Below are 144,179 nucleotides of genomic sequence, written 5' to 3' on the forward strand. Positions count from 1 at the left end.
AAGTTGAAAAATCATGGACCGTCCATTTTTTAAAAACTATTTTTGATGGGGTTAGAAGTTTTGGAATGGGCTGATTTTTGGTGATGATGATCTCCTCACCGTAGAAATCATCCTCACCAAAAATCAGCCCATTCCAAAACTTTTAACTCATGTGTTTGAAAAATGTTTTGCCAAAAAGTTAGCCATTGAACTCTACCCACATATATATATATATATATATATATATATATATATATATATATATATATATATATATATATATATAGGGTCGGGTTCCTGCGACACACATACAGACAACGTGTTGGTCTTATATGGGCAAAAATGTTTGGAATGGGCTGATTTTTTGTGAGGATGATCTCTGTGTTGAGGGGATCATCCTGGCAAAAAATCATCCCATTCCAAAACTTGTAACCCCATCAAAATTGATTTACAAAAATTGGACGGTCTAGAAGTTCCCTAATGAGCTGATTTTTGGCAAGGATGATCTCCTCACCACAGAGATCATCCTCACAAAAAATCAGCCCATTCCAAACATTTTTGCCCATATAAGACAAAACATGTTGTCTATATGTGTGTTGAAATGGTTGTCATTTGAACCTGACCCATATATATATATATATATATATTTGGAATGGGCTGATTTTTTGTGAGGATGATCTCTATGATGAGGGGATCATCCTGGCAAAAAATCATCACATTCCAAAACTTATAACCCCATCAAAATTGATTTACAAAAATTGGACGATCTATAAATTTTTAACAAAAATTGGACGGTCTAAAAGTTTCATAATGAGCTGATTTTTGGCAAGGATGATCTTCTCACCATAGAGATCATCCTCACAAAAAATCAGCCCATTCCAAACATTTTTTCCCATATAAGACAAAACACATTGTCTATATGTGTGTTGAAATGGTTGTCGTTTGAACCTAACCCATATATATATATATGGGTCCCGTTTGGCACAAAACATTTTGACAAATATTTTGGCAAATATTTTTCGTGCATTGGATAATAAAGAAATGGGCGGTCGAGATTCAAACGGGTGATCGAGTTTAAGTGAGGGATTTTACAGCGCCATCCCTCAAAAATTTGTATATTAGTGCGTCCTCCTGTCGATTTAAAATCCAACCTACAAAAAAAAAAATAATAATAATAGAGAGTGAGAACTCCCTCATTTCCTCTCTCGACAAAACCAAATTTTATGATTATTTTAATCTCTCTCGATTTGTGCTCGTTAACTCTAATTTCCTAATTGTAGGGAATAGGTGTTAGTTTCTTTGGATAATTTAACTAAACACTTTCTCAAATTCCTAAAATTGAAATCATCAAAACCCTATTTAACTGATACGTAACAAAGATAATGACATGAAGATCTCTTAATTTCTTTTATTTTGAAATGTTTTCAGTGACAGATCTATTCCGACTTCAAATATTGACTTGCATTATGCTCACTGCTCTCAAAATCTAGAAAAATGTAGAGTTTGTGGAGAACTGGTTCCTAGAAAGCAGACCGAGGAACATTATCTAAACACACATGCTCCTGTACGTCAATTTGTAATTGTATCCTATTTTGATAACCTTTTCATCTACGAGTCTGTGATGTTTAGGAAGTGAGATCTATTGTGGTATTCATGTTGGAAACACTTTTACAATTGTATGTGATTTGCATGTCTGGTTACAATGTTGTGATATTTATAACCTAATACATACATTTCCCTAGCCATTATAACAAATCAGTCGGATTGTCTATTTGGAGTGCGAGGGGGAGTATTTAATATGAAGCTATGTGAGTCATGAGTTACGAATCATGCTAAATATGCCATATGTGTGATAGGAGAGCATACATCGTTGTATTATTAGGATTTTTTTTTACTGAGTTCATGTTGAAGAAATTGATAGTTGTTAGTCAGTGTGAAATTAAATGTACTCCACTTTTTTTTTTTTTTTTCATTTCAACATATTATGATACCAGAGTTTGCCCGTGCGTATGGCACAAACATCCTCTTTGGGATTAAGGGGGTAAAAGGGGAAAGTTAATAAAGTTGGAGAGGTATCATTGAAAACAGGGTAGTCGAGGAAAGACAATAAAGTTAGAGGGGTATTGATGCAAAGGGAGGAAGAAGAGGAAAGAAAATAAAGTTGGAAGGTCATTCTTGGTAAAAAGAGAGAAGGAGAGAATAAAAATAAAGTTATCCTCGAGAATCGTAAAGAGATTAAATCCCAATCCCTCTCTATGTTAGAGATAGAGGGAGTAGGGTCCACCGTTGTGTTTTATTATATAGTTTATTGTAGCACTAAATCAGAATCCATGCATCATCTATACGTAGTCCCATGGTGTTCATGAGGAGAATTCCCTCTACTTGATGTAAATATTTTTCATTGGTTGGTCTGTATTCATTCTGGAATTGCATTGTGAAGAACAATTTGTTGAAAAGAATATATAAAGGTCTATGTCAATGCGTACCACAAGAACTGTGGGATTCCATAGTAAGAGACCTACTTTTCCAGGTGGACATGTAATAACGTGTATATGGTTTTGATAATGATGTTATAGAATTTTGTATAATTGTATATATGATGGTGAATTGAGGATTGAGTACGTATGAGATCAGGTTGTCGCTCACCATGCAGTGAGACAGTTGAGCAAGAAATTTTAGCTCTCTTCAAAGGCAAAAACTGCCCCCAAAGGATTGTCACATTTGAATATTGCGAGTTTCCTTTACCTGCGGTTAATCTCTTCAAGCATCAGGTAATAATTGTTGGTGATTCTGAATTGAACTGCGAATAGTCTCTATGTTGCTTTCTAATATCAATGAGGTTTGCAGGAACCGGATAGAAAATTGTCATTTGTGTAGCAGATATATTAGACTCCGTGAACAAAAGGATCATGAAACCAGGTTTAATGGTAGATCAGATAGTACTGCAGGACCTTCCAGGTAGACAAACAACAATTTCTTCATGTTTAATTTTGAAACTCGTATTAATTTCTCGTTCTTTAAACTTCTGATGGGAGTCCCTTTCAAGTAGGTTTCTATATGCGTTTACTTTCTATTTCTTGGTTTAATCTTTAATGTGTCTACCTATAGTAACTTAAAGGGGCATATGGTTAGACCTTATGTTGGTCCAATTGCTCTGATATAATTACAATATCATAAGTTTCTGTTGCATTCATGATTTCCTGGTTTGCTGGCTTGACATGTAGCGATCCAATAGGACAAATGATTATAAATTCTTGATTGAAACTTATGCATCACAAAGTACGCTGAAGATCTGCTAATCATTGAATGTAATAAATTTATGATGGCATATATGTGTGACCATAGCTCTTTTCTAATAATATTGTAATGCTGTATTAAAATATAAGGGAAGCAATCCCTATATACAAAATGTTTCTATCTACAACTACTTTACCTGAGGAGTCAGTAGCTGCATCACCCTTCAGTGTATGTGAGAATAATCAAACCTCAAACTAATTTTTGACACGGTCGATGACATGAGCCAGTCTCCAGGGACAATCCTTTAACCCTTCCCTAGTCAAAATTAATTAGAGCCTCTTTCCACCTCGATAGGTCTACAAAATAAATCTTTAGATAGTAAGGTCTTGAAGCAATATTTTAATCCCATCTTCATTAGAGATCACCACTCCTCTTGGTTAACACCCTAATCAATTCGGCACAATCATTTGGAAGCACAAGCCCAATGTCAACCAGATGAGGAGATCAAATAACACTTCCTTCATAGTTGAATTTGTTCTAACCTTCATATGATCATCAGCTCTACCTACTATTCTCCACCATTTGGGTAATGTTATTTGTCCTTCTATCTGGTCATACTACCAATCATTAATCTCCTGGTGACATTTCCCACTTCTAGCTTTGGTTGGCTTTTATTGTCTAAGATCCTTCTATGCCACTCTTCCCAAAGTCCTTAGCAAAGAAGCAACTAATATTAAGAAAAATGGAAACCGCATTCTCTTGCAAATCACAAATATTTCACGAATAAAGTTCTCCCAAAATATCATCCAATACTAGAGTCTAAGAGAAAACCTCCACTCTGGGAGGAACAAACTTACCTGAAACCTTCTCAATATGAGACTGCTCTTGGAGAAGTTTTGCAAGATATCATAGAAGGGAACTACCAATGTGTTCTCCACATGGTTGCCTACTCAACCTGAAACAGGCCCTTTTTAGTTGAAGTGGAAGGGGCTTTCTTGATGTCAATTTTTTTTTTTAAGGTGAACTTAATCTATTTTTGGGGGCAACTTGATGATGTGGGCATGTATTGGGATCATCAATGGTGTCTCGGGGGTGGCTTCACTGTCATACGATGCTCTTTTGGAAGGAAAGTAGTCTCAAGGGTAACTAGGAAAATGAAAAGATTGGGGAAATTCATCGATCATAATATGTTGATGGACATTCCTTTGGCTGGGTGGGGGGGGAGGGAGATCTATACCTGGTCCAATGGATGGGAAAGTCTTATCGTATTGTATCTTGGTTGGATAGATTCCTAATAGGCCACTTGTGGGAGGAGCATTTTAGCTCGGCCATCTAGTTTAATATTCCTAATCCAACATCAGATTACTTTTTATTATATCTTGAGTTGGATTGAAGATTGATAGATCTACTTTTTTTTTTTTTAGAGAATATGTGGCTGCTTCACCAAAATCTTAATGAATTGGTGTATGAAAATATTATTATATGAAGACCATACGGGCAACTTAAGAACTAGGAGGCTAGAGGAAACTAAAGAGCACACATAGTATGGCAACAACTCAAAATTCAATCGATGTGACATTTTAAATCTTGCATGGAACAACTCAAAATTCATTGGCAAACAAATGGTCCCTTTATGTATATTGCTTGCTTAGGATGTAGTATTAATTGATAAGGTTAGTGAGGGAGTCAACACAATATATGAGTGTAGCATAGATGAGGACCCTGAGGCAAATGAGTGGAAAGAAAGATACATCAGAGATGGAGGCACTTGTGAAAATGTAGTAGTAGCCACAATATGCAATAAACTAATAGAAAGTCGATTGAGATGGTTTGATCATACCTGTTCCAATGGATGGGAAAGTCTTATCATATTGTATCTTGGTTGGATAGATTCCTCATAGGCCACTTGTGGGAGGAGCATTTTAGCTCGGCCATCTAGTTTAATATTCCTAATCCAACATCGGATTACTTTTTATTATATCTTGATTTGGATTGAAGATTGATAGATCTACTTTTTTTTATAGAGAATATGTGGCTGCTTCACCAAAATTTTAATGAATTGGTGTATGAAAATATTATTATATGAAGACCATATGGGCAACTTAAGAACAAGGAGGCTAGAGGAAACTAAAGAGCACACATAGTATGGCAACAACTCAAAATTCAATCGATGTGACATTTTAAATCTTGCATGGAACAACTCAAAATTCATTGGCAAACAAATGATCCCTTTATGTATATTGTTTGCTTAGGATGTAGTATTAATTGATAAGCTTAGTGAGGGAGTCAACACAATATATGAGTGTAGCATAGATGAGGATCCTGAGATAAATGAGTGGAAAGAAAGATAAATCAGAGATGGAGGCACTTGTGAAAATGTAGTAGTAGCCACAATATGCAATAAACTAATAGAAAGTCGATTGAGATGGTTTGATCATGAATAACAAACACTGATTACATCCCAATTAGATCGAACATGCAAGTTAGAGATTCCAAAAGAACAGAGGAAGAAACAAAAGGACATGGATTGACATAACAAGAGTGAATATGAATGCAGAATTGAATAGAGGAAAAATGCTTGTTTAGCGGTCTCCAAATTTTTGGGATAAGGTTTTGGTGGTGGTGATGATAAATTGTAAATAAGATTATGATTAGATAATTATAATTTATTTATGTTAATGAATTAGTAGTTTGTAATTTGAGTCCTACCTACAGCCTGTCTACCCCTGATATTTTGGGATTAGGTTTTGATGACGACGATGGTAAGTCTGATATCAATGCCAGTACCTGTGTGGCATTTTTATTTTTCTGGAAAATCTGATCTGATCAAGCTGTCTGTCACCTGAAGCTGTACACCTAATTCACTCATGCACGACTGTTGAGATTTAGGATAAAGTAAGAAATCAAAGTTTTTCCCAATTTTTGGAAATTCTTTCCTTTTTTTGTTGAGATTGTGAAAAACCCATATTTTTATTTTAATCCTCTGTATTGGCCAATGTAACAAATTTTTCCAACAAATATGTATTAGATCTCTGTTTTGTCTGACTTAGCGGGGTATTTTAACGTAGTTGAAAGCTTTTACAAACTGAAGCAATCTGGTTCGTTTTATGGTGTTCATGTATAATGTTAGGATCTTAAACTACTCATTATCATTTACATGAAATAAATAATTTAGATTCTCTTACCTTGTTTTTTAACATCTTAAGGATTTTGATATGTGGACTGTGAAGTGAACCACCCAGTGCCTGAAAGAGAGCAAGATGCTGAAAGAAGGCAACCACCAAATGGCTTATCGCAGAGACGTGTAATGTTCACAATTGCAATAACGGGCATTGCTGTTCTACTTGGATCAATCTTCTTCCAGAAAAAAGCTGATCGCAATAATCTGCAGTAGCAAACTTGAATTTTGTGGGGAATATTTAGTCCTTGATTCAAGTAATATGTATTCTATTTCTATGTATGTGGATGCGAGATTATCTGAAGCCATAAGTTTGACCATATTAAATTCATTAAGGTCATGTAAAATGGAAGCAATAAACTTGTAGGTCCCTCCAAACCCCCTAGAAAGAAAACCTGATGAGCTTCCGTCCCTTATTTTTACCCTATAGATAATTTAGTTTATTTCTATGCATTCAAAATTGACATATTTTACACTAACTAGATTTCTCGAAGTACCATGTTAATTATAAGAAGAAAACTTGCATCCAAATCTAAATTAGATAGGATAGATGGATAAATCTATCTTTCTATGAATATTGTTGAGTTTAGTCCCACATCGGACACAAATTGCCTTGTCTCTCTCCTTATAAACTCCTAAGCCTCTCCACTCATAGCCAATTGATTTTGAGTTGGACCCCCAAATTTATCAAATATGTCTTTAAAAATATGAATATACAAGGAATGATGAACAAAACTTGAAATAAGGGGAAAAAAAATGATCGAAGATACATGGGTGACTCTTCTATATCCAACATGCAACTCCTACTCCACCTCTAGCTCCTGCCTTTTTGGTCAAAAATAGTTTAATTTCAAATTTTTGATGACGCTCCTGATCTCAACATAAAACCGCTTCTTGGGGCTTTTCATTACTAATGACTAATATAATTAATAGGATAAATCTTTCATTAAAAGGAAGTTTTATTACATCAACATTTCAATCAAATAACTTACCCTAAACATTGTACTAATCATCATCTAGGCGCCGAGTGCAGAAGAGCTGAAGAATCAGAAAAATGAGGGGAAATACTTATTTGTGATGAATTGGTGGTGCAACTGCTATGCGAATATTGACTTTGATATGTCTGAGAGTCAGTACCAGTGCTGGATGATGCTTGAGAGAATCCACACACATTCATTGAAGACCTGAAATGTGTGGGAATCGTCATCTTATAGGGAAGATCGGGCAATGGAGCTTCAAATTTAAGAACACTAATCGCTTGCCTTATAGAAGGCCTTAAATTAAGATCCATATTAGCACACCACAACCCAACGATCATCAATTGCACTATTTGTTGCTCATCGAAATCCATACTCAGTCTAGCATCTACCGCTTCAAGAAGTCTTCCACTTCCATAGAGTTCCCATACCCAAGCTACCAATCCTACCTTATTTTCTTCCTCCTTAGGTTCAACAGCTCTTCTTCCACATGCTATTTCCAATGCAACAACTCCGAAGCTATAAACATCTGATTCTTTACCAGCTTTTCCGGTCATGGCACACTCGGGGGCCAAGTAACCCGTGGTCCCAGCCAACATGGTTGTTTTCATTCCCAATTCATGATCAACAAACCTTGCTAGTCCAAAATCTCCGAGTTTAGCATTAAAACTTGAATCCAACATCAAATTGCTTGATTTAATATCCCTATGCACCACGCATTGTTCCCATTCTTCATGCAAATAGAGCAACGCCGAGGCCAAGCCAAGGGCTATCTTGTATCTGAGTGCCCATGTTAACGTGATTTTCCCTTGGAAGAGATGAGCATCAAGACTACCATTAGGCATTAACTCGTAAACAAGAAGTAATTCGGCTCGTTGATGGCACCAACCGATGAGTTGTACCAAATTTCTGTGTCTCAATCTACTGATGATCTTCACTTCTGAGACGAATTCCTTTTTTCCTTGTCTAGATCCTTGGGAGACCCTCTTAACAGCTACATCCAATTTTGAATCAGTCAAGAGACCTCTGTAAACCCCTCCAAACCCTCCCTCTCCAAGCTTCCTTTCCTCTGAAAAGTTATTTGTCGCGCTGGCCAGTTCACTATAAGTGAACCTCTTAGGCCCCGTTCCCTTCTCAAAATCATCGTCGGTGGACATGTCGCTCATTGTATCGTCTTCTTCTTCTTTCACTTTAGATCTCTTCTTCCACCAAACAAACAAAATCAAACCCAACCCACCAACCAAAACCAATCCACCAACAACCAAACCAATCACCAACCCAATATTATTCTTTCCTCCACCTCCACCTCCACCTATACCTCCATCTCCACCTCTGCTAGTATTCCCTGAACATGAAGCAAGTTCTGTCGAATTAAACCCCCACGAATAAACTTTATGTAACTCGAAAGCCGACCCTGTAGCCGCTGAGAAACCGACATCAACACATTCAGGTAGAACATTACTCAAATTCACAATATGAGAAACTATAGGACTACTAAAAACAGGATTTTGAGCATAACTCAAGTACACACTCAAGTTTTGGCTTCTTGAATTATAACTAACCCAAGCATGACCAATAGAACCATTCTTTAAAGCAGTCGTATTGGTAGTATTCCACGTCGCCACTGATACAATCGAGTTAACATTGATACCCACATGATCATATCTAGGATCCCACTTGTTCGGAAAGGTGTCGAATTCAACAGCAACAATTGGGTTTTGTGATGAATTGAACTTAAAATTGGAAGCAAATAAGCCGAGGGGACCACCTGTCGAATTAGGTGGGATGTTGGAGTTGTTGGGTGCAAGGAAGAAGGCTAGTCCATCACCACCACTTTGTGGATGCAGCATTTTGATTTCGAAAGTGAAACGTGTGTCGAAGCTGGCTAATTCTTGAGTGGTAGAGTCCCAAAGGCGTACGGGTTCAGCGTAAACAGCTCGACCGACACTGTTGCTAACGAGCTCATCACGTTGGTTTAATGTAAGTTGGATGAATCCAGGTACGTGGGAGGCATTGCTTTGAAAATTTATCTTTGTTGGGTATGCTTGAAAGTCTGGGTAGTTGAAGGTAGTTGCATTTGAAGATGATATAAGAAATAAGAACAACATCAACAAAAACAATCCGAAGAAGGAGAAGAGGGTTTTTGGAGATTGAATTGGAGAGGTTTTTGAGTTTTGCAGAGCCATTGCCTTGTACTAAGATAGCTACGGAAAATTTGAGGTTGAAGAGGTTAAGGACGGACTTCATATATGAAAGTTCATGTAGTTGGAAAATATTTTAAGGTGTTTTGATATCACCCCCATAAAATACCTTGAATTAGTAAAAACATTCTAATTTTAATTTTTTGGTCACCCTTTTTCACATTTTTAATTATATTGGTTGTTTGGATAATTTTGGCTTAAAATAGGCATTTTTTTTTTTTCTAAAAAGATTAAAATAAAGTAATGTGTTGATGCTATGATGACGTTTCTACTAACGTAAAAGAGGACTTATTTTGTAATTTTAACTTCACAGGATAACTCAAAAACTCACTAACTTGGTAAGTGGAAGAATCATATACTTTTTCCCTCGAGATACACAATTGTGTATGTTTTATGAAGATGTGCAACTGGGTATCCTAAGGGAAAAATCTAATATTTTTGTAGGATACACAACACTTGAGTTTTTGAGTCACCTGACATGTTGAGTTACAAAATCATTATTTTACATAAAATATTTTTAATTTCAAAAATTGTAAGTTATCATTTTTTTTTATTTTTTTTTTATTTTTTGGAATTTTCAACTTTTTCTCTACCCATTGGATAATTCTCCGTAAACATTAAATAGAAATTAGAAAGTCCAAAAATAAAAATTCAAAAGAGTTAGATTGAAACAGCAAAAATCTAAAGAGATTTAACATATTTAAAGTTTTGGAAGGAGGTGATACTACAAATCCCCACTTTTTTCTATTCACGTGATGGAAATTGCTTGTTGGTTTCTTGTTGGCTAAAAATTAAATTAAATGTCTCTGGCGTTCTTTAGATGAATTATTTAGGAAAGTCAAGTCTTCTCTCCCTCTTTATTTTTATTTTAATACTCTATGCACGCGCTTTAATCAAATAAATAGTTAGGAATCACCCACCACTATGATTTCTAGTGTGCCTAACACACATGTGAACGATTACTGAAAAATTGGATGAGACTTTGGTGTCATGTAGGCTTTGGTTGGCCAAGCCGTGTGGACTAACACATTTTTTGACAAATACCCCTATTTTTTTATATCATAGAATAATGATAAATCGACTACAAACAGACTCAAATATAATTGAATAATAATTATAAAGTCTGGTTAAGACTCACCGACGCATGAGGGACATAGAATCATAGATCTGTTTCCTTAGGATGTACAGATACAAATTCTCATAAAAAATATGAATTTTTGTATCTTGAGAAAACAGATCTATGATTTTATATCCATAACAGGTCAGCCGAATATTTACTGAGTAAAGATTTTCTAGTTAGAATATAGCACTCATACTTAATTGATGTGGAATGCGTACTAAGTGATAAGGTCCCAATTATTCGATTTTGAGATTGTAATTATATTAAGATTATCATCGTTTAAATGTTAGTTCCTTTAAATAACAATGAATTATATTAAAATCCCAAATAATGAAAATGTGTTACTAATTTCAGGTGAAAATGGTATATTTGAAAACTAACAAAATATGTAACAACTACTGTTACAACATGCGAGCAAAAAGGAAGTAACCAACCAAAGCGGAGCTGAAAAGGGTGTCACATAGCCGTGTGACGATTAGGCATTGGTGCTCCGCGGTAATTTCGAGGAATTTTTCATCGAGATTTATACAAGATCTTCTAGACACTTCGGTGGTTGTAACAGAATAGTTCTTTTGAAGCAAATCATTCGGAAAATCAACCTAATAACCCGATTATGAATGCTATAAATTGGAGAGTTGATTTCAGAGAAGGGGTCCCACTTGACCATTTTCTTCTCCCTAATTTCTCTGTATTTTTTCTAGTTTTTCTTTTAAAGAGAGTGTTTTGTAGTAGTGAGAAGATCAAGAGTTGATTGTGTTAGTTTTTCCCCCATTAGTTCTTATTGTAATTCTTTGGAGAAGCCATCAAAAAAGGAATCAAGTTGCATCTCTGTTTTACATTCTTTTCTTCATCTACTATCTTTTTTTATTTTCTTATTGCTGTAATATGATCCTTGCAATGATCGGCTAGATCCTCTCTAGAGAGATCAAGGATGCAGGAGCAAATTCATTTTATTAATGTTGTTTCAATTCTATATTTCTGTGTTATATGTTAAATCTGTGAATCTCTCTATGATAAGATCATCTAACTCATACTTCTAATTCAAGCTTTGATGAGTATTACTTAGATAAGTTCAAGAACACTCATGCTCTGTAATGAATGGAAGCATAAGTCGGATAATCTTGTCTAAATCAGATATCTTCATGGATACTCTTGGATTACAATTAATGGTTACATCGAATCATCTTCCGATCCACGAGCAATGACTTGCTACGTGGATTGAGTCATTTTTAGAACGATTCAGCATTTTGGATGACTTGTAATAGTAGACTTGAACTCTCTAAACCCTTTTTCTTCTAGTTTTAATCTCTATTTTCTATTATTGATTTTCATTATCTGTGTTTAACAAATCTATTTTGTTTTTAAAACAAATCTATTTTCAAATTTTGTTTTAGTTTTTAATCCGAATGAACACTTGAATCACAATTGCCCCTGTGAAACAAATTCGACTTACCCAAAATCTATATTTTAATCTCTATTTTACACAGCAAGTTTTTACAACCGATTACTGAGTCATAGATTTTTTTTTCCTTATGTATTTCGAAGAAAAAAATTTATGATTTTGTGCACATGTCATGTCAATAGAAAATGTTATTTTGCCACACCAACTTGCAATTATAACATGACTGCCTCTATTGGTAGCTCAATAGAAAGTTTCAAGGGCAGAGCCAAGATTTTGTCAATGGATGGGGTTGAGGTGGGGGAACTAAAATTTCTTGTAAAAGCAATAGTGGTGAATCATTTTATTTTTTTGTTACCACTATTATTAGTGCAATTGCTTAAAATTCTTATATTTTTTTAAATTTTATTTTGGGGGCAAATGTCTACACTGTAAATCCGCTTGAGAAGTTCAAAAATCATTCATGAAGAAAAGCCAAAGATAAACAAAAAATCATAGAAATGAAATGAAATGAAATTGTATGCTTATAAAAACTTACCTATCGCAACTTAAATTCATCCGATGATGTATCATAATAAAAGTTTGGGGTGTCAGTATAAAAGTCTGTTCTCTAAGATTCAAATATAAAATTATGAGTCCGGTTCGTATGCACCTGGTGTGGAGTGTATAGACTAGTCTCACCTAAAGTGGGGATCAACCAATATATATATTATATATATATATATGGGTCGGGTTCAAACGACACACATTGCGACAACATATTTTGTCTTATATGGGCAAAAATGTTTGGAATGGGCTGATTTTTTGTGAGGATGATCTCTATGGTGAGGAGATCATCCTTGCCAAAAATCAGCTCATTATGAAACTTCTAGACCGTCCAATTTCTGTTGAAAAATTATAGACCGTCCAATTTTTGTAAATCAATTTTGATGGGGTTAGAAGTTTTGGAATGGGATGATTTTTTTCCAGGATGATCCCCTCATCACAGAGATCATCCTCACAAAAATCAGCCCATTCCAAACATTTTGCCTATATAAGACAAACATGTTGTCGCAATGTGTGTTGCAATGTGTCATTTGAACCCCACCTATACATATATATATATATATAGAGAGAGAGAGAGAGAGAGAGAGAGAGAGAGAGAGGGTCAGGTTCAAAGGACAACCATTTCAACACACATATAGACAACGTGTTTTGTCTTATATAGGCAAAAATGTTTGGAATGGACTGATTTTTTGTGAGGATGATCTCTGTGATGAGGAGATCATCCTTGCCAAAAATCAGCTCATTATGAAACTTCTAGACCGTCCAATTTTGTAAATCAATTTTGATGGGGTTAGAAGTTTTGGAATGGGATGATTTTTTGCCAGGATGATCCCCTCATCACAGAGATCATCCTCACAAAAAATCAGTCCATTCCAAACATTTTTGCCCATATAAGACAAAACACGTTGTCTATATGTGTGTTGAAATGGTTGTCCTTTGAACCTGACCCTATATATATATATATATAAGGGACGGTTCAACAGCCCTAAAGTTTGTCAAGTTTGGTGCTAAACATTTTTCAAAATATGGGCTAGAAGCTTTGGAATGAGCTAATTTTTTGTGAGGATAATCTCCATGAGGAGATCATCCTCACCAAAAATCAGCCTATTCCAAAACTTCTAACCCCATCAAAAGTGATTTACAAAAATTGGACGGTCCACGATTCTTCAACTTGTAAACTAGGGTTAGAAGTTTCAAAATGAGCTGATTTTTTTTAAAGATAATCTCTTCATCTCTTCACCGTAGAGATCATTCTCACAAAAAATCAGCCTATTCCAAAACTTCTAACCCCATCAAAAGTGATTTACAAAAAAAATTTTGATACAAACTTAGCAAACTTTAGGGCTGCCGAACCGCTCCCATATATGTATATATATTTATATATATATATATATATATAATCAATTTTAGTGTTTTGTTCTACAAGGAGAATCTTTCTAATTTTATGCTTTGGAGGGTCCTAATTGGCAATGTTTGAGGTGTGGGAGGAGGATATACCCTCCACACTAGTTGCATACGATTTGAACTCCAAAATTATATATTGCACACCAATATGATTCATACATACCATTGAATAAAAAAAAGTTTGACAACATTGACCCCTTGGATGAAATACAGACAATTAAATGGGAGCATCATCTTTTTACAAGGTAAATAACCTTCTCGTGGGTTGAATATGACAAAATTCCAATTCCAACTCACTGTTTTTTTAAAAAGAATTTCAAAACATGAAATGCAACATCGTAGATTTTTCAAAGTGCCGATCACATTGATATTAAGTAGTGAGACCGTTGATATATATATATATATATATTTGTATCAATGTGACAATCTCAATGGTTTATATTCAACCACTTGGGTAAGATGATGATGAGGTGATGACAAGGTGTACACGATGAAGATAATGATAAGTGCGTTGAAGTCATCTTTGGAAAGGAATCAAGGGGGGCATGTCCGCGAGGTTTCTCAAATATAAAATAATAATAAAAATAAATAAATAAACCTTTTATCCGAGTCTTTCCCCATGGGATGACTCATTCTCATCATGATCACTATCAATTTATTTTATTTTTTTAGCCTAACCTGATTTAAAATATCTATAGAGAAAGTATCGATGATACAATCAACCTCTCATCTGGATCATTTATAAATAATAAATATATTTTCCGCTATAATTTAGTAAAATATATTCTAAAAATTTTCACTCTATAAATTAAAACAATATTTATTTTCCTACTTGTGTAAAATATTTTAATTTCAAAAGTGGTAAATTATCATTTTCAGAATTAAAATGAAGTCTACCATTTTAGGAACTTTCAACTTTTTCTCTTCTGATTTGATAATTTCCCCTAACATTAAATAAGAATTTCAAAAGGGTTATATTGAAATAGTTAGGATCCAATGAGATTTTATATATTTAAAGTTAAGTCTTCTCTCCCTCTTTTTCTTTCTTCCTTCTTTTTATTTTAAAATTCTTTTTTTTTTTGTTGACAACGAAGGGTACCCAGGCCAACTTGTGCACACGAGACTAATCCCTATGTCCCGCACCCAAGATTTACTACTTACGTGAAACAGTGCATGGCCACCAAGATTTTTTATTCATAGTGGGATTTGAACTTGAGACCAAAGAAGGAGCAGACTCTTTGACCCTATGTCAGTACCATTCAGCCGCCCCTTTGGCGGTTCTTTCTTCCCTCTCATTATTTAGACACGTGCTCTATTTCTTTTTTAATACTTTATGTGATTATTATTAATTATATTTTTATTTTTTGTGTCTCCACAATGGCTTTTGATGTGTACACAAATCCTTTTCTACTTTTTGGGCACAACTTTAAAATTTTAATAGCATGGTTTTTTAGAAGTACTTAAAAATTCAAAAAAATATTATTTTAATTTAACTTTTATAATAATTATTATAAAATTATTTTTTTGGGAAAGATTTGAATTATTACACCCCAATTTCTTAAATTATTTATCACTCCCCAATTAAAGATTAAAACACATTCTTCAAACATTATAAAGATTTGACTCAAATTATAATCTCAACATTATAACACTCGTTTAAACAATTTTAGTAGTTATTTTCAATTATGCTTAAGTTCAGATAAAGTCCTAAAAAAAAAAAAAAGATTAAATGTAGCAAATAATGAGATAGTTTTTTTTGGAACCCCAACTTTTACTTATTATTTTCTTTTTCTTTTTTCAATTGGAGTGCCAATAGAAGCTCTTTAACTTTATTTATAAAATAAATATTGATATAATTTAAAATTAATTATTCAATCACAAATTTACACACACACACAAAAAAAAGATTGATTTAAATAATCTTAAATTTTTTTGATAAAAATAATTAATAATTAATATTTAATTATTTAAATATTTATTTTATAAATAAAATTATGATTTTGTTTGATTTCATTTTTTTTAATGTGTTTTTTGATAAAATGCTAAAGTAACATTGAAATTGACATTGTTTCAGACATTGCTGACATGGATGAGTCTATAGAATCATAGATGTTTCTCATCGAGATACTAGTGAGAAACATCTATGATTTTGTCCACACCGATGTCTCAAACGATGTCAATTTCAATGCTACTCCAGCACGAGTCAATTTTTTATTGGATCACATTTTTAGGATTTGATGAAGACCCGATGCAATAATAAATTATATCTTATTGAATTTATTTTGGATTCACAATTATTAAAAGATCCATTGGCAATAGGGTGCAATTTTGTCTGGTTCAAACCGAGAATCGAACCAAACCGATAGTTTTAGAGTGGTTGGGTTTGATTTGGAACAAATTACAATTCGATTCCTAGTTACGAAAATGGAGAACTGATCAATTTGATTTGATTTTCGAATCAAGCTTGTATAGAATTGAACCAAATCCTTATGCAAAATATATATAATAATTATTATGAATTATTTTAGGAGTTAAGATATAGAATAACAATATTTTATGGATAAACTAATGATTTTTTATGAATAGATTAGTGATTTATTGTATGAAAATTTATGTTTATTATATATTTATTTTTCATTAAGAAATATTACTTATAATTTATAGAATATTGGCAACTCATAGAATTAACCAGAACCAAACCGACTTTAGTTCGATTTGAGTTGATTTGATTCCAATGGAATTTGGTTCGGTTCTGATTTTTATTTAGTGGAATCGATCTATGTCAGTTCGATTCTAATTTGACTTCAAACCGAACCAAGTTATACCCCTAATTGAGGCTCCTAGGCTATTGTGTGTCTCCCAAGCAAATAAATGCTTCTTTATTGCTTCTTTTTTTTTTTCATAAAATTTATAAATTAAGAGAGATACTATTGCCACAGCAACATTTACTAATGCCACACCAATTCCCGCATAAATCACCAAAGAAATGCACTGTTAGTGAGCATTAGTAAAAATCGGTGCGGCAATAGAAATTCTCTAACTTAATGTTTCATGAAGATTTTAATACAGCTAGGAAGCAATCATGAACCTATTTCTGGTGTGCCTAAAACAAATTTGAATAATTATTTAAAAGTTGGTCTCGTACGCTTTAAGAAATTCCATTACTTCTTTTGACTCATGAGATAGTGAGATGTGGAAAGAGACAGGGGACCTGCCTAGGGTTTTCTTTTGAAGCTTGTGAGCTTCTTTGGGTTATGGATCAAAAGGGGTTCTCTCCCAATCCATTTACTTACACTGCTTTGGGTGGTGGGCTCTTAAAAGCTGGCAGAATCAGTGTTTGCCGATGAGCTCTTGCTCAATGATCCGAAGTGTCTTGTACTGCATGGAATTTGAAAATGTTAAGCTTAATGTAGTTGGTACAACTCGTTTGATTCAGTATTTCTGTACAGTTGGGAAGCTCTCAGAATGTTTTAAGGTCTTGGAATCTAAGATTAGCAATGAGCCCAATCCCATTGTAGTAAGTTTTAACGTGCTTATGGACAACTTATGCAAGAAAGGGTTACTTGGAGTTGCGTACCAAATTTTTAGGAATTTTAAGGACACAAGATTTTCCCTTGACCAACCTCATACATGCTTCCATAAGGGAGGGGAATCGTGGGACCAGATATTGGAATGTGGACTTGTCCCAAGTATTGGTATTTTAAATGCCATGCTTCAAAGAAGTAAGTTGTGGGAAGTCATCTTGATATTGAAAGAGATGTACATAATTGGATGTAAGCCCAACATGGTTTCTTTTGCTATTCTAAAACATGCAAGGTCAGTAGGCAAGATGAAGAGATTCCCTGTTGCCACGAAGGCTCTAGAGTTTGTGCTGAGCGACAATTGTGTAAGGGAGACACATCCAGGAGATATGATGGACTAAAAGACAAAGAGAATTTTGGCCATATTACTCAGGCTATAATAAATTGTCAAATCCTGTTATATTGGACTGCGTTTGGTCTCTGTAAAGCTGTGAAGAAGATGTGTGACCCATAAAACTGGTATGAAGTATAGATTTTAAACTATTTTATTAACTTTTTTATTTTTAGGATATTTATGATAAATATATAAATTCTGTGCAACTTCTCCAGTTAGTCTCACTCTTCATATTATTGTTTTTCCATTTTAGGACACTTGTAAGTTGTGGTCTAGTTTCTTCAATTCCTTCCTCATGTTACATCATATTGTGGTCATTGATTCAATGATGGATGTACTCTATGAGGATATAAGGCCCTTGAATCCCTTCCCTAGTTGGGGTTGGGATTTTTCTATTTTTCTAAAATTTCTAATAAATAGATTTTCTTTTTTGCTTCATTTTTTTCTTCCATAATTGGTTATAAAGGAACAAGAGGAATAGCAAGAAGCACTGCACTGAGGTAGTGAGTGTGGTTATGAGCACACTTATATTTACTAGAAACATTGACATAGATAGATTGAATGAGCGAGTGAGATCTGTCTAGCCGACCCCGAAATTTTGGGATAAAGCTTTGGTGATGTTTATCTTCCATGATTTGTTTTAGTTCTTCCCTACCACTGATATGACTTTTGGATGATTTCTTCTTCTTTCCATAATGGACTTCTATAAGAACGTTAGTTGACCACATACTTTTGGGATAAGGCTTTGATGATGATGACTTTTCTTACATAAAATTACTGAGTAAACTAGACTTTTGTCTTTTGATAGAGTTGAGTATTGAGAGAGCAATCCTAATCTAGTTCTTGAATCAGGTCGGGCAAAGAGCACCGGTTTGGATATAGAAGATCTTGCTGATCAGTTGTGTTTAAGATCAAACTTGTATGTAATGGAATTTCATGGAAGGACAGGCAATTAGGACTTGCCTCTAGTAAATCACTCAACAATATGGTGCAGGTGAGTTTTTTCTCACCATAATTTGTATCTCTATCAAGCTCCTATATGTGAAAATAGTCAGAAAGAGAGAAAAAGATATATTCATGATAATAATAGGAATTTGTAGTTTATGGATGGCATTTTTATAATCATCCCTTAAGTTGCCTAATTTACAATAGTGACAAGCTACTTTATAATAATCAACCATATCTATCCATGCATATCTTCATTCATCTCTCTCAAAAAGCAAGTTCTGTTTTTTTGTCAGGATATTTAAAATGTCCTAAATTCCAATCCATATGTTGATTTACGATAAAAGTAGTATCTATTCGCTTACCCAAAACAAAACAAAAAAATTGTATCCATTAAAAAGTTCTTGCCACAATATCTTTAGAAGGGTGACCATATTAAATTTGCATCTAAATAAAGTTCTTATTTTAAGCAATATGAAAAGTTCCTATAATACCCTTAGAAACTTGATGTTTTACAACGTAGAATGGTATACGCAAAACTAGAATAGTAATTCTACCTATCCATTTACCTTCTACTACAATTTTTATATTACCTGTGTATAAAAATCTCTTATTATTCAGAAAACCTCTATTAATAAAAAAATAAAAATAAAAGTGAACAAACAAACTAAGAACTCCATGACTTAAGAAACACATGCATCGCTTGTGCATTCCCGCTTAGCAATTTTGTAGTCGTTTTTCTATCGTAAGAAAAGTACATCATACAAATAAAGTTTTTGATTAAGGTTTATGGAGATGGTAGGTTAATTTTCGTGTTATAAGAATCAATGTCTATCTATGTGTTTACTTCCATTCATGGTTTTCTTTTCTATTTTCTAACCGTCTCAAGTGGGAATTTTGGAATACTAGCAGGCTGGTGGAGCAACTCTGATCGCTCCAGTTGTCAAATGCCGGTGACGCAGATTTTCATCTAATTTATCTAAAGAAGCACCAACTTCACAGGATCAATGGGCACTATGGGTGTGTCTTCACATCCATGGCTTACCTATTGGTGAAACACTTGGAAACAGTTTCCTGCTTCAAGTATTATAAACCTAAAAATTTTTCTTGCAAGATAAAGAGCTCGTCCCCAGTTTAAAGCAAGAAAAGTTATTTGGTAATTTACTTATCCCTAGCATCTTCACTATGTGTTTGCCTTCCTTATGGAATATACTATGCGGAATGAGAAATATAAAACCAACCTTACCGATACATATCGGCAGCTGAATTCGTGCAGTCCTTCACATCTTTCAACATTGGTCAACAACTTTTAGAAGATCTTAGAATTCCTTACGATAAATCCAGAGCCCATCCAGCTACCTTAGAAAGAGACAAGTATGGCATCTCCAACAAGGAACTCTTCAAGGCATGTTTCTCTCGGGAGTGGATGTTAATGAAGCGGGACTCTTTCGTACACATATTCAAAACTATCCAGATAACAATCATGTCAATATTTGCCATGGTGGTGTTCTTAAGAACAGAGATGAAACATGGTCAAGTAGCTGACGGAGGAAGATATTATGGAGCATTGTTTTTTAGTCTGATTAATGTGATGTTTAATGGAATGGCGGAGCTTGCAATGACTGTTTTAAGGCTTCCTGTGTTTTATAAACAGAGAGATTTGTTGTTTTACCGTGCATGGGCTTTTGGGTTACCAATTTGGCTCCTCAGGATCCCCTTCTCAGTTATGGAAGCTGGGATATGGGTCATTCTTATGTATTACACGATTGGGTTTGCTTCCGCCTCCAACAGGTAAATGTTATGGTCCTTTGTATGACATACCATACAAGTGAATTCTTTTCATTCAATTATGTTTTTGTGGAGTCAACAATCATTGAAATCTGATGATGGCATATGATCCAAAGTATTATGTTTTGACATTTCTCAACACATTCAGGTTTTTCCGGCAGTTCTAGACATTTGTTGGTGTACACCAGGTGGCACTCTCTCTCTTTCGGTTCATTGCAGTAGTAGGAAGAACAGACGTTGTTGCAAACACACTTGGTATGTTCACCCTATTACTGGTTTTTTGTGTTTGGAGGCGTCGTTGTTGCAAAAGGTTTGCAGTTTTTTCTTCACTTCAAATATTTTGGTTGAAATAAGCTGGTGTTTGTACCAATGTGACACAAGAGAGTGGTTGGTCCTGTTTGATATTAGGTAAATAAGGGATTCTTTCATGTGATTCTAAGCAGCTTGTTTTTTTCTGTTCTTGAAGATGATATTGTTCCATGGATGATATGGGGATATTATGCTTCTCCTATGATGTATGGACAGAACGCCATAGCCATCAATGAATTTCTTGATAAATGATGGATCACTATAAGATCTCCTTATAGTTTGACAGTTATTTTCTCATTTTTTTCATTTGAATAAACCATCATTTTATCATTTGTACATACAACTTTTAAGCTTTTGCAGACCAAGAATTTTTCGTTCTTTTGAGAGAAGTCATTATCCACGGTTAACTGTGGTTTTGTTTATCTGATACAGCCCATCATTGACCCCAACATTCCTGAATCCACAGTTGGAAAGATGCTTTTGAGGGCCAGAGGCATGCTCGTGCAGGAGTATTGGTATTGGATATGTATTGGAGCACTCTTTGGATTTTCTCTTCTTTTTAATGTGTCTTATTGTAGCTTTACCTTATTTGAGTTGTAAGTCAGTACCCTGATTAACTAAATTTGGTTTCTGCCATGAAATAAGATACCTATGCTAAATATTTTCCTGCAACTGAATTGCAGCTTTTAGTAGCTCTAAAGCTATAATCGTGGATGAGTATGATGGCACGAAGAGAATGGTGAAGTCATCCACCAATGGACAACATAGTTCAAAGACTACAGAAATCAGTTCAGCATCCACTACTCCAATGTCTGAAGGTTTGAGATTCACCATCCATCCTTAGTTGTTTGAAGGTTTGAGTATAATTTGAAGTTTTATCTGACATTTGATCACAAGATTATCAAAAACCGGTGGTAAAATCAAAGTTGGAGTCCATCCTAAATCCCAACAACAATAATAGATTTGAAGGAAATATTTATCCGTTTCGTCCATTGCCCGGCTTACACTGCACAATCGTTACTGTTTATAATTTTATCATAAAATCAGTAGTCATCAGAAAATGGGCTGTCTAATATATCGTCAAGGAAGAGAAGGCCCCTTAATCAAGTCTAATCTGTAACGAACTGCACATTAAAGACTTCCTGATCAATGGCAACATGGGTAGATGAAAAAGGGATTTTCAATTTTCTAGGGTTTCATGGCGATTCCTTCTGAACAAACCACAAGCATCTGCAGTCACTGGTAATAGATTGTTCTTGTTCTTGTTTGATTCCATTTCTCTGTTTAATTTTCCTTTAAAGTTTCTTTATTGATCGCTGTCATAATGCGTAGATTTTCTAATTTTGGGGTTTCTATCGTAATTCTAATTTCCTTGTAGGATCACAAATTTTATGATTATTTTAATCTTCCTCGATTTGTGCTCGTTAACTCTAATTTCCTAATTGTAGGGAATAGGAGTTAGTTTCTTTGGATAATTTAACCAAACACTTTCTCAAATTCCTAAAATTGAAATCATCAAAACCCTATTTAACTGATACGTAACAAAAATTATGACATGAAGATCTCTTAATTTCTTTTATTTTGAAATGTTTTCAGTGACAGATCTATTCCGACTTCAAATATTGACTTGCATTATGCTCACTGCTCTCAAAATCTAGAAAAATGTAAAGTTTGTGGAAATATGGTTCCTAGAAAGCATACCGAGGAACATTATCTAAACACACATGCTTCTGTACGGCAATTTGTAATTGTATCCTATTTTGATAACCTTTTCATCTACGAATCTGTGGTGTTTAGGAAGTGAGATCTATTGTGGTATTTATGTTGGAAACACTTTTACAATTGTATGTGATTTGCATGTCTGGTTACAATTTTGTGATATTTATAACCTAATACATACATTTCCCTAGCCATTATAACAAATCAGTCAGATTGTCTATTTGGAGTGCGAGGGGGGGTATTTAATACAAAGCTATGTGAGTCATGAGTTACGAATTATGCTAAATATGCCATATTTGTGATAGGAGAGCATACATCGTTGTATTATTATTATTTTTTTACTGAGTTCATGTTGAAGGAATTGATAGTTGTTAGTCAGTGTGAAATTAAATTTACTCCACTTTTCTTTTTTTCTTTTCAACATATTATGATACCAGAGTTTGCCCGTGCCTATGGCACAAACATCCTCTTTGGGATTAAGGGGGTAGAAGAGGAAAGGTAATAAAGTTGGAGAGGTATCATTGAAAACAGGGTAGTTGAGGAAAGATAATAAAGTTAGAGGGGTATTCGTGCAAAGGGAGGTAGAAGAGGAAAGAAAATAAAGTTGGAAGGTCATTCTTGGTAAGAAGAGAGAAGGAGAGAATAATATTAAAGTTATCCTCGAGAATCGTAAAGAGATTAAATCCCAACCCCTCTCTATGTTAGAGATAGAGGGAGTGGGGTCCACCGTTGTGTTTTATTATATAGTTTATTGTAGCACTAAATCAGAATCCGTGACATCATCTATATGTAGTCCCATGGTGTTCGTGAGGAGAATTTCCTCTACTTGATGTAAATATTTTTCATTGGTTGGTCTGTATTCATTCTGGAATTGCATTGTGAAGAACAATTTTTTGAAAAGAATATATAAAGGTCTATGTCAATGCGTACCACAAGAACTGTGGGATTCCATAGTAAGAGACCTACTTTTCCAGGTGGACATGTAATAATGTGTATATGGTTTTGATAATGATGTTATAGAATTTTGTATAATTGTATATATGATGGTGAATTGATGATTGAGTATGCATGAGATCAGGTTGTCGCTCACTATGCAGTGAGACAGTTCAGCAAGAAATTTTAGCTCTCCACAAAGGCAAAAACTGCCCCCAAAGGATTGTTACATTTGAATATTGCGAGTTTCCATTAGCTGCGGTTAATCTCTTCAAGCATCAGGTAATAATTGTTGGTGATTCTGAATTGAACTGCGAATAGTCTCTAGGCTAGGGTATTTTGGTACCATTTGCTGGTGTAATTTGTTTTGCTTTCTAATATCAATGAGGTTTGCAGGAACCGGACAGAAAATTGTCATTTATGTAGCAGATATATTAAACTCCGTGAACAAAAGGATCATGAAACTAGGTTTAATGGTAGATCAGATAGTACTGCAGGACCTTCCAGGTAGACAAACAACAATTTCTTCATGTTTAATTTTGAAACTCGTATTAATTTCTCGTTCTTTAAACTTCTGATGGGAGTCCCTTTTTTACTTTCTATTTCTTGGTTTAATCTTTAATGTGTCTTCCTATAGTAATTTAAAGGGGCATATGGTTAGAGCTTATGTTGGTCCAATTGCTCTGATATAATTACAATATCATAAGTTTCTGTTGCATTCATGATTTCCTGGTTTGCTGGCTTGATATGTAGTGATCCAATAGGACTAATGATTATAAATTCTTGATTGAAACTTATGCATCACAAAGTACACTGAAGATCTGCTAATCATTGAATTTAATAAATTTATGATGGCATATATGTGTGACCATAGCTCTTTTCTAATAATATTGTAATGCTGTATTAAAATATAAGGGAAGCAATCCCTATATACAAAAAGTTTCTATCTACAACTACTTTACCTGAGGACTCAGTAGCTGCATCACCCTTCAGTGTATGTGAGAATAATCAAACCTCAAACTAATTTTTGACACGGTCGATGACATGAGCCAGTCTCCAGGGACAATCCTTTAACCCTTCCCTAGTCAAAATTACTTAGAGCCTCTTTCCACCTCGATAGGTCTACAAAATAAATCTTTAGATAGTAAGGTCTTGAAGCAATATTTTAGACCCATCTTCATTAGAGATCACCACTCCTCTTGGTTAACACCCTAATCAATTCGGCACAATCATTTGGAAGCACAAGCCCAATGTCAACCAGATGAGGAGATCAAATAACACTTCCTTCATAGTTGAATTTGTTCTAATCTTCATATGATCATCAGCTCTACCAACCATTCTCCACCATTTGGGTAATGTTATTTGTCCTTCTATCTGGTCATACTACCAATCATTAATCTCCTTGTGACATTTCCCACTTCTAGCTTTGGTTGGCTTCTATTGTCTAAGATCCTTCTATGCCACTCTTCCCAAAGTCCTTAGCAAAGATTAAATGGATGGATCTTACCTCCAGGGTGAACATGCCACTGGAACAACTAAAAACAGACCCCACTATCTCAAGGAAAGAAGCAACTAATATTAAGAAAAATGGAAACCGCATTCTCTTGCAAATCACAAATATTTAACGAATAAAGTTCTCCCAAAATATCATCCAATACTAGAGTCTAAGAGAAAACCTCCACTCTGGGAGGAACAAACTTACCTGAAACCTTCTCAATATGAGACTGCTCTTGGAGAAGTCTTGCAAGATATCATAGAAGGGAACTACCAATGTGTTCTCCATATGGTTGCCTACTCAACCTGAAACAAGCCCTTTTTTGTTGAAGTGGAAGGGGCTTTCTTGATGTCAATTTTTTTTTAAAGATGAACTTAATCTATTTTTGGGGGCAACTTGATGATGTGGGCATGTATTGGGATCATCAATGGTGTCTAGGGGGTGGCTTCACTGTCATATGATGCTCTTTTGGAAGGAAAGTAGTCTCAAGGGTAACTAGGAAAATGAAAAGATTGGGGAAATTCATCAATCATAATATGTTGATGGACATTCCTTTGCCTGGGGGGGGGGGGGGGGGGGGGAGAGGGAGATCTATACCTGGTCCAATGGACGGGAAAGTCTTATCGTATTGTATCTTGGTTGGATAGATTCCTAATAGGCCACTTGTGGGAGGAGCATTTTAGCTCGGCCATCTAGTTTAATATTCCTAATCCAACATCGGATTACTTTTTATTATATCTTGAGTTGGATTGAAGATTGATAGATCTACTTTTTTTTTTTTTTAGAGAATATGTGGCTGCTTCACCAAAATTTTAATGAATTGGTGTATGAAAATATTATTATATGAAGACCATACGGGCAACTTAAGAACTAGGAGGCTAGAGGAAACTAAAGAGCACACATAGTATGGCAACAACTCAAAATTCAATTGATGTGACATTTTAAATCTTGCATGGCACAACTCAAAATTCAATTGATGTGACATTTTAAATCTTGCATGGCACAACTCAAAATTCATTGGCAAACTAATGGTCACTTTATGTATATTGTTTGCTTAGGATGTAGTATTAATTGATAAGGTTAGTGAGGGAGTCAACACAATATATGAGTGTAGCATAGATGAGGATCCTGAGATAAATGACTGGATAGGAAGATAAATCAGAGATGGAGGCACTTGTGAAAATGTAGTAGTAGCCACAATATGCAATAAACTAATAGAAAGTCGATTGAGATGGTTTGATCATGAATAACAAACACTGATTACATCCCCAATTAGAACGAACATGCAAGTTAGAGGTTCTAAAAGAACGAGAGGAAGAAACAAAAGGACATGGATTGACATAACAAGAGTGAATATGAATGCAGAATTGAATAGAGGAAAAATGCTTGTTTAGCGGTCTCCAAATTTTTGGGATAAGGTTTTGGTGGTGGTGATGATAAATTGTAAATAAGATTATGATTAGATAATTATAATTTATTTATGTTAATGAATTAGTAGTTTGTAATTTGAGTCCTACCTACAGTCTGTCTACCCCTGATATTTTGGGATTAGGTTTTGATGACGACGATGGTAAGTCTGATATCAATGCCAGTACCTGTGTGGCATTTTTATTTTTCTGGAAAATCTGATCTGATCAAGCTGTCTGCCACCTGAAGCTGTACACCTAATTCACTCATGCACGACTGTTGAGATTTAGGATAAAGTAAGAAATCAAAGTTTTTCCCAATTTTTGGAAATTCTTACCTTTTTTTGTTGAGATTGTGAAAAACCCCATATTTTTATTTTAATCCTCTGTATTATAGAAGATGTAAAGTTACAGGTGTATGTTTATCTGATAGAGCAGTTCAAACTGCATTTGATTTTTGAATGTAATTCTGTTTAGTCTTCCTTAAAATTAGGCCAGCTTGATTCTTCCTGAAATATAGGAGTTAGTTTTTATTTTGTTACATTCATTGTATTATTTAAACAATTCATTCTAATGAAAGAGCATTCAGCTCCTCAAATCTTGATTCCTTCATGGTATTAGAGCAGCTCCTCTTTCTCTCCTATTAATTTTTTTTTTCTCTCTTTTCCTCTTCACATACAGTGATGACTACTCCAGACAGCACACCCACTCTCCCCAACACCAATGAATCCCAACTACTCACAATCAACACAGCTGCTCAAGCTCCTCTCAAACTTACCTCTTCCAACTATCTCTCATGGAAAATCCAATTTGAAACACTCTTCATTGGTTATGATCTTCTTGGGTACATTGATGGATCCAAACTATGTCCACCCAAAACTCTAACTACAAACAATATTGCCACATGGATCCAAACTATGTCCACCCAATTCTAGCCTTCTCTCATGTCAAAACTACATCATCAAATTGGCATCATCGTTTAGGCCATCCAGCTTTTCCCATTTTAAAACACATTATTTCTAGTTATCAATTAGATTTCTCTTCACCTTTGCCAAAAGAATTCTCATGTAATGCATGTCTTAGTAATAAAAGTCATAAGTTACCTGTCTCTATTTCGTCTCTTCACTCAACACAACCTCTTGAAATAATTTTTCTGATTTGTGGACTTCTCCTATTGTATCGCAAGATGGTTTCAAATATTATGTCATTTTCGTTGATCATTTCACAAAATACATATGGTTTTACCCCCTCAAAAGAAAATCTGAAGTTCAAGAAGTCTTTAAACGTTACAAAGCCATTGTGGAAAATTATTTCTCTCACAAAATTATCACTCTCTATTCTGATAATGGGGGTGAATATATGGGACTCAAAGATTATCTTTCTCTCCATGGCATCTCCCACTTAACCTCTCCACCACATACACCTGAACACAATGGCTACTCTGAAAGAAGACATCGCCATATTGTTGAAACTGGTCTCACCTTACTTTCTCATGCTTCTCTTCCAACCACCTTCTGGCCTCATGCCCTTGCTACTGCTGTCTATCTAATTAATAGACTACCAACCACTACACTAAATTTGTTCTCTCCTTATGAATTAATTTTCCACAAAAGTCCCAATTACACTAAACTTAAAGTTTTCGGATGTTTGTGTTACCCTTGGCTTCGCCCATATACCTCTCACAAACTCAATCCAAGATCTAAACCGTGTGTGTTTCTTGGGTACTCTTTATCTCAAAGTGCTTATCTCTGCTTTGAGCCATCTACCTCAAAAATCTATGTTTCTCGTCATGTTCAATTTGTTGAATCAGTTTTTCCATACACCTCACTGCACAACAGTCTCCCACGTCCCACTTCAACTACCATAACCACTTGGATTCCTCCTGTCCTCACTGTTTCTATTCCCACATCATCCCAACAGGCAACCAGCACTCCATCTGCAGCAAGCACTCAAGAATTGCCTCTGTTCGAGGCCACTCCACAACCAACTGCACCATTGCCACAGCAAGCTTCACCTGAGTGTCAACCACCTCCAAATCCTTCCCATCAACCCACCAAACCACACATCACAATCCCACCTCCCACCCAACATCGCATGACTACCCGAGCCAAGAACAACATCACCAAACCAATTCAGAAGCTCAACCTTCATACTCACAAAACCACTTTCCAAAGTACTCCACCTACATCCATTTCACAAGCTCTCCAAGATCATAATTGGCGGCAAGCTATGTCCGAGGAGTATGATGCACTTGTTCGTAATGGAACTTGGGAACTAGTTCCTCCTGATGGCATTTCTAATTTGGTTGGTTGCAAATGGATTTACCGTATTAAACGACATTTTGATGGTTCTATTGATAGGTTCAAAGCTCGCCTTGTAGCCCAAGGCTTTCATCAAAGACCGGGTGTGGACTACCATGAAACCTTCAGTCCAGTTGTTAAGCCCACCACAGTGAGACTTGTGCTTAGTATTGCAGTAAGTAATGGCTGGTCTCTCCGCCAATTGGATGTCAACAATGCCTTTCTCCAAGGCAGGCTCTCTGAAAATGTATTTATGGCTCAACCACCAGGTTTTGTGGACTCTGATCATCCCTCACATGTCTGTAAACTCCATAAAGCCATCTATGGTCTCAAGCAAGCTCCTCGAGCTTGGTACCACGAATTGCGTCAGTTTCTATTAGAGTCTGGATTCAAGAATTCACACTCAGATACCTCTCTCTTTGTTTTTCACAGCAGCCATCATATCTTGTATCTTCTCGTGTATGTTGATGACATTATCTTAACTGGTAACAATGATGCTCTTGTTTCACAATTTGTTGAATGTCTTGCTCTCCGTTTCTCTCTCAAAGATCTTGGTTCACTTTCTTATTTTCTTGGAGTTGAAGTTGTACCACATCGTCTTGGCATCTTGCTCTCACAAAGAAGATACATTCAGGACTTACTTAAACGGACCAATATGGAAGATGCAAAATCTGTTCTTACTCCCTTACCAACAAATTCAGCAGAAATCTCCTTAAACTCGGGCACACCTCTCTCAGATCCCACTCCATATCGTGCAACAGTTGGTAGCCTGCAATACCTCTCTTTAACTCGACCAGACATCTCTTTTGCAGTCAATAAAATGGCCCAATTTATGCACAAGCCAACCAACGAGCATTGGGTTCTTGTTAAACGTATTTTACGCTATTTGTGTGGGACACTAGACAAGGGGCTTCTTCTCTATCGTGATTCCCCTTTAAGTCTTCATGGCTACTCTGATTCTCTTCATGCTTTCTCAGATGCAGATTGGGCTGGTAATAAAGACGATTATTCTTCAACCAGCGCCTATCTGGTTTACCTTGGACGAAATCTTGTATCTTGGAGCTCGAAGAAGCAACAAACTGTTGCTCGCTCCTCCACAGAAGCAGAGTATCGTTCTGTGGCTGCCACCGCTGCTGAACTTCGTTGGGTTTGTTCTCTCCTTTCAGAACTTGGTGTTGGCTTAACGAATTCTCCAGTTGTCTATTGTGATAATGTTGGTGCCACACAATTAAGTTCCAATCCTATCTTCCATTCTCGTATGAAACATGTCGCTGTTGATTATCATTTTATCAGAGATCAGGTCCAAACTGGTTTACTTCGAGTGGCTCATGTGTCTTCTGCTGACCAACTTGCCGATCTTCTCACTAAGCCATTGCCTACTTCTAAGTACCTGCTGTTACGGGACAAGATTGGCCTCTCTAATCGCGGCCTATCTTGAGGGGGCATATAGAAGATGTAAAGTTACAGGTGTATGTTTATCTGATAGAGCAGTTCAAACTGCATTTGATTTTTGAATGTAATTCTGTTTAGTCTTCCTTAAAATTAGGCCAGCTTGATTCTTCCTGAAATATAGGAGTTAGTTTTTATTTTGTTACATTCATTGTATTATTTAAACAATTCATTCTAATGAAAGAGCATTCAGCTCCTCAAATCTTGATTCCTTCATGTATTGGCCAATGTAACAAATTTTTCCAACAAATATGTATTAGATCTCTGTTTTGTCTGACTTAGCGGGGTATTTTAACGTAGTTGAAAGCTTTTACAAACTGAAGCAATCTGGTTCGTTTTTTGGTGTTCATGTATAATGTTAAGATCTTAAACTACTCATTACCATTTACATGAAATAAATAATTTAGATTCTCTTACCTTGTTTTTTAACGTCTTAAGGATTTTGATATGTGGACTGTGAAGTGAACCACCCAGTAAAGAAGCAAGATGCTGAAAGAAGGCAACCACCAAATGGCTTATCGCAGAGACGTGTAATGTTCACAATTGCAATAACGGGCATTGCTGTTCTACTTGGATCAATCTTCTTCCAGAAAAAAGCTGATCGCAATAATCTGCAGTAGCAAACTTGAATTTTGTGGGGAATATTTAGTCCTTGATTCAAGTAATATGTATTCTATTTCTATGTATCTGGATGCGAGATTATCTGAAGCCATAAGTTTGACCATATTAAATTCATTAAGGTCATGTAAAATGGAAACAATAAACTTATAGGTCCCTCCAAACCCCCTAGAAAGAAAACCTGATGAGCTTCGGTCCCTTATTTTTACCCTATAGATAATGTAGTTTATTTCTTCAGTGTTGGCTCATGGCTGGTTGGGGCTGTTTTGGATGAGATCATGGACTCAAAGGTGCAAATGGGCTTGAGCGGAAGATATTTCATTCAACAATACAGTCTCGAGCAAACTTAGGTTGGCGACAGTCTAGAGTAGTGATCACACGGTGGGCTCACATGTTAGTATGCCATGGACGCACACTTATTGTTAGGGCATTATATATATATAGAGAGAGAGAGAGAGAGAGAGCCACGATCAAGATCCAATGTTTTATCCCATGTGTTATGTAAACATAGATATTACGTCACCAAAAATCAGCCAATTCCGAAACTTTTAACCCTAGTTTACAAAACACGTTGGATCCCCATGAATATAAAAGAAAAATGTTGGCCTAACTCCTTACCACATGGCACTTGAGTGTGCACAGAACCATTGATTTTTTTTTCCTCTTGTATCTTGAGGAAAAAAGTCTATGGTTTTATGGACATGGAAAAACACAGAAAGGATCATTTCTGTTGAGTGTGTACATGACACTCTTCACTTCTCGAACTCATTCATCCCTTCTCTTTCTCTGCATCAAGAAAAGTCAGGATCATGTCCTACAGCTTTCCAACTCCATTCCCATCTAAAAACACCCATGTCCTCTTTCTTTTCTTCTTTCTTGTTTCTTCTGCTCACGCACTTTTCTTCAAAATATCTCAATTTGATCCCAATACCACCGACATTCTCTATGAGGGCAATGATGTGCCTTCTGTAGGAGCTACCGAATTCAATAAAGTCAATTTATTATCTAGATTTGGTTGAGCTACCTGCGCTGAAAGTGTGCACCTTTGGTACGCTGCCAGTGGAAAGCAATCAGACTTTACCCCACATTTCTCGTTCATTATTGACACCCATGGTGCTTCCTCTTACGATCATGGGCTCGCATTCAATGTCCTTTCACTCATGGGGTTTGGTTTCATTTCATTCTCCTATTCAATCTACGTTGGTACTTTCCTCGTTATATAACTTCCTTGTTTCATTGTTTATAAACAGATGGGTAGTACCATGTGTTGGGGAATTTGGGAGGAGTGGAATAGCTCGGTTTTTTAAGGAAAGGAATATCCCATTCCAAGTCATCATTTCCATTTGAGGGTTTTTTTTTTTAAAGCTTTTAAGGATTTTGAAGGTCCTTTTTTTTATCTTTTCCCTTTCTATGAAGATTTTCTCTTTAGGTGTGAGCTTGACTGAGTTTTCACTTGGTCTCCCTTCTGGAGTCATTGAGTGTTTGTTTTCATTTTTCCTCTTTAGGCTAGTCTGCTTGACCTCCAATCTTTTTCTCCTCATTTGAACTTCTAATAAAAATTTTCTAAATCTATGAAAAGAGAAGAAAAAGATATAGAGTATATGGAAAATTGAAAGATCACATTCACATGATGCCATGGTACCGATTATAATAATCCCATACGAACGACTCTTATTGCTGGGAATGGACATCCACATTAGACATATGAGGGCCTCTTAATACATAAAGCATATGCTTAAATAATGCATGCTAGTCACAATGCATTCAAATATCTGCCACTATTGCCCCCACAAATATTATTTTTCACTCGTAGTTGTCCTCAAAAAAAATTTTCTACTCTTGGTTGTTCCCACATGGGCAAAATCCTAGCTCCGCCCATTTGTATTAGAGGTAAAATCATAAATGACTGGAAAGAAATATACATTAGAGGTGGACCAATCTTCTTCCAGAAAAAACTGATAGCAATCAACTGCACTAGCAAACCTTGAATTATGTGGTTAAGTGATACGTATTCCACTTGAGACTATTTGAAGCCATAAGTTAGATCGTTCCTATTAAATTCGTCGAGGTCATGTAAAATAGAAACAATAAACAAAGGGCTCTCCCCTCAAGAAAGAAAACCTTGTGAGTTTCGGACCATATTTTTTTTTCCATTAGACAATGTGATTTATTTCTTCAGCTTTGGCTGGACGAGGCTGTATTATCAGGGACTCAAAGGTGAAAGTTTGTTTGAGCCAAAGACAAGCATCACTTAACAATACTGTCCCTGGTAATAGCTCATAAATCTGCCGCTGCTATCTATCACAATAGCTCATAAATCCTTTAATTTTGAAAATTCTTGTGCCCCCACTGTAAATCCACCTGTGATCGGTGCAGTGCTGGATTAGAACGGCTCTTTTTTATTTTTGATAAACAGCATTGTATTCATGAATCAAAATCAAATCGGTCGAGATGACCAATATGGGAGAACCTTACAAGACAAAACTACTCACGAACAGAACAACAAATCCCATCCCACCTAAACACAAAATCTTCAAAAAACAAACCCCTAAGCTCCTTAAAAACTTTAGACCAACAAAAGATAAGACCTAAGATAGACATAATTGTTTGTGGACGATCTTTCTGCTTCCCCTCGAAAATGCACCAATTCCTTTCAATCCACACCCCCCAACAAATTGCGGAGGGCATAAGGTTCCACAACGTCCTCTTTGTGCCACCAAATGGGTGTTCAATTGACGACCAACCAATGAAGATATTCTTAACTGATCTCGATAAGCATGTTGAAACCCCAAATAACTTAAAAAAATGAGCCCAAATGTCATGTGAAAATTTGCAATGGATTAGAAGATGGTCCGATGATTTTCCACTTTCCATACATAACACACAGCAACTCGCCCCACACCAACCACGCCGCATCAACAAATCTATCGTTTGAATCCTTCCTAGGGCCGCCGTTCTCATGAAGAAAGCTCTTTTTTATTTTGTTTTGAAAGGTATAAGAGGTATTGTATATTAATAATTGGAAAGCAGATGGTAGAGTTGACCCTTGAAAAGCAAATGCTACTAAATTATTGTGCCTCATTCTATCTAAATAATCTACATTCGAAGAAAACTCTTTAAATGCATTGAACATGATGCATCACCCAATTCTCTATCTAAGGCTGTTGACTTTTTATTTTAGACTAACGATAAACTGATGTGGTTGCCGTGGCATGTGTGCACAAAACCATAGATCTTTTTCCTTGTGTATCCCGAAGAAAAAGATCTATGATTTTTTGCACATGCCACGTCAACTGCGTCGGTTTATCACGACTCTTTATTTTATGTTGAGTCATGATAATCTGTCGCTCTTTTTTCAGATCCTTTGCATCGGGGGTACACAAGAGAAGAGTAATGATTTTCTGACTCCCCCACGTTGCATACTCAAAATACTCTCCTGATGTGGCATGTGCTAGAACCATAGATCTTTTTTGCCTCAGGATACACAACTACAAATATTTATGGGGATGTGCAGATGTGTATCCCAAGGCAAAAATCTATGATTCTAGCACATGCCATGTCAGGAGAGTATTTTGAGTATGCCATGTGGGGGGAGTCAGATTATCACGACTCCACAAGAAAAAGATCTATGATTCTGTAACGAGCAGGTCAGGGAGCACATGGGGCATCTGAAAAAAGAGTGTCAGATTGTCATTAGTCTTTTATGTTAATCCCTCGAGTTTAAAGTTATATGATTGTTATCTTGTGGATCTGATTTCTCAGCTACTCCTCTTTTGAAAGATCACTCAACTCACTATGAAATTTCTGTTGATACCTATTCAATATTACACAATATGAGAACCTGTTTCAGAGTTATGGCAAACTCATGGAAAAAAAGATTCAAATCAGTGAACCTTATGAAGCTGAATTCAGCTGCGTGAATCCTGTCTGTGTTATTTTATCTCTTAATAAGTCATAGTAAGTGGTGAATTGTGATTGAAACCCAAAAATAAAAAGATTTGAGTGATTCTAACTAACTATATATCTTCCAAAACATAAGAAACAAATTTAATATATTTTAACGTGCCAGACACTAAGATTTCTTCTCCTTGACTTACTCTAGAAAAACATATCTCACCAGATCAATGGTCCAGATTGATTTTTTAGGTACTACATCAAATTTAGTACACGTGCCAGGTCAATGGAAGAAGCTTGGCATGGTAAAAATCAATTTATTATGTTCCCATGAACATTATTGTTCAAGTATGAACATTATGTTGAAGTGTTTCTTCCTAATCTTATATTAGGTCTTTCTTTATAATTTGAGGTGGTGACAGTGTTAGCTTCCAAAGTCCAAACAGCCCTCTAATTATAAAATAATAGTAGTAGTTGATACTTGAGCATCAAGACATGGAAAAAAAAGAGAGGAGCAATTTATGATAAATGTCGAGTTGCAGTATGAACACTCTTCATTTCTTGATCTCATTCATCCCTCCTCTTTCTCTACCTCAAGAAAAGTCATCATGATCATGTCATTCTACAAATTTCCATCTAAAAACACCCATGTCCTTCTCTTCCTATTTCTTTCCTTCTTTCTTGTTCCCTCTACTCTCTCACTTTTCTTCAAAATATCTCGGTTTGATCCCAATACCGCTGACATTCTCTACGAGGGTGATGCTGTGCCTTCTGTAGGAGCTATAGAATTCAATAAAGTCAATTACTTAAGCCATGTTGCTCGAGCTACCCATTCTGAAAGGGTGCACCTTTGGGACGCTTCCAGTGGAAAGCAATCAGATTTCACTACACATTTCTCATTCATTATCGACACCCGGGGTGCTCCCTCATATGGTCATGGGTTAGCATTCTTTCTAGCTCGTGTTGGCTTTCAGATCCCTCCAAACTCTGTTGGTGGATTTCTAGGCTTGTTTAACACCACAACTAGTGATGCTACAGCCCAAAATCGGATTGTTTCTGTCGAGTTCGACTCTTTTCCAAACCCTGAATGGGATCCTCCTTACGAACATGTGGGGATCAACAACAACTCGATTGCTTCGGCTAAGTATGTCAAATGGAATACTAGCTTACATAGTGGTGATGCCGCTAATGTTTGGATTACTTACAATGCTACTACGAAGAACCTGAGTGTGTTTTGGACTTACGAATTAAATCCTATTTTTAATGGAGATTCTCTTCTTACTTACACTATTGATTTGATGCAAGTTCTACCAGAGTGGGTTACAATTGGGTTCTCAGCAGCTACGGGTCAGTTTGTTGAGCGACATATTCTTCGATCATGGGAATTTAATTCGAATTTGGTCATAAAGGAGACAGAAGGAAATAATGAGAGAAGGATTAGATTGGTGGTGGGATTGGTTGTTTCAGTATCTGGTTTGATAGGTGGTGTTGGTATAGCATGGATAATTCTGTCGAGGAGAAGCAAAGCAAGGAAAGAAAAAGAGAGGGCCAACCTCACATCGATAAATGGTGATTTCGAAAGGGGAGCTGGGCCTAAGAGGTTTTCTTTTAAAGAATTAGCCTTAGCAACCAACAATTTCTCAGATGAAAGGAAATTGGGGGAAGGAGGATTTTGGAGGTGTTTATCGTGGGTACTTGAGTGATTTAGATTTAGCTGTGGCCGTAAAGAAAATCTCCAGGGGTTCCAACAGGGGAGAAAAGAATATGTAACTGAGGTGAAGGTCATCACTTGGTTGAGGCACCGAAATCTTGTGCAACTCATCTGTTGGTGCCATGACAAAGGTGAATTCCTACTCGTCTATGAGCTCATGCCCAATGGGAGCCTCAATTCTCATCTCTTTGGAAAGAGGAGTCCTCTCACTTGGGCTATAAGATACAAGATAGCACTTGGTTTGGCCTCTGGATTGCTCTACCTTCACAAAGAATGGGAGCAATGTGTAGTACACCGTGATATCAAATCAAGCAATGGAATGTTGGATTCAAGTTTCAATGTGAAGCTTGGTGACTTTGGACTAGCTCGGCTCATGGACCATGAACTAGGCCCTCAGACTACTGGCTGGGCCGGGACTTTAGGCTACTTAGCACTAGAGTTCATTAGCACGGGCAAGGCTAGTAAAGAATCCGATGTATTTCACTTCGGAGTGGTGGCCTTGGAAATAGCTTGTGGGAGAAAATCAGTCAATCCCATGGAAGAGGAATCGCAAATGGGGTTGGTGGAGTGGGTGTGGGACCTCTATGGGAAGGGAAGCCTTCTAACTGCAATCGATGAACGATTGTTTAAGGAGTTTGATGTGAAACAAGTGGCATGTTTGATGATTGTAGGATTGTGGTGCGCGTACCCTGATCACAGTTTGAGGCCTTCTATAAGGCAGGCAATTCATGTTCTTCAATTTGAGGCAAAGACGCCAAATCTTCCACCAAAGATGCCCGTTCCTTCTTTTCATGTCCCTGTTCCAATGGCTAGTTCTAGTGAAGCTTCAATGATAACTTCTAGCCTTGAAGTGGGTCGTTAAATTTGTATGGTATGGAAAATATGTATGTATGCATGTTTGTATTGCATTTATGTATGTTTGTGTACATTCATCCATTGGCAATATTTTGGTCATTTTTGTGTTTTCTCTTGAGGTGACTCCAACACAACTCTTTTAGCTATACTATTATAATAAGAAAATAATGAAATTGTCTTGACAAGCAACAAAATGTGTAATGGCATGAGCCCAAAGTTTTGAGGAGCCTTTAACCTAGTAGAACGTGTCGCTTACCTTGTCAAATTAAATCAACAATCTAGTTCAACTCCAACTCTTAAAACAAATTCTATTGAAATCCTAAGCTTATCAAAATGTGGCGTTCCTTCCCCCCCCCCCCCCCCCCCAATCTCCAATGTGAGAGAGGATTCCAACCACCATCATGAGAGTGGGTGATGATTATTAACAGCTCTCTCTGGTCTCCCTCCTAAGCTCTGCCCTGCCATGTGAAAAAATGCAATCTTTGTCGATATTAATCTATGGAATACCCGGCCAAGTACAAAGCTGATTCTCTAGAACCTATGCATTCAAAATTGACATATTTTACACTACCTAGATTTCTCAAAGTACTATGTTAATTAAGAAGAAAACTTGCATCCAAATCTAAATCAGATAGGATAGATGGATAAATCTATCTTTCTATGAATATTATTGAGTTTAGTCCCACGTCGGACACAGCCTTGTCTCTCTCCTTATAAACTCCTAAGCCTCTCCACTCATCGCCTATTGATTTTGAGCTGGACCCCCAAATTTATCAAATATGTCTTTAAAAAAAATGAATATACCAGGAATGATGAACAAAACTCGAAATAAAGGGAAAAACAAAATGATCGAAGATACATGGGTGACTCTTCTATATCCAACATGCAACTCCTACTCCACCTCTGGCTCCTGCTTTTTTGGTAAAAAATAGTTTAATTTCAAATTTTTGATAACACTCCTGATCTCAACATAAATCCGCTTCTTGGGGCTTTTCATAACTAATGACTAATATAATTAGTAGGATAAATCTTTCATTAAAAGGAAGTTTTATTACATCAAGATTTCAATCAAACAACTTACCCTAAACATTGTACAAATCATCATCTAGGTGCCGAGTGCAGAAGAGCTGAAGAATCAGAAAAATGAGGGGAAATACTTACTTGTAATGAGTTGGTGGTGCAACTGCTATGCGAATATTGACTTTGATATGTCTGATAGTCAGTACCTGTGCTGGATGATGCTTGAGAGAATCCACACACATTCATTGAAGACCTGAAATGTGTAGGAATCGTCATCTTATAGGGAAGATCGGGCAATGGAGCTTCAAATTTAAGAACACTAATCGCTTGCCTTATAGAAGAAATTAAGATCCATATTAGCACACCACAACCCAACGATCATCAATTGCACTATTTGTTGCTCTTCGAATCCATACTTAGTCTCGCATCTACCGCTTCAAGAAGTCTTCCACTTCCATAGAGTTCCCATACCCAAGCTACCAATCCTACCTTATTTTCTTCCTCCTTAGGTTCAACAGCTCTTCTTCCACACGCTATTTCCAATGCAACAACTCCGAAGCTATAAACATCCGATTCTTTACCAGCTTTTCCGGTCATAGCACACTCGGGGGCCAAGTAGCCCATGGTCCCAGCCAACATGGTTGTTTTCATTCCCAATTCATGATCGGCAAACCTTGCTAGTCCAAAATCTCCGATTTTAGCATTAAAACTTGAATCCAACATCAAATTGCTTGATTTAATATCCCTATGCACCACGCATTGTTCCCATTCTTCGTGCAAATAAAGCAATGCTGAGGCCAAGCCAAGGGCTATCTTGTATCTGAGTGCCCATGTTAACGTGATTTTCCCTTGGAAGAGATGAGCATCAAGACTACCATTAGGCATTAACTCGTAAACAAGAAGTAATTCGGCTCGTTGATGGCACCAACCGATGAGTTGCACCAAATTTCCGTGTCTCAATCTACTGATGATCTTCACTTCTGAGACGAATTCCTTTTTTCCTTGTCTAGATCCTTGGGAGACCCTCTTAACAGCTACATCCAATTTTGAATCAGTCAAGAGACCTCTGTAAACCCCTCCAAACCCTCCCTCTCCAAGCTTCCTTTCCTCTGAAAAGTTATTTGTCGCGCTGGCCAATTCGCTATAAGTGAACCTCTTAGGCCCCGTTCCCTTCTCAAAATCATCGTCGGTGGACATGTCGCTCATTGTATCATCTTCTTCTTCTTTCGCTTTAGATCTCTTCTTCCACCAAACAAACAAAATCAGACCCAACCCACCAACCAAAACCGATCCACCAACAACCGAACCAATCACCATCCCAATATTATTCTTTCCTCCACCTCCGCTAGTATTAGAACATGAAGCAAGTTCTGTCGAATTAAAGCCCCACGAATAAACTTTATGTAACTCGAAAGACGACCCTGTAGCCGCTGAGAAACCGACATCAACACATTCAGGTAGAACATTACTCAAATTCACAATATGAGAAACTATAGGACTACTAAAAACAGGATTTTTAGCATAACTCAAATACACACTCAAGTTTTGGCTTCTTGAATTATAACTAACCCAAGCATGACCAATAGAACCATTCTTTAAAGCAGTCGGATTCGTAGTATTCCATGTCGCCACCGAAACAATCGAGTTAACATCGATACCCACATGATCATATCTAGGATCCCACTCATTCGGAAAGGTGTCGAATTCCACAGCAAAAATCACTATGGTTAGAAGATCATCCTTACCAAAAATCAGTTCATTCTAAAACTTCTAACCCCATGTTTACAAGTTGAAAAATCGTGGATCGTCCATTTTTTGTAAACCATTTTTGATGGGGTTAGAAGTTTTGGAATGGGCTGATTTTTGGTGATGATGATCTCCTCACCGTAGAGATCATCCTCACCAAAAATTAGTCAATTCCGAAACTTCTAACCCATGTAGGACAAAAATGGTTGGGCAAAATGTTTGGTGCCCAACATTTCCATATATATATATACATAACAAAACATGCTAGGCAAACTGTTGGGTGCCGAAGGGGACCCATATATATATAAAATATATAATCAATTTTAGTGTTTTGTTCTACAAGGAGAATCTTTCTAATTTTATGTTTTGGAGGGTACTAATTGGCAACGTTTGGAGTGTGGGAGGAGGATATGTACCCTCCATGCTTGTTGCAAACCCCAAAAATACATATTGCACACCAATATGTTTCATACATACCATTGAATAAAAAAAGTTTGACAACTTTGATTCCCTAGGATGAAATACAGACAATTAAGTGGAAGCATCATTTTTTTACAAGGTAAATAACCTTTTGTGAGTTGAATATGACAACATTCCAATTCCAACTCACTCTTTTTTTTAAAAGATTTTCAAAACATGAAGTGCAACATCGCAGATATTTTTCAAAGTGACAATCATGTTGATATTAAGTGGTGAGACCGTTGATATTTTATTTATTTATCAAGGTGACAATCTCGATGGTTTATATTCAACCACTTGGGTAAGATGATGATGATGAGGTGAGGATAAGGTGTTCACGACGAAGATAATGATAAGTGCATTGAAGTCATCTTTGAAAAGGAATCAAGAGGGGCTTGTCATCATTTTGAAAATTTGTCGAGGTTTCTCAAATATAAAATAATAATAAAAAAGCCTTTTATCCAAGTCTTTCCCCATGGGTTGAAAAAATAATAAATTTGACATAAATTAACAATAATAAATTTGTTGTTTTATTTCTTATAAAATTTATAAATTAAGAGAGCTACTATTGCCACACCAACTTTTACTAATGCCACACCAATTCCCATATAAATCACCAAAGAATTGCATTGTTGGTTAGGCATTAGTAAAAATTGGTGCGGCAATAGAAACTCTCTAAATTAATGATTCACGAAGATTTTAATACAACTAGGAAGCTCTCATGAACCTGATTTCTAGTGTGCCTAAAACAAATTTGAATAATTATTTAAAAGTTGGTCTCGTACGCTTTAATAAATTCCATTACTTTTTTTGACTCATGAGATAGTGAGATGTGGTAAGAGACAGGGGACCTGCCTAGGGTGGTTTTCTTTTGAAGCTTGTGAGCTTCTTTGGGTTATGGATCAAAAGGAGTTCTCTCCCGATCCATTTACTTACACTGCTTTGGGTCCTGGGCTCCTAAAAGCTGGCAGAATCAGTATAGCCAATGAGCTCTTGTTCAATGTTCTATGTAGTGCCCCTTCAGTGGATATTTTTGTTTAGAATATCTATTTTCATAGTTTATGTTGCAATAATAGATCAAGTGAAGCATTTTTCTTGATGAAGAATATGATGGAAAAGGGTTTCACGCCAAATAATATGGCGTATAACACAATTTTGAAGGGGTTTTGCAGAGAAAAAAATATGGACAAAGCATTGGAGCTATTCGGTCGTTTTCAATGGGTCGCAAGTGGGCCTGATTTGGTCTCTTTTAATACCATTTTGTCTACAGTATACTAGTTGGGAGACTATTCAATGATCCGAAGGGGGGTCTTGTACTGCATGGAATTTGAAAATGTTAAGCTTAATGTAGTTGGTACAACTCGTTTGATTCAGTATTTCTGTACAGTTGGGAAGCTCTCAGAATGTTTTAAGCTCTCGGAATCTATGATTAGCAATGAGCACAAGCCCATTGTAGTCAGTTTTAACGTGCTTAGGGACAACTTATGCAAGAAAGGGTTACTTGGAGTTGTGTACCAAATTTTTAGGAATTTTAAGGACACAAGATTTTCCCTTGACACAACCTCATACATGCTTCCATGAGGGAGGGGAATCGTTTCTTGATGAAGCATTTGTTAATGGATATGCATAGCAGGGGATTGACGCCAGATGTTGTTACGTGTGCGTCCTTTATCTACGACCTTTGCAAGGTAGGAAAGTTATCTGCGGCCCTTCATCTGTGGGACCAGATATTGGAATGTGGACTTGTCCCAAGTATTGGTATATACATCCCATTTTAAATGCCATGCTTCAAAGAAGTAAGTTGTGGGAAGTCATCTTGATATTGATGTACGCCCAATATGGTTTCTTTTGCTATTCTAAACCATGCAAAGTCAGTAGGCAAGATGAAGAGATTCCCTGTTGCCACGAAGGCTCTTGAGTTTGCGCTGAGTGACAATTGTGTAAGGGAGACACATCTAGGAGATATGATGGACTAAAAGACAAAGAGAATTTTGGCCATATTACTCAGGCTATAATAAATTGCCAAATCCTGTTATATTGGACTGCGTTTGGTCTCTGTAAAGCTGTGAAGAAGATGTGTGACCGATAAAACTGGTATGAAGTATAGATTTTAAACTATTTTATTAACTTTTTTATTTTTAGGATATTTATGATAAATATATAAATTCTGTGCAACTTCTCCAGTTAGTCTCACTCTTCATATTATTGTTTTTCCATTTTAGGACACTTGGAAGTTGTGGTCCAGTTTCTTCAATTCCTTCCTCATGTTACATCATATTGTGGTCATTGATTCAATGATGGATGTACTCTATGAGGATATAAGGCCCTTGAATCCCTTCTCTAGTTGGGGTTGGGATTTTTCTATTTTTCTAAAATTTCTAATAAATAGATTTTCTTTTTTGCTTCATTTTTTTCTTCCATAATTGGTTATAAAGGAACGAGAGGAATAGCAAGAAGCACTGCACTGAGGTAGTGAGTGTGGTTATGAGCACACTTATATTTACTAGAAACATTGACATAGATAGATTGAATGAGCCAGTGAGATCTGTCTAGCCGACCCTGAAATTTTGGTATAAAGCTTTGGTGATGTTTATCTTCCATGATTTGTTTTAGTTCTTCCCTACCACTGATATGGCTTTTGGATGATTTCTTCTTCTTTCCATAATGGACTTCTATAAGAACGTTAGTTGACCTCATACTTTGGGGATAAGGCTTTGATGATGATGACTTTTCTTACATAAACTTACTGAGTAAACTAGACTTTTGTCTTTTGATAGAGTTGAGTATTGAGAGAGCAATCCTAATCTAGTTCTTGAATCAGGTCGGGCAAAGAGCACCGGTTTGGATATAGAAGATCTTGCTGATCAGCTGTGTTTAAGATCGAACCTGTATGTAATGGAATTTCATGGAAGGACAGGCAATTAGGACTTGCCTCTAGTAAATCACTCAACAATATGGTGCAGGTGAGTTTTTCTCACCATAATTTGTATCTCTATCAAGCTCCTATATGCGAAAATAGTCAGAAAGAGAGAAAAAGATATATTCATGATAATAATAGGAATTTGTAGTTTATGGATGACATTTTTATAATCATCCCTTAAGTTGCCTAATTTACAATAGTGACAAGCTACTTTACGGTTAAGTTTTCTGAAATCTTGACCAACATTGACAGGCGATCTGGCAAGGAGATTGAGAAGGAGCCCAAGTTCTTGAAGAATGGTGACGCTGGATTTGTGACGATGATTCCAACCAAGCCCATGGTGGTGGAGATCTTCTTCGAGTACCCTCCATTGGGTCGTTTTGCAGTGATGGACATGCGCTAGACTGTCACTGTTGGAGTCATCAAGAGCGTGGAGAAGAAGGACCCCAGAGGAGCCAGGGTGACCAAGTTCGCAGCTAAGAAGAAGTAATTGAACCATGCATTTTTTAACAGGAGAGGTATGGTCGATTTTGTTTTGGTCTCCATGAGTTCTGTTTTTTAATGATTTTGATTTGTGTTATTAAGGTAGATCTAGAAAGAAATTTTGTTAGGATTCCGAACTTCTTATTTTAATTTTCAGTTTATGAGTTTGATTTTGAATTAGAAAATGCGGAAATGACAAAAAGTATTTACTGCGATTCTCACAAGTCTGACGTGGGATGTGCACATAACTATAGATGTGTTTTCTCATGATATGAGTAAAACCATCTATGGTTATGCATGCATGTCCACTTCAGAATTGTGAGAATCACAGTAATCTTGTGTCACTCCAGCACGATTCTTTTGAATTTAATCAATGTCAGATTTGTCCAAATATTTTGATTAAATTGTGTTCTGATCTTAAATGCATGTTGTTACTGTTCATCTGTCTCACATATAATTTTGCTTGATTTAGAGAGCTTGACCACCTGACCATCAGTCTTGGATCTTTATGTGGAAACTTGATAAAATGATGGGGCTTCTTGTTAAGGATGAGAAAACCCTAGTCATGTTTTCCTGCTGATCTTCAATCAGATATTTTTGGTATGGTCTATCTTATCCTCAGTACACTACGTGAAAATTGGAAAAATCGACATAAAAATTTGACAGGCCAAGGCCCCCGAATTTTAGAAATTGAATTTTGACGATCTAGGACCGTCGAAATTCTTAATGTTCCTAGATTTGATGGCTTAGAGCTGTTGAATTTCTCTCATCTTTCATTAATTTGATAGTTTCCGCCTATCGAAAAAAAAAATTAACAATGAAAAATTCGACGTCAATTGGACCTATTGGTCCGTCGGATTTTATAAAATTTGACGGCCCACAAGACCTTCAAATTTGGGCCTTTTGCACATTGTGGTAGCTCAGTGGTAGAGCGGTCGGCTGTTAATCGACTAGTCGTAGGTTCAAATCCTACTTGGGGATGCATTATAATTATCGCTTTTTTGATCCAGCTACACCTTTATCTTTAGTTTTTGAACTAGCAAAATCGTGGGGCATAAAAAAGGGCTGAGGGAAAAGGATCCTTAATTTGTTAAGCCCTAAGGCCCTATTTTAGTATATCTTACCTTGTTCATGTAAATTCCACCATCTTCAAGCCTAGAAAATCTTATCTTGATATTTAAATATTGAAGAAACAAAATTTCACAAAAATTTGAGGTTGAAGGCTAAGTTTTTTGTTATAAGTCAGGGCTGGTGTAGTAGCCTTGTCATTGAGTTCAACTTTTTGCATTCAAAAGCGTATGATCCAATTTGTTTTTTAAAATCATAATTAATTTTTAATTTTGATATTCGGAGCTAACGTGGAAGTTATATTTATCTGAGTTTTTCCATGAAATGAAATGTACTGTTGGAATGAGAATGTAGTAATCCATTTGAGTTTTACATCTTCAACCTTACTATTCTATCTACTTTTAACCTTCAAATTCAAATCTTAAGGCAAGGTAGATTTTTGAGAAGTATAAAATAATATAATTTTAATTAAAAAAATAAAAAATCTAGGATTTCTCCAAAAGGCTGAGATTAGGCCAAATGAGAGGAGATTAAAAATAATTTATCATTGAGATTAAAAAGCTCAATGGTGGAGTTTTTTTATTTTTTTTATATGAGAGCTATTAGGCCATTTTATCAGTTTGAAGATTGTGATCAAGTGGCTTTGTCATCAATGTGAAAATACACAGCGATGGTATTTAAAATACTCACCAAAACATGTAAGGGGAGGGGTTAGCTAAAATATCCCAAGAAAATGTATCCCTAGGAGTAAGTGTGCCAATCCCTAAAAGATCAGTATTGATCTCTAGGAAATCTGTCATTTTCTTCTTATCCTAACCATCTATTTGATAGAAGCAGATCCTCCATGGCACACGGTTTTTGTAGCACCCAATAGCACAAATCCAATGAATGAGAGATAACTATCTTGGAAAAACCAAATTAACGTCTCAGCCTCTTGTGATCGTGATTTAGATCTGATTATATAAAAACAAAAACAAAAAATAGATTTTTTTTTCCCTTCAGATCCATGTCTTTGAAAATGAACGGCTATTGAACATCCAATATTTTAAGTCTGGGATTTAAATGTATAGCTGATGTGCTGCTCTTTCAACCCTTGGATCTGTGCTACAAGGTGCTACATGAACCGTGTGCTACAAAGGACCTGCTTCCCTTTTGATGGAGAGACTCAACCGTCGATTGAGGCTAAAAAAGCCTAGTAGGAAAGATAATGCTTCATTGTGGCACTCTAAACACTAATTTCGATCTTCGAAATAATTGAATTAATTGAACTCAAAATGAAAAATTCTCCAAACAATTTTCCTAAATGCATATCCTTCAATTACAATTGAGATCGTGAGCAATGAAGAAATGACTCATCAAACCTACCTTTGTTGTTACTTGTTCCTCTTTCTTCTCTTCAATCTATGCTTCAGCTTCAGCTTGATCGTCTCTACACTCAATATTTCATCTTCAACCACATAATTTTAAAAGAAATGTGAGATCAATCGAAACTTTGAGTATTAATTACAAATGGAAACTATTGGGTCATTTTTCAAAAAGATATACAACTAGAGATGTTGAGGATTTGGACTATTTAACTTGTTCCAACCAAAAGAAAATTAAAGTTCCTGATTCGTTCTTAATTCGATTTTTGAGAAAAATGGGGCTTTGGTTGATTGATAACACTTTGTTTGAGATTTGTTTTTGAGGTGAGTTTTGGAAACATTCAATAAAATCATCTTATTTACTAGAATAGTACACATCACTAGGGTTGCAACTTGGGCAGTTTGACTCGAACTCAACCCAATTAATGGGTAAGCTTAGGCCAAGTTATATAGAATAGTAGTCAAGCTTGGGTTAGAATAGATCAACCTGACCTTAAGTAGGGTTGTACTTGGATCGAGGGTTCAAGTAACCCAACTCAACCCAAACTGGAGTTTATATAATAATATATAAATATTTTTATATTGATTATGTGTTTTAATTTATTTTTAAAGTATTTTTTAAAATTTTTTATTATAAGTATAAAATTTATTTGTTAATCAAAACAAAATTAGGCTTGTTCAACAAGCTTGACTTGTCCAAAATACTTAATTTGGGTTAACCACCCGAGTTTAGGAGTTCAATGCTTGAGTTGAGTTGAGTTCGGATTAAAGTCTCTACCTCTTGAGTTGGGCTTGGGTCAACCTTCAACCCCGCCCAAGTTGCAGCCCTACACATTGCAAATATAGAGATGTCAATCAGACCTTAAAAAATTTCTCAGATCCGACTCCTATTAATTTCGATTCTAGGTATGAGATCCTTAGAATCAGAATTGATCCGACAAATACGTGATACATACATAGTACCCACTACTACTAAGATGGATTTATATATTTTTTGAAATGAGAACAAAAATGAATATCCAATAAAATAGACAATTATTTATAAATGTAAAAATTTATCTTGTAAACCCTCAATTGAAAGTTAAGATCAATAATAAATTCTTCGAACAAATCAAACTTTTGAAAATAAAATCATAGAAAATTATATTATAAAATATTCATTTGTCGTTGAAATTGTATATAAAAAAATGAAAACAAATGTCAGTAGATGTAGAGAGAATGTAAAAATTGAAGACTTCACATTTTCTTTATATATTTTAATTTTACTTTAACTAAATTTATTTTAATTCGTCTCCTTGTAAGTATTTAATTAGATACTGATTTTAGAATAATGTTATAAAAGGGAACGGTTCAGCAGTCCCATTGTGGTGCCCCATGTGGTGCCATGCACTTTTCAAAACATGGGTTACAGGCTTTGGAATGAGCTGATTTTTTGTGAGGATGATCTCTATGATGAGGAGATCATCCTCACCAAAAATCAGCTCATTCCAAAACTTCTAACCTCGTCAAAAGTGAATTATAAAAATTGGACGATCCATGATTCTTCAACTTGTAAACTAGGGTTAGAAGTTTCAAAATGAGCTGATTTTTTGTGAGGATGATCTCTTCACCGTAGAGATCATCCTCACAAAACATCAGCCTATTCCAAAACTTGTAACCCCATCAAAAGTGATTTACAAAAAATGCATGGCACCATAAGGGGCTGTTGAACCGCTCCCATTATAAAATTAGTACTTGAAGTAGACCAGATTCTTATCGGGTCTTTGAGATAGCTATCTAGAATCAGACCCAAAAATGATCGGTCCATATTGATAGACCCAAAACTGACTAAGCAATTTTGAGCACATTGGGCACCCATTGACACCCTTATTACACACTATTTACTTGACAAAAAACATATTTTTAGTAAATGATTTGTTTTTAAAACTATTAAAAGGTTCTTTTCTTGTATTAATTTGATGAAATATCGATTTACCCTTGCAATTGTTAGCATTTTAAAAAGTTAAATAATTTCTAAAACAGGTAAAAAATATATGTTTTGGTAAATATTTTGGAATATGTACTCTCATGGTAACGTAAATATTTTGGAATGTGTACAATGTCACGACCATGTCAAGATCCCTTGTCCATGAGTTGGTATTTTTTGTTTTGTTTTTGAATCATGGTTTTAAAATTTGGTATTTCGTCTTGTCATATATATTGAGTTGACTGGTGGGAGTAACTCATTCCCAACTATATAAATCACTTAACTCGATTAAGAATTCTTTATTAATATGCATTTTATTTATAACTTTTTTCTTGAAAATAAGATGGATTAGAAAATGTTTAGTAGCAAGATCATACTTACATTTAGATAATAAATAAATGTTTAAATTATCCATTAATTATTTTTATCAAAAAATACAAAAAATCAGTTTACTTCGCCAATATTTTAAAAAGAATTGTGATAAAATGACTACCCACATGACATATTCAATCAACACCCCTGACATGACATGTTCAAGAATCATAGATCTGCACTCCTCGGGAAACAAAATTGTAGATCTACGATTCCCAAACATGTCATGTGAGGGGTGTCGATTGAGTGTGCCATGTGGGGTAGTCAGATTATCACGACTCTTTTTAAAATTACTGAATGAGTTGTGTTTGACTTGAGACAACTCAATGTGAAGGACGATTCACATTTAAAATCCTTCTCGGACGAGTCATCTCGATCTCGAACGATTTTTAAAAATATGGTCCGTTTGACAAGGGAAAGGAGTGAGACATCATTCTCCAATTGTGTAAAGGGCACTTTCGTCTTTCCATCGTTCAATGGAAAGCATGGCTGCACGTCATCATGTGAGATCAAATCCAGTCCAAAGTCAAAAAAAAGTATATTTGTTTGGACCACTATCTCGAGAAGAATCCAATGGAACGAGGCTTTCAGATCACTATTTAAATCCATTAGGTCTTTATTTCCTCTCCTCTTCCTTCGATACAGTATCGACGAGGCGATTTCTATAGTTCTGCGGTTCAAGGTCAGATCTTCGGTTCTCTCTCTCTTTCTTTTAGGGTTTGAGTTATAATCTTCTTGGTTTTTTTATTTCTCCAAAACCTTGATAGTTTTCTTCGTATGTATCAGCTGAATTTGTTCTTAATTTGATATGCTAGGGTTCGAGTTTTATCTGAACGATTGGATTCAACTTTGTTTGACACGCTAGTTGTGTTTTTGTGATTTGTTGCTGTTTGTTGATTTTGTGTTCTTAGATGTGAAAATGTTTATTACTGTTTTTTAATTTTTAATTTTTTAATTAGTTTATTGAGTTTAGTTCCGGATCTGATGTTCTTCATCCATGCAGTTATCTAACATTTTTGCAGGATCTTCTCCTCTGTTTATTTTATTTACTTGTGAACTATTTTCTATTTTGATTATCGGGGTTGTTCATCTACCATGATATCTGGTTATTTTATGTGTCTTCGATTGTGTTGCTGTGCGATTTCCTCAGTGTGTGTTTTTGCGTTGGCTTCGCTTGATCGGATCCTCATCTAGAAGTGTTTTTATCTTGTCTTTCTTTTTCACTGTTTAAATCATCTGACGATGAGAACATTGATGAGGGTTATGTGTTACTTGACGATGATGAGTGATGCTTTGCGGCTTGCGCATTTTTGATACTTTGAATTTTGAAACTTATCTCTTGTTGATCATACCCTTAGTGTAAGGATATTGAATGGGATTTTTCAACTGCATCTTAAACTTTGAAATTTAGTTTAATTTATGGTTCATAGTTCCTTCTATGATATTTTATTCATACTTGATTTTATTGTTAGTTTTTTACTTGTGTGTACAATTGCTGATAGTGATTTAGCCTAATTACCTATTTATAGAGATTGAAATACTAAATATTTGCATCGATCAAAAAAGAAATACTAAATATTTGTATATAAATATGATTTATGTGTTTTATACATGTTGTAAATGTAGAATATATAGAACCTACACTCACTATTTAAATTTTGATTTATATGATTTCATACTTTTATTGTGCCTTATATCACTCAGGCACGTGCCTCACCCTAGGCACTTTGAGGTCTTTTCGCCTTTCGCCCTTAACTACACTGCACCCATAAAGAGGTCAAAGGAAAACCAATCATAGAACGAGATCACAAGCAAGTGCAAATATAAAAGTTTCTTATGCAAATATAACTTCTACTTGCATGTCCTCTTCATCAATCTGTTATAAATAAATCCTTTTTGATAGAATCAGAGTAATATCATATTTTGTTTTATGAGCCTCTGGTCTCCAACATTTTTTTGGGAATTTTTTCAACCTAAACTCATCCAAAAGTTCACTCCAATTTCTAATGTTGCACTTAATCACGTACAATTCTTACAATGGCCTATTATCAGAATCAAAAAGGCCTTATCAGAAAATTTTTGGGTCTGATGAATGATCATGTTCTTCCATTAAATTCCATCTTCATTGGTCTATAGAATACACAATTATTACTTCGGATGAAAAAAATCTATGGCATGTATGGGATTTCAAAGAAGCCAGTTCACAGCATAAATATAGCATCCAATGGGTTAAGAATAAAAAATCAAGCATGAATATATAGACATAAACCTCCAAATGGTGGTATGTGGAAACTATTACCTAATTTGATATTTCAGACTCGCATAAACTCCTCGGAAATGTGGATGTGTAGATTGTCATGGTTTCTCCAACTAGTACGAATCAAGTTTGAATGCATCCTCTGAACCAACATTCATGTCATACTTTTCTCGATTTGTTTGAAATTCATAACTTCCATCCCCTTTCAAATTCATATTGTAGACTTCTCCCGTACGTGTCTTTTACTGGCCAACACTACCACCATATTTTCCTCCACGAGGCAACATAATCTTCTCTCTCTTTTCTGTATCAAATGTATATTGCTCCGACTCCAATTTATGTGAATTTCTTGACCCAATGTTTTACCTATTTCCTTTGTTCCTCAATCTTCCACGAATTTCTACCCTTTTCTCTCTCCTATGTGAAACAATCAAATTCTTTGAATTCGAACTATCCACAACTCGATTCTCTCGTTGACTATCTGTACCCTCTCTACTTCTGTGATTAGAGAACTTCGATCTCCTAGACCCATTTTCTACAAAAGAGTCCGAATATGATGAACTCAATTCCTCATCAACCTCTGCAGAACCCATAATTCTCCCGTAAGGTTTAACACTATGAACAACCCCTTTCGGGAAAAATTGAGCCGAAGGGAGTCCATTAGCAGTTTGAAACAGCTGTGGTCCATCCTGCTTAGACTACAAATTGAACTCACCAGGCCTCTGGAACCTATTAGCCAAAACCTCTAATTATTCATCCGCTTTCACTGAGAACAATGTTGTGGCTCTCTCAATGAGCTCCCACGATTTCTCGAGCTCTGTAATTGCAACTTTTACTTCAGCCCTTTTGTGCATCTCATATATCTGTTTCTCTCTAGAAAGGCGTGCCTTAAGGATTTGTTTTGCCTTCTTCGCTTGCATTCGCTTCCATTGCCACTTCGATACCCCTCCTAGGAATGTTCAGGGACCTCCACCCATTTGAATTACAGTCGAATTGGCGGAAAAAATGGAGGTTTGGATCAAAAGATGAGAAATTTGGGACATGAGATTGGTTTGATCTGAACTAGTTAAAACCCTAGTTGAAGAAAGGTTTCGAGAGGGTATGGGAGTTAAGAGACATTTGGAGGATCGACATTGATGTCAGCATTTCTACTTCTCTCAAGCTGCCAAGAAATTAGATAAACTATTGAACCCCAATTTCTGAAGAACATGGTGAATGAGTAAGTACTTGGTGGCCTTGGAGTACTTTATGCTTCGGGATAAACTACACATCCCCATATACACAACTGCACAGATTTATGGTGATATGCAGTTGTGTATCCTGAGGGATAAAGTCTATGGTTCTGGCACACCCCACGCGAGGGGAGTCGATTGAGTATGCCATGTGGGGGACTCATATTATCACAGACTATTTTTTAGTAAGCTGGGCTGGGATAATAGACCGATAGTTGGCCGAATTGATAGCCCTAGATCAGAGTTTATAGGGTTTTTCTGCCTTGAGGACTTATCTAGGCTCAACCCATGGTTGAGGCTCTCCATCAACTTGACTGTTAGAATTTGAAGAAAAATGCAGACTTCATTAGATATTAGTTCTTATCTTCTAGAGATATTGCACTTTTTCTCTCGAGTCATTTTTTCTTGGGAAGCCCAACAATCATATCGAGGAGATCCTCAACGTATATTAAGCCCTGAGGTTAGCATAAATTGCTTAACATGTTTTTAAATAGCATAATGATGTGTAAAATTATTGCCTTTTAATATAAAATAAAACTTATACTGACACCAACTTTTACTTATAATACATTATCCATTTTATGTTAAATTATGTATGAGATGAGGATACATGCCTGTAGATATTCTTTATTTTTTTGCTATGACATCACTTTTTTTTATCCTCTTGTAAAATTACCTAACCCATTTTTTATTCTACTAATGTTCTTTAAAGAGAGCTCATCTTTCTCTCCTAATGATCTACTCTCTTCGAAGGGATGAAGTTATGGGCTTGAAATTAATTGATAATATCATTCTCCTTAAAGTAAATCTTTCATGCTTCAAGTCTCACCATGTTAGAATGAATTAGTATGACCATAACCTAGGTATGAATTACTAAGAGAATGACATTATCAATGAAATTACTATGTAAAAAAAAAAGAAACCTACTACGATCAAAAGAATAAAGAAAATGTAGGATGATTATAAATGTGAACATAAAAAAATAAAACTTATTGAATAGATAAAACCTAAAAAACTGTTCATAAATAGTTTAAACAAACGTAAACTCAAGAAATCTATACTATTAAAGGCCTAGTTCGAACTAAAATATTTCTTATATAAGATATAAGCGAAAAGGAAGAAAAGTAAAAATAATAAAAATAAGACAACGACTAATAAACACACTCACCTCGAATGATTAGGATGTGCTGTGGTGTAATCCCTTCAAATCGGATCCAACAAAAGCTTGCGAGTGTTATAGGGATGATTATAGGTAGATTTTAACAAAATAAGAATGAAAAGTGTTGGCTGGGCATGAAACAGGAAAATGAGAAGAGAGGATGTTTGACGATATGTGAAACGAAGAAGAGAGAAAGTCCTGGTTACGCTGAACGTAAATTAAAGAGGAAGACAGTAGTTCAGCAACGGGTTGTGGAGTTGGAAGGAAGAGAGAAAGAAAGGATTTAGATAGGGCGTTGAATGAAGGCATCTTAATTGGGCTGCTTTCGAAGGGATGAATAAGAGGTAGAGGTTCTGCTGCTAGGGCATTAAAAGAAGGGATGACAAAGGTGGTTATCTAAATAGTAATGAAATGAAAGAAAGAAAAAAAGAGGGAGAAAGAAAGTGAGTTGGGCTGCTGGAGGAGGTGTTGACCATTATTCAAATTTTACGCCAAATTTATACACAATTCTCCAACCAAACGTCATTATTTTCATTGAATCTCCATACAAGCATGGTGATTTTGACATAAAAAATGGATTTTTGAGGTCGATTTTTCTACCCAAAATAGTGAATCTTGAAATAGTTTGAAAATTAAATCTAAATCTTCAAAATTAGTAGTGTATATCATTCCCAATTTGTATCATCGAATGGATCACATTAACCATTGATAAACTTAGGCAAGTTAAAAAAGGTGAAGTATTTTACTAAATTATTAAATTATCCTAAAAGTTAAGGGTATGTAGAAAGGAGTTTCTATATTATCGTTCATTAAAATATTTTCCCATAGAAAAAGGAATTGTGATAAATTAACTTGAAAATAGTTATTTGAATTTCACTCGTTGACGTGGATGTGAGTATGAAATCATAGATCTTTTTCCTTGTGTATCCCAAAGAAAAAGGTACACAAGGAAAAAGATCTATGGTTCTGTGCACATTCCTCATCATCGAGTGAATTTTGAATGGCTTTCTTTTTAGTTAGTTTATCATGACTTGAAAAAAAAGGCGAAAAGAGAATTTTCCTCTCATTCCTTCAATTTAAACTTTTTGACTCGACAAAAATTTAAGAAAATTGGGGATGATTTGCATCACAGACTAGACGAGTCAAAGTGTTCCCCAAATTCACGATCGTCAAATTGCTTTGTAATTTCTAATTTTGTTCCGACTCGTACGAGTCAATCAACCGAATTTTTAAAAGAATAATGATTTTTGACACCTCCTCGGACATACGCCCCCATCACAGAATCGTAGATCATTTGACTCGGGATATGCATAACCATAAATCTTTTTCTTATGTATCCCGAGGCAAATGATCTATAGTTCTGCGATAGTATGTCACGTGCATTAGAAAATCATTTTTTCTTTAAAAAAATGGGTTGGGGGGGGGGTTATATTCGTCTTCTTATCAAGCTTATCAGCTCCTCCCACAAATTCGAGGGTATAAAAACCCCATTCCTTCATCCTTTCGAACACACTTCTTGACTAATTAAATAGCACCTGAAGTAGCTGCATCAACTTCTCACCTCATCTGTAAATTTCGATCTTAGCACTCATTTCTTCTTAGTTTTTTGTTTAATTGATCTTGATTTCTTATTAAATTTAAAATTTTGAGCTTCATTAGAATCTATTTACGCTTCCCAAATTTGTAGGTCTCAATGTGAATTAGGGATTTGATTACTTTCGAAAAAATTAAATTTATTCTAAACGTTTTCTTCGGTGAATTAGGTTATTGATTTATTGATTCAATTTCTACGTTACCCTTGCGATTCTTGAATTTGAAAATGTGGGAAGTGTTTGGTAGATCGAGATAAGAAATGGCGACGTTCGAGCTGTACCGAAGGTCGACGATTGGGATGTGTTTGACAGAGACGTTGGATGAGATGGTATCGAATGGGTCTCTCACTGCTGAGCTTGCAATACAAGTTCTTGTTCAATTTGACAAGGTTAGGATCACAAGTGGGTTTTGATTGTTGAGAGAAACTACATTTTTATATATACATATATATTTTTTGGGTGTTAAACTCGTAGTTTGGAAATTTAATGTCTGTTATATTCATCTGTTGTGGTTCTCAGTCTATAGCGGAAGCTTTGGAAACCCAAGTTAAGAGCAAAGTCTCTATCAAGGTAATCTGTTTATTAATTCATGTTCTCATTGTTTTTAGATTTTGAGTAGGGTATTTGATACAGGACGGTGAGAGGAGATAAGAAAATGAAATTTGGTTTAGGATTGGGTTAAGGATTTGGACTAAGATAGGGTAAAACCAAAAGTAAAATATTTATTTTCTCAATTAATAGATGAAAAGAGTTAAAGGTTAATGGTTGAGGTTTGTAGGTTTTAAGAATCAAGAATCAAGAATCAAGAAAGTAGTTTCAAGAATCAAGAACAATGACTTACATCACACCCATTGTTGGGAAGATCAAGCTCAAACTTTTTTTCATTCATCATTCATCATTTATTATTCATTGTTAGAAAAACCCTAATACAATCTATAGAACGAAAATAAATCAAGAATCTTAGTCAAACTAAAATACCAAATAAATAACCTTATGCTCGTAACTTTCTCTTCTCTAATTTTCAAACCTTACTAAATCTAAGTAAAAGACGAACTAAAATTACTATAAGCTGACTCAAAATATTATACTAAGATCATAAGTAAATAAAACATCAAAATAAGCCAAAAAAATATAAAAATAAAGTCCTAAAACAAAAATCTAAATAAAAATAAAAATTTATTCTTTAAGATTTGATATCCCCATCAATTCTCCTTGATTGGGAAGATTTTGCCACTAGCGAAATAAAGTTCTAGTAATTCTCATCATCGGTTGTTTTCCGCATTATTCTCCTCTGGTTGGAGAAAATTTGTCATCGAGTTTTAAAATACTTGAGAATTATTGTGATAATTTGTGATTCATCCCTTTTGGTGAATATTCTTCTTCGTGTGTTGAAGTATTAACTTCAAATTGCGATCTTCTATCTTTACAAAGTCTCTATTGTATTTGTTTGTGATGATTAAGTCGATTTAAGGTGGTGATGGAAAAAATGCATCATGAACAAAAATTGTAGATGTTATTTCATAAATATCTTCCTTAGGCTCTTTTGACGTAATTGCTACTTCATGATCTTTTTCAATATCCAATGATGATGCTCCACATTTCTCAATTTCACTATAGCTTAGATTAAGCTCATAGATTTCTTCATTACTTGCCTTAAGTTTAGAAAGATGGACTTTTGTCACATTCGCTTTATTATCCTTGTTTGAGCACTCTGATTTGAAGTGTCCAAAAATGATTGCACTTGAAGCATAAATTTGTTGTTTGAATTCATACCATGGATAAAATTTTCCTGACAAAACTGAATGACATAGTCATAGTTAAATTATTAAAAATATATGTATTAGAAGTTATTTTTTGTATATTTTAAAAATCAAAATATAAAGTTAGTTGTGATCTCTATGAATTGATGTAGATCTGAGCTTCTGTATGATTTTATTTTGGTCAATTATATTGTAGTCGGAATTATTTTTGTCAAATGTGATAGAAAGTCAACATAACTTGATTGGGTAAATCCTTAAAAGGTAAAATTTTCCCTTCGTAATTGTTATTTACATTGACACATCCATTGTAAAGTTTTAGGATTGTGAAATTTAATTTTCTATATATATATATATATATACCCAAAGAGCATTTTCGATCTTCGTTACAACTTAGCCCCCAGTGACCAAAAATCCTGGTTTCGCCCTTGGTTGTGAAACATAGGAACATATGATTAAGGAAACTTCTTACTCCTACAAGGATTCTATAATTTGCATCCTATCCTAGTGCTTTTTTATATAAACCTTTTGATCACTATAACTGAGGTATTTATGATGTTGTGTAACAATGGCATAGACATGTGCTTGGTGTCTAAGATACAAGGTTTCTAATTCAACACCTTCAAGAAGCCTGAAACAATTTGCATCCATGCATGTGTATTATAGAAGAATATCTTAGTTGTACTCTTAAAAGATTTTCAAAATGATATTTAACAGAATATATGGAATGTAAAAGAAAACATTACCATCGACTTGTGTAGTAACCTAACAACGATTAGTACGTTTATAGGAGGGAAGACTACCCAACAAGTTCAGTTGTGTTTAACAACTTAATAAAATAGTTTATGGAATTGAAGAGTCAACTTAGCCAAGTTGGTAAGATGTGTGGAGTGTTGTTCTCATGTCCTAGGTTCAAACCCCCTTGAATCCAACTTCACTTGCGAACCCACTGACCTTTTACCTATAGAAAAGAGTAGTTTGAGGAAGATGGAATAGTCCCACCCTCTTTTAGAAGTCATTTTCTCTTGAAAGAATCATTAAAGTAAAGAGGGATACGATTGTATCATTGTTAGGAACCCACTGTTAGAGAATAAGCTGCATCATATAAAGATGCATAAGATGCATTGTATCATTGTCGATGTATCTTGTTACAAATAGAAGGTTGTGATGGAAATATCATTAATATTTTCTACGTTTGGAATTATTGGTGATTAAGATGTTTAAATTTAAATATTGGGAATGATTTATGTTAATAGGATGTTTAGATTAGGCTTATCTCTTATATATTTGTTGATATAATCTATTAGTATCCAACTAGGGTTCATATAAATATATCATAATCATCCACAATGTTACTCATAATGTTCACTTTCTACTTGGTATTTGAGCTTGAGCTCTAGTGAGAGTAATCTTGGTGTGTCGCCACCGATGGACCAAATTTTTTCTTTAATACTTTTTTTACTTCTTTCGATAAAAATCTACCTCTCTATATTTCTACAAACCTCTCTAGTCTATTAACCCATGTTTCACAATCTCCATTTTCTTTATATCTAAAGTCTCTCCAATGATAGTTTTTTCATTGAAGGATCACAATCCTACTTCGTAAGCTCCTAGGAGATGTCATGATAGGATGCAACGATGATGGATTTCATTGATAGGCGATGACCACTAGCAGGCATGATTGCATTTTTGGCCATCCATAAATATGTTACTTTATGAGATTAAGGGCATTTATTCAATGGAACCAATGACATCTTCCTTCTTCAAAGGACCATGCAGTTGTGGGAGCCTGTTAGAGAATGAGATGCATCATATAAAGATGCATGAGATACATTGCATCATTGTCAGTGTATCTTGTTACTAGTATATATTTAGTATGTATGAATTAGTATTTTCTATACTAAGAATTATTAGTAATTAAATACTTAAATTTATATATTATGAGTGATTTATGCTAATTAGGATCATTTTATGCTTATCTTTTATATCTTCGTTGATGTTGGATAAATCTCAAATCTACAGTTTTGGGATGCCAAAATCAATTGAAGAGAATGAACAAGAAAACCATAACCAAGAAATCAACCACAACACACGGGTTTGCGTGGAAAACTCTAAATCAGGGAAAAATCACGGAGTTCACTTCACTCAAAGACCGAAAAAAGAAATCTCAATGTTTCTTCTGGAGAATACTCCTCTAAATACTCCTAACGACTTAGGGTTAGTAATCTGCTAACAAAAAAGTATGGTTTAACTCGACTGGCAAAACGTATGAATTGATTAATAGTAACTCTTAGTTATAAAAGTAAATGCCATCTCCCTGTTGATCGGTACCCTCAAGCTTCACAAACATATCTAATCTCTATGAATACCCTTTTAGAGTTCATGTAATAATCATCTCAAAAATTATAAATAGATTTGACTTTTTTCACACACTTGGCTGTCTCAATCTGTCAGTGTCGTTATTTGGGATGGTAGACATGATTAATGTAGCCCATGTCGGTTCCATTGGCATTAAAGAATAAATATCAGTATGGAAAAACTTCTTTCATCAAAGATCTTCAGGGTTTTACTCGGCCCGTTGATTGTTGGTGACTCAATTGATATTTTCTTTAGATGCAAGGAAAGTTAGATTGAACAGATCCATTCTATTTAGTCAAGTTTTCTACTTATTGTTTGGTGATAATCCCTTAGAGACGTCTGAAAAATGTCCTTGTATTTGCAAATCTTTATCTCTAGATAAAAATAAAGTTACATCGACTGTTTCTTTCAATCATTTATATGTTCTTTTACTTTGCTTGGAAACTGAGCCAGACCTTCATGTATATTTGTGCGTGCTACAGGGTCATTTGCACACTTACAGGTTCTGTGACAATGTGTGGACCTTCATCTTACAGAATGCTGTGTTCAAAAATGAGGAATGCCAGGAAGAAGTTGGGAGGATTAAAATAGTGGCATGTGATTCGAAGCTACTCTCGCAATAATTTCCATATACGTTTGCATTCGGTGCAGCAGAAGATGTCTCTGTTGGCGTTGGCATTGGCATTGACATTGGAATTAGCTTATTATACAGTTGCAACTTGGGAGAGGGATCACCAAGAAACCAACAATTATTAATATCTAAGCGTAATGGCACTATTTTTACTGTTGGAGTTCTTTGTTTAGTTTTCCTTTTAAATGGCATTGATCTTATTTACTCATCCATTATAAATGCAAGTTTAGTACCACCATTTCACTTTGTCAGCCCAACTTTTTTCCTTGCATAATTCGAACAGTTTTTCCATTGGAGAATTATACTGCCACACCAATTTCTATTTATAAACATGCCAGTCCTGTGAAATTAACTTGTGTTTAGGATTAGGGTGAGATTGATCATTTCTTTTCTTTTTTTCTTCCAATTTTTTAGTCTAACCTTTTATACTTTTTCTACCAACCCTTAGTGAAAGAGTAGAAATTATAGAGACGAAATCACCCTTTGAGTAGAAGGGAGAACTCTAGGACAGAGCCTTTCCCAAATTTTGGTGGAAGTGTGCAAGGGGGTGACATAAATTTAAAAGGCCACGTGTCTTTGAAGCAACTGTCCGCCTCAAAGTTGGACTCGTCTACCACCATCTTAAAAGCCAAGGTTCTACCCTTTTTATTTTTTATTATGTATTTTTATACCCACCTTTGTGATCTCAAGTCTTGAATAAGGAAAGAGAAGCTAATACTCTTTATGAATATTAAAATGCTGGAAATCTAACGACCAAATGGTGCAGTTCCCTTCCCTTGCCACCAAACATATTCTTTTACTCCCTGTTGTTCTCGCAATAAAAAAAAAAATGCACCAATTTGGTAGTCGTAAAAACTTATTTCATTTGATTAAAGTTTGGTCAAGGATTTTATTCTACATATCTTTGGATGGGTCAGATTTTTATTTTTTTCGTGGGTATCCCCACCCTTTGGGTGAGACTAATCCCTTGGTCACATGAACCCCGTGGCAGATTTGTTCCCCCCCCCCCCCCCCCCTTCAATTTTTTTTTTAAAAGTCTATTAGGATGAGTGATTAGAATAGATAACAGTGACGGATAAAAAATTTTGGTCACTAAATTTTTTTTCATAAAAAGAAAAAAATTTCTTTATTGAGTGCCCTCACAAATATTTTTGCTATTGGTTGCCACCCGAAGAGGAAAATCCTGACTCTGCCCCTGCACTCATCACCCCCTTGAAAAGTCCCAAGTGCAGCTGGTTGAGTCGAGGGCTAACCAGACTTTGGAGGGTGGTCCCAAGGAAATTATTGCCTTGTGGGGTTTCAAACACTTGATTTACCCTTCTTGAGGAGCTTATCTTGAGGAGCTTATAATTTGATGGTTTGAAATAATTTCTGATTTTTGGTGTGTTTGGTCCATCGTTAGGCATGTTGTGTAGGTCCATGAAAGATGGGTCAGACATGCATTTGTTGATGAGATTAAAAAAATATTAAAAATAAAAAAAATCTGACATTACCTAATTATCCCAAATCCCGAAGGTACAGTATCTACATTTTGTAATCAAGTATAATTTGACGCATTCATATGGTTCATCTCCTCTTCCTATGCAGAAATAATATATATTAGGGTTCCTCTCCACATTTTGGTGAATAGTGACATTTTTTTTTATCTTTTCAAACTGATCACATACATTTCCCTATGTATCAATTTCTTGAGAGATTATCAGAAAATAACGAAAATGCCCTCTTCTTCAACCTCTAGCCCGAAACTCCTGATTTTTTCTCTCTAAACCACGCCTATCTTCAATCTTAAGGGTAATTTTTCTTTAACCTTGAGCTCTTGCTAGTTTTACTCACAATCTTAAGATTTTATTACTCCCGTGGGTCTAATTCATCCTCACAAAATCGGCTTGTAAGTTGAGGATTGTCTTAGGTTTATATATAAGCTCAAGGTCATAATACCCAGGCGATGTGGGAGTATCCCTCACACCTTTAACATTTAAACTGCAAGTATATGATAAGACTTTGGGTAAAAGTCTACGATTTTTAATAATAGCTTGAAGATCTTTGAGTAGATTGAAAATAATATATATACCCTATAAATATAACAGCTTGAAAATGATTGATTTTTGTGAGAAAAATCAAAGCTTTTCGGCTAAAGGTTAAAGAGGATCATTAGTTCATTTAAGTTACTCCCTCTCTGGGAAAATGCTATTCTCAACTCATGGATTGAGGTTTTCTATCAACATGACCGTTGGATGTTAGAGATTCCTAAAAGAAATGTATCCCTAGGAAATAGTATATTAATCCCTAGAAAATCAGTACTAATATATATATGAAATCTGTGTTTTTACTCAAATCCTAACGTCATGTCATGTCGATGGACAGCCTAAAATGTGGGTTGAGGGCCTTGAGACTAGAAAAGTCCTTTTATTTGTTAAGTCTTCCATTGTAGACTGAGGTCAAGGGGTACGTCATTAAGTTTGAAAATATCGAGTATCTCAAATATTTTCCATAAAGTGGACAGACGTGTCATAATCACCTTAAAAATTAGCAAATCAAATCATCCCATAACAAAGTTTAATAATGGAACTACCTTGGAAAATGTCAATTGTAGCGTCTTAATTAATTATTATAAAACTAGATGAAGTGCAACGGTAACTAGCCGTAACAAAATTGTTATTCTTTATTGTCCAATCTTGACTCTTGTGGTATAGAATTTTCATCAATCTCCTAATCATTCTTTTTCAAATTTCTTGCAAGATCGTCACTGGTAATGTCATCATTTCAATATCTTTTGAATCTGATTTAGACACTCTTAATGCGTGTTTGGTAACACTTTTTCAATTGAATGGAAGTGATTCACTTTTAAATTTTAGACTTTTGAAATTTTATTTTTGTTTGTTTTGATTCGGATTTCAAACTCTAGACTTCAAATCAAACTTCAAAAGTTTTGAATCAGTGATGAGAGGATGTTAGATGAAAATTTTAAAATCTGAATTTTAATTCTTAGACTTTAAATATTTTCAGATTTCAATCTTCAAAAGTATTACCAAACATAACTTTAATGATTTCATACTTATTTACCAATTCTACCATTCTGATTAACAATATTATATCATTGTATTTAATGAATCAAATAGTGAAGATATACCATTTTTTTTTTTTTTTTTTTGAAAATCTTGATTATATCTCATAAAAATTAGATGACAAGTACAAATCTAGGATTTGCTTATGTTTTTTTTTTTTTTTTTAAACTTATACAAAATTTTTAACAATATAATTGTACTTGTCATTTAAGGGTTTAAATTATAAATTAGGGTATAATTTTGAAATAGGCTGATTTTTTGTGAGGATGATCTCTTTTGCAAAGTGATCATCCTCACAAAAAAATCAACCCATTACAAAAACTTGTAACTCATATGGGATGAAATACGTTTGCAAAATATTTGACTCTAGAACGATTCCCATATCTATATCATACATATACACACACATGCACAAGAATCTGAATACCAAAATGAATTAACAAACCTAAGTCAATAAAGAAACGAATTGTCTTTAGGTTCATTCTTGAGTACCGGACAAGAAACCCAAGTTCAAACCAAGCGATTAAACTAATCAACATAGGTTTGACCGTTGAACGAGTAGAAAGTCACAATAAACATATGTTTTAAAAGTGTCTGACTAACCTTACTAAGTTAGTATGGATTTCACTATCACTAAGGGTCCTTGGATTTACCTTGCTGGCATTCAAAAACATAATCTGATGCTTTATGATTGTAGAGAATAAAATTATATGAATTTTGAATATTGTTTTATTTCAAATAGTTATTTTTCATGGTTGAATTTAAATTCTAAATTTGAGAGTAATATAGAAGTCAGTGGCAAAACCTTAGATCTCAAAAGAAATTATTTAAAATTTTTTTTATTTATTTTTTATCTGAATTTTTCAAAGAAACTTAGAGCCCTGTGATGTTAGATTGCTGATGTGATTATCCATTTGAGCAAAACGACCCTTAGTAAAACTTACAATCTTATTAAGTTAGTAAGGGAAATGTTTCTCTTAGAAAAGTCTGAATTCCATTTCAATATATTTAAACTTTTGAATTTCTCCTCCCCAATCCCTATTTTACTATAAATACCACCACTCTCACTCAAAGTTCTCCACCACACCATCTCTCTCTCTCTCTCTCTTTCTGTGTGTGTGTGTGTGTGTGTGTGTGAGCAGCTTGAAACCAAAATGATGAAATCGCCAGAAGAGGAACACCCACAGAAGGTCTTTGGATGGGCAGCGAGAGATACGTCTGGTGTTCTCTCTCCCTTTAAATTCTCAAGAAGGTATACTTAGTTACTTCCACTAATAAATCTCTTCATCTGTTTTTTCTTCTTTTTCATCTCTCTCTTTAGAGTTCCTTCCTCCCTTTCTTCTTCTTAAAAAAAAAAAAAAAAAATTGTAGTTGTGATTCTGTACTGGTCGATCCTTTATTAATTGTGTTGATTGATGATTTCTAAGGGTCAGATTGAGCATTTTTTTCTCATCAAATACTTGAAATTGTATTAATTTTTCCATGGTTTTAATTGTTCACTTCCGGTTACCAGCGTTCAAAAGTCATCAATCAGTGTAGGTGCACCAAGAACCTTGAGTTTATAGGTCTATGGGCTATATCAACATCAATATTTGGTATGAAATGTATGATCAAACACAAGAAAATAGGAAGGACAAGTGTTATCTCTCTGTGCCAAAAAAACTTTTGTAAGCTATATATTACTAATAATTAATATATCTATACTCTAGATATTAAATTTTTGCCATAATTTTATGAAATATTTTCACTTATATAAGACATAACAAAATATTTGATTTGTAGTTTGTTATGTGTATATATGTCAGTAGATATCAATGTATATTTTGCAAAATATATTTTGTTGATCAATGTATACTACTGAAATATACTTTATTTTAATTTTTGAAAAAAAAAAATACTAGTTCTAAAATATATGTTGTTCACTGTATTCCAGGATTCCAATACAAAATTACCGCCAACTGGTTCTTTTCGTTCCAATTCGATTCAATTCATTATTCAGTCTAGTACCAATGAATTTTGTAATATAGATTTAATAAAATACACTCATTATTTCCATCATCACTTCTATTATATTTCCATCATTTCATGAATATAATATTAATTTGCACATTTGGTCAAAATATTTTTACCAAAAACTTTTTTATTAATATGTTTGATCAAAATTTTAATACCTTATATCATCCTAGACAGTTTCCACTAAGAATGAATTTACTGACCTTTATCAATAGGGGGCGGTTCAAGGGACATATGTAAAAACAATGGTTTTTCAAAATATGGGTTAGAGGTTTTGGATTGAGCTGATTTTTTGCGAGGATGGTCACTATGATGAGAAGATCATCCTCACAAAAAAATCAGCTCAATCTGAAACTTCTAAATCCATCAAAAGTGATTTACAAATTATTGATAAAAATTGGCAAAAAATCGACAGTCCACATTCTAAATCACTTTTAATGGAGTTAGAAGTTTCAGATAGGACTGATTTTTTTTCCGGATGATCTTCCCATCATAGAGATCATCCTCACAAAAAATCAACTCAATCCGAAACTTCTAATCCATATTTTGAAAATTTATTAATGTATCATTGTTTTTATATATGTTTTTTCATATGGCCCTTGATCCTGACCCTTATCAATATGCTTGCAGGGCCAATGGCGACAACGATATCACCATGAAGATACTTTATTGTGGAATCTGCCATTCAGACCTTCACTCCATTAAGAATGAATGGGCAACTGCGCTCGAAGGCATCGAACAGTTCTCAAGCAGTTCCCTCTTTCCTATGGTCCCTGGGTAATCCATCTTTTCCATTTCACTATCATTATTATCATCATAGCCATTTGCTTGGGGTCATGGTTCAAAGTTCCTCTAGTTTCAGAATGTTTCTACATCGAGACATATAAGTTTCCAAAACTAGAATGAAACATTGACCCCAAAACATTCAATGTTTTGAAAATATTTCATCAATTTATCTCTAAATGTCTAGGAATTTTTCAGTTGAGACGATTTCAGATTTTCTCTTAACCAAAACATTACTTAGAGAAGTACTTTGCCCATTGAAATCATCTTAACACTAAAACCATAACCTTTTTGCGTGTGTAGGCATGAGATTGTTGGCGTAGTGACAGAGGTAGGGCGCAATGTAGCAAAATTCAAAGTGGGAAATAAGGTGGGCGTGGGATGCATGATCGGATCATGTCGCTCATGTGACATCTGTGTTCACGATTTAGAAAACTATTGCCCTAAATTAATACTCACCTACAATGGCAATTACTACGATGGAAGTAAAACCTATGGTGGATATTCAGAGAAGATTGTTGTGGATGAGCATTTTGTTGTCCAAATCCCAGAAAATGTGCCCCTAGATGCGGTTGCACCGCTATTGTGCGGTGGTATTACAGTTTACAGCCCCATGAAATATTTTGGACTGAGCGATCCTGATAAACATTTAGGTGTAGTGGGGCTTGGTGGGCTTGGTCATCTGGCTGTGAAGTTTGCCAAGGCTTTTGGGATGAAAGTTACAGTGATCAGCACTTCTATTAACAAGAAGAAGGAAGCAATTGAACGACTTGGTGCTGATTCATTCTTGGTTAGTGGTGATCCAGAAGAGATGCAGGTAAATGAATGGATGTTGTATATGTCACATATTGTTGATGGATATCAGGGCCAATTTAGAACCAATCTATAGCATACATACTTGATATTTGACCCAATGTGCTTGGAATCGTAGGATTAGCTACATATGTAGTGCATTTCATGTTTTAATTAAGGCTGTCAATGGGCAAGTTTGAGCTAAGCTTGGATGAGTCCTAATCCAACCCTATATCATGTGGACTATATCTTAGACCAGGCCTAAATCCGAAATACCGAAGTGGGTTAAGCCCTGGCCCTAACTGGTTGGGACGAATTACCACTGCTTAGCTTTTCAATTTGTCTATAATCAATTTATTTTTTTGATAATGTAGGTATCCCACGTCCCTACGACTGCATGCCTTGGCCCCACAAAAGTTTCCCAACGTTAACACAACATGATAAATTAAGTGGCCACCCAGTTTTGAACACACAACCAGAATCTTTCGAAGTTGTTTAAAGTCATTTGATGTTACATTTTATCAAAATAGGGATCAGATCTCCTTCCAAGTTAAAAAACTGTTATAGATGAGGAAAAATTTGGTGTTTTATGATATGCTTTAATTATTTTTGTTACAAAAATTATATATCAAATTATGTATAATATACATATATAAAATATAATTGTGGGTTAGGTCAGGCTGGGGTAGCGAGTCCTAGTTCTAACGCTAATATTATTGATATCTCAGGCTGCAATGGGCACGATGGATGGTATTATCGACACAGTCTCTGCTGTTCATCCACTCCTTCCATTAATTGGACTATTGAAGACACATGGAAAGCTGGTTATGTTGGGTGCTCCGGATAAGCCGCTAGAGCTACCTATTTTCCCTTTGCTTATGGGTAAGTTTTCATAATTACGATCATTATCATCAATTCGTCATCAGTAACTTGTAACTAGAAAGACTATTCAATCCATAATTAGTATCTGGATTTCAGAATAAGCTTGGTCGTGGTTTCACTAACAATGAAAATGTTGATTTGTTTGATAGGGAGGAAGATTGTGGCAGGTAGTGGCATTGGTGGGATGAAAGAGACACAGGAGATGATAAATTTTGCAGGGAAACACAATATAACAGCAGATGTAGAGGTTATATCGATGGACTACGTGAATACAGCTATGGAGCGACTTGCCAAAGGTGATGTTAAATACAGATTCGTCATCGATGTGGCAAATACACTTAATTCGGAGGCACTTTGATGGAAATTGATAGTCTAAGATGTTGTTGAAAGTGAGTTATAAATTCAAGTTCTATTGATCTGGTTGGTTTGGTTTGGTTTGGTTGGGTTCCAAAAGATCAGAGTTTCTTATTTAGTATTCTATTTGTAGCAATGCATTTATGCATAATGAGATGTATGTATCTTGTGCAATGATATTGTGGTGCAAACTCTTTATGAAGATTGTCTTAATTAAATTGCATTCAAACATGAACCCTAACATGATTTTAGATAAAGAATTGCATTGATTTAAATAAAGATGTATGTATCTTGTGCAATGATATAGGGCATTGACCTACTCTTCCTGAGTTAGCTTATTAAGGCTCAGCTTGCCTCCATAAGATAATGTGATCATCACTAATGTTGCAATAGGAGATAAGTGGAGCATTCATATATGCTTAAAGTAATCATCAAGGAATCAAAGTTATTTTGCTCAAAGATTAATTGGTTGCAACCAATAGGCTCGAACCAAGTAGCTTGGGACTTCCTTTTACTCGTGGATGGAATTCAACATCTATGAAAGTATGATTTTTCAAAAAGGTCCATTAATTAATTCTAAAAATGAATATTGATCATATATTCTCTCTATGATAGCACCATATGTTGATCAAGGTCCTGGTGATGAAAAAGATGGCTGGTGGTACATGTGAAAATCGATATGAATCAAACCAATTTATAGTATGGCTCACACTGGATTCATAAAATCAAGCGAATCACAAACCCACTCACTTAATTTTGATGGAGTTCGATGAAAAAAACATTTTTTAAATTTGTTTGATGAATCAAACCAATTATTATTATTTTTTTTTTCATTGTTTAATATTTATAATTTGGATTATTATATTAATTTGGTTTTATATAACTAAGAAAATTTTAACATAATAATTGTACTTTTAACTAATATACAGGAATTAAAATGTGCACAAGTGAACCTAAGCGAAACAAGAACCAATTATGATGAACTAGAAAACATAGGTCACCACATTAAAATTGTAGAACACCATCACCCACTTAAGCTAATAAAAAACTAGTAGATTATTCATTTAAATTATATCAAATGTCTTCAAGCTGGTGTTCATGATATATTAAGTTTGGTAACAATGGAGTATTATTCTATTCTAATCTGCTTCCTTCCTTCTTCAAGAGAAGCAGGTTCCCTCCACCAAAGATAGCGTTTTTTGAATATTTTCAAGGAAGTTGAGCATTATTTCCAAGCCCTTCTCATCTGAATTTAAAAAAAAAAAAAAAAATGAAGAAAATTAATTCTCTATTATATTCAGGCCTCACTTGTAAATAAATGCCAAAATATATATATATATATGTGGAAGATTTTTAATTACCAAGTCTGGGTACTGTGTGGCCCTTGGGGTGATGGATCACTGAAGGGTTGACAAATGATTCCAACAGAACAGTCCCATGTGGCTTCAAGAAGTCTGTCTCACCTGAAACCCAAAAAAAAAAAAACATAAACATGGTTTAACATATCAAATGATCCCATTGACCTAATATTGACATTACTTAATTTTAATATTGTACCTAAAATGTTAATAAAAATATTTTAACTGTAAAAAATTAATTATAACAAGAACAATTAAAAAATGCCCTTCTTAACTCACTTGTACGGCGAAAACATCTTTCAACACTCACTCTAATAGTGCAAATTTGATGCCAAGGCATTGCATAATACCAGTTATGCAAAGCCACGCATGCATGTCTAAGACTTTGGAACTCTCCATTTTTACTAGACAAAACCTCTATTTCTGTTTTTTTTCTCCTCAAACCCAGTCATCGCCTCTCTTGATTTTTCAATCTACATCAAATCTCAAAGCAAGGTAGATAAAGATGGAATTTTTGGTAGAAAATATAGTTTTACTACAAAAGTAAAATGCTACGGTTAAAATAATGGACTGAATATAAGATTGAATAGAATAAAAAAAAATATACATAATGATTGAAGAGCTTGAACGTGATTGTTCTAGGTAAGAAAACTCTAATTTTGAAAGAAAAATTAATCAGATTTTTTTAATTTAATTCTTTTTAATCAGATTTTGACCACAGTCACTGCAGGCTTCAGGTGTTATTTTTTTTCCCAACACGAGTCTCTGTCGCCTGGGGAGAGTGCTGCAGAGGATCTGCATCCCATTTAAACTATTCACTATTAGCATATAAAAGAAAATCAGTGTAGGGGCTGCTGGAGTGAATTTTTGCTCTGTGCCTTATGCCATTCCATACACGTGGGTTCATGTGATTAGTGCATCCCATATTTCTGTGAGCAAAACAAATTTAAATTTCAGGACTGGCGCAGTGCACATGCACATCGTGACTTCTCATGACACTAACTATATGAGGCCTTCCTATCAAACTTGGTCCCCTTTCCGTAGTCTCTGATAAGGACATCCTTCCTTCGAAATAAATACTAAGACCATGCTTGTTGTCCCCGCAAAAAGTCATAATTTTTTTTTTACAATGATTTGCAGAATACAATTGCTTGAATGTAAACATTTTTGTGGGCCTCATCGTAAACAACTGTGACCTTTCACAAAAAATCATCCAAAAACCCCGTAAAATTTTGTGTTGCAAAAAACCACCACAAGACTCAACATTTTTATCTTACTCTTTTCTACGCAATCTAAGAGCAATCCAAGCTCACCTCTCTCTTTCTCTCCCACCCTCTGTCTCTCTCCTACCCCAACGCTGATCAACGAACTGAACAGCCCTCTACCTTAATTTAAATCCTATTAGATTTGAAGTTTCCAAGTTGGAATGGATTGAATTTAAGGTCTCCCATTCACAGTTCCAGATGGGAGATTTTGGAATTGATGATTTGATCATTTAGGGGTCGCATTATTTTTGGAGAATGAGAGTTCACTCATTAACAAAAGCTTGCCTCTATGATTCTTGATTAAAGCATGCAAGCCATTAGAGCAAAAACAACAGAAATTACATATCTTGAGGGAATAAAAAAACTGTATGTATATTATATATAACCATGGTAAAATAAAGTGAGATAAGTTGCAGAAGAGTGTGCCACATGGCATTTTGGAGGTGGCCTGATCAAACTTTTTAAGAGACCACGTCACCAATTGATTTGCTCTTTTGCTGGGCTTATATGAATGGGTTATTTATGAAAAACTGATCAACTTTTGATGAATTTATTATTCCGACTCACTGTTCATAGTAATAGTAAATTACTCAAACGTGAACTATAACGAATTCGAAGGTTTTTAAAGTGGCTACGCAGGTTTAAACTGAAATTGTCACTATAAAAGCTGCGAAATATTCACACTTCGTTCTGAATTTTTTTTAAATGAAAACATGATTGTTCACGTTTGGGTAATTAAAATGAAAAGTGGCCGGAATCATAAATAACTCATTTTCAACTCACGAAATAGTAATTCACCTCATATTTTTGTTTTGTTTTGGCGGGCCACACATACCAATCACCCTAGCACGTGTTACCAATTAAATATAGTCATTTGTTAAGTGGAGGGGCCTATAGAGCTTTGAAGGTGTGACATGAGGAGCATACCCAATCGCTCATACCATCTCAGCTAACCCCCGATAGTATGATTCACCCTATATTAATAACTTAGTTAGTTGACAATTAAGGTGTCACTTAGCTAAGTGGTAAGGCTTGAGGAGAGTTGATCCCATGACCTAAGGTTCAAAACCCCCTTAACCATTAGTCCCTTGCTTGCTTAGCTAAAATAAAAAAATAAAAAAACTTAGTTAGTTGACACATTAGATATCAACCCACTAATATAGATTATATTAAATATAGGCTCATTTGCTCATGTTAAAAGTTTGTTGGTATTTGATTTTTACTAATGACAATGATAGATTTGAGATTTATTTTATTTTATTTTATTAATTTAGCATTTGGTTTGTTCAAATTGTTAATCATCTTTCAAATGTTAATCCCATTGAAAATGAATATTGGTTTGTAGTTTTATAATTAGTTTAAAATGATGTAACCAAATGTCAATTTCTTTTAATTTTAAATTATATTTTATAAGAAAAAATAGAGATTTTCAAAGAAAATATAAAATTGCCTTTTTTGTTTGTTGTGTTTTCAGAAATAACCAAACAAGTGTGAAATTTTGCATTGAACACAGCCAAACACTTTAATCATAAATTACGTAAAATTCAGTAAATGCAAAACTATGTAAATACAAAATTTTGCATTTTACAGTGTTTTTTGATGCAAACAAGTAGAACCTAAAGGTGCATGTATTTGTGGATCTTCTTTGACACTTTGTGGGAAGTTTTTATTGGTAAATTTAGGGTAAACTTACTTGCAAATAGCCTAATCTTCGTCAACTTCCACCCAATAAATACAAATTAAAAAAATAAAAATAAATGGGTTTAAAGAAACAGTTTAAGAATTAAAACCTGTTTCAATACAGATTTTTATTAAGAATCAAAATTTTCAGGGAATGTCATCTCATCTCAGTTATTAGTGAACACTAGAATTTTTAATTTTTTATGAGAGACAAACAAATAGGGAACCCTAAAAGTATATATGGTTGATTGTTTATGACTATAAAATTCTGAAACAAAGTAACATAGCAAAAATTCCAATCCTGTACTACAAAGTATAGGATAACTAACTCACTCCAGCATTCTTCACATGCCATATTGCTCAATTGATGGACATTTAAACCAGAGGTCAAACTGATAATTGATTTCAGTGGTAATTAACCCAAAGCTGGGCCAATCATTTGAAATCCAAAGTGTCTGCCATAAGTCAGTAAAGAAGACCTGGAGTTCTATAATTCCCCAACTGCTTGGAGTACCGGATGAATACTCATCCAACCATCATAATTTAATTAATATAACAAGAATGCCCCAGTCAAGGTAAGAAATTACGAGAAAAATACCTAAAAAGTGGAGAGAAGGGCACGTAATCGGAGATGAGTAAGCTTTTTCAGCCACGTCAGGTAACCTAAATTTTGCCCCTCCAACAATTATGATAAATTTTATTTTGGGGACCTTTGTGAGTGCTACACCCTGAAATAAAAAACAGACAAATAAATCTCAAAAAAGAAAAAAAATCGCATAAAAGGGCTCCAAAAAAACCCACAATTTACATACAGTACCCTTTCTTGTAGACCAGGCAAAGCCGCCGAGAGAATCGCCCCCTAAAATTTTCGTGAACATCGACAGAACAGAACAAAAAATGTGGGAAAAAAATTAAAAATATATATATATAAAACACATAAATTAAAAATTAAAATAATGAGAAAAAATAAACCTGAGAGAAACCAAGGAGACCATCGAAGGGACCATGCGTTAACATGTAATCTTCAATGTAAGCCAGACATTCATCGAACTTCCTACACTCCGTTAATTTCTGAAGAACAACAATAGAAGATAATATTGATATAAATTTGGGATTAAAGAATGAGAGAATGAGAGATAGAGAGATTCTAACTTCATTGAATTGGAACCATTCATAGTAAGGAGGATCAAAGATTCCTTCTACATCGGATTTCCCTTCAGCCAAAAAGGGGCATCAAGGAACACGAGATCTAACTTTTCAAGAATCGATTCTGGCCACTTTCCAACCTGTTTTTTGAGGATTTCCACCACTAGTTCTGAATCCATGGAGACACAGAAATCTGGGTTTCTTCTCATCTTCCCTTTGGTTTCCCATTTTTCCCTAAATTTCTCCACTTAAGTTGGAGGAGTCTCACTTCTGTATTTAAAGAGGGAAAGAATTCGGTAAAGTATTATCCCATCTCAACCGTTCACTTGATATCGAGTCTCAGACGTTGTTTGGCTCTCATGTTTCACAACTCTCATGATTCACAAGTCTCAGACGTCGTTTGCTCTCATGGTTCACAGAATCATGACTCATGATTCACAACTCTCATGATTCACAAGTCTCTGACGTCGTTTGCTCTCATGGTTCAAAGAATCATGACTCATGATTCATTTCCAACGTGTTTGTAATGGATTTTTCTAACCTCTGTTTGAGGCTTTTTCTTGAAACACTGGTTGAGTAACAATTTTATACGGATCAGTAAAATTTCTAACTTCTTGGGATTTCCTTATAACATTCTCTCATCCTCAACTGTTAATTTGGTTGTTGGGTCCAATGGAATATCAAATTTGCAATAAAAAAACAGAGCCCTCTAGATTTCATGGAAAACTCATATTCAAAAGATTTTTTTTGTATAACTTTTTGAGTTGGACGGTAGTTGTTGAAAGTGGATGGCTACCGAACTCTCAAATTTAATATTAAAATTCAACTGTGAAAATTAAACATTTTTTTCTAATTTTTTTTTAAAGATCATAGATTTTTTTCCTTCATAACCCTATGGAATGAGATCATTTTTTTGGATGTCACAAAATTGATGTGTTTAGAAATCCATTCCTAAGTATGTTAAACAATAAATTAACCTCATAAATTTGAATTTTGTAAGGTGTATCCTACTTCAGGTTTTTTTTTATAAGAAATTTTTAAAAGTGAGGTTTGGTGGTAACAAACTTCATGAAGTAAGGTTCCCTTAGAGTTATTAGAACTCCAAGAAAGTATTTGTGATAAAAGTGTAACAATTAGGTTTGCCAGGTAAACCTCTTTTTATTATAGGCCACAATTTTTTGTTGGAGTCGTTGTGGAGTGACCTCAAGATTGTACCTCATTTGTCACATCCTGATGTGAAAGTGTGTGATAACCATAGATACTATTTATCACGGCAGGACATGCGATGTTCTTCAAGATTGTACCTCATTGATATTTGGGATACCTCCTTGTAGACATCAAAACAAAGATTTTACCAAAATTTTGATGCCTCTTTGAAAATAATTCCCGGCTAGTGTTTAAGTTTGCAAGCAGATGAACCTTAGGCCCACTTAATCATGTTGTGTGGCCCATCCTTGATGACTCTACACATTGATTCTAGCCTAATTTTGAGGGAGCACAATTATTTCTTGATGGTTTCTTCTTATTATACCAAGATTCAATTGATGTGGTTTTAATTATTTAATTAATTGCATTCTTAGCCATCCAAGGGTTGGTGAGATAGTCAAGACCATACCTCATGAAGTAGAGGTCTTGAGTTTGAATCCCCCTTTAAGGGTTACCCTCAAGGTTTTAACCTAAAATTTACCTGGTGCATGAGGGGGAGGGGGCTACCTGTGCTCAAAGGATTAGTCCAGGTGTTATGAGAAACTCAAATTCCTTGATTTAAAAAAAAAAAAAAAAAAAAAATTAATTGCATTTATTTTAAATAGATTGAAATAGAAGAGAAAAAGTTCTTGATTACAATTATAAGATCAAATGGTTAGGATTATTCAACATGGTTTTAAAACTCGTTCGAGACCTAGACGTATTGTTCGAGTTAACTCAGTATCGAAACTGAACGAGATCAACTCACAAGTCATTTTTTTTATTGAGATTTAATATCTCACATTCAATTTTTTGATTTTTTGAACGAGACGTCTCAAACGTATCGGAAAACTTGTCCGAGATGACTCGGTATTGGGCCTGGACGAGCCGAGAGGCGAAATCGAGTTTTAAAACCTTGTTATTCAATCGAGCTGATTTTTTGTCAAGTCTCATATACGGTGGGGAAGTGCCTCCACTGTAAATCCGCCTGGCTGCCCATATGTCACTTCCTTATTCTTTGATCCGTGTTGGAGAGACCTCAAGATTGTATCTCATATCGCACTTTCCTGATGTGGAAATGCATCTATGGTTCCTACGCGCTTCCACATCAGGAAATTGCGATGTGAGATACAATCTTGAGGTCACTTCAGCATTATTCTTATTTTTTTCTTCTGTTTTAGTTTTTCATTTGATCAATGATCCTCTTCTTTTATTTCTCGCATTTCCAATTTCCCTCAAGAAGAGCTCTTGATAGCAGCATTAAGAGGAGTCCGATGATTATGAAGAATGTCATATGGTTGTAAATAAAGAGGAAAGTCTATGTAGATGACATGTTTGATGAAATGCCCATTGGGCATGATCTGTGCAAGAACTACAATGTGTAACAAAGGTTAATGGGATGGGGGACCGAGTGTCAACACTTTGGGCCAAAATGATTAGGAAGTTTGAGTTAAATCAAACAATGATATGTTCTGATACCATGATAAAGAACCATGATAAAGAATTGATTTTATTGATGATTGGATTGAGATCGAGAGGTCAATCGAGGGAGCAACTGAGAGAGAGATGAGATCGAGGGAAAGACTGAGAGAAACAACTGAGAGGTCGATCGAGGGAGCGATGTGAGAGAGAGAGAGAGAGAGAGAGAGAGAGAGAGAGAGAGAGAGTTTGATCAAGAGCGAGACAGAGAGAGAGAGAGATGAGATTGATGGAGTGGCTGTGAGAGAGAGACGGAGAGAGTGGTTCGTTCTCATAAATATGCGAGGTTTAAAATATGATTAAAACGATTTTAATAAGTAAAACGGTTTAAAACCATTTTTAATTAAAAATGATAAAATCCATTTTATAGTTTAGTTCCTGATTCACTATTTTCTTGTAGTGATAGGGTAAAATGTGGAATTAATTGATCTAAATATTACATATGTCCAATTTATATTGCACAACGTGATGAATGTTTCATCCCTTAGTGCTCGTATAGAGGCATTTCCTTACTCAAGAAAATTCTTAGGAGCTTTATCTATGATTTGATCTTCGATTAGATGGGAATTAATCCAGTCAACCACTGAGGATGTCACAGCGAGTGATAAAAATTAGGCATAGTCAATAATGAAAATCCATGGGTCAATTACTGATGCATTCCTATGATATGAAGAAGATCTCTATGATAATTAAAAAAAATACATGATACGAGGAACTTGCCAAATCAAGGCAATGAGAAAGAACCCCTGTAAATAAATTTTGGATGCGAAATGTGAAGAACATTTTTTTTATCATTTCAAGAATGATCATTTGCTTATTATCTAACTTTGGCACATACTATATCACTGCACTCTAGGTTGAAGTTATCGATCTAGAAACTGTGTCCCATTCCTACAAATTAGGAATGATGTTTGTGTGGCAAGTTTTGGTTGGTAATTAAAACACATTGACTCCTAAACAATTCGTTCTATATAAGACGCACAACTCTATGTATTTTAAACTCCAATCAAAATGTGCCATGTAGACACCACATGTTGCTATATGAACGGGTCACCTTTCTAAATGCTCTTCACTGATCAAATCAAATGCATCCTGATCTTTAGAAAATGATTTGGTGTATCCATTACAATGCATCATAACTAATACTCTAACCAATAACACTTAAATTTATTGACTTCCAATACTATTAGAACATAAACTTTGGATTTCCACTGAATTAGCCAAGAAGTGAGTGTGTTTGCCAAAGATGATGATCGATGATGAATCGATATCTAGCATCATCTTTGGCAAGTCGTTCCATAGCAGTATTCACATAGTCCATCGATATAACCTCTACATTGGCAGTTATATTCTGTTTCCCTGCAAAATCTAACATCTCTTGCACCTCCGTCATCCCCCCACCGACACTCCCTGCTATGATCTTCCTCCCTACCAAATCATAATCAGCATTTTAATTATAGGTCAGGATTGCTTGACTCCTAAGAATGACTCATGAAAAAAACACATGATCCCAACCCTTTAAATGCAAAATCTAGTGGTTGAGATTCATCCTTGGGATAAGTATCTCCGAGATTTGTGTTAAAGGGTTGAGATCATGTGTTTTTTTTCATGAGTCATTATTCGGAGTCAACGGATCCCAACCCTTTAATTATTAGTGAAGACAGCACCAAAATATCAATGCCATGGGGTAGTAGTGTTCATAAGTGTTCAACCATACAATATTTCTCATTGCAACCCAAAGATAATTATTACAACCCACCCATCATCAAAGGCATGGTGGGTAGATCTAGTGGCTTATTTGCAACACCAACCTTAACCAACTTCCCACGAGTCTTCAATTGACTGATCAATGGAAGGAGAGGGTGAACGGCAGAGATCATGTCGATTATGCCCTCCAAAGTGCCCATTGCAGCCTAAGAAATTATTAATACTAATAGCGTTAGAAAAGGCAAATGCAATTCACATTTCAAACATCAATTAAAAAATTGTAATATTTAACAAGATAAGGCTAGATTGATCTTCATTTCACAATTTCGAAAAAGCTAATATTCGACAGCTCAAGGTGTCAAAATTTTCATTAACGAAACCATCAAATTAGAAAGGATGGGAGAAATTAGATGACCCTAGAGTTGTCAAATTTGGGGAACATCAAAATTTCAACAGCATTGGGCCATCGAAATTTAATTTATAAAATTCATGGGCCCAACCGTTGAATTTTCCAAATTTCCACATGGTACCACTTCAACAAATATGGAAATTAGGAACGGTTTATACCCGTTCCTAATAAAGAATGAAACCTTTTACGGACCGTCTCTAATTGAGGCGTCGTTAGTGAGTTTAAACGGGGTCTAGATTTCTGGATTTGGAACTGTTAATAACCGTTCCAGATCGCTGAATTTGGAACGGCTTAAAAACGTTCCAAATCTGAAAGCACTAACAATCTAAAAAACACCTTAGACATCGAATTAAAATCCGATGTCTATAAAATTGATGTTCTAAGTTTGAGATTTTAGACATTAGTTACAAACCGATATCTAAACGTTTTTTCAAAAATTTAATTAAAATTTTTTTTTTCTCCGCGCCTATTAACCACAGTCAAAATAGGCAGAAATAGCGAGCATTGAGGTTCTCTATCACATTCATTTATAGAAAAAAAGAGTTACAATTAGTAATAATTTATAAAATTACTAAATACTTCACCATTGAAATTATAAAATGTCGTATACTACTAGAAACAAACCGCAATTGTCCCTCATTTAGAGATCCACTGTCACTAGAACTACCATTCCCAAGTACTTCACCATTGGTTAGCAATAGAATTGTTTGTCCCTTACGCCCATAACCAGATCTACTCATTGGAAAACGTTTGGGATTGGAAACTTTAAGAAAAGAAAGCACGACAACAATGTCAGAAGAAAACCTAAAACACCATGAAATTACAGTAACTATAAAGCCAATGTCACTTATCAAGATTAGTAAGTATTATTAACAAGACCATTTAACGATAGATGTTTTCCACCATAAAATTAGCTTGTATGTTAGAAATCTCCATTATTACCAAAATCACATTAAAATATGAAATAAAACCTCAAGAAACTAAACGACTATTAAAATTTCATGAATAAAAAGACAAGGTAGCTGCTACTTCATACCGAATATGCAGCAACTTGTAAATAGAAAATCTTTCTGCATTAAAACCCATCAAAGTGGGTTGCCTTTAAAATAGAAAATACATCTCCAAGTACATCCATCTTGGAATACCCCTTAAAAGAAGACCAATAAAGCTAATCAAAGTGAACAATGGTGTATTTAACTTTATTCATTAGGTTTAAATATAATATTTAACACACCCCATACAGCTACCACGTCTGCACACTTGCATATCTACTCATTTATTAATATTTGACAGAGATTTCTTTTGCTAATGACAAGGGTCCCCCACAAACTTACTACTTCAAGCCAATATAGATAAATATAATTAAATCGTGGGGTCCAAACAACTAATCTTCTCTAGTTTTACAGAGTGGAGTTTTATAATATAACTTTGCTAGGGATACACAATAGGATAAAGACTATATGGGGTTACCTTCATAATGAGGTGCCAAACTTCAATGGGCCAAAGATGCAGAAGCTACAGCCCATTCTTGTAGATAGGATTCCGACACCCTTTCATCACCAACAAATGCCAACCTTGATCTTTCACCATCACTGGTAAAAACCAATCTTACCTTTTTGGGAAAGTCGAAGATCGAAGCTGGTTTTTCTACCCTCTTGCTGATCCAATTAGATCCACTTTGTGCACATGGATCAAAATAGTCCAAAGCCTATAAAAAGTAACAGAACCACATGTAGATAAAAATAATAAAAAGAAGTAAATTCCTGGTGGATCTACTAAAAAATAGGTTATTATCTTGCTTATCGAAAAATTAGCTTTAGCATTCTTTCCCTTCCCCCTGGATGGACGACTTCCAGTTTTACAGTAAAGGTACACCTCTTTCAATGACCTAAATTAGTGGCCTTCAATCGGATCATAATAAAACTGCACAATATTATAAACATTTCCTAAGCTTTTTAACCATGTTAGCCTTTTTTTTTTTTTTCCATTTATACATTGCAAGTCCCTCAATCAATAGAAGTTTAGATATAAAAATGCATTCAATAAATCATTACATACTTTCTGTATGAATACTTTTTGCAATAGTTTCCGTTATTATTATTATGCCCATACAAGTCAATCATTACTCGAAATAATATTTTAACCATCAACTACATGTGGCTTGATACCTATTTGAGTGCATAGGCAACCTTTTCAAGGTGTAACCTAGATTTATAATAAAGATAATTTCGTATTATAGGTAAACATGTCTTGGCACTCATACGATATGAATGTTTTTCATTCCTAACGAAAAATTGCAGATACATGTGACTTGACGCCATAGTAAACCTCAAAGTTTTACTAGGACTATAGGAAGTGAACTTCGAGACAACTCATTTTTCATTGCCCTCACATGCACAAAGATCCTTTTCACATATTCAAACTTTTCCATTGCGAGGAAGGTGGTCCCATTGTGAGTATGTGTTGACATATTCAAGAAAGGTGGTTCCTCCCTCGTTAAACTAAACTAGGAGGTGGCTTATGCAATTGCACATGTATCGAAAGCGCCTATTTGTAATTTAAAATATTTATTAAAGGGTATTTTATTATGTAGTAAAAGATACTTTTTGTGATGGGGTTAGAAGTTTTGGAATGGGCTGATTTTTGGTGAGGGTGATCTCCTCACCATTGAGATCATCCTCACCAAAAATCAGCCCATTCCAAAACTTCTAACCCATGTAGGACAAAGCATGTTAGGCAAATTGTTGGGTGTTGAACGGAACCCTATATATATATATATATAGGGAAATGTTCGGCACCCTACAATTTGCCCTACGTTTTGCCCAACATGTTTTGTCCTACATAGGTTAGAAGTTTTGGTAGACATAGAAAACTTATTGGAGGCAGGTGAAGTGTCACACCTTCATAGTTGCCCATTTTAACTAGGCTGTTGCATCTACAAAGCCATTCATTTACCTTCCACTATATATGTATCATGGTTTTAAAACTCGTCAAGTTGATTTGAATGCGATTTATTTTGGTACAAACTTTCTGAACAAATAATTATAATATGATATGTGCACTAATTGTCGATATTAATAATCATGAATAAACAACATTTTTTGGATGTGGATTGTTAGATGATGAAACAATTGAGGCAATTATTTAGTTGTTTAATTCTTTCTTGGAAGCGATTAGAGGAAAAAAATCAAAGACTATATTTTCAGATCAAACTATAATGATCGCAAATGCTATTAATGTTGTATTCCCAGAAACGCATCATATATAATGTCTATGGCACATTTATCAAAATGTAGCAAAACATTTGTCCAAAGCATTCACTGATTTCAAATCACTCACGCAACGATTCAAGAAATACATATATGATCCAGAAACAATTGAAGAATTTGAAGAAAATCGGGACATGTTGCTTGAAGATTATGGGTTGAGAGAAAATGAGTGGTTACAAGGGTTGTGTAAGTTACGTAAAAAATGGGCTCAAGTATATACTCGTGATCATTTTTGTGCGGGTATGACTACAACACAGAGAAGTGAGATCTTCAACAAATTTTTGAAGGATTATTTTTCTAGTACTGTCCTTCTTCGGGAATTTGTAGATCAATACTCAAAAGTCATGGCTAGTCAAAGGGAGAAAGAAAGGGAAATAGAAAATAAGTCATGACAAATAACACCTATTTTATTTTTCAATTGGTTTGTAGAGCGTGAAGCATCCAAAATATATACAAAGAAGATGTTCTACTACTTTCAAGAAGAGTACAAACGAATTATTAATCATCTTTTGAAATTAGAAGAAAATGATGGGACAATCCAAATATATAGTGTCATAGAGATGGATGGTTGGAAGAGGGTACGTACACTTAGATATAACCAATCAGAGCAATCTGTATTATGCAGTTGCAGAAAATTTGAATTCCATGTAATCCTATGCTCTCATGCGATAAAACTATTTCGTGACTTAAATTTTAAAAATCTACCCTCCCAATATTATTTGAAGATATGGACCATTGTTGCTACAAATGAAGTGGTTTTTGACTCCTATAGGGATGCAATTTTAAGCAACATTAATCCTACATCGACAACTCGTTATAATGAATTATCACATATTTCACAGAGAATTGTGGCAAATAGTGCAAAGTCAAATGCAATAACTACTTTTGCTAAATCATTGTTGTCAGAAGTAGATGCGAAAATATGGAGATTTTCAATTTCTAAAGAAGAATTGGTGATGACATCTGAGAAAGACACTTATGATGATCATGTTAATTCAATATTAAGCTTTAATGAGGATGTTCAACTACGAGATTCAAAAATCAAACGAGGTCGATATCATCATAAAATTAGAATTAAAAATTCTTTGGAAACTAAAACACCTAAAAAGAGGGCCCCATATAAACAAACATGTTAGTCGTTATATGTATTAAAATGGAATACATTTCAATAATCTTTTACTTATATATTCTTACTAATAACATAATAATTTTATGCAGGTGAAAATAGTGGAAATGTTACCAAAATACAAAACATGAGTGGATCATTAAACATGCATAAAGCTAGCTAAGTTATAATTTACTTTGATTAATGTTATAAAATACTTTTAATAATTGAGTAAAATATAATATGTAAATTTATTCATTCTTATACATGAGTCATTTGGATTGGCACAACAATCATTGTATAATCAATACCTAAGTCAATTACCTCCATGGTCAGGAATGTACCCACAATATAGTTACATAGGGTATACAGAACAAAGAAATAATCAATTATTTCCAAATGGTATTTACGTGTCTCAACCGGTATGTAATTTACATGTCTTGACATTTTTTTTAACTTAATGAAAATCATCATTTACTTGTATGCATCAATCATTTTATAGGTACCTTCAACACAAACTCATGAATCTCAAAGACCGGTTCGAAGATTAGATTTTCCAGATTCATCATCATAGTGGGTATGATTTTTACCAATTAAATAATGTTTAATACAAGATCATTGATTGTATTATTAGACTTGTAAAATTGATGTCTTTTCTTCATTGACTTTAACATGAATCTGTGTTTGTAGTTAAAAGAAAACGAAGAACCAACCTATGGAGGACTTGTACCAAGACATAGAAATATTTTTGCAAGGATTTAAAGTCATGAAGATTGCTTAGAAGACATTTTGATCCTTTTTTTTTTTTTCTTTCTGTGAATGACATTATTTCTTCAAACGTTATTTTAGTTTATGATATAGGTAAGAGGATAAAAAATGTTACGAAGTTACATCATATATATTGGAAACAAATATTATTAATTCATGTTATGTTTGGTCAATTGATTCATGATTTTGGCCTTTATGTGAAGGGTAACTAACATATTGAAATGATATCCTTAACCACTACCCAATTATGAGTCTTGGTGTTTGAAAAAAAGAAATTCTAAAATAAAAATCATTTTTCACCTTTGAATTTCAATTTTAAGTTTGGGAGTTATGAGAAATTTTGATACACACAATGATTTTCAAAATGTTACCTCAAACTCAAAATATATATATTTTTTTAAATATTATTATTATGAGTTTTGGATGTAGCTTATTGGACTGTTAATGTGGTAATTCATTTTAGTAAAACGACCCTTAGTAAGTATTAAATCTTACTATGTTAGTAAGAAAAGTATATCCCATTTTCTATTGAAATCATATTTTTCAAAACAAAATCACCGTGTTTGGAGGTAATTGTAATATGTTAATAGTTGGAGTAGTTGAAGAAAAAAAAAGAGTGACCTTAATAAAGTATCCCACAAAATCCTCCTGAGTGGTCATATTTGGTCACCAAAAAGTGCGTCAACAAAATCGCACTCTCATTCTTGGGTGATGGACAAGAAGCCCAAGTTCAAACCAAGCGAATAAACTAATTAACATAGGTTTGACCGTTGAACGAGTAGAAAGTCACAATAAACACATGTGACGATTTTAAAAGTGTCCGACTAACCTTACTAAGTTAGTAAGGATTTCACTTTCACTAAGGGTCCTTGGATTTACCTTGCTGGCATCAAAAAACATGATCTGATGCTTCATGATTGTAGAGAATAAAATTATATGAATTTTGAATATTTTTTTTTGTTCAAATAGTTATTTTTCATGGTTGAATTTCAATTCTAAGTTTTTGAGTAATATAGATGTCAGTGGCAAAACCTTAGATCTCAAAAGAAATTATTTTTTAAAATTTCTATTTATTTTTTTATCTGAATTTTTCAAAGAAACTTAGAGGGCTGTGATGTTGGATTGCAGATGTGGAAATCCATTTGAGCAAAACGACCCTTAGTAAACCTTACAATCTTATTAAGTTAGTAAGGGAAATGTTTCTCTTAGAAAAGTCTGAATTCCATTTCAATATATTTAAACTTTTGAATTTCTCCTCCCCAATCCCAATTTTACTATAAATACCACCACTCTCACTCAAAGTTCTCCACCACACCATCTCTCTCTCTCTGTATGCGCGCTTGAAACCAAAATGACGAAATCACCAGAAGAGGAACACCCACAGAAGGTGTTTGGATGGGAAGCGAGAGATACGTCTGGTGTCCTCTCTCCTTCAAATTCTCAAGAAGGTATACTTAGTTACTTTCACTAATAAATCTCTTCATCTGTTTTTTTTTTTTCTTTTTCATCTCTTACTCTTTAGAGTTCTTCCTTCTTTTTCTTCTTAAAAAAAAAATGTAGTTGTGATTCTGTACTGGCCGATCCTTTATTAATTGTGTTGATTGATGATTTCTAAGGGCTGGATTGAGCATTTTTTTCTCATCAAATACTTGAAATTGTAGTAATTTTTCCATGGTTTTTGATTGTTCACTTCCGGTTACCAGCGTTTAAAAGTCATCAATCAGTGTAGGTGCGCCAAGAACCTTCAGTTTATAGGTCTGTGGGCTATATCAACATCAATATTTGGTATGAAATGTATGATCAAACACAAGAAAATAGGAAGGACAAGTGTTATCTCTCTGTGCCAAAAGAACTTTTGTAAGCTATATATTACTAATAATTAATATATCTATACTCTAGACATTAAATTTTTGACATAATTTTATGAAATATTTTCACTTATATAAGACATAACAAAATATTTGATTTGTAGTCTGTTATGTATATATATGTCAGTAGAAATCAATGTATATTTTGCAAAATATATTTTGTTGATCAATGTATCCTACTGAAGTATACTTTATTTTAATTTTTGAAAAAAAAATAAAATACCAGTTCTAAAATATATGTTGTTCACTGTATTCCAGGATTCCAATACGAAATTAACCCCAACTGGTTCTTTTCGTTCCAATTCGATTCAATTCACTATTCAATCTAGTACCAATGAATTTTGTAACATAGATTTTAATAAAATACTCTCATTATTTCCATCATCACTTCTATTATATTTCGATCATTTCATGAATATAATATTAATTTACACATTTGGTAAAATATTTTTACCAAAAACTTTTTTATTAATATGTTTGATCAAAATTTTAATACCTTATATCATCCTAGACATTTTCCACTAAGAATGAATTTACTGACCTCTATCAATATGTTTGCAGGGCCAATGGCGACATCACCATGAAGATACTTTATTGTGGAATCTGCCATTCAGACCTTCACTCCATTAAGAATGAATGGGCAACTGCGCTTGAAGGCATCGAACAGTTCTCAAGCAGTTCCCTCTTACCTATGGTCCCTGGGTACTCCATCTTTTCCATTTCATTATCATTATTATCATCATAGCCATTTGCTTGGGGTCATGGTTCAAAGTTCCTCTAGTTTCAGAATGTTTCTACATCGAGACATGTAAGTTTCCAAAACTAGAATGAAACATTGACCCCAAAACATTCAATGTTTCGAAAATATTTCATCAATTTATCCCTAAATGTCTAGGAATTTTTCAGTTGAGACGATTTCAGATTTTCTCTTAACCAAAACATTACTTAGAGAAGTACTTTACCTATTGAAATCATCTTAACACTAAAACCATAACCTTTTTGCGTGTATAGGCATGAGATTGTTGGTGTAGTGACAGAGGTAGGGTGCAATGTAGCAAAATTCAAAGTGGGAAATAAGGTGGGCGTGGGATGCATGATTGGATCATGTCGCTCATGTGACAGGTGTGTTCACGATTTAGAAAACTATTGCCCTAAATTAATACTCACCTACAATGGAAATTACTATGATGGAAGTAAAACCTATGGTTGATATTCAGAGAAGATTGTTGTGGATGAGCATTTTGTTGTCCAAATCCCAGAAAATGTGCCCCTAGATGCGGTTGCACCGCTATTGTGCGGTGGTATTACAGTTTTACAGCCCCATGAAATATTTTGGACTGAGCGATCCTGATAAACATTTGGGTGTAGAGGGGCTTGGTCATCTGGCTGTGAAGTTTGCCAAGGCTTTTGGGATGAAAGTTACAGTGATCAGCACTTCTATTAACAAGAAGAAGGAAGCAATTGAACGACTTGGTGCTGATTCATTCTTGGTTAGTGGTGATCCAGAAGAGATGCAGGTAAATGAATGGATGTTGTATATGTCACATATTGTTGATGGATATCAGGGCCAATTTAGAACCAATCTATAGCATACATACTCGATATTTGACCCAATGTGCTTGGAATCGTAGGATTAGCTACATACGTAGTGCATTTCATGTTTTAATTAAGGCTGTCAATGGGCAAGTTTGAGCTAAGCTTGGATGAGTCCTAATCCAACCCTATATCATGTGGACTATATCTTAGACCAGGCCTAAATCCGAAATACCGAAGTGGGTTAAGCCCTGGCCCTAACTGGTTGGGACGAATTACCACTGCTTAGCTTTTCAATTTGTCTATAATCAAAATTTTTTTTTTCGATAATGTAGGGTATCCCACGTCCCTACGACTGCATGCTTTGGCCCCACAAAAGTTTCCCAACGTTAACACAACATGATAAATTAAGTGGCCACCCAGTTTTGAACACACAACCAGAACCTTTCGAAGTTGTTTAAAGTCATTTGATGTTACTTTTTATCAAAATAGGGATCAAATCTCCTTCCAAGTTAAAAAACTGTTATAGATGAGGAAAATTTTGGTGTTTTATGATATGCTTTAATTATTTTTGTTATATACAAAAATTATATATCAAATTATGTATAATATACATATATAAAATATAATTGTGGGTTAGGTCAGGCTGGGGTAGCTAGTCCTAGTTCTAACGCTAATATTATTGATATCTCAGGCTGCAATGGGCATGATGGATGGTATTATCGACACAGTCTCTGCTGTTCATCTGCTCCTTCCATTAATCGGACTATTGAAGACACATGGAAAGCTGGTTATGTTGGGTGCTCCGGATAAGCCGCTAGAGCTACCTATTTTCCCTTTGCTTATGGGTAAGTTTTCATAATTACGATCATTATCATCAATTTGTCATCAGTAACTTGTAACTAGAAAGACTATTCAATCCATAATTAGTATCTGGATATCAGAATAAGCTTGGTCGTGGTTTCACTAACAACGAAAATGTTGATTTGTTTGATAGGGAGGAAGATAGTGGCAGGTAGTGGCATTGGTGGGATGAAAGAGACACAGGAGATGATAAATTTTGCAGGGAAACACAATATAACAGCAGATATAGAGGTTATATCAATGGACTACGTGAATACAGCTATGGAGCGACTTGCCAAAGGTGATGTTAAATACAGATTCGTCATTGATGTGGCAAATACACTTAATTCGGAGGCACTTTGATGGAAATTGATAGTCTAAGATGTTGTTGAAAGTGAGTTATAAATTCAAGTTCTATTGATCTGGCTGGTTTGGTTTGGTTTGGTTGGGTTCCAAAAGATCAGAGTTTCTTATTTAGTATTCTATTTGTAGCAATGCATTTATGCATAATGAGATGTATGTATCTTGTGCAATGATATAGTGGTGCAAACTCTTTATGAAGATTGTCTTAATTAAATTGTATTCAAACATGAACTCTAACATGATTTTAGATAAAGAATTGCATTGATTTAAATAAAGATTGTACACCTGCAATCCATTTCCTCCAAGGACACTATTTTTTTTTCTTTCTTTTTCAATCCATACCAGCATTTTAGGTGGACAATTGATGATTTTAGGGCACCTGACCTACTCTTCCTGAGTAGCTTATTAAGGCTCAGCTTGCCTCCATAAGATAATGTGATCATCACTAATGTTGCAATAGGAGATGAGTGGAGCATTCATATATGCTTAAAGTAATCGTCAAGGAATCAAAGTTATTTTGCTCAAAGATAAATTGGTTGCAACCAGTAGGCTCAAACCAAGTAGCTAGGGACTTCCTTTTACTCGTGGATGGAATTCGACATCTATGAAAGTATGATTTTTCAAAAATGTCCATTAAAATTGATATGAATCAAACCAATTTATAGTATGGCTCACACTGGATTCATAAAATCAAGCGAATCACAAACCCACTCACTTTATTTTGATGGAGTTCGATGAAAAAAACTTTTTTTAATTTGTTTGATGAATCAAATCAATTTATTATTGTTTTTTTCAATGTTTATATTTATAATTTGGATTATTATATTAATTTGGTTTTATATAACTTAGAAAATTTTAACATTATAATTGTACTTTTAACTAATATACATGAATTATAAATGTGCACAAGCGAACCTAAGCGAAACAAGAAACCGATTATTGATGAACTAGAAAACATAGGTCACAACATGAAAATTGTAGAACACCATCACCCACTTAAGCTAATAAAAAACTAGTAGATTATTCATTTAAATTATATCAAATGTCTTCAAGCTGGTGTTCATGATATATTAAGTTTGGTAACAATGGAGTATTATTCTACTCTAATATTGCTTCCTTCTCTTCTTCAAGAGAAGCAGGTTCCCTGCCACAAGATAGCGTTTTTTGAATCTTTTCAAGGAAGTTGAGCATTATTTCCAAGCCCTTCTCATCTGAAATTAAAAAAAAAAAAAAAATGAAGAAAATTAATTCTCTATTATATTCGGCCTCACTTGTAAATAAATGCAAAAAAAAAAAAAAAAAAAATGTGGAAGATTTTTAATTACCAAGTCTGGGTACTGTGTGGCCCTTGGGGTGATGGATCACTGAAGGGTTGACAAATGATTCCAACAGAACAGTCCCATGTGGCTTCAAGAAGTCTGTCTCACCTGAAACCCAAAAAAAAAAAAACATAAACATGGTTTAACATATCAATATGATCCCATTGACCTAATATTGACATTACTTTGTTTTAATATTGTACCTTAAATGTTAATAAAAATATTTTAACTGTAAAAAATTAATTATAATAAGAACAATTAAAAAATGCCCTTCTTAACTCACTTGTACGGCAAAAACATCTTTCAACACTCACTCTAATAGTGCAAATTTGATGCCAAGGCTTTGCATAATACCAGTTAGTGCAAAGCCACCCTGAAGTCACTGCAGGCTTCAGGTGTTATTTTTTCCCAACACGAGTCTGTCGCCTGGGGAGAATGCTACAGAGGATCCACATCCCATTTTAACTATTCACTATTAGCATATAAAAGAAAATCAGTGTAGGGGCTGATGGAGTGAATTTTTGCTCTGTGCCTTTTGCCATTCCAAACACGTGGGTTCATGTCATTAGTGCATCCCATATTTCTGTGAGCAAAACAAATTTAAATTTCGGGACTGGCATAGTGCACATGCACATCGTGACTTCCCATGACACTAGCTATATGAGGCCTTCCTATCAAACTCGGTCCCCTTTCCGTAGTCCGTAGTCTATGATAAGGACATCCTTCCTTCGAAATAAATACTAAGATCATTCTTGTTTGTCCCGCAAAAAGTCATAAACAAAAATTTTTACAATGATTTGCAGAATACAATTGCTTGAATGTAAACATTTTTGTGGGCCCCATCGTAAACAACTGTGACCTTTCACAAAAAATCATCCAAAAACACCGTAAAATTTTGTGTTGCAAAAAACCACCACAAGACTCAACATTTTTATCTTACTCTTTTCTACGCAATCTAAGAGCAATCCAAGCTCACCTCTCTCTTTCTCTCCAACCCTCTGTCTCTCTCCTACCCCAACGCTGATCAACGAACTGAACAGCCCTCTACCTTAATTTAAATCCTATTAGATTTGAAGTTTCCAAGTTGGAATAGATTGAATTTAAGGTCTCCATTCACAGTTCCAGATGGGAGATTTTGGAATTGATGATTTGATCATTTAGGGGTCGCATTATTTTTGGAGAATGAGAGTTCACTCATTAACAAAAGCTTGCCTCTATGATTCTTGATTAAAGCACGCAAGCCATTAGAGCAAACAACAGAGAATTACATATCTTGAGGGAATAAAAAACTGTATGTATAATATATAACTGTTAGCCCCCTAACCCATGAGCACGGAAGGGCTGCGTGTCAGAGGCTATAGTTCAGCCAGCAACACTTCGAGTTGGCTAACTCGATCTCGAACCGCCTCAATTGCGCTACCACCAGCCATTAACCGTGCTCTGATACCAGATTGTCACGGGCAAGAACAGTAATTAAAATAAGAAAAATTTTAACCTGTAACATTGTCCCCGTGACAATAACCATGGTAAAATAAAGTGACATCAGTTGCAGAAGAGTGTGCCACATGGCATTTTGGAGGTGGCCTGATCAAACTTTTTAAGAGACCATGTCAACAATTGATTTGCTCTTTTGCTGGGCTTATATGAATGGGATATTTATGAAAAACTGATCAACTTTTGATGAATCTATGATTCTGACTCACTGTTCATAGTAATAGTAATTACTCAAACGTGAACTATAACGAATTCGAAGGTTTTTAAAGTGACTTCTCTTCGTTCTGAATTTTTTTTCACGAAAACATGATCATTCGCGTTTTGGTAATTAAAATGAAAAGTGGCCGGAATCATAAATAACTCATTTTCAACTCACGAAATAGTAATTCATCCCATATTTTTGTTTTGTTTTGGCAGGTCACACATACCAACCACCCTAGCACGTGTTACCAAATAAATATAGTCACTTGTTAAGTGGAGGGGCCTACAGAACTTCGAAGGTGTGACATGAGGAGCATACCCAATCGCTCATACCATCTCAACTAATCCTTGATGGAATGATTCACCCTATATTAATAACTTACTTAGTTAACAATTAAGGTGCCACTTAGCTAAGTGGTAAGGCTTGAGGAGAGTTGATCTCATGACCTAAGGTTCAAATCCCCCTTAACCATTAGTCTCTTACTTGCTTAGCTTAAAAAAAAAAAAAAAGAACCCTTAGTTAGTTGACACATTACATATCAACCCACCAATATAGATTATATTAAATATAGGCTCATTTGCTCATGTTAAAAGTCTGTTGGTATTTGATTTTTACTAATGACAATGATAGATTTGAGATTTGAGATTTATTTTATTTTATTTATTAATTTAGCTTTTTGGTTTGTTCAAATTGGTAATCATCTTTCAAATGTTAATCCCATATGAAAATGACTATTGGTTTGTAGTTTTATAATTAGATGTAACCAAATGTCAATTTCTTTTAATTTTAAATTATATTTTATAAGAAAAAATAGAGATTTTCAAAGAAAATATAAAATTGCCCTTTTTTGTTTGTTTGTGTTTTCAGAATAACCAAACAAGTGTGAAATTTTGCATTGAACAGAGCCAAGCACTTTAATCATAAAATTACGTAAAATTCAGTAAATGCAAAACTATGTAAATACAAACTTTTGCATTTTACAGTGTTTTTTGATGCAAACAAGCAGGGCCTAAAGGTGCATGTATTTGTGGATCTTCTTTGACACTTTGTGGGAAGTTTTTATTGGTAAATTTAGGGTAAACTTACTTGCAAATAGCCTAAGATCTTCGTCAAACTTCCACCCAATAAATACAAATTAAAAAAATAAAAATAAATGGGTTTAAGAATTAAAACCTGTTTCAATATAGATTTTTATTAAGAATCAAAATTTTCAGGGAATGTCATCTCATCTCAGTTATTAGTGAACACTAGAATTTTTAATTTTTATGAAAGACAAACAAATAGGTATGTTTGGTTGATTGTTTATGACTATAAAATTCTGAAACAAAGTAACATAGCAAAAATTCCGATCCTGTACTACAAAGTATAGGATAACTAACTCACTCCAGCATTCTTCACATGCCATATTGCTCAATTGATGGACATTTAAACCAAAGTGTCTGCCATAAGTCAGTAAAGGAGACCTGAAGTTCTATAATTCCCCAATTGCTTGGAGTACCGGATGAATACTCATCCAACCATCATAATTTAATTAATATAACAAGAATGCCCCAGTCAAGATAAGAAATTACGAGAAAAATACCTAAAAAGTGGAGAGAAGGGCACGTAATCCGAGATGAGTAAGCTTTTTCAGCCACGTCAGGTAACCTAAATTTTGCTCCTCCAATAATTATGATAAATTTTATTTTGGGGACCTTTGTGAGTGCTACACCCTGAAATTAAAAACAGACAAATAAATCTCAAAAAAAGAAAAAAAAAGGAGAAAAATCGCATAAAAGGGCTCCAAAAATCCCACAATTTACATACAGTACCCTTTCTTGTAGACCAGGCAAAGCCGCCGAGAGAATCGCCCCCTAAAATTTTCGTGAACATCGACAGAACAGAACAAAAAATGTGGGAAAATAATAAAAAAAAAATAATATAAAACACATAAATTAAAAATTAAAATAATGAGAAAAAATAAACCTGAGAGAAACCAAGGAGACCATCGAAGGGACCATGCGTTAACATGTAATCTTCAATGTAAGCCAGACATTCATCGAACTTCCTATACTCCGTAAATTTCTGAAGAACAACAATAGAAGATAATATTGATATAAAATTGGGATTAAAGAATGAGAGAGTGAGAGATAGAGAGATTCTAACTTCATTGAATTGGAACCATTCATAGTAAGGAGGATCAAAGATTCCTTCTACATCGGATTTCCCTTCAGCCAAAATAGGGGCATCAACGAACACGAGATCTAACTTTTCAAGAATCGATTCTGGCCACTTTCCAACCTGTTTTTTGAGGATTTCACCACTAGTTCTGAATCCATGGAGACAGAGAAATCTGGGTTTCTTCTCATCTTCCCTTTGGTTTCCCATTTTCCCCTAAATTTCTCCACTTAAGTTGGAGGAGTCTCACTTCTGTATTTAAAGAGGGAAAGAAATACCCTCTCGCTTTCCTCACGCGTTGTCTGCGGTGCAGCATTAGACACGATTTTCAGGTTTATATAAAGGACCCTTTTTTTATTATTTAAATTTTGTCAAACAATGTTTGACATTCACAGCAAAACAAACGGTTGAGATATGTGTGAAAGAAGTCGGTAAAGTATTATCCCATCTCAACCGTTCACTTGATATCGAGTCTCAGACGTTGTTTGGCTCTCATGTTTCACAACTCTCACGATTCACAGAATCATGACTCATGATTCACTAGTCTCAGACGTCGTTTGCTCTCATGGTTCACAGAATCATGACTCATGATTCGTTTCCAACGTGTTTGTAATGGATTTTTCTAACCTCAAACGACGTTTGGGGCTTTTTCTTGAAACACTGGTTGAGTAACAATTTTATACGGATCAGTAGAATTTCTAACTTCTTGGGATTTCCTTAGAATATTCTCTCATCTCAACTGTTAATTTGGTCGTTGGGTCCAATGGATTATCAAATTAGCAATAAAAAAAACACAGCCTTCTAGATTTCATGGAAAAACTCATATTCAACATATTTTTTTTGTATAACTTTTTGAGTTGGACGGTAGATGTTGAAAATGGATGGCTACCGAGCTCTCAAATTTAATATTAAAATTTAACCGTGAAAATTAAATATTTTTTTCTGATTTTTTTAAAGATCATAGATTTTTTTCCTTCATAACCTATGGAATCAGATCATGTTTTTGGATGTCACAGAGTGATGTGTTTAGAAATCCACTCTAAAGTATGTTAAACAACAAATTAACCTCATAAATTTGAATTTTGTGAGGTGGATCCTACTCCAGGTTTTTTGATAACAAACTTTATATAGTGAGGTTTGGTTGGTAATAAATTTCATAAAGTAAGATTCCTTAAGAGTTATCTCCAAGGAAGTATTTGTAATAAAAGTGCAACAATACGTTTGTCAGATAAATCTCTTGTTATTATAGGCCACAATTTTTTGTTGGAGTCGTGGTGGAGGTACCTCAAGATTGTACCTCATTTCTCACATCCTGACGTGAAAGTGTGTGATAATCATAGATGCTATTTGATGCTTCTTCAAAAATATTTCCCGGCTAGTGTTTATGTTTTGAAATCACATGAACCTTAGGCCCACTTAATCATGTTGTGTGGCCCACCCTTGATGTCTCTACACATTGATTTTAGCCTAATTTTGAGGGAGCACAATTATTTCTTGATGGCTTCTTTTTATTATACCAAGATTCAATTGTTGTGGTTTTAATTATTCAATTAATTGCATTCTTAGCCATCTAAGGGTTGGTGAGATGGCCAAGACCATACCTCATGATGCAGAGGTCTTGAGTTTGAATTCCCCTTTTAAGTGTTACTCTCAAGGTTTTAACCTAAAATTTACTTGGTGCATGAGAGGGAGGGGGCTACCTGTGCCTGAAGGATTAGTCCACGTGTTATGAGAAACTCAAATACCTTGATTTCAAAAAAAAAAAAAAATTCCATTTATTTTAAATGGATTGAAATAGAAGAGAAAAAGTTCCTGATTACTATTATAATATCAAATGGTTAGGATTATTCAACATGGTTTTAAAACTCGTCCGAGACTGAGACATATCATCCGAGTTAACTCAGTATCGGAACTGAATGACATCATCTCACAAGTCACTTTTTTGATCGAGATTTAATATCTCACATTTAATTTTTTGATTTTTTGAACAAGACGTCTCAAACGTATCGGAAAACTTGTCCGAGATGACTCGATATCCGGCCTGGACGAGACAAGAGGCGAAACCGAGTTTTAAAACCATGTTATTCAATCGAGCTGATTTTTTGTCAAGTCTCATATACGGTGGGGAAGTGCCTCCACTGTAAATCCACCTGGCTGCCCATATGTCACTTCCTTGTTCTTTGATCCGTGCTGGAGAGACCTCAAGATTGTATCTCATATCGCACTTTCCTGACGTGGAAATGCATCTATGGTTCCTACACACTTCCACACAGGAAATTGCGATGTGAGATACAATCTTGAGGTCACTTCAGCATTATTCTTATTCTTTTCTTCTTTGTTAGTTTTTCATTTGATCAATGATCCTCTTCTTTTATTTCCCGCATTTCCAATTTCCAATTTCCCTCAAGAAGAGCTCTTGATAGCAGCATTAAGAGGAGTGCGATGATTATGAAGAGTGTCATATGGTTGTAAATAAAGATGAAAGTCTATGTAGATGACAACTTTTGATGAAATGCCCATTGGGCATGATCTGTGCAAGAACTACAATGTGTAACAAAGGTTAATGGGATGGGGGACCGAGTGTCAACACTTTGGGCCAGAATGATTAGGAAGTTCGAGTTAGATCAAACAATGATATGTTCTGATACCATGATAAAGAATTGATTTTATTGATGATTGGATTGACTTGAAATGAATCTTAATAGGATTTTTATAGAGTAAATTGTGGAATTCATTGATCTAAATATTACATATGTCCAATTTATTGCACAATGTGATGAATGTTTCATCCCTTAGTGCTTGTATACAGGCATTTCCTTACTCAAGAAAATTCTTAGGACCTTTATTTATGATTTGATCTTCAATTAGATGGGAATTAATCCAGTCAACCACTGAAGATGTCACAGCGAGTGATAAAAAGTAGGCATAGTCAATAATGAAAATCCATGGGTCAATTACTGATGCATTCCTATGATACGAAGAAGATCTCTATGATAATGAAAAAAAATACATGATACGAGGAAATTGCCAAATCAAGGCAATGAGAAAGAAACCCCTGTAAATAAATTTTGGATGCGAAATGTGAAGAACTTCATTTTTTTTATCATTTCGAGAATGATCATTTGCTTATTATCTAACTTTGGCATCATAGGCTCTTTGGCACACACTATATCACTGCACTCTAGGTTGAAGTTATTGATCTAGAAACCGTGTCCCATTCCTACAAATTAGGAATGATGTTTGTGTGGCAAGTTTTGGTTGGTATTTAAAACACATTGACTTCTAAACAATTCGTTCTATATATGACGCACAACTCTATGTATTTTAAACTCTAACCAAAACATGCCATGTAGACACCAAATGTTGCTATATGAACGGGTCACCTTTCTAAATGCTCTTCTCTGATCAAATCAAATACATCCTGATCTTTAGAAAATGATTTGGTGCATCCATTACAATGCATCATAACTAATACTCTAACCAATAACACTTAAATTTATTGACTTCCAATACTATTAGAACATAAACTTTGGATTTCCACTGAATTAGCTAAGAAGTGAGTGTGTTTGCCAAAGATGATGATCGATGATGAATCAATATCTAGCATCATCTTTGGCAAGTCGTTCCATAGCAGTATTCACGTAGTCCATCGAGATTAGCTCTACATTGGCAGTTATATTCTGTTTCCCTGCAAAATCTAACATCTCTTGCACCTCCGTCATCCCCCGACCAACACTCCCTGCTATGATCTTCCTCCCTACCTAATCATAATCAGCATTTTAATTATGGGTCAGGATCGCTTGACTCCTAAGAGTGACTCATGAAAAAAGCACATGATCCCAACCCTCTAAATGCAAAATCTAGTGGTTGAGATTCATCCTTGGGATAAGTATCTCCGAGATTTGTGTTAAAGGGTTGAGATCATGTGTTTTTTTCATGAGTCATTATTTGGAGTCAACGGATCCCAACCCTCTAATTCTTAGTGAGGACAGCACCAAAATATCGATGCCATGGGGTAGTAGTGTTCATAAGTGTTCAACCATACAATATTTCTCATTGCAACCCAAAGATAATTATTACAACCCACCCATCATCAAAGGCCTGGTGGGTAGATCTAGTGGCTTATTTGCAACACCAACCTTAACCAACTTCCCGTGAGTCTTCAATTGACCGATCAATGAAAGGAGAGGGTGAACGGCAGAGATCATGTCGATAATACCATCCAAAGTGCCCATTGCAGCCTAAGAAATTATTAATACTAATAGCGTTAGAACAAGCAAATGCAATTCACATTTCAAACATCAATTAAAAAATTGTAATATTTAACAAGATAAGGCTAGATTGATCTTCATTTCACAACGTGGAAAAAGCTAATATCGACAGCTCAAGGTGTCAAAATTTTCATTATCGAATTATTATTATTATTTTTATGGGTGGAAACCATCAAATTAAAATGGATGGGAGAAATTAGATGACTCTAGAGTTGTCAAATTTGGGGAACATCAAAATTTCAACAGCATTGGGCCATCGAAATTCAATTTATAATATTCATGGGCTTTGATCCATTGCATTTTCAAAATTTCCAGTGTTTGTTTTTTAACATCTACAAAAACATCAATTTATTTATCTGCATCTCCGCTGGACCACAGCTGACAAAAAATGAGTCGGCACCAAGTCGTTCGATGGTGTCTTTCTTCTTCCTAGCAGAAGTGCTGATTACTGTAATCTTCATCCCAAAAGCCTGGGCAGACTTCACTGCAACACGACCAAGACCCACTAACACCCAAAGGCTAAGTCCAAAGAACTTCATTGGACTGTCGACTGTAGTCCCAGCACACAATAGCGGTAGTTTATCAGGGAAATGGCAAGCAAAGTGCTCATCCACAACAATCTTTTCAGAAAATCCACCATACATTATTGTGCCATCGTAGTAATTGGCATTGTGGGTGAATATACACATTTTGGGCAATAATACTCCAGGTCTTGAAAGCATTTGTCACATGAACTACAAGATCCGACCATGCTCCCCAAACCCGTTTTGTCTCCCACTATGAATTTTTGCACATTGCACCCTATGATTTCATGCATATACAAATACGTAACCAGGTGTTAGGGTTGGTTTTCATATCAATGTGATCACATTGGTATTAACTCATCTCTCACTAATAATTTCTCCAATCATCTAATCCAATTAGGGGAAGCAAGTTCAATACACCACTACAGGAAATTATTTCTACAACAACGAGTTGCAGCGACGACCACATATATAAACCGTCATTCTATCCATCTCTTAGTGATGGAAAAATGTGACTGTCACTGTATGGGTGTTTTTAAAATCACATTTTTAATTGAATCTCTTTTCCTCTTTCCACATTTGTTAAGAGTTACTTCAGAAATAAGGAAGAAGAGCTCATCCTCTCTCTCCTCTCACTCAAACCCTAACTCTTGATCGTGGTCTCGTGCTTGCGTATTCTCTTAAAACGTCACCTTCTTTAATCTCAGTATTTTAGGGAATCAAAACTCGTTCTACTTCTCTATTTTTTATACAAGTTTTGCAATTAAAACTTGGTCTCGTGGTTGCATATCTTTTACTTTTTCTTAGAAATGGAAACCCTAACGCGACGATTGCAACTTTCACAGAAGGAATCCTAAAGGAGACATGATGATTTGTTGTTGGAGCAACAAGATAGGATTCAAAGTATGATTCCTCATTGTAAGAGATCGTTTGGAGGTATAGTGTTGTGCTACGTGTGACAATTTTTGATGAATAATATGAAAGAGAAAAACAGGAAATAAATAAAAATAAACACACACATATTTAATGTGGTTCGGTGATGTGCCTATATCCACAAAAATGAGAAACTGAATTTTCACTATATATCAAATTTGGGTTACATCATAAGAATTTATAATAAATCCTAATCGTACAATAGATATTAGAAAATTCTAATAATACCCCTGTACCATACTGCGGGAGCATTGCCCCTACACCCCCAACTTACAAAATTCATCCCTGACAAACATATGTTTTTAGCAGATGTCGTCATTCACTTCGTTCCGTTCGAGTGAAGCGAAGAACACAAAACTCTCCTCTCTCCACTTCGGCATCTGCCTGTATTCTTTATATACGTGTCCACTCAATATGAGCCACATACATCAACATTTAGATTTGCTCATAATTGATTTAAATTTGTTTGAATTTGAATAATTTTATCTTAAGTTTATAAAATAGTGTTCAAATCTGTTAATTTTATTTAAATCTTCATTTTTTTTTTCGAGATTGAGATTTGTCTATACCCACATAATTTATGAGTGATCTATCTCAAGAGAAGTCATTCCATTAAGCAAGAATTTTGTTTAGAGAAAACTAATGTCGCTTGAAATTGAAGCTACGTTCTTCGAATTTAGAGTGAAAAAAAATAGGGAAAATTCTTTGATGGATCTTTATGCTCTATTTTTCTTCGATTGTGTTTTACTAGGGTGATTTGCAGAGAAATCGTTGAGTCTCTAATTTCTATGTTCTATTATTTCTATATTTGTCTAATCTAGGGCACAAGCGTACTTTATGGTTTAAAAGCATATCGATCTACTTCTTTCAAAGGGGAAAAAAGAGCATTTTGATCTGCTATACCTTCTCGTTCTTTATTTAGATCTACAACAATACTAGTATTTTTTTTTACTCAATTTCGTGTAGAAGTGACCCCAATTGAATACATTTTATTGATTCAAACACCTTTGATATTAATTGAAAAAAAATTACTCAATTCAGTGCCTCAATCCCTCAAGTTGTTGTTCTCCAGGTTTCAATCTCACCTTATAAAATATTAGTAACCAATTTCAATAATTCGTGCTCTTTGTTTTTGTTTTATTATATATCATTTTTAGGCACTTTAGGATTATTCATAGTACAAAAACCTTAGTTTAGGCTCATTTTTAGGTGTTGGATTCTTGCTTGTAATTGGTTGGTTTCCTCAAAATCTCATCGTTTCAAATTTCATTTTCAATCATATATTCTTTTGATTACAAGAAGATCAAGTGTGTAAAGCTTCATTAATTGTTAAAAACTTTTGTATAGTCTAACAGGCACAACATACTCTAGTGACATTTGTATTTAATTTAAATTTTCATAATTGCTTGAGTACCAATTGAAATAGTTTTTTAAGAGGAAATCTGGGCACTTTGTAAGCAAGTTCTCCCACTGTATCCCACATGTACAGCAATAGATGTGCACAATTGGTTATAAATCGACTAGTTTACTTTTTGCCCATTCCTTGAATAGGCCGTTTAGCGAAAATTATGCCAAGTGGGTAATCCTAGCCATTACAAAAATGAATTATTTATGATTTGTATTTATTAATCATCAAAGGAAGTGGCCTACCAATCATTCTTAGAAGCTAGATAATTCTTCTTAAAACATTTTCTTGCTTTCTGAATTTATGTAACACACACTAAGAGATTGAAGTATAGTAATAATAATGATAGGCACATAAAAAGTTGATCCATATGGAGTCTTGGACATTTAAAGAAATATTAAACCTTAATATTGTGATACACTAAATTGCCATGCTTTCTTTTTTGTCAAATATTCAACTTCCACTTTACATTTATAGTTATTAATCCTTTCTACTTCAACTCTTCAAGCAATTGCAGACATGCCTTTTTTTATCTTCCTCTGCGTTGCTGACAGTCTGGGTCTTGAAGAGGGCTGATAATGTCTATAGAAGGTATATAAATTTGTTGTTGATAAGGTCCCAATTATTCGATTTTGGGACTGTAATTCCACGAAGATTATCAACATTTAAATGTTAGTCCTTATAAATAATAACAAATTATACTAATTTTTCAAATTAATGAAAGTAATGAGACTTCTTACTAATTACAAGTAAATAAGGTACATTTGGAAGTCAACAAATCGTGTAACAAGCTTCATTACAATGTGCAAGCAAAAAGAGAGCCACCGACAAAATTTGATCGTGTTCCGCTGCCACGTCACCATACCGCTGTGGCCCCTTAGTGCTCCACGGTGATCTAGAGCCATCTTGCCTCGAGATTTGCACAAGATGTTTTAGATACTTGGATCGTTATAACTGAATGGTTCTTTCGAATCAAATCATCCGGAAAGTCGACCCAATAACCTAATTACGAATGTTATAAATTAGATGGTTGATTTCAAAGAAAGGGTCCCTCTTGACCCTCTTCTTCTCCTTAATTTCTCTGTATTTTTCTTAGTTTTTCTTTTAGAAAGAGTGTTTTGTAGTAGTGAGAGGATTAAGAGTTAATTGTATTAGTTTTTCCCCCATTAGTTCTTATTGTAATTCTTTGAAAAAGCCATCAAAAAAGAAATTAAGTTGCATCTCTGTTTTACATTCTCTTCTTCATCTACTATCTTCTTTTATTTTCTTATTGTTGCAATATGATCCTTGCAATGATCGGCTAGATCCTCTTTAGAGAGATCAAGGATGCCGGAGCAAGTTCATTCTATTAATGTTGTTTCAATTCTATATTTCTATGTTAAATGTTAAATCTGTGAATCTCTCTATGATAAGATCATCTAACTCATGCTTCTAATTCAAGCTTTGATGAGTGTTACTTAGATAAGTTCAATAACACTCATGCTTTGTGAAGAATGGAAGCATAAGTCGGATAATCTTGTCTAAGTCAGAGATCTTCATTGATATTCTTGGGTTACAATCAATGGTTACATCGAATCATCTTTCGATCCATGAGCATTGACATGCTACGTGGATGGAGTCATAATTAGAATGATTCAGCATTATGAATGACTTGCAATGGTGGACTTGAACACTCTAAGCCCTTTTTTTTCTAGTTTTAATCCCCCTTTTCTATTGGTGATTTCCATTTTCTAATTTGCTACAATTCTATTTTGTTTTAAAATCAATCTGTTTCTAACTTTGTTTTAGTTTTCAATTCGAATGAATCTTTGAATCCCAACTGTCCCTGTGGAACGAATTCGACTTACCCAAGTCCATATCTTAATCTCTATCTTTGCATTCTACATCAAGTTTTTACAACGACCAGTTATCCTTCAAGATAGCTATTTTATGAGTAGCTTTCATCTTTATTAAAAGTTTGGGGTAGTCATTTATTTTTGTTCATTGCATGTTAAGTCTTAAGATTCTTTACTATTGGTTTGTTAATATCGATTTTAGTAGTTTTGTTAAATTGATGTGTGAAAACAGAACATCTGTGAGATAAATTTATATTTTTAATGAAATGCTTAGTACCCTTGACTTGAGGTTGGTTGTTAAAAATGAAATGCTTAGCATCATTGTTTTCTGGGAAGGATAAAAAAATGAGGAGTTGTATCCTAATTCTCTGTACCAATATCCAAATATTTTGTGATGCTTACTCATTTTGTCAAAATTTTCTGCAGAATTATTGGAAATAAAAATAAATAAATTAAATAAAAAAAAAAACTGTTGGACATTAAGGTTAGGTGTATTTTGGTAATTTGGTCAATTTGTTTTAGTGATTTTTATCATGAAACTTCTTTTTGTCTGAATTCCTAAGTTTTTGGGATTATATTTTCCTAACGTAGCGTGGTTTCTACAGTTTTGTTAATTTGAGATACCTCATCCGGATTTCTGAAATATATCTAGCAGTAAATAAAGCATTGGAACAAACATTCATCATTGAGAACTGTTGCGATCGGGTTGACAAGTTGATTAATCAGGCAAGTGCAAAAATGAGGTGTCTATAGTATCCCACATGTATAGTAATAGATGTGCACAATTGGTTATAAATCGAGTAGTTTACTTTTTGCCCATTCCTTGAATAGGTCGTTCAACGAAAATTATGCCAAGTGCGTAATCCTAGCCATTACAAAAATGAATTATTTATGATTTGTATTTATTAATCATCAAAGGAAGTGGCCTACCAATCATTCTTAGAAGCTAGATAATTCTTCTTAAAACATTTTCTTGCTTTCTGAATTAATGTAACACACACTAAGAGCTTGAACTATAGTAATAATAATGATAGGCACATAAAAAGTTGATCCATATGGAGTCTTGGACATTTAAAGAAATATTAAGCCTTAATATTGAGATACACTAAATCGCCATGCTTTCTTTTTTGCCAAATATTCAACTTCCATTTTACATTTCTAGTTATTAATCCTTTCTATTTCAACTCTTCAGGCAATTGCAGACATGCCGTCTTTTATCTTCCTCTACGTTGCTGACGATCTGGGTTTGGGCCATGAAGAGGGCCGATAATGTCTAAAGAAGGTATATAAATTTGTTGTCCTTCAAGATAGTTATTTTATGAGTAGCTTTCATCTTTATTAAAAGTTTGAGGGAGTCATTTATTTTTGTTCATTGCATGTTAAGTCTTAAGATTCTTTACTATTGGTTTGTTAATATTGATTTTAGTAGTTTTGTTAAATTGATGTGTGGAAATAGAACATCTGTGAGAGAAATTTATATTTTAATGAAATGCTTAGTACCCTTGACTTGAGGTTGTTTGTTAAAAGTGAAATGCTTAGCATCATTGTTTTCTGGGAAGGATAAAAAAAATGAGGAGTTGTATCCTAATTCTCTGCACCAATATCCAAATCTTTTGTGATGCTTACTCATTTTGTCAATTTTCTGAAGAATTGTTGGAAATAAAAATAAATTAATTAAATAAAAAAAAACTGTTGGACATTATTAGCAGCAATTCTGGATAGATTATAAAGTTCTCCTCATTTCCAGGAAGAGCCTTTTTAAATGGTTGTGAAGACAGCAAGGCTTACTCTATTCTATTATGTTTTAGTTAGTTGTTTTGGTGACTGATCTTCTATTATCGTTGGTGTTTACAATCTAACTCTCTAATTAGATTTGCATTTTTCTATAGAAATTGATAAGGAAAAATCTCAAGATCAAAGGCAATGAGGGAGTCTCTGTTATGGTTGTGGTCATGGGATTCAAATCTTAATTATTTTTGTTTTCTCTTGCTAATTCCTCAACCCCTTCGATGACATTTCTTCATTGTGATGTTAGCCTAGAAGAAGATATCGATAACTTAATTGAATCGATAATTGCCCACTATGGCAAGCTCGAAACACAAGAGCATCATTGATTGCAATGTCAGGGGTCTGCACTAGGCATTAAGTACATAGCACGTGTGATGGTCCCTAGAGGAACTGGATTCATCGTCGTGGAAAGAACTGTTACATTATGGAGTTTCATTTTGGCAATAGAAGTTCCAGCCCCAACACCTATATCAAGCAAAAGACGAAGCACAGAGGAGGCACTCTTGGCATTTAGTGTTTTTTCAAGACAAAATATGCAATGACTTATGATAGATCAACTACCCCCCCCCCCCCCCCCCCCCCCCCCCCAACCGAAAAAAGAAAAAGGAAAAAAAGGAAAAAAAAATGGCCCAAAGAAGGAATAGGAAGAATATTAACCAGTTCTTAGGATACTAAAGCCATCAAACTTATGGACAGCCAACTAAGGGTATCAATGGGTTGGTTTCAGTTTGGTTCCTATGAATATTAAGACCATAACCACTATATCTTATTGATTCCAGTTCTTGCCGGTTCTAGTTTTGGTTTTAAAATAAGTAGAACCGAAATCCATTGGTTCTGATTTGAAGAATCAAATGAGAAAAATTATTTCAATTATAAAAAAATTTCCTTCCAAAAAATAACATATTATTTCTAAAGTATCAACTTAGTAATAATTTGTTTTACTAAAAAAAATGATTTAATGACTTTAATTTTCAAAAATTAAAATTCATCTCCTTTACAAGTAATAAATTTAAAAGAAATAAGCTCAAATATTTAATTCACATGAAATTTGAAAAATTTTATATAATATATGTTAATTTTAAAATATAGGAAAAGATTCAATCATGTATAATGTAAAAATAAATTGGTTACCGCTACCTGCGGATAGCCATCGGATAGAACCTACTGGTTCCGGTCCCTATCGGTTTGGTTTCATATTAGACCCAACTCTAATTGATTCCAATAAAAAGGAAATGGGAACCAGGGTTTTCGGTTTTGGTTTGGATAAATGGGTACCCATTGACACTCCTACAGCCAACACAATATAAAAAATATAAAAATAATACAAGAACTGCACCAAGCATGGAAACCTGAGACAATACGTTTGATAACATAAACCGATACCAACAAAACTCATAACTTGATAATAAAGTGATAAATAAAAAACCAAAACAAACACTCTACATATTCTCTGTAGTCTGTACTATAGAAACTAAGTAGGTACGTATGCGACATCATGGCTCATTGGGTTCTGTAGATACGTGGTTTCGTCATTACGACGGTTACATTTACTAAGGATTGGAGTCACTACCATTCATTTTGTAAGTGGGTGTGAATGGTCACCCGATGTGTATTTTTTGAAAAATTATCGTTTTGGCGTTTAGTGACTCTCGATGGATAAGGTACGGATCAAATTTTGAGATTCGAGGTAAACAGCTCGGTTGGAGAAAATGGAATGTGTTATGCACTCTTTTCTCCCCACTAAATAGTGGTAACCTTAACTCAACTCGGTCATTTTGATTTTAAAAAAATGTAAAAAATAAAGTACCACGTGTCGTGCTTTTGTACCCTAAATAGTGATTTGCTTTCGGCTTGATTATAGGATCATCCCATTAAAGGGGATGATCCTTATAAACCTATGCTTTGAGGACCATTCATCGCAAGTCCATCTAAAATAAAATTAAAGAGAAGGAGGGGGATAATGAAGAGGGAGGAGGAGAGGGTAGAGAAGAAGAGAGGGGGTAGTATACTTTGAACCCACCTTGATGTTTCAATATTTTCTTTTCTTTTCTTTTTTTCCTTCTTCTTCTTTGAGTCTTTTTGAGTTCTTAGTGATTTAGGAAAATATAACTTTTTGTATGATTGAAGGAGTAGAGAAGAGATGATGAGAGAAATGAATGGAGTATAGTAATTTTTTTGTGAGACTTGGGGGAGAGAATTGGTAGTATTTTTTTTGTAGTGAGAATTGGGAATAGTGGTTGGTAGTGAGAGTTTGGACCTTTTGGAAAGAGAAGATCTTCTACTAATTCTAACTCAAAGAAGAGGAGAGCTTGTTATAAGCATATGCTCTTCTCAATATAGGGAAGAGTAGGCTCTTAAATTAACTCAGGCATGTTATGCTAGCCAGTGCTCTCAAACACTTTAACTACCACAAGGCAAGGCAGTACTAAAATCTACGTTGCCCAACTATTAAATAATTCTCTAATATAGACACATGGAGGGTCCAGAGTCAACCCGTCTACTCTATATAGATAGCATTGTAATATAACTTGCAAATGGCCATTCCTTGCATAAATAACTTTTATGAACAAAGTAAAATTACTTGATAAAAAGAATTAAAAAGTATCTATTCAACAACCAATATATATTTACCATTAAATAACCTAGGATATGGGTACAAGTTATTGGTGATTAATCCAAACTGTTGGGTTGTGAGCACAAAAACACCTAATTTAATCACATCAAATTCATCCCCATCATTACAAAATTACTTAGTGTATCCCTTACACTTTATTATAATCCATCATAATTAATACTCTAATACATAATATCAATCAAGAAAAGTACTCTCCTAAATAAAACTTAAATTTATTGACTTCCACCAATATTAAGACATAGGCTTTGGATTTCGGGTATTTTGGCTAAGGAGTGAGTGTGTTTGCCACATCGATGACGAATCGATATTTAACATCGCCTTTGGCAAGTCGTTCCATAGCCGTATTCACGTAGTCCATCGATATAACCTCTACATCTGCAGTTATATTGTGTTTCCCTGCAAAATCTAACATCTCCTGTGATTCCTTCATACCCGCACCGCCACTCCCTGCTATTATCTTCCTCCCTATCAAATCATAATTAGCATTTTAATTATAAGTGAGGACACCGCCAAAATATGAATGCATGGGTAGTAGTGTTCATAAGTTTTCAACCATATAATATTTCTTATTGCTACTCAAAGATAATTATTGCAACTTACCCATAATCAAAGGCATGGTAGGTAGTTCTAGTGGCTTATTTGCAATACCAACCATAATCAACTTCCCATTAGTCTTCAATAGACCGATCAATGGAAGGAGAGGGTGAACGGCAGAGACCGTATCGATAATACCATCCAAAGTGCGCATTGCAGTCTATGAAATTAATATTACTAGCGTTAGAATTAGAACAAGCAAATGCAATCCACATTTCACACATCAGTTGAATAATGTAACATTTAACAAAATAAAGTTAGAATTGAACTTCATTTGTTTTGTAACATCTATTTATTTACCTGCATTTCCTCTGGATCAGAGCTAACCAGAAAAGAGTCTGCACCAAATCGTTCGATGGCTTCCTTCTTTTTGCTAGCAGAAGTGCTGATCACTGTAACCTTCGTACCAAAAGCCTTGGCAAACTTCACAGCAACATGACCAAGACCACCAAGACCCACAACACCCAAATGTTTGTCGGGATCGCTGAGTCCAAAAAATTTCATTGGGCTGTAGACTGTAGTCCCAGCACACATTAGTGGTGCGCCTGCATCTAAGGGTAAGTTATCAGGGAAAAGGCAAGCAAAGTGCTCCTCCACGACAATCTTATCAGAATATCCACCATACGTTATTGTGCCATCGTGGTAAATTCCATTGTAGGTGAGTATTAGTTTTGGGCAATAAGTTTCCAAGTCTTGAGAGCAATTGTCACATGAACGACAAGATCCGACCAAACCCGCAACACCGGCTTTGTCTCCCACTTTGAATTTTTGGACATTGCATCCTACCTCTGTAACTATGCCGACGATCTCATGCCTATATGAGTATGTGACCAAGCATTAGGATTGATTTTCAGATCAGTATATATGAGTAGATTGCAGACAACTCATCTCTCACTAATAATTTCTATAATCATCTAATTGAATTAGCTAGCTAGGGGAAGCATGTGCAATGCATATGGTGTTTAAGTAGTAGAATTATCCTATGACTTGAAACTTATAAATCAACAAATAAGATAAGGATGCACTAACAGCTCATGGGGTAAATTGGCATTCAAATTTGCGTGATCAAGAAGCATTTGCGACAAAAAAAGACTTTAGACATCAATTTAAGTTTAAATGATGTCTATTATTTGGATGTAAAAACACTCATAAATGGGGGGACTTTAGACGTCGATTTTTCAAAAATCAACGTCTAAAGTCCAAACATAAACCGATGTGTAAAAATTCCACACATTTGGGGCTTAGTTTCCCATGGAAAATCCAATAAAAGTGTTTTGAAAAGAAATGTATTTCAAAATGAATTTTGAATTTTAGTGTTAAATAAAGCTAAATGATATTTAGATAGCGTTGTAAAATAACTAGGTAACTGCCATTATTTGTTAAAATGGTACTATTATGAATAGAATAAAAAGATCTAATAATAAGCTATTTTCAAAAAATATGAAAAATATTTAAACAGTACTACTGCAACAGTCATGCTTTATTTACCATTGAATAAGCTAGAGACATGTATAACTTTTGGGTGGTTAAGATGTCATGTGTCCCATTCCAACTATGGTGATGATGATGTTGGTGATGACATTGCCAAATAATAAATGTAAAAGATGTAGTAGTAGTAGTACCCTGGGACGATAGGATAAATCGAATTGCCCCAATCATCCTTAATTAAGTGAAGGTCTGTATGGCAGATCCCACAATAAAGTATCTTGATGGTGATATCATTGTCGCAAGTGGCCCTGTAAGTAGAATGTGATGAATGATTAATAATAACCCCACACATAAAAAAAGAAAAAGATTTAGAGTAGGGTAAAATGAATTCTCGATCACTAAGTGATGGGATATTGAAGAGTGATCGATAATAATTCGAAAAACAAATAAAAATAAATAAATAAATAAATAACAGAAGGAGAAAAGGTAAAGTTTGAAAAATGAAATATGAGCCATATAGGACTATGTGGACCATGGAGAGCTCAACAGCTCAAGTGCGACATCTTTAGATCATCTATCAGGTTATGGGTCATATATGAGTCAATCCATCTGAAACAAGTCAAGTCCTTTAAATTAAGTCTAAATAATAACAATTTTTATAAATGAATATTCATAATAAAATGTTATGGGTTTAATTTTTAATAAATATATATTCATAGTAAAATAATTAATTTCTTTTTTAGTTTAATTATAATTCATAAAATATCATTTTACAATGATAATATTTCAATTATTATGATATGATTATTTTAGAGAGCTGCTATTGGCACTTATTACACGCCAATTAAAAATAGAAAAATTAAGTCAACGATTCACAATGAAATATTTAACAAGTGTTAAATTGTTCGAACTTATTTTATAATGTTTTGTAATGATTAGATAATATTTTAGGCCAAACCTTTCTAATGTTGGAATCGTTTATTTAGATAATATTTTACCCGGCAGACTTGCTTTTTCATTAAAAAACTCACTCGGACCGTATTTTATTGTGTCCGTTACCCATCAAACCTTACTTTATCATGTTTGTCAATGTAGCCTGATTCATAAAGTAAAGGTTTGTTCAAGTAACAAACTTGGTGAAGTAGAATAAAATTGCAACAGATAGGACTGCCTCGTAAACTCTCTGTTTTATATGAAAACAACATCAAAAGGGATGGACGTAACGACACCTTCTGGAGAATTTGAAGGGCGAGAGGACACCAGATGCATCTCTCGCTGCCCATCCAAGCGCCTTTCGTGGGTGTTCTTCTTCTGGTGATTTCGACATGTTAAGGGAGAGAGAGAGAGAGAGATGGTGAGTGGTGGAGAACTTTGAGTGAGGCTGTGTGGGTTGTTATCTTTAAAAGAGAGACTTTTCTGATCTAAGAGACGGCTAAGATGGGAGACTAGTTCCTTTGTTTCCTAGTGATATGTATCATCGGGAACCTTTAGGAATAAATCTCTCTTGACCTTGAGTTTATTAATTGTCCTCCAAGTAACAACAGGGGATGTCGGCGCAGCTATTGACGAAATTAGTGACGAAATTAGTAGAAGAAAATATCCAAACCCGCCAGTCGAAAACCATTGTTTAAGGTTGCTTTAGTTTTTAGACTTTTTTTTTCTTTTAGTTGTGATAATCTGTCTTTTTCAAGTGGCATGTTCAATTGACACCCCTGACTCGACATGTTTGGGAACTGGATGCATCTGTGCTCTGCGGGATATATTTTTTATGGGTAAGTGCAGTTCTGTATCCCAAGGATCTATGATTCCAAAATATCACGTCAGAGATGTGTAGGGCTGTCAATGGATATTCGAGTTCGGATGTGATTTTAGGATTCAAATAAATTTCGGATGTCAATACATCCTATTCATTAATATCCGACCCATATGCTTGTACATAATTATTATATAAATATCTCTCACTCTTACTCTCTCTCTCTCCGCAAACTTTTTGGCAAAACATTTTTCAAAACATGAGTTAGAAGTTTTGGAATGGGCTGATTTTTGGTGAGGATGATCTCTACGGTGAGGAGATCATCATTATCAAAAATCAGCCCATTCCAAAACTTCTAACCCAATCAAAAACAGTTTACAAAAAATGGACGGTCCACGATTTTTCAACTTGTAAACATGGGTTAGAAGTTTTGGAATGGGCTGATTTTTGATGAGGATGATCTCCTCACCGTAGAGATTATCCTCACCAAAAATCAGCCCATTCCAAAACCTCTAACTCATGTTTTGAAAAATGTTTTGCCAAAAAGTTTGCTAAAAAGTTTGCCATTGAACGCTACCCTCTATATATATATATATATATTGGGAAATGTTCAGCCACAAACATTTTGGCAAAACATTTTGGCAAAACATTTTTCAAAATATGGGTTAGAGGTTTTGGAATGGGTTGATTTTTTGTGAGGATGATCTCTACGGTGAGGAGATCATCATCACAAAAAATCAGCCCATTCCAAAACTTCTAACCCATCAAAAATGGTTTACAAAAAATGGACGGTCCATGACTTTTCAACTTGTAAACATGGGGCTAGAAGTTTTGGAATGGGTTGATTTTTGGTGAGGATGATCTCCTCACCATAGAGATCATCCTCACCAAAAATCAGCCCGTTCCAAAACCTCTAACCCATGTTTTGAAAAATGTTTTGCCAAAATGTTTGTTGCTGAAAGGGACCCATATATATATATATATATGAAAGAAAAGACAAGACAAGACATCCGACTTCCTTTCATTTAATATTTAATATAGTCATATTTTTCAAAGTCAAAAAGACAATTACTTGTCTTCCACTTACTATATTTAATTTAAATAATTGTCTTTTCAATCTAAAAGGTGAAGATTGAAGATAAGGTTTCAAGATATAATAGTTTAGAAATAATACATGAACAAGTTAAACGATATGAGGGAGATTGGCAAGATAACAACCCACATTTTGACAAACATTTTGGCAAAATATTTTTCAAAACATGGGTTAGAGGTTTTGGAATGGGCTGATTTTTTGTGAGGATGATCCTACGGTGAGGAGACCATCCTCACCAAAAATCAGCCCATTCCAAAACTTCTAATCCAAGTTTACAAGTTGAAAAATCGTGGACCGTCCATTTTTTGTAAATCATTTTTTATGGGGTTAGAAGTTTTGGAATGGGCTGATTTTTGGTGATGATGATCTCCTCACCGTAGAGATCATCCTCACCAAAAGCAGCCCATTCCAAAACCTCTAACCCATGTTTTGAAAAATGTTTTAACAAAATGTTTGCCAAAATGTTTGTTGCTGAACATTTCCATATATATATATATATTGTTGAACATTTCCCTATATATATATATATATATATGCAATCTTTTTCAGAAAATCCACCATGCATTATTGTGGCATCGTAGTATTTGGCATTGTGGGTGAATATACACATTTTGGGCAATAATACTCTAGGTCTTGAAAGCATTTGTCACATGAACTACAAGATCCGACCATGCTCCCCACACCCGTTTTGTCTCCACTATGAATTTTTGCACATTGCACCCTATGATCTCATGCCTATACAAATACGTAACCAGGTGTTAGGGTTGGTTTTCATATCAATGTGATCACATTTGTATTAACTCATCTCTCACTAATAATTTCTCCAATCATCTAATCCAATTAGAGGAAGCAAGTGCAATACATTACTACAGGAAATTGTTTCTACAACAACGAGTTGCAGCGTCGACCACATATATAAACCGTCATTCTATCCATCTCTTAGTGATGGAAAAATGTGACTGTCACTGTATGGGTGTTTTTAAAATCGCATTTTTAATTGAATCTATTTTCCTCTTTCCACATTTGTTAAGAGTTACTTCAGAAATAAGGAAGAAGAGCTCATCCTCTCTCTCCTCTCACTCAAACCCTAACTCTTGATCGTGGTCTCGTGTTTGCGCATTCTCTTAAATCGTCTCCTTCTTTAATCTTAGTTTTTTAGGGAATCAAACCTCGTTCTGCTTCTCTATTTTTTATGCAAGTTTTGCAATCAAAACATGGTCTCGTGGTTGCATATCTTTTACTTTTTCTTCGAAATGGAAACCCTAATGCAACGATTACAACTTTCGCAGAAGGAATCCTAGAGGAGACATGATGATTTGTTGTTGGAGCAACAAGATAGGATTCAGCGTATGATTCCTCATTATAAGAGATCGTTTGGAGGTATAGTGTTGTGCTACGTGCGGCAAGATGAATAATACGAAAGAGAAAAACAAGAAATAAATAAAAATAAACACACACATATTTAATGTGGTTCGGTGATGTACCTTGATAAGGTCTCAATTATTCGATTTTGGGACTGTAATTACACTAAGATTATCATCGTTTAAATGCTAGTTCCTTTAAATAATAATAAATTATATTAAAATTCTAAATTAATGTAGCTAACAATAATTTATTACTAATTTCAGGTAAAAATGGTACATTCGGAAACCAACAAAAGATATAACAACTACGGTTACAATCAGCGAGCAAAAAGGAAGCATCCAACAAAAGCTCGAGGGATTTGGCTATCACGTCACTGCGTCGCGGTTGGGCTTAGGTGCTCCGCGGTGATCTCGAGAAATTTGTCCTTGAGATTTGTATGAGATATTCAAGAAGCTTCGGTGGTTGTAACTGAATGGGTCCTTCGGATCAAATCATCCGCCAAATCAACCCGATTACCCGAATACGAATGTTATAAATTGGAGGGTTGATTTCAGATAAGGGGTCCCCTCTTGGGTCCCTCTTGACCCTCTTCTTCTCCCTAATTTCTCTGTATTTTTCCTGATTTTTCTTTTAGAGAGAGTTTGTGTAGTAGTAAGAGGATCAATTGTTTCTTTTATTTCTTATTGTAGTTCTTTGGGAGTTATTAAAGAAGAATTAAAGTGCATCTTCTTCTTCACCCATCTTCTCCTTTCTTTTATTATTTTCTGCACTTATAATCCTTACGATGATCGACTCAACTCTCATTAAAGAAGTCAAGAATGCCGGAGTAAATTCACTCTATTAATGTTGTTTCAATTCGTTATTTCAATTTTACATGTTAATTCTGTGAAACTCTTCATGATAAGATAATCTAACTTACACTTCTATTTCAACTTTGATGAGTGTTACTTAGATAAACTGAAAAACACTCATATTCTGTGACGAATGGAAGTATAAGTCAGATAATCTTGCCTAAATCAGAGATCTTCATGGACACCTTTGGGTTCCAATCAATGGTTCCATCGAATCATCTTCCGATCCATGAGCAATGACTTGCTACGTGGATTGAGTCATATTTAGAATTAAATAGCATTTTGGATGACTTGCAATGGTAGACTTGAATTCTCTAAGCTTCTTTCTTATATTTTCAATCTCTATTTTCTATTTAGATTTCAATTTCAAGTTGATTTTCATCTTATTTGTGCAACAAATCTGGTTTGTTTTTAAATCAATCTGTTTCGAAACTCTATTATGGTTTTAATCCGAATGAATCTTTGAATCTTCATTGTCCCCGTGGAACGAATTCGACTTACCCAAAGTCTTATTTTACATCTCTATCTCTGCATTTATGTATCAAGCCTTACAATCGATCAAAATGTGATGTGCCTATATCCACAAAAGTGAGAAACTGAATTTTCACTATATATCAAATTTGGGTTACATCATAAGAATCTATAATAAACCCTAGTCGTACAATAGATATTAGAAAATTCTAATAATACTCCTGTACCATACCGCAGGGCATTACCCCTATACCCCCAACCTACAAAATTCATCCTTGACAAACATATGTTTTTTTAATATATGTCATCGTTCACTTCATTCTGTTCGATACGTTATGCGTTCTGAGTGGAACGAAGAACGCAAAACTCTCATTTCTTCACTTCGGCATCTATCTATATTCTTTATATACGTGTCCACTCAATATGAGCCACATACATCAACATTTAGATTTTCTCATAATTGATTTAAATTTGTTTGAATTTGGAGAATTTTATCTTAAGTTTATAAAATAGTGTTCAAATTTGTTAATTTTATTTAAATCTTCATTTTTTTTTCGAGATTGAGATTTGTCTATACTCACACAATTTATGAGTGATCTATCTCAAGAGAAGTCATTCCACTAAGCAAGAATTTTGTTTAGAGAAAACTAATGTCGATTGAAATTTAAGCTACGTTTTTCAAATTTAGAGTAAAAAAAATAAGGAAAATTCTTTGATAGATCTTTATGCTCTATTTTTCTTCGATTGTGTTTTGCTAGGGTGATTTGCAGAGAAATCGTTGAGTCTCTAATTTCTATGTTCTATTATTTCTATATTTGTCTAATATAGGGCACAAGCGTACTTTATGGTTTAAATGCATTTCTATCTACTTCTTTTAAAGGGGGAAAAAAAAAGCATTTTGATTTGTTATACCTTCTCGTTCTTCATTTAGATCTACAACAATACTAGTATTTTTTTTACTCAATTTCGCATAGAAGTGACCCCAATTGAATACATTTTAATGATTTAAACACCCTTAACATTGATTGAAAAAACATTACTCGATTCAGTGCCTCAACCCCTCAAGTTGTTGTTCTCCAGGTTTCAATAGCACCTTATAAAATATTAGTAACCAATTTCAATAATTCGTGCTCTTTGTTTATGTTTCTTTATATATCATTTTTAGGCAGTTTAGGATTATTAATAGTACAAAAACCTTGGTTTAGGCTCAGTTTTAGGTGTTGGATTCTTGCTTGTAATTGGTTGGTTTCCTCAAAATCTCATCGTTTCAAATTTCATTTTCAATCATATATTCTTTTAATTACAAGAAGATCAAGTGTGCAAAGCTTCATTTATCTTTAAAAACTTTTGTATAGTCTAACTGGCACAACATACGCTAGTGAAATTTGTATTTAATTTAAATTTTCATAATTGCTTGAGTACCGGTTGAAATAGTTTTTTAAGAGGAAATCTGAGCACTTTGTAAGCAAGTTCTCCCATTGTATCCCACATGTACAACAGTAGATGTGCCCAATTGGTTATAAATCGATCAGTTTACTCTTTGCCCATTCCTTAAATAGGTCATTTAATGAAAATTATGCCAAGTGGGTAATCCTAGCCATTACAAAAATGAATTATTTATGATTTGTATATATTAATCATCAAAGGAAGTGGCCTACAAATCATTCTTAGAAGCTAGATAATTCTTCTTAAAACATTTTCTTGCTTTCTGAATTTATGTAACACACACTAAGAGCTTGAACTATAGTAATAATAATGACAGGCACATAAAAAGTTGATCCATATGCAGTCTTGGACATTTAAAGTAATATTAAGCCTTAATATTGAGATACACTAAATCGTCATGCTTTCTTTTTTGCCAAATATTCAACTTCCACTTTACATTTCTAGTTATTAATCCTTTCTACTTCAACTCTTCAAGCAATTGCAGACATGCCTTCTTTTATCTTCCTCTGTGTTGCTGACGGTCTGGGTCTGGGTCTGGGTCTTGAAGAGGGTTTATAATGTTTATAGAAGGTATATAAATTTGTTGTGGATAAGGTCCCAATTATTCGATTTTGGGACCGTAATTCCACAAAGATTATCAACATTTAAATGTTAGTCCCTATAAATAATAGCAAATTATACTAATTTTTCAAATTAATGAAGCTAATGAGACTTCTTACTAATTACAGGTAAATAAGGCACATTTGGAAGTCAACAAATCGTGTAACAAGCTTCATTACAATGTGCAAGCAAAAAGAGAACAACCGACAAATTTGATCGATTTTCGCTGCCATGTCACCGTTCCGCTGCCATGTCATCGTTCCGCAGTGGCCCCCTAGTGCTTCACGGTGATCTAGAGCCATCTTGCCTTTAGATTTGCATAGGATGTTCTAAATACTTCGGTTGTTGTAACTGAATGGTTCTTTCGAATCAAATCATCCGAAAAGTCAACCCAATAAACTGATTACGAATGTTATAAATTAGATGATTGATTTCAAAGAAGGGGTCCCTCTTGACCCTCTTCTTTTCCCTAATTTCTCTGTATTTTTCTTAGTTTTTCTTTTAGAGAGAGTGTTTTTTACTAGTGAGAGGATCAAGAGTTGATTGTGTTAGTTTTTCCCTCATTAGTTCTTATTGTAATTCTTTGGAGAAGCCATAAAAAAAGGAATCAAGTTGCATCTTTGTTTTACATTCTCTTCTTCATCTACTATCTTCTTTTATTTTATTGCTGCAATATGATCCTTGCAATGATCAACTAGATCCTCTTTAAAGAGATCAACGATGCCGGAGCAAATTCATTCTATTAATATTGTTTCAATTCTATATTTCTGTGTTAAATGTTAAATCTGTGAATCTCTATAGGATAAGATCATCTAACTCATACTTCTAATTCAAGCTTTGATGAGTATTAGATAAGTTCAAGAACACTCATGCTCTATGATGAATGGAAGCATAAGTCGGATAATCTTGTCTAAGTCAGAGATCTTCATTGATACTCTTAGGTTACAATCAATGGTTACATCGAATCATCTTCCGATCCATGAGCAATGACTTGCTACGTGGATTGAATCATAATTAGAATGATTCAACATTATGAATGACTTGCAATGGTGGACTTGAACTCTCTAAGCTTTTTTTTCTTCTAGTTTTAATCCCTTTTTTTTAATTGTTATTTCCATTTTCTAATTTGCTACAATTCTGTTTTTTTTTAAACCAATCAGTTTCTAACTTTGTTTTAGTTTTCAATTCGAATGAATCTTTGAATCCCAACTGTCCTTGTGGAATGGATTTGACTTACCCAAGTCCATATATTAATCTCTATCTTTGCATTCTACATCAAGTTTTTAGAACGATAAGTTGTCCTTCAAGATAGCTATTTTATGAGTAGCTTTCATCTTTATTAAAAGTTAGGGGGAGTCATTTATTTTTGTTCATTGCATGTTAAGTCTTAAGATTCTTTACTATTGGTCTGTTAATATCAATTTTAGTAGTTTTGTTAAATTGATGTGTGAAAACAGAACATCTGTGAGATAAATTTATATTTTAACGAAATGGTTAGTACCCTTGACTTGAGGTTGTTTGTTAAAAATGAACTGCTTAGTATCATTGTTTTCTAGGAAGGATAAAAAAATGAAGAGTTGTATCCTAATTCTCTGTACCAATATCCAAATAATTTGTGATACTTACTCATTTTGTCAAAATTTTCTACAGAATTGTTGGAAATAAAAATAAATAAATTAAATAAAAAAAGATTGTTGGACACTATTAGTAGCAATTCTGGACAGATCATAAAGTTCTCCTCATTTCCAGGAAGAGCCTTTTTAAATGGTTGTGAAGACCAGAAGGCTTACTCTATTCTATTATGTTTTAGTTGTTTTGGTGACGACACCTTCTGGAGACTTTGAAGGGAAAGAGGACACCAGATGCATCTCTCGCTGCCCATCCAAGCGCCTTTCGTGGGTGTTCTTCTTCTGGTGATTTCAACATGTTAAGGGAGAGAGAGAGATGGTGTGTGGTGGAGAACTTTGAGTGTGGCTGTGTGGGTTGTTATCTTTGTATATATAGTGGGAGGAGATCAGATCAGAGAATCTCAGACCTATAATCTTCTATTAAAAGAGAGACTTTTTTTATCTAAGAGATGGCTAAGATGGGAAACTAGTTCCTTTGTTTCCTAGTGATATGTATTATCGGGAATCTTCAGGAATACATCCCTCTTGACCTTGAGTTTATCAATTTTCCTCTAAGTAACAACAGGGGATGTCGGCACAGCTATTAACGAAATTAGTAGAAGAAAATATCCAAACCCGCGAGTCGATAATCATTGTTTAAGGTTGCTTTAGAGCTTAGACTTTTTTTTTTTTTGTAGTTGTGATAATCTGACTTTTCCAAGTGGCATGCTCAATTGACACCCCTGACTTGACATGTTTGGGAACTGGATGTATCTGTGCTCCGCGGGATATATTTTTTATGGGTGAGTGTAGTTGCCTACCCCAAGGATCTATGATTCCAAACATATCACGTCAGGGATGTGTAGGGCTGTCAATGGATATTTGAATTCGGATGTGATTTTAGGATTCAAATAGATTTCGGATGTCAATACATCCGATTCATTAATATCCGATCCAAATGCTTGTACATAATTATTATATAAATATTTCTCTCTCTCTCTCTTTCTCTCTCTCTCTATATATATATATATATATATAGGGAAATGTTCAGCACCCTAAGTTTTACCACACACTTTAACAAACGTTTTTTGTCCTACATGGGTTAGAAGTTTTGGAATGAGCTGATTTTTGGTGAGGATGATCTCTATGATTAGAAGATCATCCTCCCCAAAAATCAGCCCATTCCGAAATGTTTAGCCCCATGTTTACATGTTGAAAAATCGTGAACCGTCCATTTTTTGTAAATCAATTTTGATGGGGTTAGAAGTTTTGGAATGAGCTGATTTTTGGTGAGGATGATCTCCTCACCATAGAGATCATCCTCACCAAAAATCAGCTCATTCCGAAACTTCTAACCCATGTAAGACAAAACGCATTTGTTAAAGTGTGTGGTAAAACTAAGGGTGGCGAACGGGACCCATATATATATATGGGAAATGTTCAGCAACAAACATTTTTTAAAACATGGGTTAGAGGTTTTGGAATAGGTTGATATTTGGTGAGGATGATCTCTACGGTGAGGAGATCATCATCACCAAAAATCAGCCCATTCCAAAACTTCTAACCCCATCAAAAATGGTTTACAAAAAATGGACGGTCCACGATTTTTCAACTTGTAAACTAGGGCTAGAAGTTTTGGAATGGGCTGATTTTTGGTGATGATGATCTCCTCACCGTAAAGATCATTCTCACCAATCCTCACCAAAAATCAGCCCATTCCCAAAACCTCTAACCCATGTTTTGAAAAATGTTTTGCCAAAATGTTTGTTGCTCAATAGGACCCTATATATATATATATATGAAAGAAAAGACAAGACATGACAAGACAAGACATCAGATTTCCTTTCATTTAATATTTAATATAGTCATCTTTTCAAAAGTTCAAGACAATTATTTGTCTTCCACTTACTATATTTAATTCAAATAATTGTCTTTTCAAACTAAAGTGTAAAGATTGAAGATAAGGTTTTCAGATAAATGGACTTGAGCAAATAATAAGAATTTTTGAAACGAGATGAAGATAAGGGATTTTGATACATTTTGAAGATGAAAATCGAAGATGACTGATTGTGCTTGATAAAAAATCAAGAGTTTCAAAATCACCTTTTCTGTGAGTTCAATTTTTTTTTTTTTACAAAATCAAAGATTTTTTATTATTTAAATTCAAATTGAATATTTTCAAATATCCGATAATTCATTTGGATACGAATTCGAATATGGGTTAGTAATATCCGATTGGATTCAAATTCAGATATCACTATTTTTTTTTGGATTTGAATTCGGATATAACACTATCCGATCGGATACCTATCCATTGACAGTCCTGAGGATGTGGATTGAATATGCCACATGGGTAAACTAGATTATCACGATTCTTTAGACAAAGGCTTCCACAAAACCGATGAATTTTCAAACTGATGACATGCCTCTTTTACCTTTGTCTACCTTGACATATTAAAAGAAAATAACCTAAATGCTTCCTATTGGAATCTTTAACTACGCCCTTCCAATTTTTTCTTCTCCCCAAGCCCCTAGTTTAGAGTACGGTCATTTACCCTAATGTTCAACCTTAGAATTCTCTCCATTGTCAACTTTTAAATGTCAGGTAATCAAGAGCAAGAGAGGATTTTTGGAAAGTAATGAAGTAAATTTTTCACCCTTCGTTCAGCTTCTTATGGTTATGGTTTAAAATGGGTCGGATGGGGCTCAAATACAAGTATATCCATAATCAGAATCATTTTTTTCCAATTTGGATCCTTATCAAAATCCAACTTGGAGCTTACAATTGAAAATCATATCCGAATATATTGTATTTGTTGAAATCGAATTCAATCTGACCCGGGCCGATTTTTTCGGAAATTTCCTATTTTTTTTTTTAGTTCAGATTTAGATAGATATTCACAATATCTACATTCTTGCAAAATCATTCCAATAGATGCTTCTATTCGAGATGAATACAACTATTTACCGATGAGTCTATGGCAAAAAACAAAAACCTCTATTTTACAAAATAGAACTAATTATCTAGAGATCTATGACATTAATTTGCTTTGAAAGAAAATAGGTGTAGGAAGAAAAGTAGGGACAATATTTTAGATCAGTACATAATTTCACCAAAAAGACTAACAAAATTAAAAAGAAGAAAGAAAAAAATTTGAACAGAAAATCAACTACCATGGTTTAGAAATAATACATGAACAAGTTAAACGATATGAGGGAGATTGGGAAGATATATGTATATATATATATATATATATATATGGGGGGCTTTCAATGGCAAACTTTTTGGCAAAACATTTTTCAAAACATGAGTTAGAAGTTTTGGAATGGGCTGATTTTTGGTGAGGATGATCTCTACGGTGAGGAGATCATCCTCACCAAAAATCAGCCCATTCCAAAACTTCTAACCTATGTTTACAAGCTGAAAAATCGTGGACTGTCCTTTCTTTGTAAACTGTTTTCGGTGAGGAGATCATCATCACCAAAAATCAGCCCATTCCAAAACATCTAACTCATGTTTTGCCAAAAAGTTTGTCATTGAAAGCTACCCTATATATATATGTATGCAATCTTTTTCAGAAAATCCACCATACATTATTGTGGCATCGTAGTAATTGGCATTGGGGGTGAATATACACATTTTGGGCAATAATACTCTAGGTCTTGAAAGCATTTGTCACATGAACTACAAGATCCGACCATGCTCCCCACACCCGTTTTGTTTCACACTATGAATTTTTGCACATTGCACCCTATGATTTCATGCATATACAAATACGTAACCAGGTGTTAGGGTTGGTTTTCATATCAATGTGATCACATTAGTATTAACTCATCTCTCACTAATAATTTCTCCAATCATCTAATCCAATTAGGGGAAGCAAGTGCAATACATCACTACAGGAAATTGTTTCTGCAACAACGAGTTGCAGCGACAACCACATATATAAACCGTCATTCTATCCATCTCTTAGTGATGGAAAAATGTGACTGTCACTGTATGGGTGTTTTTAAAATCGCATTTTTAATTGAATCTCTTTTCCTCTTTCCACATTTGTCTTTTCCAAGTGGCATGCTCAATTGACACCCCTAACTTGACATGTTTGGGAACTGGATGTTTCTGTGCTCTGCAGGATATATTTTTTATGGGTAAGTGCAGTTGTGTATCCCAAGGATCTATGATTCCAAACATATCACGTCAGGGATGTGTAGGGCTGTCAATGGATATTCGAATTCGGATGTGATTTTAGGATTCAAATAAATTTTGAATGTCGCTACATCTGATTCATTAATATCCGATCCATATGCTTGTACATAATTATTATATAAATCTCTCTTTCTCTCTCTATATATATATATATGTATATATATATAGGGAAATGTTCAGCACCCTAAGTTTTACCACACACTTTAACCAATGTTTTTTGTCTTACATGGGTTAGAAGTTTTGGGGGGCTGATTTTTGGTGAGGATGATCTCTATGATTAGAAGATCATCCTCCCCAAAAATCAGCCCATTCCGAAATGTTTAGCCCCATGTTTACACGTTGAAAAATTGTGGACTGTCTATTTATTGTAAACCATTTTGGATGGGGTTAGAAGTTTTGGAATGAGCTGATTTTTGGTGAGGAGGATCTCCTCACCATAGTGATCATCCTCACCAAATCAGCCCATTCCAAAACTTCTAACCCATGTAAGAGAAAACACGTTTGTTAAAGTGTGTAGTAAAGCTTAGGGTGTTGAACGGGACCCATATATATATATATATATATATATATATGAATATATGAAAGAAAAGACAAGACATTCGATTTCCTTTCATTTAATATTTAATATAGTCATCTTTTCAAAAGTCAAAGACAATTAGTTGTCTTCCACTTACTATATTTAATTTAAATAATTGTCTTTTCAAATTAAAGTGTAAAAATTGAAGATAAGGTTTTAAGATAAATGGACTTAAGCAAATAATAAGAGTTTTTGAAACGAGTTGAAGATAAGGGATTTTGATACATTTTGAAGATGAAAATCTAGGGTTGAAGATGGCTGATTGTGCTTGATAAAAGTCAAGAGTTTCAAAATCACCTTTTCTGTGAGTTCAATTTTTTTATTTTACAAAATCAAATATTTTTTATTAATTAAATTCGAATCGAATATTTTCAAATATCCGATAATTCATTTGGATGCGAATTTGAATATTGGTTAGTGATATCCGATCAGATTCAAATTCAGATATCACTATTTTTTTCAGATTTGAATTCAAATATAACACTATCCGATCGAATACCTATCCGTTGACAGTCCTAGGGATGGGGTTGAGCATGCCACATGGGTAAACTAGATTATCACGATTCTTTAGACAAAGGCTTCCACAAAACCCATGTATTTTCAAACTGATGACATGCCTTCTTTACCTTTGTCTACCTTGACATACTAAAAGAAAATAACCTAAATGCCTCCTATTGGAATCTTTAACTACGCCCTTCCAATTTTTTCTTCTCCCCAAGCCCCTAGTTTAGAGCACGGTCATTTACCCTAATGTTCAACCTTAGAATTCTCTCCATTGTCAACTTTTAAATGTCAGGTAATCAAGAGCAAGAGAGGATTTTTGGAAAGTAATGAAGTAAAATTTTCACCCTTCGTTCAGCTTCTTATGGTTATGGTTTAAAATGGGTCGGATGGGGCTCAAATACAAGTATATCCATAATCAGATTCATTTTTTTCCACTTTGGATCCTTATCTAAATCCAACTTGGAGCTTACAATTGAAAATCATATCCGAATATATTGTATTTGTTGAAATCGAATTCAATCTGACCCGGGCCGATTTTTTCGGAAATTTCCTTTTTTTTTATTTAGTTCAGATTTAGATTGATATTCGGAATATCTACATTCTTGCAAAATCTTTCCAATAGATGCTTCTATTTGAGATGAATACAACTATTTACCGATGAGTCTATGGCAAAAACAAAAACCTCTATTTTACAAAATAGAACTAATTATCTAGAGATCTATGAGATTTGCTTTGAAAGAGAATAGGTGTCGGAAGAAAAGTAGGGACAATATTGTAGATCAGTTCACAATTTCACCAAAAAGACTAACAAAATTTTTAAAAAAAAAGAAAAAATTTGAACAGAAAATCAAATACTATGGTTTAGAAATAATACATGAACAAGTTAAACGATATGGGGGAGATTGGGAAGATATATATATGGGAAATGTTCAACACCCTAACCTTTACCTTACACTTTAACAAACGTGTTTTGTCCTACATGGGTTAGAAGTTTTGGAATGGGCTGATTTTTGGTGAGAATGATCTCTATGATTAGAAGATCATTCTCACCAAAAAGCAGCTCATTCCGAAAATTTTAGCCCCATCTTTACAAGTTGAAAAATCGTGGACCATCCATTTTTTGTAAATCATTTTTTATGGGGTTAGAAGTTTTGGAATGGGCTGATTTTTAGTGAGGATGATCTCCTCACCATAGAGATCATCCTCACCAAAAATCAGCGTATTCCAAAACTTCTAACCCATGTAGGACCAAACATGCTTGTTAAAGTGTAGGGTAATGCTTAGGGTCGCGAACGGGACCCTATATATATATATGCAATCTTTTTCAGAAAATCCACCATACATTATTGTGGCATTGTGGGTGAATATACATTTTGGGCAATAATTTTCCAAGTCTTGAAAGCAATTGTCACTTGAACTACAAGATCCGACCATGCTCCCCACACTCATTTTGTCTCCCACTTTGAATTTTTGCACATTGCACCCTATGATCTCATGCCGATACAAATACGTAACCAGGTGTTAGGGTTGGTTTTCATATCAATGTGATCACATTGGTATTAACTCATCTCTCACTAATAATTTCTCCAATCATCTAATCCAATTAGGGGAAGCAAGTTCAATACACCACTACAGGAAATTATTTCTACAACAACGAGTTGCAGCGACGACCACATATATAAACCGTCATTCTATCCATCTCTTAGTGATGGAAAAAATGTGACTGTCACTATATGGGTGTTTTTAAAATCGCATTTTTAATTGGATCTCTTTTCCTCTTTCCACATTTGGTAAGAGTTACTTCAGAAATAAGGAAGAAGAGCTCATCCTCTCTCTCCTTTCACTCAAACCCTAACTCTTGATCGTGGTCTCGTGCTTGCGCATTCTCTTAAATCGTCTCCTTCTTTAATCTCAGTTTTTAAGTGATGATGGGGTTAGAAGTTTTGGAATGGGCTGATTTTTGGTGATGATGATCTTCTCACCGTAGAAATCATCCTCATCAAAATCAATCAATTCCAAAACTTCTAACCCATGTTTGAAAAATCTTTGGGCAAAATGTTTGCCAAAATGTTTGTTGCTGAACATTTCCATATATATATATATATATATATATATATATATATATATATATGTATAAAAGAAAAGAAAGATAAGATAAGACATCTGATTTCCTTCATTTAATATTTAATATAATTCTCTTTTCAAAATCAAAGACAATTACTTATCTTCTACTTACTATATTTAATTTAAATAATTATCTTTTCAAACTAATGAGTAGAGATTGAAGATTAGCTTTTAAGATAAATAGACTTGAGCAAATAACAAGAGTTTTTAAAACAAGTTGAAGATGATGGATTTTGCTACATTTTGAAGATGAAAATCTAGGGTTGAAGATGGTTGTTTGTGCTTGATAAAAAATCAAGAGTTTCAAACCACCTTTTCTGGAAGTTCAAATTTTTTTTTTTTTCAAAATCAAAGATTTTTAAAATTTAAATTCAAATCGAATATTTTCAAATATCCGATAATTTATTTGGATGCAAATTCAAATATTAGTTTGTGATATCCAACCAAATTCAAATTCGAATATCACTTTTTTTTTTTGAATTCGAATTCGGATAAGCACTATCAGATCGGAAACCTATCCGTTGACAATCCTAGGGATATGGATTGAGTATGCCACATGGGTAAATTAGATTATCACGATTCTTTAGACAAAGACTTCCACAAAACCCATGTATTTTCAAACTGATGACATGCCTCCTTGACCTTTGTCTACCTTGACATACTAAAAGAAAATAACCTAAATGCCTCCTATTGGAATCTTTAACTAAGCCCTCACAATTTTTTCTTCTCCCCAAGCCCCTAGTCTAGAGTACGGTCATTTACCCAGATGTTCAACCTTAGAATTCTCTCCATTGTCAACTTTTAAATGTCAAGTAATCAAGAGCAAGAGAGGATTTTTGGGAAAATGAAGTAAAATTTTCACCCTTCTTTTTCTTCGTTCAGCTTCTTATAATATGGTTTAAAATGGGTTGGATGTGGCTCAAATACAAGTATATCCATAATTAGATTCTTTTTCTTTTTTTTCACTTTGGATCCATATCTAAATCCAACTTGGATCTTACAATTGAAAATCTTATTCGACTATATTGTATTTGTTAAAATCGAATTCAATCTGACCCGGGCCGAATTTTTTGGAAATTTTCTCTTTTTTTTTTCAGTTCAGATTTAGATAGATTTTTTTATGAGCAATATCTGAATTCTTGGAAAATCTTTCCAATAGATGCTTCAATTTGAGATGAATACAACCATTTACCGACGAATCTGTAGCAAAAAAACAAAAAAAAAAAACCTCTATTTTACAAAATAGATCTAATTATCTAGAGATCTATGAGATTTGCTTTGAAAGAGAATAGGTTTAGGAAGAAAAGTAGGGACAATATTGTAGATCAGTTCACAATTTCACCAAAAAGACTAACAAAAATAAAAGTAAAAAGAAAAAATTTTGAATAGAAAATCAAATACAATGGTTTAGAAATAATACATCATGGCCTAATGGTTTCAAACCGAATTTGATAGACATCAAGTCAATTCCAGCATCTTATTCTTGAACCATGATGGCTCTGTTGCAAGCCCATGTTCAAAAAAAATAAATAAAAATAAAACCTCCAATCCAACGGTTAGAAATCAATAATCAGGATGATAGTGTGTATAATAAGTCCACCATTTACAAAGGCTGTTCGGCTAAAAATTGTTGTAATCTGTGGGCCATAAAGAGTATGATGTCCATAGTCTATTCTCCATACCCTAAAGTCCTAAAGTACCTAACCGGGCCTCAAGTTCACCACACCATCTTCAGAGTTTAATAAAGCCCGGGGGGGCTAGTATTTTGGGGGGGAATAGAATATCTCGACTTAGTCCTGGATAAAGCTAAATGATATTTCGTGTAGCGATACAATTTTAGGATTTACCTTGGACAACTTAGATTGCTTCAATGACAATTTTTCATCCTCCAAAGAGTTAGGGCACTGGTGTGGTACTTTCCAAATACCCTTTGACGCTCAAGTTAGAGTGTAAGTTGCAGAAAATAATGATTATAAATTTCATCACCTTCCAAAAGTCTTTTTTTATTTTTATGGTTTCTTCTCCTATTTATATGCTAATATCTTTTCTTAACTGTCCCTTAGTGATAGGGAATTTAAAGTGAACCTCTCCTAAATCCGAGAATTAGTGAAAAAAATTTACTGACAAAATTTGAAGTTATCTACTTAGGAAATGACGTGATTTACGCAATCAATCACTTTTAGATTTTCAGGATCTTCTACTAATTCCCACTCAAAGAAGAGGAGAGCTCGTTATAAGCATATGCTCTTCTCAATCTAGGGAAGAGTGGGCTCTTAACTCCTCTCAGGCATGTTATGCTAGGCAGCGCTCTCAAACACTTCAGCTACCACAAGGCAAGGTAGTGCTGAAATCTGGGTTGCCCAACACAAAATAATTCTCTAATATACACACGTGCGGGGTCCAAAGTCAACTCGTCTACTCTATATAGATAGCATTGTAATATAACTTGCTTGCATAAATAACTTTAATGAACAAAGTAAACTTACTTGATAAAAGGAATTAAAAAGTACCCATTCAACAACCAATATATATTTACCATTAAATAACCTAGGATATGGGTATAAGTTATTGGTGGTTAATCCAAACTGTTGGGTTGTGAGCACAAAAAAAACACACCTGATTTAATCACATCAAATTCATCCCCATCATTACAAAATTACTTAGTGTATCCCTTACACTTTATTATAATCCATCATAATTAATACTCTAATACATAATATCAATCAAGAAAAGTATTCTGCTAAATAAAACTTAAATTTATTGACTTCCACCAATATTAAGACATAGGCTTTGGATTTCGAGTATTTTGGCTAAGGAGTGAGTGTGTTTGCCACGTCGATGACGAATCGATATTTAACATCGCCTTTGGCAAGTCGTTCCATAGCTGTATTCACATAGTCCATTGATATAACCTCTACATCTGCAGTTATATTGTGTTTCCCTGCAAAATCTAACATCTCCTGTGATTCCTTCATACCCGCACCGCCACTACCTGCTATTATCTTCCTCCCTATCAAATCATAATTAGCATTTTACTTATAAGTGAGGACACCACCAAAAAAAATGAATGCATGGGGTAGTAGTGTTCATAAGTTTTCAACCATATAATATTTCTTATTGCAACTCAAAACTAATTATTACAACTTACCCATAACCAAAGGCATGGTAGGTAGTTCTAGTGGCTTATCTGGAATGCCAACCATAATCAACTTCCCATTAGTCTTCAATAGACCGATCAATGGAAGGAGAGGGTGAATGGCAGAGACCGTATCGATAATACCATCCAAAGTGCCCATTGCAGCCTATGAATTTAGTGTTACTAGCGTTAGAATTAGAAGAAGCAAATGTAATCCACATTTCACACATCAGTTAAATAATGTAACATTTAACAAATAAAGTTAGAATTCAACTTCATTTGTTTTGTAACATCTATTTATTTACCTGCATTTCCTCTGGATCAGAACTAACCAAAAAAGAGTCTGCACCAAGTCGTTCGATGGCTTCCTTCTTTTTTCTAGCAGAAGTGCTGATCACTGTAACCTTCATACCAAAAGCCTTGGCAAACTTCACAGCAACATGACCAAGACCACCAAGACCCACAACACCCAAATGTTTGTCGGGATCGTTGAGTCCAAAAATTTCATTGGGCTGTAGACTGTAGTCCCAGCACACATTAGTGGTGCGCCTGCATCTAAGGGTAAGTTATCAGGGAAAAGGCAAGCAAAGTGCTCATCCACAACAAGCTTATCAGAATAGCCACCATACGTTATTGTGCCATCGTGGTAAATTCCATTGTAGGTGAGTATTACTTTTGGGCAATAATTTTCCAAGTCTTGATAGCAATTGTCACATGAACCACAAGATCCGATCAGGCCTGCAACGCCTGCTTTGTCTCCCACTTTGAATTTTTGGACATTGCGCCCTACCTCTGTAACTATGCCTACGATCTCATGCCTATACGAGTACGTAACCAAGCTTTAGGATTGATTTTCAGATCAGTATATATGAGTAGATTGCTGACAACTCATCTCTCACTAATAATTTCTATGATCATCTAATTGAATTAGCTAGCTAGGGAAAGCAAGTGCAAGCTTATGGTGTTGAAGTAGTAGAATTATCCTATGACTTGAAACTTATAAATCAACAAATAAGATAGGATGCACCAACAGCTCATGGGGTTAATTGGCATTCAAATTTGCGTGATCAAGAAGCATTGGAGACAACAAAACAAAAAAGATTTTAGACAACAGTTTAATTTTAAATGATGTCTATTATTTGGATGTAAAAACACTCATAAATGGGGGGGGGGGGCTTTAGACATCAAATTTTCAAAAGTCAAAGTCAAAGTCCAAACATAAACCGATGTGTAAAAATCTCACACATTTTGGGCTTGAGTTTCCCAGGGACAATCCAATAAAAGTGTTTTGAAAAGAAATGTATTTTGAATTTAGTGTTAAATAAAGCTAAATAATATTTAGATAGCGTTGTAAAATAACTTGGAAACTGCCATTATTTGTTAAATTGATACTATTATGAATAGAATAAAAAGATTCAATAATAAGCTATTTTCAAAAAAATATGAAAAAATATTTAAACAGTACTACTGCAACAGCCATGCTTTATAATTTATGGGTGGTTAAGATGTCATATGTCCCATTCCAACTATGGTGATGATGATATATTAGTGATGACAATGCCAAATAATAAATGTAAAAGATGTAGTAGTAGTACCCAGGGACGATAGGATAAATCGAATTGCCCCAATCACCCTTAATTAAGTGAAGGTCCGTATGGCAGATTCCACAATAAAGTATCTTGAATGTGATATCATTGTCGGAGGTAGCCCTGCAAGTAGAATGTAAGGTCAATTGCATTCACAATCGCAACAAGATGGATGATGATGAATGATTAATAATAGAGTAGGGTAAAATGAATTCCTGATAACTAAGAGATGGATATTGAAGAGTGATCGATAACAATTCGAAAAAAACAAAAAAAGCTAAAAAGGTAAAGTTTGGAAAATGAACCATGAGCCATATAGGACTACGTGGGCCATGGAGAGCTTTACAGCTCAAGTGCGACATCTTTAAATCATCTATCTGGTTATGGGTCATATATGAGTCAATCCATCTCAAACGAGTCAAGTCCTTTTAAATTAAGTTCAAATAATAATAATTTTTATAAATGAATATTCATATTAAAATGTTATGGGTTTAATTTTTAATAAATGTATATTCATAGTAAAATAATTATTTTCTTTTTTAGTTTAATTATAATTCATAAAATATCATTTTACAATGATATTATTTAAATTATTAAGATATGATTATTTTAGAGAGCTGCTATTGACACTTATTACACATCAATTAAAAATAGAGAAAATAAGTAAATGATTCACAATGAAATATTTAACTGCTATACATATGCAGGTGGATGATATATACGTAAATAAAAATTGATTGACAATAAGTAAAATTTCAGGTAAACAAGTGTTAAATTGTTTGAACTTATTTTATAATGTTTGGATAATATTTTAAGCCGAACCTTTCTAATGTTTGAATCGTTTATTTTAATCCTTAATACGGGTGTGATAAATAATTTAAGAAAATTAGGGTGTAATAAGTAATAATTGGGTTCCACTAATAGCTCTAGCTCTGTTATTTTATAGAGAGATTTACCCGGCAGACTTGCTTTTTCATCAAAAAAACTCACTCGGACCGTATTTTATTATATCCATTACCCATCAAACCTTACTTTATCATGTTTGTCAATGTAGCCTGATTCATAAAGTAAGGTTTGTTCTAAGTAACAAACTTGGTGAAATAGAATAAAATTGCAACAGATAGGTCTGCCCCGTAAACTCTCTGTTTTATATAAAAACAACATCAAAAGGGATGGACGTAACGACACCTTCTGGAGAATTTGAAGGGAGAGAGGACACCAGATGCATCTCTCGCTGCCCATCCAAGCGCCTTTTGTGGGTGTTCTTCTTCTGGTGATTTCGACATGTTAAGGGAGAGAGAGAGAGATGGTGTGTGTGGTGGTGAACTTTGAGTGAGGCTGTGTGGGTTGTTATCTTTATATATATAGTGGGACGAGATCAGATCAGAGAATCTCAGACCTATAATCTTCTATTAAAAGAGAGACTTTTCTGGTCTAAGAGACGGCTAAGATGGGAGAATAGTTCCTTTGTTTCCTAGTGAAATGAGTAGATGAAAATAACACCGATGAAAATAGTAACAACAGGGGACGTCGGCGCAATCAGTGACGAAATGAGTAGATGAAAATATCCAAACCCGCGAGTCGATAAATCGTTGTTTAAGACTGCTTTAGTTTTTAGACTTTTGGAGTTGTGGGTAATCTGTCTTTTCCAAGTGGGATGCTCAATTGACACCCCTGATTTGACATGTTTGGAAACTATAATCAGTCGTTACCCATCGAAGCCTACTTTTATCTTGTTTATCAATGAATGTAGCCTGATTCAGGAACATTTAATGCAAATTCAAATTCAAATTCTAATGAGAACAGTGTAGAGATGGGCCACAGGAGGTGTATAAAGATGCTTTGTTAAAAAAAAAAAAAGGGAAGGCTGCTGCAATGCAATTGATGACCATGAGTCGTGTGAGACAAGCAACATAAACCTATGGATTAGAGAACTACGTAGTAGGTCCGAGCTTTGACTTCAAGCATGCGGCACACACTCCTCCACCAACGAATAACAAGCACATGGAAGGGGCCAAATCAACGCATGAAGTAGAAAGTGGGCCAAGCCCTTGGGACTGCTTATGCTTGGGGTTGAATCAGGCCAAGTCCATGAATTACTTTTAGCCCGTTAATGAGCTAGTTCAGCTACATGGGCTAGCAACAGAACTAACAGTGAGTTCGAGCCTTGGTCTAAAGCATGGGACACACACCTCTCCATCATTGCACGTGAAAGGCTTTAATGAACTACATATCTCAGTTTCTAATAATTTTGTCTAGAAAAAGCTAATGTCGTTCGAAATAGAAGTTATGTTCTTCGAATTTAGAGTGAAAAAAAATAGGAAAAATGCTTTGATGGATCCTTATGCTCTGTTTTTCTTCAAATGTATTTTGCTAGGGCACAAATAAAATTTCTTAGTAAAACCAAGAATTATCTTAAGAAGATCTATTCGCCTTTCTTCCACATTATCTTCTTAAGATAATTCTTGATTTTTCTTTGTGCCCTAGCAAAATACATTTGAAGAAAAACAGAGCATAAAGATCCATCAAAGCATTTTTCCTATTTTTTTTCATTCTGAATTCAAAGAACATAGCTTCCATTTCAAGCGACGTTAGCTTTCTCTAGAAAAAGTTCTTAGAAACTAAGACATGTAGCCCATTAAAACCTTTCACGTGCAATGATGGAGGGGTGTGTGCCCCATGCTTGAGACCAAGGCTCGGACTCACTGTTAGTTCTGCTGCTAGCCCATGTAGCTGAACTAGCTCACTAACGGATTGAAAGTAATTCATAGACTTGGCCTGATCCAAACCCAAGCATAAACAGTCCTAAGGGCTTGGCCCACTTTCTACTTCATGGGTTGATTTGACCCTTTCCACGTGTTTGTTATTCGTTGGTGGAGGAGTGTGTACCGCATGCTTGAAGTCAAAGCTTGGACCTACTAAGTAGTTCCCTAATCCATAAGTTTCTGTTACGACTCATGGTCATCAATTGCATTGCAGCAGCCTTCCCCTTTTTTTTTTACAAAGCATCTTTATACACCTCCTGTGGCCCATCTCTACACTGTTCTCATTAGAATTTGAATTTGAATTTGCATTAAATGTTCTTGAATCAGGCTACATTCATTGATAAACATGATAAAGTAGTCTTCGATGGGTAACGACAGATTATCAGTTTCCAAATATGTCAAATCAGGGGTGTCAATTGAGCATCCCACTTGGAAAAGACAGATTATCACGACTCCAAAAGTCTAAAAACTAAAGCAGTCTTGAACAACGATTTATCGACTCGCGGGTTTGGATATTTTCATCTACTCATTTCGTCACTGGTTGCGCCGACGTCCCCTGTTCTTAGATGGAGGACAATTAATCTCAAGGTCAAGAGAGATGTGTTCCTAAAGATTCCCGATGATGCATTTCACTAGGAAACAAAGGAACTATTCTCCCATCTTAGCCGTCTCTTAGACCAGAAAAGTCTCTCTTTTAATAGAAGATTATAGGTTTGAGATTCTCTGATCTGATCTCCTCCCACTATATATATAAAGATAACAACCCACACAGCCTCACTCAAAGTTCACCACCACACACACCATCTCTCTCTCTCTCTCTCCCTTAACATGTCGAAATCACCAGAAGAAGAACACCCACAAAAGGCGCTTGGATGGGCAGCGAGAGATGCATCTGGTGTCCTCTCTCCCTTCAAATTCTCCAGAAGGTGTCGTTACGTCCATCCCTTTTGATGTTGTTTTCATATAAAACAGAGAGTTTACGGGGCAGACCTATCCAGGGGCGGAGCTAGTAAGGAGCTGGTGGGGGCAATTGCCCCACAGAACCTTGAGACACCCCTATATTTTCAACGAATTACATACCCCATTTGTCCCCACTCCCTCACCTCTCTCCCCATTTGATCCCACACCCTCATCTCCCTCCAATTTTTGCCCCGACAACCTCACCTCCCTCCAGCCAAGTTCTTCAACTATACAATTAATCATAGTTTGCCCCCACTACAAGAAAATCCTAGCTTCACCCCTGGACCTATCTTTTACAATTTTATTCTACTTCACCAAGTTTGTTACTTAGAACAAACCTTACTCTATGAATCAGGCTACATTGACAAACATGATAAAGTAAGGTTTGATGGGTAATGGACATAATAAAATATGGTCCGAGTGAGTTTTTTAATGAAAAAACAAGTCTGCCGGGTAAATCTCTTTACTTATTACACCCTAATTTCTTAAATTATTTATCACACCCATATTAAGGATTAAAATAAACGATTCAAACATTAGAAAGATTCGGCTTAAAATATTATCTAAACATTATAAAATAAGTTCAAACAATTTAACACTCGTTTACCTAAACTTTAACTTATTGTCAACCAATTTTTATTCATTTATTTTGCTTTGGTGGACCGCACGTATATATCATCCACCTACATGTGTATAGCAGTTAAATATTTCATTGTGAATCGTTTACTTATTTTCTCTATTTTTAATTGACGTGTAATAAGTGCCAATAGCAGCTCTCTAAAATAATCATATCTTAATAATTTAAATAATATCATTGTAAAATGATATTTTATGAATTATAATTAAACTAAAAAAGAAAATAATTATTTTACTATGAATATACATTTATTAAAAATTAAACCCATAACATTTTAATATGAATATTCATTTATAAAAATTATTATTATTTGAACTTAATTTAAAGGATTTGACTCGTTTGAGATGGATTGACTCATATATGACCCATAACCAGATAGATAATCTAAAGATGTCGCACATGAGCTGTAAAGCTCTCCATGGCCCACGTAGTCCTATATGGCTCATGGTTCATTTTCCAAACTTTACCTTTTTAGCTTTTTTTTTTTTTGAATTGTTATCGATCACTCTTCAATATCCATCTCTTAGTTATCAGGAATTCATTTTACCCTACTCTAAATCCTTTTCTTTTTTTTTTTTCTTTTTTTTCTGTTTTTTGTGTGTGGGATTATTATTAATCATTCATCATCATCCATCTTGTTGCGGTTGTGAATGCAATTGACCTTACATTCTACTTGCAGGGCTACCTGCGACAATGATATCACATTCAAGATACTTTATTGTGGAATCTGCCATACGGACCTTCACTTAATTAAGGGTGATTGGGGCAATTCGATTTATCCTATCGTCCCTGGGTACTACTACTACATCTTTTACATTTATTATTTGGCATTGTCATCACCAATATATCATCATCACCATAGTTGGAATGTGACATATGACATCTTAACCACCCATAAATTATAAAGCATGGCTGTTGCAGTAGTACTGTTTAAATATATTTCATATTTTTTGAAAATAGCTTATTATTGAATCTTTTTATTCTATTCATAGTAGTATCAATTTAACAAATAATGGCAGTTTCCAAGTTATTTTACAACGCTATCTAAATATTATTTAGCTTTATTTAACACTAAAATTCAAAATACATTTCTTTTCAAAACACTTTTATTGGATTGTCCATGGGAAACTCAAGCCCAAAATGTGTGGGATTTTTACACATCGGTTTATGTTTGGACTTTGACTTTTGAAAAATTGATGTCTAAAGCCCCCATTAATGAGTGTTTTTTCATCCAAATAATAGACATCATTTAAAATTAAACTGTTGTCTAAAATCTGTATTTTTTTTTTTTTTTTTTGTCTCAAATGCTTCTTGATCACGCAAATTTGAATGCCAATTAACCCAATGTGCTGTTGGTGCATCCTATCTTATTTGTTGATTTATAAGTTCAAGTCATAGGATAATTCTACTATTTCAACACCATATGCATTGCACTTGCTTTCCCTAGCTAGCTAATTCAATTAGATGATCATAGAAATTATTAGTGAGAGATGAGCTGTCTGCAATCTACTCATATATACTGATCTGAAAATCAATCCTAAAGCTTGGTTACGTACTTGTATAGGCATGAGATCGTAGGCATAGTTACAGAGGTAGGGCGCAATGTCCAAAAATTCAAAGTGGGAGACAAAGCGGGCGTTGCGGGCTTGATCGGATCTTGTGGTTCATGTGACAATTGCTATCAAGACTTGGAAAATTATTGCCCAAAACTAATACTCACCTACAATGGAATTTACCACGATGGCACAATAACATATGGTGGCTATTCTGATAAGCTTGTCGTGGATGAGCACTTTGCTTGCCTTTTCCCTGATAACTTACCCTTAGATGCAGGCACGCCACTAATGTGTGCTGGGACTACAGTCTACAGCCCAATGAAATTTTTTGGACTCAGCGATCCCGACAAACATTTGGGTATTGTGGGTCTTGGTGGTCTTGGTCATGTTGCTGTGAAGTTTGCCAAGGCTTTTGGTATGAAGGTTACAGTGATCAGCACTTCTGCTAGAAAAAAGAAGGAAGCCATCGAACGACTTGGTGCAGACTCTTTTTTGGTTAGTTCTGATCCAGAGGAAATGCAGGTAAATAAATAGATGTTACAAAACAAATGAAGTTGAATTCTAACTTTATTTGTTAAATGTTACATTATTTAACTGATGTGTGAAATGTGGATTGCATTTGCTTCTTCTAATTCTAACGCTAGTAATATTAATTTCATAGGCTGCAATGGGCACTTTGGATGGTATTATCGATACGGTCTCTGCCGTTCACCCTCTCCTTCCATTGATCGGTCTATTGAAGACTAATGGGAAGTTGATTATGGTTGGTATTCCAGATAAGCCACTAGAACTACCTACCATGCCTTTGGTTATGGGTAAGTTGTAATAATTATCTTTGAGTTGCAATAAGAAATACTATATGGTTGAAAACTTATGAACACTACTACCCCATGCATTCATTTTTTTTGGTGGTGTCCTCACTTATAAGTAAAATGCTAATTATGATTTGATAGGGAGGAAGATAATAGCAGGTAGTGGCGGTGCGGGTATGAAGGAATCACAGGAGATGTTAGATTTTGCAGGGAAACACAATATAACTGCAGATGTAGAGGTTATATCAATGGACTATGTGAATACAGCTATGGAACGACTTGCCAAAGGCGATGTTAAATATCGATTCGTTATCGACGTGGCAAACACACTCACTCCTTAGCCAAAATACTCGAAATCCAAAGCCTATGTCTTAATATTGGTGGAAGTCTTTAAGTTTTATTTAGCAGAATACTTTTCTTGATTGATATTATGTATTAGAGTATTAATTATGATGGATTATAATAAAGTGTAAGGGATACACTAAGTAATTTTGTAATGATGGGGATGAATTTGATGTGATTAAATCAGGTGTGTTTTTTTGTGCTCACAACCCAACAGTTTGGATTTACCACCAATAACTTATACCCATATCCTAGGTTATTTAATGGTAAATATATATTGGTTGTTGAATGGGTACTTTTTAATTCCTTTTATCAAGTAATTTTACTTTGTTCATAAAAGTTATTTATGCAAGCAAGTTATATTACAATGCTATCTATAGAGTAGACGAGTTAACTTTGGACCCTGCACGTGTCTATATTAGAGAATTATTTTGTGTTGGGCAACCCAGATTTCAGCACTCCCTTGCCTTGTGGTAGCTGAAGTGTTTGAGGGCGCTGCCTAATATAACATGCCTGAGAGGAGTTAAGAGCCTACTCTTCCCTAGATTGAGAAGAGCATATGCTTATAACGAGCTCTCCTGTTCTTTGAGTGGGAATTAGTAGAAGATCCTGAAAATCTAAAAGTGATTGATTGCATAAATCATGTCATTTCCTAAGTAGATAACTTCAAATTTTGTCAGTAAATTTTTTTCACTAATTCTTGTATTTAGGAGAGGTTCACTTTAAATTCCCTATCACTAAGGGAAAGTTAAGAAAAGATATTAGCATATAAATAGAAGAAACCATAAATAATAAAAAAAAAAGACTTTTGGAAGGTGATGAAATTTATAATCATTATTTTCTGCAACTTACACTCTAACTTGAGCGTCAAAGGGTATTTGGAAAGTACCACAACAGTGCCCTAACTCTTTGGAGGATGAAAATTCGTCATTGAAGCAATCTAAGTTGTCCAAGGTAAATCCTAAAATTGTATTGCTACACGAAATATCATTTAGCTTTATCCAGGGCTGAGTTGAGATATTCTATTCCTCCCCAAAATACTAGCCCCCCCGGGCTTTACTAAACTCTGAAGTTGGTGTGGTGAACTTGAGGCCCGGTTAGGTACTTTAGGACTTTAGGGTATGGAGAATAGACTATGGACATCATACTCTTTATGGCCCACAGATTACAACAATTTTTAGCCGAACAGCCTTTGTAAATGGTGGACTTATTATACACACTATCATCCTGATTATTGATTTCTAACCGTTGGATTGGAGGTTTTATTTTTATTTATTTTTTTTGAACATGGGCTTGCAACAGAACCATCATGGTTCAAGAATAAGATGCTGGAATTGATTTGATGTCTATCAAATTCGGTTTGAAACCATTAGGCCATGATGTCGCATACGGACCTACTTAATTTCTATGGTATAGACTATGGAGAATATGTAGTGTTAGTTTTGGTTTTTTATTTATCACTGTATTGTCAGGTTATGAGTTTTGTTAGTATAGGTTTATGTTATCTCAGGTTTGTGTGCTTAGTGCAGTTCTTGTACTATTTTCATAGTTTTATATTGTGTTGGCTGTAGGAGTGTCAATGGGAACATATTTGCCTGAACCAAAATAAAAAATGCTGATTCCAATTCCCTTTTTATTGGCATCGATTAGAGTCGGGTTTAATATGAAACCAAACCAATAGGAATCGGAATCATTAGGTTCTATTCGATAGATACCCGTAGGTACCCGGAACCAATTTACTTTATCATTTATTTTTACATTAGACATGATTCACTGTTTTCCTATATTTTAAAATTAACATATATTATATAAAATTCTTCAAATTTCATATAAACTAAATATTTGAACTTAAAATGAGTCATTTCTTTTAAATTTATTACCGGTAAAGGAGATGAATTTTAATTTTTTTAAATTAAAGTCATTAAATCATCTTGTTTAGTAAAACAAATTATTACTAAGTTGATACTTTAGAAATAATATGTTATTTTTTAGCAAGAAATTTCTTTTATAATGATCTTGAAATAAATTTTCTCATTTGATTCTTAAAATCGGAACCGACGAATAGCCGTGATTTTGGACAAAAATGGGTTCCCGTTCCACTTATTTTAAAATCAAAACTAGGACCAACAAGAACTGGTATCTATAAAATATAGTGGTTATGATTTTAATAATCAAAGGAACCGAACCGAAACCAACCCATTGATACCCCTAGTTGGCTGTCCATGAGTTTGATGGCCAATTCCTTCTTAGGGTCCTTTTTTTAAGAGAGGGGGGGGGGGGGGGGGGGGGGGGGGGGGGGGGGGGAGCGCTTTGTTGATCTATCATAATTCATTGCATATTTCATCTTGAAAATCACTAAATGCCAAGAGTTCCTTCTCTGTGCTTCGTCTTTTGCGCGATATAGGTGTTAGGACTAGAACTTCCACTCCCAAAATTAAACTCCACAATGTATCAGTTGTTTCCACGACGATGAATCCTATCTAGTTGCTCCAACAATAAATCATTACATCTCCTCGAGGATTCCTTCTGCAAAAGTAACGATCGTTGCATTAGGGTTTTCATTACAAAGAAATTGTAAAAGATATGCAACCACGAGACCAAGTTTTGATTATGAAACTTGCGTAAAAAATGAAGAAGCAGAACGAGTTTTGATTCCATAAAAAGTTAAGATTAAAGAAGGAGACGATTTAAGAGAATACGCAATCACGAGACCACGATCAAGAATTAGGGTTTGAGTGAGAACAGAGAGAGAGAGGGATGTAAAACCCCGACTTTTTTATTCGTATCTCGAAAAAAAATTTGCTTTAGAATAATGCACTCCAGATCAATAATACCATCCAAAGTGCCCATTGCAAACTATGAAATTAATATTAATAGCATTAGAATTAGAACAAGCAAATGCACTCCACATTTTACACATCAATTAAATAATGTAACATTTAACAAAATAAAGTTAGAATTGAACTTCATTTCACTACGTCATAATGCGCCAAAAACGACTGTCCCTACAGTTAGAAAAAGAGTCGTTTTAAAAGGAGTGGTTTTTTTAAAACGATTGTCCAAGATAGTCGAAAAAAACGACAGTAAAATAAGGATATGGCGACAGTCGGCGACTGTCGCTATAGGGTATTTAAAAAAAATATATATATTTTACACCTGCCCCCCTTCACATGTTGCTAAATATTGGAGATACCCCTATGTTTTGACATTGATGACCTAGACCCCAACTAACAATATGAAAATACCCAAATGCCCCTCGTCTTCAACTTTCATAAATGTAACTAAAAATCCTTAATGATCTCCCACTCCTGTTTCAAATCAACACCCACATTCAATTCAAACTAAAAATCACAAAAAATATTTCTGAAATATACAATCCATTAGAGGTAATCTTTTTTACTTCAATAATTTCGCTTGTCAAGAAAACATGAAACCCCATTAAGCACTTGGACACAGATAAAACAGAAATCATAAAGAAAAAGACAAAAAAAAAAAAAAAAAAAACTCAAAATTCCCTTTTTTTTATATGTAGAAACAACTCAAAATTGGGATTAAAAGGTTGATGGTAAAAGAATTTGAACCCAATCCCAAGTAACAACCTTGAAATGTTACATCTAAATAACAATGAAAACACGACATTACTTGTAATCTATTGAATAACAGGTGTGTTAATTGTTCAAGAGAATCCAAATAGTTCTTTCATACCAGATCCAACAGTCTGTAACCCAAAAATTAGAAGAGTGATAAATATAACAAATAGGGAACACTAAAAGAAGAAAAACAGCATACCCCAAATTCAGAATTGGCAAGAGATTGAATGAAATCCGTTAAATAGCACCAACCTGGCAGTGGAAGGCAGGGTTCTCTACAAGCACTGCTGCAGGTTTAACATCCGAGAAGTCCTTCTCTTGCAAAGAATTGGATATGTCATCAGCGGAGAAGGGAATGCTGCACCAAGAGGCACTGATTAGAAGTAGTTCTTACTATAGTAAAAGTTCCACATCATCTTACAATGCTTCCGCCAAGACTGAAACAAAACATCGGCTTTGAGGAATGTTTCATATTGTATAGGTCAAGGCAGTCTCGGTTTTTCTCCTGACTAAGACAATGCCTCATGGCGAGATTTCAAATCTTGGTTCAGACCCATGTTACCTGATTTGTGGGTTCGCTTGGTTTGAATTCGGGTTTGCATTTCGTGGTTTGCCACTCAAGAATGAACCTGGTTTGTAGGGTAGATAAAGGTGCGGGCATTTGAAGGGTTGAAGTGATGAGTAAGGTGAAAAAGAGATTGAAGATGACAGATTTTGGGGAGAAAAAAATCAAATTTTTTTTTGTTTTATAGGTTGAAGATGAGGGTATTTGGTCATTTTCATCAATCTATCGATAAAGACCAAGGTCAAAGGGACATGCTATCAGTTTAAGATTTTAGGGAGGGTGCCTCAAATATTATCAACATGTGGAGGGGCATGTAAAAAAAAAAGAAAAATGCCACACGAACTGAGAGCGAATTGTACCGCGAACAGGTTGGCGGTTGGCACCTTACCAACGAATTAGGTAATTGTGGACTTAACAGAGTACGAGTTTATGTTATATGAAGAGGGGAGAGGTAAGATTATCTCACCAAGAGTTGTCGTCCAACAAAAATGAGTTGCTAGCGGCACTGTTGGAGTCCTCTGTCATCAGTACCTTCATATTGGAGATGACCTGTGAACATGGGTACAATAGAGGAAAAAAATTCCAAATTACTGTGAGGAAAAGAGATGACAAAGGGAATGATTTCTGTGATTTGAACTTACTTCTTGGGATAGACTTTGGGTGTTATAGTTGTCATCCCAATACAACGTACATATTCTATAAAGTTGTTGGACACTCAGAATCTGAAGACAGCAAAGTACCAATGAGTGTGAAAAAGTACATAAACACACACAACATGAGAAGAGAGCAGAAAGAAGAGAGAAGAGAGAGAGAGAGTTACAGGGCAGAGGTCATTGGTGACTTCATCGTAGGAAATTCTTGACTTCTGGTGTATAACCTGTGGAGCAACCAACCAAGGGAAGCGATGATAACATAAGATGGCGAAATTTTAAAGTAACTAAATTCAATGCTCGTAAAACATTATATTTTCAATAAAACCAACACACTTGTTGATGAAATCAACGGGTGCTAAATAAGAAAAAGTTACCAAATATAAAGTAATCTCATGCTGTTACCAAAACATCCTTCTTGAATGTCTTAAGATTGTCATTGTTCCAAATTTGTATGGCTAATCATGTCTTAAATATTCACTGGAATTTTAATTTGGACACCAATGTATTTTGTAGGTAATAATTAATAAAATTTACAGCAAACAGTAAAATGATTGATAGTATGAACTTCGCAGTTGAACCAAATTGAAGTGGTCTACCAAGGTCACAAATTAAATAGCATTATGCAACATCCGTGCAAGTTCCATATCGATATACATATCAGCTTCAAGTGTTGACACTATACCATACACAAAATACTTAAGACCAGTCTGCCCCAGCTGTTTATTTATCAAATTCAACAGTTTTAGTACTATCCATGCAGTCTAACAAGCTCTTAAGCCAAGTGAGAAACTTCAAAAAATCAAAGGCATATCATACACCAGAAACTCATTAGTAAAGATAAATTTAACCAGTTGTGACAGTATCTACATTTTTAATTTCCTTGTCCTCTCTTTTCTCTTTTGCTGTATTAGTAGGTAGGTCTCCTTAACCTCCTTTGTTCCTTTTGGTTTAGATTAATGTACCTCATGTTTAAGAAAATTATGATAATAATAGTAATAACAATAATAACAATAACAATAATAATAATAATAATAATAATAATAATAATAATAATAATAAGTTATCGTATTAAGCTTCAATACATGAAAGACGTACCAAGAACCCCACAGCTTGCCTAATGTGCTTAAGTTCATCCCAAGACGAGCCTGCATACTGCAATGAACCAGGAATCTTCAGATATAATTAAAAAATAATAATGATAATAATAATAAAGTAAAGGTAACCAAACCGGCTGGTGAAAATCATGGAAGGGACTTGCCTCTTCTTTTGCTTGGGCACACCATAACTCTAATTCAGCCCACCCAGATTTCACATATTCTCCATTGCTGAATGTACAGCACTCAAGACGTAGTAGAAGACTAAAGCAGCATGTAATAGCATCCTTATATATACAGTAAACTTTTTAAAGATTTATGTCGAAAGACGGCACAACAGAACAATTATTACCTGTTAAAAAGTTGGACGTTGATATAGGAGAAAATCTGAGTAAAGATCTTCTGAATAAGTACCGGAGGGACCTGAAACAAGGGAAATTATAAGCCTAACTGGGCAATATAATGCACTTGTTAATGGTGCTCAAATCCTTAGTAGCTTAATATAATGCACTTGCTAATGGCACCAATGATAAAATGCACAAGTTATTGCTAACTTAATATAATGCACTCCTATTTTCTTTGATGAACCATCAAAACATTCCAGAAGTAAGATTGTTAGCTACTACATTAAATAAATGGAGTAAAATACATGGTAATATTATGCACCAAAAACCATGCATGTGGACCAGAGACATTGATAAAGTATCTAGGTATCATAGGTGGCGAGCTAAACCTATGAGCATGAGCAGCATAACTAAGCACAAAGTCTTAAAAAAGGAATTCCATGGCTGCTGACAACTTGTATTTGTGCTCCTTACATGCCTTTAATGATGTTGGAATCTAAAAGAGAGCTTGAGAATTAATAGGATATGCAAACAGAGTTCCCTGGTTTGAAAGTGTAACCAAACAATTTGGTAATCTCTAGAAGCAGTGTGATTGCTACTCCCCATGCTATATATCCCTCTTTTAGATTTATCTCAAGTAAACCATTTTTGTTTATCTTCTAGATTATGCTTCACATGATCAAGAAGTAACCAAGGTGGACATGCAAACTTGTACTAAGTTATCATATATACTTCAATGCAAATTGGATCACATTTATGTAATACATAAGAAAAACTGTACTATGCAAGCCTAGATATTGTTCAAGGAATAAATTGCTTGGAGAAAAATATGCATTGGTATGAAAGGATAAAACATGAAGTGTAATGAATCATATACTTTTATAAGGTTTATAAGCTGACATTTATTCAGAGGTGGCTTAAAGTTATAATGCAGCTCGAAACTTTTATTAGAGGACTTGTAAACCAACATGAAGTTTATGGTTCATAAAGGTCCAGATTCTTGATCTTTGTTCAAGGGAAGAACTATTTGTTCAAGGGAGGAAAAATAGAGAGAATGGTAACTAATATAAAATAGAATCTAACCATATTGGGATGGTTCAAGGATCTGTGGTTCATAATCTCTCTTTGCACATTTTCATCAATCTATGACACAAATAACCTCTCAATCAACCTAACATCCTATTAGTCAATCACTTCAACAATTGCAACAAAGAGTCTAAATTTCACGAACCTCACCTCGATTTCCTACATTATTGGTAAGAGAAAGAAGCATAACAAAGAGGTTTGTGTGAAAAATAAATAATCCAACTAAAAGAATGATGTAATC

General features: G+C 34.6%; 8 protein-coding genes and 5 pseudogenes across 12 annotated transcripts; 6 read left to right on the forward strand and 7 right to left on the reverse strand.

The window, feature by feature from the left end:
* Window positions 1-7,327: 7,327 nt before the first annotated feature.
* Window positions 7,328-9,583, reverse strand: LOC147409438 (L-type lectin-domain containing receptor kinase IX.1 pseudogene; annotated as a pseudogene).
* A 25,766-nt stretch (window positions 9,584-35,349) lies between these two features.
* Window positions 35,350-37,689, forward strand: LOC147409439 (L-type lectin-domain containing receptor kinase IX.1 pseudogene; annotated as a pseudogene).
* A 633-nt stretch (window positions 37,690-38,322) lies between these two features.
* On the reverse strand, window positions 38,323-40,567 carry LOC147409440 (L-type lectin-domain containing receptor kinase IX.1 pseudogene; annotated as a pseudogene).
* Window positions 40,568-49,308: 8,741 nt separating this feature from the next.
* LOC147409441 (transcription initiation factor IIA subunit 2) lies at window positions 49,309-60,000 on the forward strand. 3 transcript variants are annotated; one of them, XM_086429007.1, is made up of 4 exons: window positions 49,309-49,458; window positions 55,264-55,405; window positions 55,536-55,586; window positions 59,614-60,000. In XM_086429007.1, exons 2-4 carry the CDS (start codon window positions 55,277-55,279, stop codon window positions 59,752-59,754), a joined length of 321 nt encoding a protein of 106 aa, XP_086285133.1. In that variant the 5' UTR covers window positions 49,309-49,458; window positions 55,264-55,276; the 3' UTR covers window positions 59,755-60,000. The 3 variants fall into 3 exon arrangements, with proteins under 3 accessions (XP_086285133.1, XP_086285139.1, XP_086285146.1); XM_086429013.1 differs by having other exon boundaries at window positions 49,318-49,458; window positions 55,188-55,405; XM_086429020.1 differs by having other exon boundaries at window positions 49,330-49,458; window positions 55,254-55,405.
* Window positions 60,001-63,915: 3,915 nt separating this feature from the next.
* Window positions 63,916-67,834, forward strand: LOC147409442 (putative mannitol dehydrogenase). The gene is made up of 5 exons (XM_086459374.1): window positions 63,916-64,079; window positions 65,471-65,617; window positions 65,927-66,440; window positions 67,144-67,297; window positions 67,447-67,834. Exons 1-5 carry the CDS (start codon window positions 63,982-63,984, stop codon window positions 67,653-67,655), a joined length of 1,122 nt encoding a protein of 373 aa, XP_086315500.1. The 5' UTR covers window positions 63,916-63,981; the 3' UTR covers window positions 67,656-67,834.
* A 977-nt stretch (window positions 67,835-68,811) lies between these two features.
* Window positions 68,812-73,683, reverse strand: LOC147409443 (dihydrofolate reductase-like; annotated as a pseudogene). Its single transcript, XR_015170481.1, has 6 exons — window positions 73,107-73,683; window positions 72,927-73,025; window positions 72,772-72,813; window positions 72,553-72,682; window positions 69,013-69,114; window positions 68,812-68,897 (listed from the first exon to the last, which is right to left on the reverse strand). The product of XR_015170481.1 is annotated as a dihydrofolate reductase-like (transcript).
* A 10,690-nt stretch (window positions 73,684-84,373) lies between these two features.
* Window positions 84,374-86,100, forward strand: LOC147409444 (putative mannitol dehydrogenase). Its single transcript, XM_086417917.1, has 4 exons — window positions 84,374-84,470; window positions 85,149-85,176; window positions 85,452-85,592; window positions 85,902-86,100. The coding sequence occupies exons 1-4, from the start codon at window positions 84,374-84,376 to the stop codon at window positions 86,098-86,100; spliced, it is 465 nt and encodes a 154-aa protein (XP_086274043.1).
* A 187-nt stretch (window positions 86,101-86,287) lies between these two features.
* On the forward strand, window positions 86,288-87,806 carry LOC147409445 (putative mannitol dehydrogenase). Its single transcript, XM_086459377.1, has 3 exons — window positions 86,288-86,407; window positions 87,118-87,271; window positions 87,421-87,806. The coding sequence occupies exons 1-3, from the start codon at window positions 86,303-86,305 to the stop codon at window positions 87,627-87,629; spliced, it is 468 nt and encodes a 155-aa protein (XP_086315503.1). The 5' UTR covers window positions 86,288-86,302; the 3' UTR covers window positions 87,630-87,806.
* Window positions 87,807-88,625: 819 nt separating this feature from the next.
* LOC147409446 (dihydrofolate reductase-like) lies at window positions 88,626-93,110 on the reverse strand. The gene is made up of 6 exons (XM_086429027.1): window positions 92,790-93,110; window positions 92,610-92,708; window positions 92,456-92,497; window positions 92,227-92,356; window positions 88,955-89,056; window positions 88,626-88,840 (listed from the first exon to the last, which is right to left on the reverse strand). Exons 1-6 carry the CDS (start codon window positions 93,009-93,011, stop codon window positions 88,728-88,730), a joined length of 708 nt encoding a protein of 235 aa, XP_086285153.1. The 5' UTR covers window positions 93,012-93,110; the 3' UTR covers window positions 88,626-88,727.
* A 3,236-nt stretch (window positions 93,111-96,346) lies between these two features.
* Window positions 96,347-97,889, reverse strand: LOC147409447 (putative mannitol dehydrogenase pseudogene; annotated as a pseudogene).
* An 8,301-nt stretch (window positions 97,890-106,190) lies between these two features.
* LOC147409448 (putative mannitol dehydrogenase) lies at window positions 106,191-110,063 on the reverse strand. The gene is made up of 5 exons (XM_086459386.1): window positions 109,444-110,063; window positions 108,409-108,522; window positions 107,087-107,600; window positions 106,793-106,946; window positions 106,191-106,657 (listed from the first exon to the last, which is right to left on the reverse strand). Exons 1-5 carry the CDS (start codon window positions 109,539-109,541, stop codon window positions 106,458-106,460), a joined length of 1,080 nt encoding a protein of 359 aa, XP_086315512.1. The 5' UTR covers window positions 109,542-110,063; the 3' UTR covers window positions 106,191-106,457.
* A 17,559-nt stretch (window positions 110,064-127,622) lies between these two features.
* On the reverse strand, window positions 127,623-131,269 carry LOC147409449 (putative mannitol dehydrogenase). 2 transcript variants are annotated; one of them, XM_086429042.1, is made up of 5 exons: window positions 130,723-131,158; window positions 129,544-129,657; window positions 128,254-128,766; window positions 127,961-128,114; window positions 127,623-127,822 (listed from the first exon to the last, which is right to left on the reverse strand). In XM_086429042.1, the coding sequence occupies exons 3-5, from the start codon at window positions 128,356-128,358 to the stop codon at window positions 127,623-127,625; spliced, it is 459 nt and encodes a 152-aa protein (XP_086285168.1). In that variant the 5' UTR covers window positions 128,359-128,766; window positions 129,544-129,657; window positions 130,723-131,158. The 2 variants fall into 2 exon arrangements, 1 of the variants encoding a protein (XP_086285168.1); XR_015173885.1 differs by lacking the exon at window positions 127,623-127,822 and having other exon boundaries at window positions 127,975-128,114; window positions 130,723-131,269.
* A 1,379-nt stretch (window positions 131,270-132,648) lies between these two features.
* Window positions 132,649-136,792, forward strand: LOC147409450 (putative mannitol dehydrogenase). The gene is made up of 5 exons (XM_086429052.1): window positions 132,649-133,225; window positions 134,576-134,689; window positions 135,461-135,974; window positions 136,114-136,267; window positions 136,406-136,792. Exons 1-5 carry the CDS (start codon window positions 133,128-133,130, stop codon window positions 136,603-136,605), a joined length of 1,080 nt encoding a protein of 359 aa, XP_086285178.1. The 5' UTR covers window positions 132,649-133,127; the 3' UTR covers window positions 136,606-136,792.
* The last annotated feature ends 7,387 nt before the right edge of the window (window positions 136,793-144,179 follow it).

Source organism: Akebia trifoliata, chromosome 2, assembly GCF_017979445.1.
Source record: "Akebia trifoliata isolate Shusen 1 chromosome 2, ASM1797944v1, whole genome shotgun sequence".
NCBI classification, from domain to species: Eukaryota; Viridiplantae; Streptophyta; class Magnoliopsida; order Ranunculales; family Lardizabalaceae; genus Akebia; species Akebia trifoliata.

Bases quoted from the DNA above. Each gene is read 5' to 3' on its own strand.
- LOC147409448 (XM_086459386.1), bottom strand. From the start codon at position 109,541: ATGTCGAAATCACCAGAAGAAGAACACCCACGAAAGGCGCTTGGATGG. The intron at 108,523-109,443 runs GTGTCGTTACGT...TTCTACTTACAG, and splicing joins CCCTTCAAATTCTCCAGAAG to GGCCACTTGCGACAATGATA. The intron at 106,658-106,792 runs GTAAGTTGCAAT...ATGATTTGATAG, and splicing joins TACCATGCCTTTGATTATGG to GGAGGAAGATAATAGCAGGG.
- LOC147409442 (XM_086459374.1), top strand. From the start codon at position 63,982: ATGATGAAATCGCCAGAAGAGGAACACCCACAGAAGGTCTTTGGATGG. The intron at 65,618-65,926 runs GTAATCCATCTT...TTGCGTGTGTAG, and splicing joins CTCTTTCCTATGGTCCCTGG to GCATGAGATTGTTGGCGTAG. The intron at 67,298-67,446 runs GTAAGTTTTCAT...TTTGTTTGATAG, and splicing joins TATTTTCCCTTTGCTTATGG to GGAGGAAGATTGTGGCAGGT.
- LOC147409446 (XM_086429027.1), bottom strand. From the start codon at position 93,011: ATGGGAAACCAAAGGGAAGATGAGAAGAAACCCAGATTTCTCTGTCTC. The intron at 92,709-92,789 runs GTTAGAATCTCT...GTTGTTCTTCAG, and splicing joins AATGGTTCCAATTCAATGAA to AAATTTACGGAGTATAGGAA. The intron at 88,841-88,954 runs GTAATTAAAAAT...TTTTAATTTCAG, and splicing joins CCACACAGTACCCAGACTTG to ATGAGAAGGGCTTGGAAATA.
- LOC147409445 (XM_086459377.1), top strand. From the start codon at position 86,303: ATGAAAGTTACAGTGATCAGCACTTCTATTAACAAGAAGAAGGAAGCA. The intron at 86,408-87,117 runs GTAAATGAATGG...TTGATATCTCAG, and splicing joins GTGATCCAGAAGAGATGCAG to GCTGCAATGGGCATGATGGA. The intron at 87,272-87,420 runs GTAAGTTTTCAT...TTTGTTTGATAG, and splicing joins TATTTTCCCTTTGCTTATGG to GGAGGAAGATAGTGGCAGGT.
- LOC147409444 (XM_086417917.1), top strand. From the start codon at position 84,374: ATGACGAAATCACCAGAAGAGGAACACCCACAGAAGGTGTTTGGATGG. The intron at 84,471-85,148 runs GTATACTTAGTT...ACTGTATTCCAG, and splicing joins TCCTTCAAATTCTCAAGAAG to GATTCCAATACGAAATTAAC. The intron at 85,593-85,901 runs GTACTCCATCTT...TTGCGTGTATAG, and splicing joins CTCTTACCTATGGTCCCTGG to GCATGAGATTGTTGGTGTAG.
- LOC147409449 (XM_086429042.1), bottom strand. From the start codon at position 128,358: ATGAAGGTTACAGTGATCAGCACTTCTGCTAGAAAAAAGAAGGAAGCC. The intron at 128,115-128,253 runs GTAAATAAATAG...CTAAATTCATAG, and splicing joins CTGATCCAGAGGAAATGCAG to GCTGCAATGGGCACTTTGGA. The intron at 127,823-127,960 runs GTAAGTTGTAAT...ATGATTTGATAG, and splicing joins TACCATGCCTTTGGTTATGG to GGAGGAAGATAATAGCAGGT.
- LOC147409450 (XM_086429052.1), top strand. From the start codon at position 133,128: ATGTCGAAATCACCAGAAGAAGAACACCCACAAAAGGCGCTTGGATGG. The intron at 135,975-136,113 runs GTAAATAAATAG...TTAATTTCATAG, and splicing joins CTGATCCAGAGGAAATGCAG to GCTGCAATGGGCACTTTGGA. The intron at 136,268-136,405 runs GTAAGTTGTAAT...ATGATTTGATAG, and splicing joins TACCATGCCTTTGGTTATGG to GGAGGAAGATAATAGCAGGT.
- LOC147409441 (XM_086429007.1), top strand. From the start codon at position 55,277: ATGGCGACGTTCGAGCTGTACCGAAGGTCGACGATTGGGATGTGTTTG. The intron at 55,406-55,535 runs GTTAGGATCACA...TGTGGTTCTCAG, and splicing joins TTCTTGTTCAATTTGACAAG to TCTATAGCGGAAGCTTTGGA. The intron at 55,587-59,613 runs GTAATCTGTTTA...TGCGTGCTACAG, and splicing joins AGAGCAAAGTCTCTATCAAG to GGTCATTTGCACACTTACAG.